At 35.3% G+C, this 144,179-nt stretch overlaps 2 protein-coding genes across 5 annotated transcripts; one reads left to right on the top strand and one right to left on the bottom strand.

Moving 5' to 3' along the window:
• The first annotated feature begins 64,982 nt into the window (after positions 1–64,982).
• On the top strand, positions 64,983–67,394 carry LOC147404643 (plasminogen activator inhibitor). 3 transcript variants are annotated; one of them, XM_086440677.1, is made up of 2 exons: positions 64,983–65,129; positions 65,963–67,394. In XM_086440677.1, the coding sequence occupies exon 2, from the start codon at positions 66,019–66,021 to the stop codon at positions 67,237–67,239; it is 1,221 nt and encodes a 406-aa protein (XP_086296803.1). In that variant the 5' UTR covers positions 64,983–65,129; positions 65,963–66,018; the 3' UTR covers positions 67,240–67,394. The 3 variants fall into 3 exon arrangements, with proteins under 3 accessions (XP_086296803.1, XP_086296802.1, XP_086296801.1); XM_086440676.1 differs by having other exon boundaries at positions 64,989–65,228; positions 65,894–67,394; XM_086440675.1 differs by having other exon boundaries at positions 64,991–65,228.
• A 3,607-nt stretch (positions 67,395–71,001) lies between these two features.
• Positions 71,002–119,891, bottom strand: LOC147404642 (esterase/lipase/thioesterase family protein). 2 transcript variants are annotated; one of them, XM_086440672.1, is made up of 13 exons: positions 119,640–119,887; positions 114,674–114,755; positions 114,530–114,600; positions 114,301–114,415; positions 114,063–114,142; positions 87,383–87,467; positions 87,203–87,283; positions 84,812–84,906; positions 84,629–84,679; positions 74,661–74,741; positions 71,565–71,637; positions 71,402–71,479; positions 71,002–71,271 (listed from the first exon to the last, which is right to left on the bottom strand). In XM_086440672.1, the coding sequence occupies exons 1-13, from the start codon at positions 119,759–119,761 to the stop codon at positions 71,242–71,244; spliced, it is 1,044 nt and encodes a 347-aa protein (XP_086296798.1). In that variant the 5' UTR covers positions 119,762–119,887; the 3' UTR covers positions 71,002–71,241. The 2 variants fall into 2 exon arrangements, with proteins under 2 accessions (XP_086296798.1, XP_086296800.1); XM_086440674.1 differs by lacking the exons at positions 71,002–71,271; positions 71,402–71,479; positions 71,565–71,637; positions 74,661–74,741 and adding an exon at positions 74,774–75,172 and having other exon boundaries at positions 119,640–119,891.
• Positions 119,892–144,179: the final 24,288 nt, after the last annotated feature.

Genomic DNA, 144,179 nt, shown 5'->3' with positions numbered 1-144,179 from the left:
CAAAAGCTAAAACATGCTCGCTAGATTGAAAACCTGAAAGGGAAACTAGGCAAAAATTAGAAAAAAAAAATGTTCGTTGAGTTGGAAACCTAAAAAAAAGTCTGAGTTGAATGACTAAGTTTCAATACCCAGCTTAAACCAAGCAAGGACTCAAAAGTCATGAGTATCGTCTACGATTGATTTGAAAATTTTCTACTTCCCTTAGTGAATCAAGAGAGAAAATGGTGGATTATACAATGAATCTCAAAAGGGAATACTTTGTTCTCTTGAGCCTGACTCAAAATCTTCAATATAAAATGTCAAAATTAAAAGTTGAATCTTTATTGCGCTTGTGGTAATCAAATATTTCAAATTTTCATAACAAAGGGCACTTCTCTTTTTTCTATAGCGTGTAATTTTTCTCCTTAGGGACATTTAAAAAAAATATATGTTCAACTATCTTTAGTGCAATGTTCCTATCAAACTAGAGGCATTTTATTCTCAAGCTTGATTAATGTTAATCTTAAAGGATAATGGGAATCTCAAATTTAAGGTTACCCTCTTTATAGCAATTTTTTGAAAACCCCTGAGGTTCAAAGAATGTTTTAAAATTAAAAAAAAAACTTGAGGTTCAAATAGAAGCATTTCTGATCTTATATTTGATTTTGCCCAGAGAATAACTCATTACCCTTTGACCTAGAATAGAAGATAGGGTATTCTTTCTTTCCCAGATTCATTCTTTCTTTCCCATATTCATTAATTCCTTTCTAAATTTATTTATTACTTTTCATATTTATTCATTATTTCTTAGATTTATTCATTCCTTCTCAGATTCACTCCGCTGATGGTTTTTTCAGATTTTGCTTTAATACTGCTAAGGGTTTATCAGATTTTGCTCAGATACCATCGATGGTTTTCTCGGATTTTACTCAGATGCCGTCGAGGGTTTTCTCGAATTTTTTAAGATACCACCGAGGGTTTCTCAGATTTTTCTCAGATGCCGTCAAGGGTTTTCTCGAATTCTTCTCAGATGCCACCGAGAGTTATCTCGAATTTTGCTTAGATGCCGCTGAGGATTTTCTTGGATTTTGCTCAGATGTCGCCGAGGGCTATTTCGAATTTTGCTTAGATGTCGCCGAGGATTTTCTCAAATTTTGCTCAGATGCCACCGATGACTATCTCAGATTTTGCTCAGATGCCACCGAGGACTATCTCGGATTTTGCTCAGATGCCACTGAGGGTTTCTTGGATTTTGCTCAAATGCCATCGAAGGTTATTTCAAATTTTGCTCAGATGTCGCCACAGGTTTCTTGGATTTTGCTCAGATGCCCCCGAGGGTTTTCTCGTATTTTGTTCAGTTTTGCTTAGATGCAGCCGAGGGTTATCTCGAATTTTGGTCAAATACCGCCGAGGGTTTCTCGGATTTTGCCCAGATGCCGTCGAGGGTTATCTCGAGTTTTGCTCAGATGCCGCCGAGGGCTATTTCAGATTTGGCTCAGTTTTACTCAGATGCCGTTGAGGGCTATCTCAGATTTTGCTCAGATACCGCCAAGGGTTTCTCAGATTTTGCTCAGATACCGCCAAGGGTTTCTCGAATTTTGCTTAGATGTCGCCAAGGGTTATCTCAGATTTTACTTAGATGCCATTGAGGGTTTTCTTGGATTTTGCTCAGATGCTCTCGAGGGTTATCTCGGATTTTGCTCAGATGCCGTCAAGGGTTTTCTCGAATTTTGCTAAAATATCATTGAGGGTTTATCAGATTTTGCTCAGATGCCACCGAGGATTTTCTCGAATTTTGCTCAGATGTCGCCGAGGGTTATCTCGGATTTTGCTTAGATTTTACTCAGTTATGCTCAATTTATGCTCAGATTTTACTTAGGTTTTGCTCAAACCCTCTGAGACTTATCTCAAATTTCAAGTACACACACTTGCACATTTTCAGTCAGGAGAATTTTCTAAAATTCAAGGATTTGACGCCGTCAATGAGAGCTCACGCTCAAGGACCTGACAATTTTTTTTAGTTCGGGGAGAGTTTTACCCTCAAGGATCCGAACGCCCTGACAAATTACTAAATCAGACTACAAAATGAATTGTCACTAGCATTGGCATTCGGATATCGCACTATCTACCAAAATAGATTTGTTATCTAGTTTGCTTCAACCCTCTGTCAAAGAGAGGCATCTATAGACACCCCCATTTTTACATTTACTTGATTAATCAACTCGTCAACCCGATCGTGACTATTCCCAATGATGGATGATTATTACAATGCTTTATTTGTATTAGATATGTTTCAGAAATTCAGATGAGGTATCTCAAACTAACAAAACTGTAGAAATCACGTTACGCTAGGAAAATATAATCCCAAAAATATAGAAATCATCATTTTGTAGACAAAAAGAAGTTTCACAATAAAAATCACTAAAAATGATCAAATTACCTAAATACTCCTAACATCATAACATTCTTAGAGCCCCCTTTATGCTTAGGAAAATCCTTTTGAACACATAAAATAACAAAGTGAAACCAAATAAATCATTTTGCCAATTTTCATCAAATTTGGCAAAATTATGAAAATGCCCCTCATAAGATTCACAATCGTTTAATGCAAAAAATTCATAAAGGACACAAACCCATAATCCCATTACCTTACAAAAACCGATTCCAAAATATCCCGAAACATCAAAAAATGACTTGAAACGCAAAAATTTTCTTTAGGGGTAAAACGATAAATTTTCAATTTTAAAAGATTTAAATTTTGAAATTACTAAATAAAACATTAATTGACGCAAAGTAAAACTTTAATAAAATTAATTTAAAAATCTGAACCAAGAAAATTAATCAATCAAGCCCTCAGGCAAAATTGTTGAAAGTTGCTGACTTATTTAAGTGGAGCCCCTTGATATTTATTAAAAGATCCCTCCATCTAGGGCCTAAAGAATTAAAATATAATTAAGGGGGATTTTCCAAAAATAAAATATATATTCTTTCATTGTACGTAAGAATTAAAACCCTAATCTAAAGAAACCTAATCAATCAAATAAGACTTAAGTCAAAACCCTAATATAAAGAAACATAGTCAATCAAATAAGACTTAAATCAATACCCAATTCACCTTATCTGAAGGAGACCTATTCAAACCCTAGTTCTTCCAAAAAAAATTTATAAACAGGAGTCTCCACAACCTAATCTCGCAAGTCAAAATAAACCCTAGAAAAAGTAGGTCAAAAAGTTTTCATAGCCTTCTCCAAACCCTAATTTTAATGTCTTAACTTCCTACTTATCATCCAAATCCCAGTTTTTACTCAAAAAACACTCAGAAACCTTTCAAAAACATCCAGGAACCTTTCAAAAACCCTTCAAAAAAATATAGAAAACACTCAAATCTAGATATCTCAACTTGGAGAGCAAAAGCAGATCTAGTGATGGAAACAAAGCAAGGAATCTTATACGAGGAGTCTCTCCGCCAACTCTGAGGGAACAAATCGTTGCGATTATTTAGGTATACTTTTTTTTTAGGTCTTTTAGCAATGTAATCTTTTTTGAAAAATAATAGAGACCGGCGTTTGCCGGACGGGATTGGTGCCTAACACCTTCAAACCCCGTAACTTGATCCCCGGACCATAGTTTCTTTTTATTCTTAGATTAGTTGTTTTTATGTATTTAGAGTCAATGCTCGGTTCCTAGACCGTAATAACTAGGTGGCGACTCCCAAATCTCAAATATCAAAAGCGGATCTACACACCTCGCGGATCGAGAGTACTTTCATTGTCCAACATGGAAAGATAGCCATTATTTTATCTAAACCTTACCAACCAACTTAGGGGTGGGTAGCTCAACTACGTTTAGATATAATCCCAAACCAAATTGGGGTGTACCGGCAACTTGAGAAGTTACTTCAAGATTGATCTAAAAAATAGAACAAAAAATTATTCTAAAAAAAATAGATCACTATACTTGCCAAAAAGAACACAAAGAAAATGAATAAAAAGAAGTATTTTTTAAAGAAAAATATTTCATCCAAAGTGTAAAAGAGAGAAAAACAAGAATGCTAAACTAAGGACATTTTGAAAAAAAAATAGGAAAATCAAAAAAATTGATGGCAAATAAACAATGTCAGACCATGCAGCATTTTTTGGGATCTTGAACCTTATATCTTTTTTTTATAAATCCCGTCTGAAACCCACCTAAAAAGTCCTCTTAGGTATTGTGAAAAATGATCAAGGAAAGTTAGAGCTATCACCAAGAAGAATCTCTTAGAAAAGAGAAGTAAAAGCGTGCTAGGTTGAAAATTCTGAAGGATAACCAAGACAAAAGTCAAGGCAAGTACAAAATAATGCAAAGCTCATTAGGCTAAAAACCTGAAAGGACGGTCTGAGTAAAAGGAATAGTAGTCTGCTAGATTGAAAATCTGAAAGGGCGATCTAGGCAAAACTCAAGACACTATCAAAGAAGAATCTAAAAAGGCAATCTAAGAAACTTCCTTCAATGTTCACATCAAGATAGAAAGATCAGAGGAAGGACAATATCGGAGTCCAACCTAGCAAGAACTCAAAAGACATCAGAATCATCTCTTACTTTCAAAAGAAAGTTTACTTGACTAAATGATGAGTGTCTCCAAACACTCAATTATACACACATTTTTCGGATATTTATCTTGATTTTTGTACCTATTTTTCCATATTAAGGTAATAATCATGATAAGCCTCAAAACACCATGTTGCATGTTAATTAGGCTAAAATATATATAAATAAATTTATTTACTAGATAAATCTAATTACGTGTGTTTCTTGTATAGAAAATCAATAATTTGGAATCAAAATCTCAAGGCAAAAGTATTTGGACCTACTTTGGAAAGCCCTAATCTTTAACTCATATTCTCCTCTTTTGTCTTTTTGAGCAAAGAAAAGCGGAAGCTACTTTTGGACTCTTCTACACACATTTTTCTCTATAAATAGAGCCCCAAACTCTAGAGAAAGGGTCACATCTTGGTTCTCTTATCTAAGAATCCTTTAATCTAAGGCTCTTAGCCTATTCTCTTATTTTTTGTATTTTCATTTTCTAGTTATTTTCTTTTGACTAAATAGTCTTGTAAGAAGTAGAAGAAGAAGAAGTTGTAAATTTCTCCATGAAATGAAGAAAAATTATTTCATCTCTTATCTTCCCTCTCTTAAAATGACATTAGGCTAAGTTTCCCTCCATTGTAGAGTGAAAAAGCCTAGAGCAAGTTTTTGTGTTATTTCTAATTTCATGCCTTTCTTTTATTTAAAATGCTTATGAGTTCTCTTTAAGTTTCTTGCACCTTTTATTCTTAATATAGATACTTTATGCTTAGATTACATCAATATAAAGTATGCTTAAACTAGATAATTGGTAGTAGGAAGTTTTCAAAGAATTCTACTTTGTTTATATTCCCTTATTTCATTTCATTTGCAAAACTTTCCGATCTAAGGAGCTAACAACAAGTCCTTACGATTGAGTTATAAAAAGGCTAGAAACTAGGAATTGCTCATCAACATGTTCTAGGTAGATCCACTTCCAATGGTATTTTAATTTCATAAGTTTACTTGCTTTTAATTTCATTTACTTAAGTTTATTTTCTAGTAATTTTACATCTTCTTATAAGTTCAAAAATACAAAGAAAAATAGTTTTAATTCCTTTTAATTAATTTGAATTTTATCTTCTTAGCTTAATTATATTCCTCATTTCTCTTGGGTTCGATCCCCTACTTGCCCCACAAGTAAGATAAAAGTAAGATTATTATTAACTCTGGTGAGAAAAACAACGATAGTTTCATCAGAATTTTTTTTTTTTTTTTCAATCAATTGGAAGTATTGCTTGGTATAGAGTTCCAACCCTTATTTCTCTACGACAAAACTTAGACTTAAATTGACCTTTGAGCGATAGTGGTTCTAACTCAGAAATTTAAGAGATTCGATTTCCTAGAATGAGTTTCAACCTTCTAACTACTCAAGAATAGCTGGAGTAACTTAGGGTTTAATTCTAAACTTAGCATCCTGTCTGGGGTAGTGAGAAGTGTGGATATTCACTTTAATACCTCTAAGGGGCTTTATCTGTGATATTCCAATATACTCACATTTTTACACTTGATGGCTTTCACCCTACTAAAACTTTACATAAATTTTTGGATCTTTGAATTTTTTGTTTCTATTACTTCTTCACTCTTTTTCTAAGAAAAGTAGGCAGCCCTTTTCAAGGTACCCAGTCTAATTCAATGGTTGCTGTATAAGGTGTATACAATCCAATTATGTTTTTCTTCTAATCAGCCAACCAATTGAACAAGGAAGTCAAAGTTCATCAAACCTAGTTTTTCCTTAAACTCTAGGTAGAAAGAAGGTAACAAGCTCTCTTAATACAATCTAGACTCTTGGTAACCTTATTAGAAGTGACTATAAACCAAAAGATAACTTTGCTCTAACTTTTGCCTAAAAGAAACACAAATGGGGACTCTAGATCATAGCTTCTAATGAAAAACTGATTAAATATTTTTGACCAGGTGCTTAAAGATACAAGCTACGATTTTGAGCAAAATACAACAAAGACACCAACTATTTTTTTTTTAAATGAAAGAAGAAAATAATTAGTGGAAATCCGACCCATACACCCCCAAACTTAAACATTATATTGTCCTCAATATTTCAACATATACATGCAAAGGTAAAATTGAAATTGACAAAATGAAATGAAGTGGGTTAGATAGCACCTGAGAAAGACCTTACAGTCCTGTTTATATTTAACACAATGTCCCCTGAAACGTGTGGATTGCCTCCCAGAAGCGCTAAGTTTAACGTCTTTAGCAAGACGAAAACAAAGTTAATTTTGATAGACGGAATCATCGAGGAGAAGAACTTCCTCATGCGGAACATACTCAAGAAAATGTTTGAAACGTTGCCCATTCACTTTGAAAATGGATCCATCCTTAGGATTAAGGACTTCAACAGCACCATGGGAGTAGACTGTTTAGATAATATATGGGCCAGTCCATCAAGACTTAAGTTTTCCTGGAAAAAGGTGGAGTCTGTTATCATACAACAAAACTCTTTGATTAGGATTGAAATTCCTCCTAAGAATGTGCCTATCGTAAAAGAATTTGGTACGATTTTTGTACCTTTTAGCACAATCATACGAGTCATTTCTAATCTCTTCTAACTCGTTTAGTTGTAACTTTCGCTTCTCACCGGCTTTATCAAAATCAAAGTTGAGGCGCTTGATCACCCAATATGCACGATCCTCGAGTTCTACAGGGAGACATCCCTATGGGTGTCTTGAATGCAGTCCTATAGGCCCAGAGTGAATCACTCAATCTCAAAGACCAATCTTTCCTTGAAGGATTAACTATTTTTTCTAAGATAGTCTTTATTTCCCTGTTAGAAATCTCCACTTGCCCACTTGTTTGTGGGTGGTAAGGTGTGGCAACCTTATGCGTTATGAGGTATTTCTTCATCAACGCAGAAAAGATCTTGCTGCAAAAATACGAGCCACCATTATTTATGATAACTCGCGGAGTATCGAATCTTGAAAAAATCGTCTCCTTAATGAATTTTATCACAACCTTGTGATCGTTAGTTCTACATGCCACAACTTTGACCCATTTTGACACATAATCAACGGCAACTACGATATATTGGTAACCCTGAGAGATAGGAAATGGTCCCATGAAGTCTATATCCCACACGTCAAAAATTTCGATGATCTGGATAGGATTTTGAGGCATTTCATTTCTCTTCGAGATTTTTTCTAATCTCTGACATCTATCACAAGATTTGCTAAATTCGTGGGCATTACAAAAAATATTAGACCAGAAAAAATCGCATTGTAAGATTTTCATAGCGGTCTTCTTACCACTGAAGTGCCCTCCGTAGGCATGATTATGGAAAAATTCTAAGATATTGACTTGCTCACAGGTTGGAATACAACGTCTAATGATTTGATCGGGATAATACTTAAATAAGTATGGCTCATCCTAGAAATACCATTTTATTTTTGATAGAAAACAGAGTTTCTCTTGACTAGTCATTTTGACTGGAAATTGACCTGTAACTAGGTAGTTGACAATGTCCGCATACCATGAAGCATTGGCTTGAGAGATTTTCATAAGTTGCTCATCGGGAAAGGATTCAGAGATGGGTAAGGACTCCTCGGATGACTTGTTAACTATCCTAGACAAGTGATCAGCTACGACATTTTCTGTCCCCTTTTTGTCTCGAATCTCGAGATCAAACTCTTGTAGCAGTAGAATCCAACGGATTAACCTTGCTTTAGCCTCTTTCTTTGATAGAAGGTACTTCAATGCTGCGTGGTCTGTGTAGATCACAACTTTAGATCCTATGAGGTAGGGACGGAATTTTTCAATGGCATAGACCACTGTTAGCATTTCCTTCTCTATTGTAGAGTAGTTAAGCTGAGCATCGTTAAGGGTTTTACTAGCATATTGAATAACATAAGGTTGTTTTTCGATTCGCTGACCCAAAACAGTGCCTATTGCATAATCTGAAGCGTCGCACATAACTTCGAATGGAATACTCCAATTTAGAGGTTGAATAATAGGTGTCGAGGTTAACTCAGATTTGAACTTGTTGAACGTAGAGAGACATGACTCTGAAAAGTCGAAAGGAACATCATTTCCCAATAGCTCACATAAAGACTTCGAGATTTTCCCGAAATCTTTAATGAATCTACGATAGAAACCCGCATGGCCTAGGAATAACCTAATTTCTTTAACCGTTTTAGGAGGTGGTAATTTTTCGATTAGACCTACCTTCTCCTTATCTACCTCAATCCCCTTAGCAGAAATAATGTGCCCTAGCACAATCCCCGATGTTACCATGAAATGGCATTTTTCCTAATTGATGACTAGATTGACCTATTTGCAACGTACAATGACCAAAGTCAAGTGATGGAGACATTCCTCAAAACTTGGTCCGAAAACTGAAAAATCTTCTATGAACACTTCGAGATATCTTTCTAACATGTCGGAGAATATACTCATCATACATCGTTGAAAAGTAGCGGGTGCATTGCACAATCCAAAAGGCATACGACAATAACAAAAGTTCCAAAGGGACAGGTGAAAGTTATTTTCTCTTGATCGATTGGAGCAACAGGTATCTGGTTATACCCGGAATAACCATCTAAGAAGTAATAGTAAGAATGTTCTGCTAGACGTTTTAACATTTGATTAATGAAGGGTAAGGGGAAATGATCCTTAGGAGTCATCGAGTTGAGTTTCTTATAATCAATACACACTCTCTATCCATTTTGGACTCGATTAGGGATTAATTCGTTGTCTTGGTTCACTACCACAGTGATACCAGATTTCTTAGGAATTACTTGTATAGGACTCACCCAACGACTGTCAGATATAGGATAGATAATACTCGCATCTAGCAATTTCATCACTTCCATCCGAACCACTTATTTCATGACAAGATTTAGTCGTCTCTAAGGTTCTAAGGAAGGCTTAGCGAAATCCTCTAAACGAATATGGTGCATTACCACAGATCGACTAATTCCCTTGATGTCAGCTATACTCCAACCAATAGCTTCTTGATGTTCTCTGAATACTCCTAACAACTATCCCTCTTGAACTTCATTGAGGTAAGAGGAAATGATCACGGGCAAGGTTTGATTCTTGTCATGAAATGAATATCTCAAGGTCTCTAGAAGCGACTTGAGTTCTAATTTAGGAGGCTCAACATGAGAAGGAACAAGATTAGATGTGCGCAGAAGAAGACTTTTAGCTTTTGCGTGCCACCTCACAGAATCTAAGAGTGGAATGGATTCAAGCAAAGCATTGACTTCGCTTATAGACTCTTCTACGTTCAAGTCAAGGTCAAAGTGAGCCAAACATTTCGTTAGGGGATCAGAGTACCCTAACTCTTGATTCGTTTGATTGACTAGCGTATCTATCATGTTCACTTCCTCTATACCATCATCTACATCAATTCCTTGGAAATTGTGGAAGACGTTCAGTTTCACTTTCATATCCCCAAATGCTAAAGTCATAATCCCATTTATACAATGAATGACTGCGTCAGACGTGGCTAAGAATGGACGTCCTAAGATGATAGGAATATGACTGTTCAAATTGATGACTGGCTCTGTGTCTAAGACAATAAGGTCAATAGGGAAATATAAATCTTTGACTTTAACTATCACGTCATCAACTATACCCTTTGAAATTTTTATGAACCTATCGGCTAGACTCAACGTGATATCGGTGGGTTTCAAAACCCCCAAACCTAATTGTTTATAAATCGAATATGGTAAAAGGTTCACACTGGCCCCTAAGTCTAAGAGACATTTTTCAACCACTTGATTTCTAATATGAATGAAAATTGTCGAACATCCAGGATCCTTAAATTTTGGTACAATCGTTTGTTGGATGAGCGACGAAGCTTGGACTGCCATGATGGCTTCCAGAGGAAATGGTGTTTTCCTTTTAGTTGTAGTCAAATCCTTTAGGAATTTCGCATAAGAAGGTATCTGCTTAATGACATCTAGGAATGGGATATTGATATGCACATTTTGGAAGACTTCTAAGACACCTTCAAATTGCTTACCTTTTTTAGAATCTTTAAGGTGATGGGAAAATAGAGCTTTTGGAATTGGTAAAATGATGGGAGGATTCTCCAAATCTTTCTCTTTCTCTTTTGGAAACTCTATGACTTCTTTTTGAACTTTGTTCTTCTCTAAGACTTTTTCTCCCTTGTCAATAGGTTGGACCTTGTTGTCCACCTTCTTTCTCGAACGCAAGGTGTGGATAGCCTGGATTGAGTGTTGTGGAGCTCCAGAATGGCTTCCTACTTCGTATTGACCTTTTAATCCATTTGGAATCAAAGGTTGACCTCTAAGGTTAGGGATAGTCTGACTAGGAAATTGACATTTCTCTCTCCCACTCAAGGAGAAAGCTAACTGCCCCAACAGAACTTCCATCTTAGCTATGGATTGCATAGTGACCTGGTTGATCTAAGTTTGATTTTGATGGGTTTGCTGTTTAGTTTGAATGAACTGTTGTTGCTGCTCATCAACTCGACAATCATAGATTCTAAGGACGACTGTTGTTGGGCAGGCTGTTGGTAATTGGTTATGGGATCTGGTATGATGGCTCTGCAATCTATAGATTGTTGGGACTGATAAGGGACTTGAGGAACAATGGCTTGGTTTGTGGAAGAACCAAATTGCCTAGGAAAACTCCTATTGTAACCTGACGGACCACTAGATTGAATAGGTTCGTTCTGTCTGTACGAGAAATTAGGATGGAACCTATTATCTGGATGATACGTTTGGCTAAAAGAGTTCGAAATTGGCTTCCTAAAAGTACTATAGCCATTAATCGCATTTGCTTGTTCAGCTTTGATTTGAGGCAAGGTGGGACAACACTCGACCAAATGGTCGTTGCCGTCGCATATGACGCACAAAGAACTCGGTTCAACAGTCACTTGCGAAATTGTACGAGGGTCTAGGTGAGGTTTGGATGCTGAGATGGTAAAGACATCTAACTTCTTCGTGAGATTATCATCCTACTCACTAGACTAGACATAATATTTTTTAGATCAGGGTCTGCCTTCATCTCATACATGCTTGTCTTTAACCGGATCATCTCTATCAAACTCTTCTTGGTTAGTGCTCCAATTTTGAGTACTCTCGACTAACTCTACGAGGAAATCGTACACTTGGTTGCGAGTCTGGTTCATGAACTGACCTTTATGCATTGACTTGACTAAGGTACGTTGATTCATTGTTAATCCTCTATAAAAATTTTGCACCAACTATGTTTTGTCAATGCCATGGTGTGGGCATTTGACCAATAAATCATTGAATCTTTCCCAAGTTTGAGAAAATTCATCATTAGGACGGGCTCTAAAATTTCTAATGGAGTCCTTCATTTTCTCAGTTTTGACCACGGGATAGAATTTGACCATAAATTTCTTGGATAGAACATCCCAAGTAGATATAGAATTGGGTGTTAGGGAGTTCAACCACACAGCTGCGTGGTCTTCCAAGGATAACGGGAACAGAATAAGCTTGATACTCACCTCATCTAGATTCTGATTTCTAAAAGTTTGACATATAGTTAAGAATCGATTAAAGTGGGTGTAAGGTTGTTCACGCTCTAAACCGTGGAACTTAGGGAGAATATTGATGGTGACAGCCCTAATTTCAAACTAAGGTGCATTGTTTAATGGTAACACAATGCATATAGGAGGAGATGCGGAAGTTGGAGCGAAGAGCTCATTGAGAGTTCGCTCTCGATCATCCATCATAACTACTGATGGTGTCTTGCGTATCCTACTAATGGTACGTTCGATCTCAGGATTAAATGGTTCTAACACGATGTTTTGTGAACGTCTACCAAGCATGCAAATCACACAGTCAATCAAACAATCACGAAAAGAAAAGACTGGACCTAGATAGGTTGCCTAAAGCTAGACAACTCCTAACTGGATAGAAATAGCATAACTAGCCTTCCAACTCGATTCTGTGAAGTCAAGTTTGAATCATTCGGATCTCCAGATCGGAGGTGGCACACAATACATAAGCAAGGGCACTCTTAAGTCACCTTCCTTTCTTGAATAGACTGGATCTATCCCCTCAAAAGACAAGATCTTTCTAGATACAAAAGATGACCAAGAAGCTCAATTGGCACAACTTGAAACGGAATTTCTCTTATTGAGCTCGTGGGCCTTATAGTCAAGTCTAATTGATTTTAATTAATTTGATTGGATGACTAGTGAGTTGATTATCCTAATTAGAGCAAAGAATTGGTAATGACTTCCAATCCTTATCTTATTATGCCATCCCTAGGAGAGGAGTGCTCTTTACTACTTAATTAACTATTCCAAGTGTGTGCAAATTGGAAAAATAATATACAAAGGCAAGGAGTAACCCACTAAATGACCCGAAAAAAAAAAATAGATTAATTTCAAACCTCGAAAAAAATTTAAATTTTCAATGTTTGTCAACATTTTAATTTTTCAAAAAATGTTCATCTATTCAACATTGTGCATATGATACTCTTCAGAGTATCAGAATTTCGAGGATGTTATTACTAGAGTCAAGTGTGTTTGTTTATCTCTACCGTCAATCAAAGTTTACTTTATTATAGGGGTATTTTTAAGAATTTTATTTTTCATCTCAATCGCAGAAGTCCTTGTTATGTCACTAATGTTCCAGGTGTTCAAGTTGTCTGACGAGAAATCTTGACCTAATAAAAATTGACCATCTCAATAAATCCAGATATTTTTAAACCAGGTTAATCAAAAGAAGAAAAACCCTGATCTTCTTTAAATCAAAGAAGAAAGATAATGATTCGAAGTCAATTAGGAATAGGATGCCAAAATTGGATGAAATACCCAATCTGTTTTGCACAGGAAGTTTCTAGTATTTTCGAACTTGCTTTTAACTAGAATCTCAACTAATATTTACTCGATTTTACGTTCGGGATAAAAATATTTTCAAACTTGTCAGTAACTCAAACTTTTGCCCAGAACATATAGAACAGGATTCCCAGTCTTGCAGAAAATGTTTTCTCTGTCTTCCAATTTTTTTCTATTATTTAACTCAAAATTTTCCCAGATTCTTTCCAAATATTTTCTCAATTTTGTATTTTTTTATATTTTATTTTCTTTTTCTTTTCATTTATAAAATTGCTTTTTTACATTTTTACCTGGATTCTTTCTCAGATTTTTGTTTTATCTTAAGATATGTATTTTTTTTTCTCACAGGTTTTTTCTTAATTTTCTCATATTTTTATCTATTATTTTACTAAGATTTTTCTCAATTTATTTTTTCTTTCTCAGATTTTATTCTCTTATTTTTCTCAAATTCATTCTTAGATTCATCCTCTCACTTTTTCCCAAATTCTTTTTCAGATTATTTTTCCCTTTATTCTTTTCTTTATCAGATTCTTCTTCTCATTTTTTTCTCAAATTCTTTTTTAGATTTTTTTCTTTATTTGTTCTCAGATTTTTTTTATCATATTATTTCTCAGATTTTTAGTTAGATTATGTCTAGACCTTACTCAAATTATGCTCAGACCCTACTCAAATTATGCTCAGACCCTTACTCAGACTCTTACTCATATTATGCTCAGACCCTTACTTAGATTATGCTTAGACCCTACTCAGTTTATGTTGAGACCTTAATCAAATTTTGCTCACTTTTACTTAGATTTTTCTTAGATTTTACTCAGTTTTATTCATATTTTCCTAGATTTTACTTAGACTAGTTACCTAACTATTTCACTCAAATTTTCATTTGGTTTAAGTTTTTCTATCATGAATGCCTAGAACAGAAGTACACCTTTTTAAAATCATGGTTTCATCATTACCCTATTGCACACACGTGCACTTTCATTACATTTGCATTAGTCGGGGATAATTTTCCAAAATTCAAGGATTTGACATCATCAATGAGAGCTCGAGTTGAAGGATCTCACACTTTTTAGTCTGAGGAGATCTGAACACTTTGACAAATTGTCGAATTAGATTACAAAATGAAATGTCATTGACTTTCCCGCTCAGATGTCGTACTATCTACCAAAGTAGATTTTCCGTCTAGTTTGCTTACACCCTCTGCTAGAGATGTGCATCTGTAGACACCTTATTTTTGCATCTGTCTGATTCAACAATTTGTCACCCAGTTGCTATTGATTCATAATAATAAAAACAAAATATGCGAAAAAATAGAAAGCTTACAAAATGCCCTCTCTCAATTTTTTCCAATTCCTTCTACTTCTTTTCTCGTGATTTATTCTCTCTTACTTAACACTCTCGACATAGAAATTACTCATACTTAGGATCGTTAAATTCTACACTCGATTTAGCAAGTACGCACGTTTAGGTTCACCACACATTTTGATAACTTAGAGAACTCGCAACAATAAGAGAATATGATATTGAGACTTAGAAACAATCACATTGGAATCAAACGAAATTACTTGTCAAAATTCAAAAAAATTGAAAAAATTATGAAAATACCCCTTATGGATCTCACATCTCTTAAATGACTCGAAAATACTTTTATTACTCTCAGAATGTGATTTCAAATCTAACGAGATTAAAATTGATGAAGATTGAGAATTTTATGAATAATTGCATAAATGACCAAAACACCGCTTGGTATTCAAATTTTACTTAGAAATCTCAATTCTCAAAAAACGTGATAAAAAATAAACTGTCGACAACATTTACACACACTAAGAAAATCTATAAATCCCACACTTAGGAAAACTGAAAATTTTCACATAAAAGGACAAGATTTTGTACGTAAAATGATAATTTTCGCTACATGAAATGACGAAATTTAAGTCACGATAAAAAATTTTAAATTTTAATTCAGAAACAAAATTAAAATTAAACTTGATCAGAACTTAAAATTTCAAAAAATACAAATACTTGAACAGCTGAATCCAAAAATTTTAACCCTCAAAATAATCAAGTCTTAATATATGTAAAATTGCTAATCAAACTGTTCAAACCTATTGAAATCAATCAATCTTAAAAATGATCAACCCATTAAAATTTGAAATCTACTAATTAAAATCTAAAATCACCTAATCAATCCTAAAAATGAAGATGACCCTTTAATTCACTTACCAATCATAAGTTTTAACTAATCAATTTAACCCATCACCAATCAACCAATTAAGACAATTACACAAAATGACCAATCAACACAAAATTTTAATTATTAGCCAATACCCTTTAATCAACCATAAATCTTAACCGATCAAATGAGTTAAAAATTTAAGAAATCAACCGATCAAGTTAATCATAAACTAAACAATAAATTTTTTCTTAAACCATAAACTCATCACCCATTAAAATTAAAGAGAAAAATATGTTCAATAACATGAGAAGCATGGGATCATTTCCTACACTTTCACGTCCTAAAATGTGATGGACCTTCCTCATAAATTTAAGCAACAAATAAAAAGTTTAAAAAAAAAGGATTGAAAAAGAAAGTAGATAAAAGAGGGGAAGAAAATCAATGCAAGGTGGAGGATTCATTCCCTGCTTACAAGTAGGAACAAAATTAATCAAAAAATAAGCAAAAAGAAAAAGAACTTGAAGGTGGATACGTTGGAAGATTTGCTAAAACAAGAATCCAGCAAAAATGTATAAGGGTGGAGTTTAGTCGAAAAAGGGAACGAACAAAATAAAGAAAAAAATTTGAAAACATTCCATGCATTGGACATTTTGGTAATAGAAATTAAAAGAAAACTCTAAAAGATGGATGTTCTTCCACGTTTAGAGGTTGCTGAGATCATCTTTCCTTATCTCATACAACTCTCTCTCAAATCCTTCTTGACCATTCTCTTGGACAGTACAACAACAACAACAAAATGAACAGAGAGAAAATTCAGTAAAAAAAAAAAAGAAAAAGAAATAAAACGTCTCTCTCACGTCTTCAATACCATCACCTTCATTTTCACTACTTGCCCTTGTCTTTTCCTATTTCTTATTCTCACCCTAACGTCTCTATTATTGTCTTCTTTATACCAACAACCTTCTGCTTATTCTCACCCCAATGCCCTCCATTGTTCCTCTTATTTTCCTTCAATTTATATCGATAGATCCCATACTAATAACCTCTTTCATTGTAGACACCACATTTTTGCATTTGTCCGATTTAATTCGTCACCCGATTTTTATGAATTTCTAATGATAAGCATAGAATATGCAGAAAAGTCAAAAATTTATGAGAGGCCCTCTACAAATTTCTTCTAATTTTTTTTTCTCATAATTTCATATCTCCTCATTGTCACATTCGACATAGAAATTATGCACACTTAGCCACCTTTTAAATTTTTACCTTGAGATTATTCCTTGTCAAAATTTTATCTCTCATGAGTCTTTGAACTTATATTTTGTCTAAAAGCCTTATCTCCTCTAGAATGAATTTCAACAAACCCTCTACTTTCCCAAAAACTTCCGCATTCGGAACTTTGATTTTTTTTTTTTTTTCTTTCAATGCTTTGAGGTTGCATTTGAAAATGAACCTTGGACTCCTGCTAAATTGGAATTCATTCCACCAATCATCAACCTTCTAATAAAAATTGTCATGAAGCAACCACATATTTTTAAATCAAAATGAGCATAGTCTTGAAGGAGATAAACCAATTTTAAGTATTAAAGAGGATTATTCCGTAAGGAGATAAAAACCTTAAAATGAGTTGGCAATTTATAGCCAACTCGTTTTAAGGTTTTTATGAGGGTGATTTTCAATTTTTTTAGAAGAGGTGAGTTTGAAAGATTGTAACTTTGTTTTTATGGAAATAGTGAAAGGATCTCATCATCACTTTTGGATGTAGTAATCTTGTTGAACCACGTAAAAATCTTTTTATTATCCAACGTATACAGAGGAAATTCTTTTTTCATTTGTTGATCACGTACAATTTGTTAGAACCTTGCTTAGCCGAACTACCCAACATGCTGTGAATTCCACTCAATAGAAACATATACTTAATAATCTAATACATTTCATAATTTTTATGATATTCTCTTCTTTCATTTCATTGGTTAATATTAAAATTAATTAGATTAATTGGCAATTTTTTAATTTGTGATGGTTTTAATTGGTCCAAAAAATGTGTACTCATTATCTCTTCGAATTCCCTTTTGAAATTTTTGCTAATTGACTGATAAATATTTTATTTAAATCTTAATCCTTTGACTAGTTCGATCTGGTTATTAGTTGATTTTTAATACTTTTATAATTGAGCTTCAATTTTTAACTATTTGTCTTGGCCTGATTAATGTTATTTGGAATTATTTAATTGGATCAGAAATCAATTGGGTAAAATTAGAGGATTGCACTTGATTGGTGATTTAACGTTTAATCGATGGTTGATGATTAATTTGTCTGATACAATTAATTGGTTAACTCATGATTAGTTCAATTTATGTGATTTTGTCGTAGTTGATCAAATGGATTAAAATTCAATTTTGGGCTTAAGATTTCGATATCTTAGATTGTGACTTAAATTTCATTATTTTGCATGATAATTTGTTATTTTATGTGATTAATGATTGTTATTCCACGTGAAAAAATTTGTAATTTTCTGAAAAAAATTTTGATCTACATTTCTAAATTTTATCAATTTGCGCGAATGTTGGTAAAAGACTTAGTTTTATTCCAGAATCCTATTTTTCCAGTGAATCGATGTTTCTAAATAAGAGTCAACTGTTAGGGATATTTTGGTCATTTTATCAATGAACAAAATGGTCATTTGATCCCAAGTGAACAATCAAAATCCAATTAAAATTTGAATAAAGAATTAACCAACCAATCAAATTGAATCAAATTAAAATAAAATCGATCAATCGAATTAAAATTAATACTCAATAGACCAATCAAATGAAAATTAAGCGATGACCATAAAAGTACAAGTAGTATGGGATCACCACTCTCATTCTTTTAAGAAGGAAGGAAACAAAAAAAATAAAGAAAAAACGTGTAAAACGTTAAAAGAAGAAGGAATACAAATAAAAACTTTATTTCTATAAGAGTAGCAACCCCTCTCTCTCTCACGATCAGGACTCAACAATAACCCCTTGGTCTTTCTGATCTCTGTTCTTTCTCATGTCCTCCCTTTTTCTCATAACCATCCTTCTCTGCCTTACTTTCTCTCTCATGTCCTCCATCTTTCTGCCATCTTCTCTCTCACGTCCTCCACCCTCTTCAACCCTCTTTGTCAGGCTTCTCTCTCTCATTTTCTTTGATGACATAGCAATAGTAAAGAATGAACAAGTATGAAAGATCTAAATAAAAGAGTAAAAGAAGTAGAAAAAAAAGTGTAGCAGCCATATTTTTCTTCATACTTTTCTCAAAGTCCCAGCAACCTTCTCTCTCTTCGTCCTTCTCGGTAATATTACAGTAGCTCATTCATTTTTTGTCCTTATCATTTCAATTACGGCGACCGTCTCTCTCTTGATATGTTATTATCGAGTTACGTCTGAAGGGTTCACATCATAACGATCATATTGTCTAAGAGGTAAGTCTAGCTTCATCGCATTATTTTTTTATTTTTTTATCATGTCTTTAATGTAGTTTATTCCTTCCTCCTATGCTTTTCAATTTTGATGTTTCTTAATTTTTTTTACTATCATGCTTCCTTCGTAAATTTTTGTTCTTGGATAGTAAGAAAAGTTTTCTTTTGCATTCTTATATTTTTTCCTTTTTTTCTTTTTCCCATTTTTTCTTTATTTTAATATTATCGATTTTAGGATTCTTACTCTCAAATCGGTTTTTTATATGCATATTGAGATCATTTGAATTTCTTTTTATGATTGGAATGGTTTGAACCACATTAGTAATCTTTGCGTTTAGGAGTGGTATAATGTTTGATTCAAAATTTTTGTATGCATGATTTTTCTGTTCACTAATTTCATAATTTTTCACACGTGATCATAATTCTATAATTTCAAAATTTTCACATATTTTCAAAATCTTCGAATTTAAAAATCTCACGTGTGCCCATATTTTATTGATTTGAAAAGTCTACATGCACTCATTGTGTTCATATATTGTTGATTTGGTAATAGCACAAATGTTAATTTTTTCAATTTAGAAATTCATGTGTATGCCAATTTTGCTGATTTGGTATTTTTATGAGACATTGATTTTCCCAATTTGGAAATTTCATAGAAATTCATCACTTTTTAATTTTGAAATTTCACGTTTTTTTTTTTTTTGTTGTAATTTTCCAATTTAGAAGTTTTGCATTTTTTTCATTTTTTTTATAGAAATTTCATGTTCATGGGAACTTTCTTTTTTGAAAAATTCATATATGCAAATAGCTAACTTTGAAAATTTCATATTCATACTTTCTATTTTGGAAATCCAATATTCATACTACCTATTTTGAAAAGTTCATGTCAAAAGTTTTTATTTTGGAAAATTTATATTTGGAGCTTTTTAATATGAGAATTTCATAATTTTCTATTTTGGAAAAATACAGTCATAAATTTCTAATTTAGTGACTTCACATTTAGTAATTTCTCAATTTAGAAGTTTTTGCATTTTTCTATTTAGAAATTTCATGTTCATGGAAATTCAAGATTTTCTAATTCGAAAATTTTATATTTTTGAAACTTTCTATTTTGGAGAATTCATTTTTATAAACTTCTAATTTAAGAATTCATCATATATTCTTAAAATTTTAATTTAGAAACTTTATAAATTGCCAATTTAGAAATTTCAAATTTCAAATTTTTTAATTTAAATTTTTTTCACAAACTCCCATTGTTATTAATTTGGAAAATATTTGCATGCGGATTTTTAATTGACTTTAGATCATGAGACCTAGAAGGCTTTTTCACAAGTTTTTCCTTTGTGTGCGAAATTCGAGGAATAATCTAAATAATTGGATAATCTTAGCCATAAGATTCGTTTAGCAAATTCGATATAGCTTGATGATGATTGGACCCTAGTTTGTCTTTAATATTTGTAACACCTTCTGAAACCCGTAATTAGACTCATTACCATTTTTCTTACAATGGATCGATCCATATCTATTTGGAGTTATTTTTTATTCTTAAACCTAAGCTAGGTTGCGACTCCCAATTCTCAAAAAATTCCCAATTTACCAATCGAACTCCTTTAAACTATTTAGTGAAAAAAGGTTGAGACGATTTCAATGGTGACTCCACTGAGGATTTTAGGGTCAAACTTGACTCGATTTAAGACTATCCTTAGGTTGACTTTTCACTCGAGTCAACCTAGTTGACTCAAATAGAGTCTTAGATTAGGATTTATTTTATCCTTTCTTTTATTGGTATGAGATTGGATGAGATTGATTGTTTATTTCTTGTGATTGGTTATGACGAATGTATGTTGTTTGTATGGTTAAATATTTGAGAAAACACCCCGAGTGCACTTTATCCCTTCACACACACTCACGAGTATACATACTCATATTTACATCATGACATGTCCTTATAAACCATGTAGTTAGATCCAAGTTAATTTAGTCCTTCGGGATATGGGGGATGCCGATGAACGCTACAACTTTAGTACAGTACCTTCGGGTATATCAAACTAGAGCATCACGTACTACTTGATAAGGTAAAATTGAAATAGTATATTGGTGTTTCGGGCTGAAGAGACCTAAGCTTTATTTTAACCTAACTTCAATCATATAGTAAGCTTAGAGACTTGAACATAAGTGCATACCATTAAGCCACGATTCGAATCGACCATGTATAATCCTAGGTTATTTTTTTTTTTAATCTAACCAAAAGATAAGTGAGTGGACCGGTCCACACTATTCAAATTGAACCTGCAACATTGGTCCAACTCAATAAATGTAATTGACAAGTTGTGTTGGCCAATCATTTTCAAACTCATTAGCCCGATTGGTAAGTAGATCTTTCAGATCAATACATGGGCCGATTAAGTTAATTGGTTTAATAAAATGTCAATGAGGTGATATATTATTTTTGAACCCACTGGATAGAACTGGTCCAAATGTGGCAATCGAATTTCTTTTTCAAACCAATTCTATTCAATGGATCAGACCTTTCTTTAAATTGTAATTGAACTACATTAAAGAGCATACCAAATAAATAAATAAAAACTTGACTTGTTTCTTTTTTAAGAAAATGTGTCAGTAATGAGAATTAGTTTTTTGGTTAGATGGCTCATGATGATGTACAATTGTTGATGGACTTCAAAGCATATTCTCCCTTAAGTTAGTGAATGTTAACTGGAATCTCTTATGTGTCACGACCAATTTTTAGGACCCGAACTACCACATATTCCATTTAGGTTCGGTCACGCTTTGTCCAACTCATGAGAATTTTTACAACATTATGGGGATAAACACATCGGATCCAATGATCTGCCTCCCATTAAAATCCAAATTCACGAAAGAACTTGCAAAAGGATTAGAAGTTAAGCCTTAAAAAGTAAGAATATTCACAGATTATAATTTACTAAACATGTGGAGACTCGTAGAAGTACACTGAGCTCCCAAACGTGAAAATCCTAGAGATTTCACTTAAGAACCTCATAGGAAGGCTAGAGATTTTACTTTATCTTTGGGGGTATTGTCAACATATTTCCTGGTTTAATTCAAGATGGGGTCATCAATTGCCGAGCTTCTACACAGACATTATCAAATAACTTAAAAATAAGGTTAACCCAATCCCCACAATACTCATCGAGACTTTTGAGGGACTATCTAATGAGAATGCACCAGAAAGGACAAGGTTATGAGGAAGTCCACATTTGTTTTATGTATGGTTATGTATCCGACTTCACATCGCAGACTTCTCGCAAATCAAGGAAAGTAAATGGGACAAATTCATAGGAAATGAAACATTGGTTGCATCTGTGGAAGATTAGAGGGACTGGCTCTCAAACTTGACTACACGGGAAATTAGTTGGGACAGATTGGGATCAAGAATATATGAAGACATCGTGCTTGCTTCAAAGGGATATGATTATGTAACACTTACGAGAGTTGAATACATAATTTTATTGCCCAAGGATGATATCAAGATAGATAGGACTCCCTTCATGGATCCTAGTACACCTAAGGAATTGACACCCTATTAAAGAGCTAACTGTGCACCTGATGGAACACATAGCTACAGCCTGGGATCATCGGATGATTACTGAATCAGAGGATAAACAACCATTCAAGAAATAGAAGAAGGGAGCAGTAGAATATGTCTGAAAAAGTAGGGTCCTAGATTAAGTCACTTTTGTTTTTGTAATAATAGGTGAGTTTCCTCATTTCTTGTGTTCAGGTTAATTACGCATGCTCAATTTGTTCTACACCAAGTTTTTTATATAAAGTACTCATAAATTGGTACGAACTTTAATGCAAAGTCTCTCTAAATAAAGTCCTAACTAATAATAAATCACTTCATCAAACATAGGCTTGACCAACACATCTCATCAATAAAAAATAAAAAAAATATTATTAAAAGAGATCATTTATCCACAACCAATTCTTAATTCACCTTTGATGGGGTTTCAAGATACTATTGCGCCCAAACTCAAGCATTTACCACCTAGTTGGAGTCGAGAGTCAAGTCATTTGGGGTGAACATCAAGACCAAGTGAACCATCAGAAATGGCCTCCGAATTCTAACTCACGAAGATTCGTAAAATCTTTGTGGTGTTTGCAATGGATATAAATATCATAAAGAGCAAGGTAGAAGTATTAGAATAGATATCTGAATCAACAAGAAACCCCCCTAGCAATCAAAGGGGCATGAGACCAGAAGGTAGCATGACCAGGAATCTGGAAGAGGTTTATGAACTTGATGGAAATGAAGAACACTTCAATGAAAATTCAATGCTAGCTAACAGAATGACTCAGTTGGAAACAACCTTAAAGAACATAAAAGGAATTGATGAAATCACAGCAGGCATCGAGGCTTTAAATCAAATTCCTAAGATTAGTCTACCTGAGAAGTTCATAATACCAAAAATAGAAATATTCAATGGAGCAGGTTGCCCAAGAACACACCTAAAGGTACATGTCACCAACATGTACACCATGGGCCTCAGTGATGAGTAGATGACGTTACTATTCCAACGTATTTTATCAGGATTGGCGCTACTGTAGTTAATGTCTTTAGATCCAACTGCGATAGGGACATGGGAAAAATTTTCAAAGTCATTCTAGCACCAGTACAAGTATAGCAACAAGATCGAGACTTTTCAAAGAGATTTAGAATCAACTAAGCAAAAGAATAGGGAATATTTACTGACTTCATTGGCCATTGGAGGGCTAAAGCTGCACAAATGTGGGACAGACCATCAGAAAAAAATAAGTGGCGATCATATTGAAAAATCTCTCGTAAGGGTATGCTCAGCATTTAGTCACCCAATACCTCTTCACATTCAAATTCGTGTTACAAGTCGTAAGCCAACTTGATGATGTTTTTGCCTCTAGGATCCTTTCCAACCCCTCAGACAACAAGTCCAAAAACCTCTTACTAACTCCAAACCCAACATCAACCATGCCTATATAGCCAACACATCCACCATCACAGCTTAACTTCTAGCTCGAACCAATAATTAGGCAAATTCGGGTTGAGCCCTTATCCCCCTGACAGTTCATAAACTTAGGGATGACCCTTGCCCTCTAGAACTACTGAAGAAAAGGCTTCTCACCCCTATCCAACCTCGACCTTTAACAAATCCCCTATCAACTTCACATAACCCTAACCTCTTTTGTGAATTCCATCAAAACCCTGATCATCATACTGATCGGTGTATCACCATCCGTCATGTTATTCAAAACCCCATCGACGCTAAAAAATTCACCATCTCTACTCCAACACCACCAATCTTTTACTAATATATCAACTTCTGCCAATTCTGAATATGGTTTCCAATACCCAACTACCATTCGACCTCGCATATCTCATCCATCCAATTTACGTCAAACCACATAATTAGCCCTTTACGGAATAGATTTCACCAATGAGGTCTACTCCATAAGCCTTGAACCATTTGATCTAGTCGTGGATGAGACATATTACCTATCCCCACCCCAATATGATAGTCCGTCATACACCAGCTACCTCTTGGCACAAATAATCCCAAAAAATCCATTCTCTTTAATAGATAAAGACCCTTATTGGTAAAAGAGGACGAACCATTTTTACTCTCTTGCGACGAAGTTAGACACATAACATGGGGAAAGAGAGTCTTTAAGCAGGTTCAACAATCCCGCAGCCTTAGCAAGAAAAGAGAAAGTGGACCCCATTAAGGAAACTATTGAAAAGGATGATGCTGAGATTAAGCAGTTAAAAAGAGCAGACGGCAACATTTCAGTTTGGGGTTTGCGCTTAGCCTCACAGGAAAGTTGTTCTCAAAGCACTAAACACAACCCAAGTCTCTCTCGATACTTCCTCGGATTAGCTGGCTAGTATAATAGGAACAACCTATGTGGAGAATAATTTGTCTTTCTTGAACTTAAACCTCCCAAAAAAAGGGTCAAGCCATACAAAGCCATTGCATATTACAGTTGACTACAATAGAATAAGAGTCTCTTTAGTCTTGGTAGACAATCGAAGCGCATTAAATGCCTATCTCCTGAAAATCGTAACTTGTCTCGGATTTAAGGTAGAAGATTTCAAACCAATTAGCCAAGGTGTTAGAGCTTACGATAACACCAAAAAAGATGTATTGGGGACTTTACACCTACAAATATCCATGGGTATAATAGATTTACCCATGGAATTTCAAGTCTTAGATATTCAGTCATCATTCAACCTATTATTAAGGAGACTGTGACTGAATCAGATCAAGGCCGTACCTTTTATTTTGCATCAGAAAATTAAATTCATCAAGGATGGTCTAGTGATCATGTTTCATGAGAATGCCAAAATTATGGGGGTTATAAACAATATAGAAACCAAGGATAAGCTACTGCCTGAAATTTAACCCGAACAATAAGAAATACAACTCAATGAGTTCGAATTTAAAAATATTTATGCAGTTCAGTGGGGTAATTCTGCATGAGAGCTATTTCCTATCAAAAATACATTCAGTTGTTGTGTGGCCAATATGTTCAAAAGCATGATATTCTTCCCAGTCATGGGCTTAGGTCATAGACAACAAGGGATCAAAGTTGTACCGGTTATTCAAGAAGCAATCAGAACATTCAGATTAGGGTATGAACATACCAAAGAAGATTGGTTTCGATATTAGAAGATGATGAGAGATAAGGCAAATGCAAGGAGACAAGGGCATATTACAGACCTAATCAATATGAAGCCATACCAGAAAACTCTCAATGGATACTTCGGGAAGTAGGGGAAGATTTCCCTTGTTGTAGTTTTCCATAACCCTTCATTGACCACCTCACAAGTACCCGTTAGTTAAGATTTGAGATTTTCTTTGGGATGAGTTGGCCTGACAAGGAAAAAGACAAGGCATCTGAAGAACTTGAAGAAGCTAATGATTGACAGACAATTGTGAATTCACTCAACATCGCTCAAATTTTTTGTGAAGAAGGCAATTTGTTAGTCCTATCAGTCAAAAGTGATGCTCAAAACCCACAATTTGTAATCAAACTTATAGTCGGGTCTCTTTCTAATTCCAATATAATGAATCATTTACTTTATGTCGAGTCCAGTCATGTTAGTCCCGTTGAGTCTGTCAAGTCTGTAGTAAATCTTGTCACCTCATTTATTTTTAATAAAATAGAAGAAATTTATGATTACCTTGAGTACAGTAACAATTTAACTAATAATCTAGCTTCGAAGGGGGAATCTTCTGGCGAAGAAACTCACATCGAATTAATTAAATTACTTGAACAAGAAAATGAATATCGGATTTAACCTGTAACATAAGAAACAAAACTAGTCAATCTTAAGACCAAAGAAAACCCTCAAGAGATTTAAATTGGTATCACATTATCCCCCCGAGGAAAACAATGGCATAATCGATTTGTTCAAAAAGTTCAAAGTCGTTTTCACCTGATCTTATGAGGATATGCCGGGAGTAAGCACAGGCATTGTTCAACATTAGATTCCATTGCATCCCAAAGCTTAGCCAGTTAAGTAGAAACTTCGACACATAAAACTAGCATGGACCTTGAAAATTAAGGAATAAGTCACAAAGTAGATCAATGTCAGATTCTTGGAAGTAGTAAGATACCCAAAATGGATCGTTAACGTAATCTTGGTTCCCAAGAAAGATGGGAAGGTAAGAATGTACGTGGACTTCAGAGATTTGAACAAAACAAGTCCAAAAGATAGCTTTCCATTGCCTCACATAGATGTATTGGTCGACAATACAGTAGGAATGCCATGCTTACATTTATCGATGGGTTCTCAAGATACAACCAAATAAAAATGGACCCTCGTGACATGCAAAAGACATCATTTATCACGCAATAAGGAATCTTTAGCTACAAAGTCATGCCTTTTGGTTTAAAGATCACAGGAACCACCTATCAAAGAGTAATTACGACTTTATTGCATGAAATGATACACAAGGAAGTCGAGATTTATGTGGATGACATGATAGTAAAATCCAAGGAATGACCTAGACATGCTGTTGCACTAGAAAAGTTTCTCATAAGGATTCAAAAGTACCAATTACGTCTCAACCCTCAGAAATACATATTCGGAATGACTTCTAAAAAATTGTTAAGATTAGTCGTTTGTCAAAAAAGGACTAAAGTGGATTCTGAAAAAATCAAAGTCATCCAAGAAATGGAACCTCCAAAGATGAAAAAATAGATTCAAAATTTTTTAGGCAGAATTCAGTACGTCAGTAGATTCATCACTCAGCTTACCAATGTATATGAGCCTATATTTAAGCTTCTCAAGAAAAATGAGCTAACAATATGGAATGAGCAATGCCAAAAGGCCTTCGATCAAGTTAAGAATTATCTCTCAAACCTGACTATCTTAGTTCCACCTACCTCGAGTGAATCTCTTCTCCTTTACTTGTCAATTACAAAAGAAGTTATGGGATGTATACTGACACAGTACGATGAAGAAAATCACAAAGAGAGGGCCATCTATTATATTAGCAAAAAGATGTTGGAGTATGAATGAAAATATTTAAATCTCGAAAAGACCTACCTAGCACTAATGTGAGCTACTCAGAGGCTTCGACACTATATGTTATTTCATTCAGTCATTCTGTTATCTTGAATGGACCCTCTCAAATATCTTTTCAAAAGGTCAGCATTGACAGGAAGGACTACATGTTGGTTGTTGTTGTTATTAGAATTGGATATTACACATATTACATAAAAATCTATTAAGGGAAGAGTAGTAGTAGAATACTTGTCTAATCATCTAGTGATAAAAGGAACAAGACCTGTCGATCAATCCCCAAATAAAAATATCATAAACCTTGAAGAAGAATCACAATACCAAGTATGGTAGTTATACTTCGATGGAGTTGTGAATGAAAATGGGTATAGAATAAAGGCAGTTTTATTCTCTCTTGAAAGATGCCACATTTCGATCACTATTAAGTTAGCTCCAATACCAATAATACAGTTGAATATGAAGTGTGCATCACCGGGCTCATGGCTACTTTGAATTTAGGTATTATAGAAATTGAAGTATTCGAGGATTCTACCTTGTTCATACATCAATCATTGGAATAATGGAAAATTAAGGACGTGAAACTGAAACCCTATCATGAGTATTTACTAAATTTGGTGAGAAAGTTCAAAACCATCTTGTTCCAACATCTGTCAAGGAAAGATAACAAATTCACTGAAGCCTTGGCCACTATCTCCTCAATGATCCATTTGTCCCCAAGCATGACACTAAGGCCTAATATCGTCAAAATCAAAGATAAACCTACATATTGCCATAAGATCGACATCGTTGCACAACTCCCTGACGGAAAGCCATGGTATACTTACATTAAGAAAGTATTAAAAACAAGAATTCCCAGTTGAAATGCCAAGAAAAGAATGACAAAGTAGAGATTCACATCCCAATTCATCCTATGCGTAGGAAACTTATATAAGAGATCTCATGACGAAATTTATTTGTCATGTGTTGACGAAAATCAAGTTGAATGGATAATGTAAAGTTGCATTCCGGGGATTGTGGATCTCATATGAATAGAAAGATGTTAGCTAAGCCAATCATAAGACAGGGGTATTACTTGCTAACCATGGAAATAGATTGTCATCATCTAGTCAAAACCTACCATAAATGTCAAATACACGATAATCTCATACATGTACCTTCATCTCAATTAGTTGGTTTGACTTTTTCATGGTCGTTTTCTGTTTGGTGAATTGATATAATTGGCAAAATCACACCTAAAGCATCGAATGTACATGAGTATATTCTAGTGGCCATTGATTACTTCACAAAATGAGTGGAAGCCGCTTCGTACGCCGTTTTCACTACATCCAAGGTTGCCAAGTTCATCTAAGCACATATTATCAACCGATATAAGATACATTCTAAGTTGATCTCTGATAATGGGTTGTACTTCAAAGTTGAGGTTAATACTTTGTGTTCAAAATTCAAGATCTGACATCACAAATCATCTCCCTACCATCCCTAAACTAACGGAGTAGTCAAAGTAGCCAATAAAAATCTCAAGACGATCATTAGGAATATGTGTCAATCGCATAGAAATTGGTCTGAAAAGTTACCATTTGCACTTTGGGCATACCGCACCTCGATACGATATTCCATCAGAGCCACCCCTTATTCTCTAGTGTATAGAATGGAAGTTGTCTTACCAGTAGAAATGAAAATCCCGTCTCTTATGATTCTAATGGAAAGTCAGCTATCAGCAGCAAACTGAGTTCATCACCGGTATAAAGAGTTGAACTTAATCGATGAAATATGACTTAGAACCCTGTACTACGTGCAAACTTATCAAAGAAGAGTCACTTGGGTGTTTGACAAAAGAGTTAACATTCGCAACTTGCAAGTTAAGGATTTAGTACTTAAAGAGAATCAAGCAACTATTTTCGATCCTTGGGGTAAGTTCAAGTCCAATTGGGGAGATCCCTTCATCATCAAAGAGGTACTGTCTGGGAAAGTTGTCAGACTCCAAGTTCACGATGGCGTCAAATTACTAGAACCAACAAACCTTGACTAGATAAAGCAGTACTACATTTAAGGAAATATCTTTGGCCGAGTCAATTTTCCTACTACTCAGTTCAATATATATATAATAAAATAAAATGAAACCTTCTTCTTTCTTAACCCAACCACTCAACCTAGGGGAGGGAATGTGTTCGAATTACGTTTTGGTCTAATCCCAAAATTATGGGGTACGTAGGCAACCTAATAAGTTACTTTAGACCCAATCATGTCATATCGAAAAAAATATTCCCTTACACAAAAAAAATAAAAAAAGATAAAGATATTGTCAAAATGGGAAAGAAAATTCAAAGAAAAAGAAAAAATTTAAAAGAAATGTCACACAAGGGGCATTCATGTTTTGAGCCTCAAAATACCTTTCTTTTTATCCCCAGTCCTAAGCTTACCTATGGAAGTCCTCATAAGTATCGTGCAAAAAAGTCAAGGAAGGTAACAAAGCATGATTAGGCAGTAAGTCCAGAAGTTTAAAAGGAAAAAATAAATAAAAAATAAAAGAGAGAAAAGCCTGCTAAGTCGAAAATCAAAAAGGACAATTTAGGCAAAAATTAAGGCAAGCTCGTAAGGTTGAAAATTCGAAATGACGACCTTGACAACAATTAGAACAAAAAAAATGGTAAGCTAACTAGATCAAAAACCTAAAAAGGCGATCTAGTCAAAAGTTAGAACATGCTCACTAGATCGAAAATCTAAAAAAGCGATTTAGGCAAAAGTCAGAGTAACCAAAAGGAAGTCTCAGTCAATTTGAAAATTCAAAAAGTGGTTCGAGTCAAAATATTGAAAGTTCGAATAGCCAAACTTTATCGACTTTGGGGCAAGTAATTAACCATCGTAAAATTAATACCTAGTTTGAACCAAATATAGACTCATTGGATACAAGACTCTCTTCTATGATTGATTTGAAGAGCTTTACTTCCCTAAATGAACTGATGGGGAAAAAGAACAGATTCTATGATGAATTTTAGAAGGAAATATTTTATTCCAATTTCTTTGGGCCTGATTCAAAACTTTCAATATAAAAAGCCAAAATTAAAAATTAAACCCTTTATTGCACTTATGGTAATCAAACATTTCTAATTTTCATATTGAGGGGCACTTTTCTCTTTTTCTGAAGTGTATTTCTTTCCCCCTTTATACTAGGGGCATGCTTTTTCAAACTGTGTTCAATTATCTGAGTGCAATGTTTCTTGTCAAACTAGGGGCATTTTTTTTCTAAAGCTTGATCAATTTGAACCCAAAGGATAAGGTTAACCCTGAATTAAAGATTACTCTCTTGATAGTAATTTTTAAAAAAACCTTGAGGTTTAAAGAAAGTTAAAATGTTGACTTGAACCTTCACAAAATCCAACTCTTTAAGCAAATAGTACGTAGAGTATGTAGAGTAGGTAGAGTAAGACTTCCAAAAAAAATAGGTCATTACTCTTTCACCCCAAGCAGGTAGAGTAGGACTCCTTTAAACTATTTAGTGAAAAAGGGTTAAGGCAATTTCAGTAATTTTTATGTTAAGTGTTCTGAGAAGAGTGAGGTCAAAAAATGATGGGAAATCTGAGGACTAGAAAAGGAAATGGAAGAGGACTTCTCACAAGCCTTCGACTCTTTCAATGTATTTTATATTCATAATTAGGAATTCACAATAATCGGGTACCGTGTTATAGAATCAAGTGAACGCAAATTGGAGTATCTACAGCTAGATTGAAGGAGAAGAAAAAAGTGGGGGTGTGTTGTGGATTGATCAAGAAAAATAAGGAACAAGGAGGAAGCTAGCTGTAGTTGGACCGAAAAAGAAAGGGAACAAAATGGTTGTGTTGGCTTGAGTAAGATAGGGAGCCAGAGAAGAGGTGATAGACAAGAGGAAGTGGTGATAGAGGTGATGATGGAAGGTGGAAAATAAGGTTGGTAGTATCGGCATGAGATTAAAAAAAGGAGGAAAGACTGTTGCCATGTGGAAAAGAGAGAAAAAGTAAGAGAATAGCCAAAAAAAATAAGAGAATGGAAGAATGAGATCTAGAGGGAGTGAGCGGAGGAGAGGGCTACTACTGGATGGGGAAGAGAAAAGAAAAGAAAAGAAGAAGATGGTCAAAAAAATAAGAAGAAGGTTGGACAAAGAGGGGGGTGGTGATGGACGGGGCTGATGCTATGTAAGGAAGATGGGTTGGATTGATCAAGATAAGGGTGATAAGGAGGTGAAACCGAGAATGAAAAAGATGTTGTGATGAAGGGAAGAGAGTGAGAAATGAGGGTAAGGTAGGTGTTATTGTGGGTATGAGATTGAGAAAGGAGGTGATAAAATTGGTGGCTGAAGAAAGGATGGGGTGGTTGTGAATGGGAACAGAGGTCAAAAGGGGTTAATAAGGGTGGTTGTGGTTGGCAATTGGTTAGAGAGAGCTTTTGTGTGGGGTGGAGGCTGAAAGGGTAAAGGGTGAGAGAGGTGGTTGATGTTTGGCTAACAGAGAAGCTATTATGGTAGGCTGTGTATAGTTGATGGAGGTATTGTTGTGGTGGGTTCTTTTCGGCTGAAGAGAGAAGGGAGAAGAAGAAAAAGTGGTGAGAGGTGATATGTTTTTGGTTCCCCCCTTTAGAATTGTTTTTTGAATCATGATAATCTAACTTACTCACATGGCATACTCAATCGACACCCTTAACATGATAGGTTTGGGAACTAAAGATATGTTCTCCTCAGGATACAAAACTACAATTTCCCATAAAAGGTCCAGTTTTGTATCCTAAGGAAAACAAATCTATGGTTCTCGAACCTGTCATGTCTAAGTATGACACATGGGTAAGTTACATTATCACGACTATTTTTTTTTATCTTTTTTCTTTTCTCCCCCTTATGGTATTGAGAACACTTTTATATCGTTTTTTTTTTCTTTTGGTGTTTTGGCTTTTTAAAATTTAATGGGCTCCACAAAAACATATTTTTTTAGCGGGAGGCGCCTATTCGTGTATTCGATCATAAACTTTGATTTATTATTTTGCATTTTTTAAGAGTTGGGACCCACTAATGCATGAGATGACATTATTTTAAATTAAATTTGTGGGGTCTATAGGTGTAAGATAGTTGGGATGTGGGGCCTAATAGGGTTTTTTTGTCATTTTTTGTAACATTCTCTATTTTCACTGATTTTAGTCTCGTTGGACTTGAAATCTCATTTTGAGAGCAATGATTGTGAAACCGCCCTCGATCCGCGGGGTGCGCGGATCCACTTTTGACCCTTGAGGTTTGGGAGTCGCCACCTAGTTGTTAAGGTCTAGGAACCAAACTGACTCTAAAAAAGGTAAATTAATCTACGAAAGAGAAAAAGAGTCCGGGGATCACATTACGGGATTGGAAGGTGTTAGGTACCAACCCCACCCGGTCAAAGCCGGTCTCTACTAACTTCCCAAATAAATCACATTGCTAAAAACCTAGATAAAAATAAAAATAAAAAAATTTCATACATTTCCGATAGCAAGGATTTTGTTCCCTCAGATCTTACAAAAAATAGCTCCTTGTACTGTACTCCCTTGCTTCGTTCTGTCTCCGGATTTGATTTTGGATCTCCGAGGCATGGTATCTCCTTATTTTTGGATCTGAACTCTTCAAGTTTGTTGCGGATTTTGGGATGTTTTTGGAAGGCTTTTAGACGTTTCTTATGCTAAAATCGAAGGAGGGATGTTAGGTAAGGAGTTGGGACTCCAAAACTAGGGTTTATGGGAGGCTAGGGGGCTTTTAGACCTACTTCTCTTAGGGTTTATGATTTGATATGAAAATAGGGTGTGAGCACCTCTATTTATAGATGTTTTTAGGGGTTGATTTGGATAGAGTTAGTGTTTAATTAGAGATCTTTTAATTAGAGTTGTGTTTTAGTTTGACTTGTTTTAGGTAGAATTGTTTTTAAGTTAGAACTCTATTAGATAGAGTTATTATTTAATTAGAGTTCTATTATGACTTTTGGTCTTATTTGATTGACTTTTAATGTTTTGACTTCAGTCTTAATTGATTAACTTTTAATATCTTGACTTCAGTCTTGCTTAATTGACTTTAATTTTGACTTCAGTCTCACTTGATTGACTTTAATACCTTGACTTCAGTCTTGCTTGATTTACTTTTAATTTTTGGAGAACCCCCCTCTAAAATATCTTTAATTCTTTGGACCCCCAAATGGAGGGGTCCTTAAAGAAATATCCCACGAACCCTCAACAATTTTACTTGAAAGTCCGATTGATCGATTTTTTAGTTTCAATTTTTAAATTAATTTCATTAATGTTTCACTTTAATTATTTAATGTTTTATTTATTAATTTCAAATTTTTTAATTATGAAAATTGTGAAATTACCGTTTTGCCCCCGGAGAGGACTTTTCACGTTTTAAGTCAGTTTTTAATGTTCTAGGATGTTTTAGAATCGATTTTTCATAAGGAATTCAATGAAAATATTAGTTTGTGTCATTTATGAATTTTTTTTTGTGAAATGGTCGGGAACTTTATGAGGGGCATTTTCGTAATTTTGTCGAATTCTGTTAAAATTGGTGAAATGGTTTATTTGGTTTCGATTTGTTATTTTATGTGTTTGAATGGGTTTTCCTAAGCGTAACGTAGGCTCTAGGGTTGTTTTGAGGTTAGGGGTATTTTGGTAATTTGGTTAATTTTTAGTGATTTTTATCGTGAAGCTTCTTTTTGGTCTACAAGATGATGATTTCTATGTTTCTGGGGTCGTATTTTCCTAGCGTAGTGTGGTTTCTAAGGTTTTGTCAATTCGAGATACCTCATCCGGATTTCTGAAACATATCGGATAACAAAATAAAGCAATGGAATACACATCCATCATTGGGAATCATTGCGATCGGGTTGACGAGTTGATTAATCAGGCGGATGCAAAAATGGGGTGTCTACAGATGCCCCTATTTGGCAGTGGGTTGAAGCAAACTAGATAGCAAATCTATTTCGGTAGATAGTGCGATATCCGAATGCCAAAGCTAGTGACAGTTCATTTTGCAGCCTGATTTAGCAATTCGTCAGGGTGTTCGGATCCTTGAGCGTAAAACTCTCCCCGAACTAAAAGGTTGTCAGGTCCTCGAGCTTGAACTCTCACTGACGATGTTAGATCCTCGAATTTTAGAAAATTCTCCCTGACTAATGCAAAAGTGCACGTGTGTGCAATGGTGTGATGCTTACTGAGTAAAAATGTGTCAAGTCCTAGATATCTTCTCTCACTGACAATAATGATTCAAAATTGAAATGCACTTATGCAACGAAAACAATCATGGCAAGATTTAACAATGTGGTAATCGGAGTCATAACATTGTAGGAACTTCGTTAAATCCTATTTGAAATTCTTTTTTAAAGTTCGAAAAAGTTTGTGTCTCGTTTATCGGACTCGAGCCTATTGTAGCCATACTTCTCGGGCTAAGGAACTTAAATAACCCTGTTAATTCAATATGATTCAAACAAAGCTGGAGTCTCGTTTCTCAGACTCTGGCTAAGGTTTACAGAAACTTAAACAATCCTATTAAACATGGAGTCTCGTTTCTCGGACTCGAGCTAAGGTTTGTAGGCACTTCAAAAAGCCTATTCATTCTATGATTCAAAAAGTTGGAGTCTACCTTCTCGGACTCGAACCTAAGTTTGTAGGGCACTTCAAAAAACCTACTCGTTCTATGATTCAAAAAGTTGGAGTCTCGTTTCTCGAACTCGAACTTAAGTTTGTAGGCACTTCAAAAAGCCTATTGATTCTATGATTCAAGAAGTTGGAGTCTCGTTTCTCAGACTCGAACTTAGGTTTATGGGCACTTCAAAAAACCTATTCATTATATGATTCAAAAAGTTGGAGTCTCGTTTCTCGGACTTGAACTTAGGTTTATAGGCACTTCAAAAAGCCTATTCATTCTATGATTCAAAAAGTTGGAGTCTCGTTTCGTGGACTCGAACTTAGGTTTGTAGGCACTTCAAAAAGCCCACTCATTCTATGATTCAAAAATTTGGAATCTCGTTTCTCGGACTCGAACTTAGGTTTGTAGGCACTTCAAAAAGCCCACTCGTTCTATGATTCAAAAAGTTTGAGTCTCATTTCTCGGACTCGAACTTTGGTTTATAGGCACTTCAAAAAGCCTATTCATTCTATGATTCAAAAAGTTGGAGTCTCGTTTCTTGGACTCGAACTTAGGTTTGTAGGCACTTCAAAAAGCCTATTCATTCTATGATTCAAAATCGAGTTCAAAGTTTGAAAGATCAGGCCTTTATTGGCTCATCATGCATCTGGATTCGTAATTATCATTAGGTTTCGCCGGACTTTTAAGCTTTTGTATGATTTTCTTTTTATCATGTGATTAAGAACAAAAACTTTGGAATTAAATGACCATCAAAAATGCCCCTAGTTTCAAGGTTGGCTTTAACTGGGACTTGACTACGAGACTGATGGAATGGATTACGCTTGAAAAATATGGACTCTGATGTATGACAGATAGAAGAACTGACATTCTCTTCAATTTAAGACTCTTAAGATTATCATATGTGCAATAAGGGATTGATCATTATTTTTGAGAAATGCTTGAGCTGGACTTAAAAAATCTTGATAAATATTAAAATAGAAGATCTTTCTCTTCAAAGCGGTTGATGATTCTACATCTTCCATTAACGAACACTTGAACAAGTAAATATACTTTTGAAAATCCTACAATGTTCAAGATGACTTCTGATTTTTTTGACTTTAATATTGTCTTCGTCGGATATGAGCTCTTGATTGAAAAACGAATATTGTGGGTTGAATGATTCTAGTTTCTGCACAAGCTTCCTTCTGAATTTTTCTTCTTGATGGGACCTTTCCTCCCATTTGATGATGTCCTAATTTTTGCCTAGATCGCCTATTCAGGTTTTCAATCTAGCGGACTTTGTTTTTCTTTTTTTGATGATGCCTTGATTTTTGTCTAGGTCGCCTTTTCAGGTTTTCAACCTAGTAGGCTTTCTTTTTTATGGTTATGCCCTAAATTTTGCCTAAGTCGCCTTTCCGGGTTTTCGACTTAGCGGGCTTCTCTTTTTTTCTTGATGATCTTGAATAACCAACTCGACAACTTCTTGGTTCCCTGCACCTTAATCGAGTCAATTAGCATTCAGGAGGACTTAATAGGTGGGCTTAGGATATGGTTTAGAAAGAAAATATATAAGGCTCAACTTCCCAAAATGCCCCTAGTTTGATATTCTCTCTTTTCTGTCAATTATTTTGATTTTTTCTAAATGCCCCTAGTTTGACATTTTTTTTTATCAATTCTTTTGATTTTTTTTTTAATGCCCCTAGTTTGGCATTCTTTTCTTTTGAACATTTCAATAAGGGATTTTTCTTTTGGATGACACTTTCCTTAAGAGAATACATTTTTCTTTTAATGACCGGGCCTGAAGTAACTTCTCAGGTTGCCTACGTACCCCAAATATATTTATTTTTTCTTTTGGGATCAGGTCAAAACGTAGTTCATACTAAGATTCCCTCCCAAGGTTGGTCGGTATGGTTTAGAAAGAAGAGGCTATTTTATTTTTCTTTTAAAAGGCTGCGAGGGACTAAAGAAGGTTTTTTTTTTTTTTGGTAAGATAGGATAATTGTTCGACCAAAGAAGGCCTCCTTTGGTGAATGCTGCTTGACTTGGTCAAAGTTTCAGGAATTCGATATTTGGATTGCTCTGTCGAGTAAGGTTTCCTTTTGAAGAATGAATATTCTTTAGTCTTCTTCTGTGAAATCGAGTATGATCGAGTTTTCCGATTATTCAACTCTTCTAGAACTTCAAGAAAATCTTTTATTCTTTTGTGAAAGAGAACTCTCTTCTTTTGAGTGAGAAACATGGTAGATCCACTTGTAAGTCTTAGCATCTTTGTTGATGCTTTCAGCTATATCATCTTTTAACCGATAATCTTTGACTTTGAAATCACTCTTGACTTGATCTATGTTTTTGTGTAATTCATCCATATATCTTTATGAGACCATGCAAGAACATTGTTTGAATTTCTCAGGTAAGTTTACTATTCTCTCATGTTCTCCTGAGGATAACGTATTACCAATTTGCACTTCTTGAGTATACTCTTTAATTCCAATATTTATCAAATTTGGTTAGTGAGCTTTAAGTCATTTCTCATGTTAGATTTTATATTCACATCATTATTGCACACATGATAATCAAAAGCTTCTTTATTTATTGGAATTGAAAAGAACATAGACTGACAAACCTTACTAAAACCCAAAAATAAAAAAGAAGAACTGAATTCAAAGACTGACGCAACTAAAGCTAAAAGAAACTAAAAAGACTTAAAAGACGACATCATTCTGAATGGAGGGACACAATTCTAGAGTCTATGCCACTTAGATCATCTTCGATGGATGACTTGAACTTGCCTGCTTTTACTATCTCTTCATATTCTGATTCAAATCTGTCAGATGGGGGACAACCCGTTGCTTTAATAATTTCTCTGTTCTTCAGTTTTGCCACTGCCTTAAAGTAGTTGAGCTCATTCTGGCATGGAGCGAATGCACTGTTAAGACCGATTGGGTGAATGAAGGAAACTGGGTCAACTGATTTGGATTTGGATATTGATATTAGGTTTAGAGTAGGAGGGGGTTGATTTTGAAAAGTAGGCAAAGGGTTAGTCTTAACATTGGGAGTAGTAGGAGTGGGTATGGTGACTTTTCCTTGCTCAATAAGGTCTTGGATAGCATGTCGGAGAGTAATACACCTGTCAAGAACATGACCAGGCATCTGATGGAATTCACAGAATTGCCCATTATCCATGTTTGGAAGAAGAGGATTAGGCAAATGCTTAGGTTGTAAAGGCGTCAACAATCCCATTTTCATCAATTTTTGATAAGCAACACTAAGGGACATTCCAAGATTGGCAAACTGTCTCCTAGGCTTAGTTTGTGAAGGCTGAGTAGCTTGAGGAGATAGTGTGAAGGAGGTGTTGGTCACTTGTAAGGAATTGACATTAGGTTTGAAATGTTTGGGTTTTGACTCAGACGAGTTACCAAAAAGTCCCGAAGAATATGCATCCTCAACTTGATTTCCAACCTCAATGAGGGATTGAAAAGTGGGAAGATATTGAGGCATCAAGTACTTGGCATAATTTGGAGTGAGATTCCTAAGGATAATCTTGACTTGTTCCTTCTCTTGAGGTCGGTCCCACAATTGAGCGGCTTTAGCTCTCATCGAGCAATGAACTCAGTGAAAGTTTCCCCGGGTTTCTGTTTAGTAGTTTTTAGATCTCTTCTTGTGAATTCAATATCCGTGTTAAATGAATATCGCCCAATAAACTCCTTCATCAATTCATGCCACATTCTTATCCGAGACGAGTCCAGTGACATTAACCAGCGTAAGGCAGGACCTGTAAGGGTTCTCTGAAAACGTTGAGCCATCTGTTCTTCACTCAGACCCTGAGACTGCATGATACCGACATATATTTTTAAGTGAGTCCTAGGGCATCCAGTCCCATCAAATTTATCCATATCTAGCATTGTGAACTTTTCTAGCAGACGGACTGTAGGAAATAATGTCATTGTCCCTAATCCAAGGGCGAGATCGTCAGGGTCTTTGATATTCTTCAAAGTAGTTTCAACCTGAGTTATTCGATGAGCTAGGACAGGGTCGACGTGTAACTGATCATCTTCTTGGTTTTCAACGAGGTCAAACACATCCTGAGGTTCTATAGCTTTATCTTTTCCCTTTTCAATTTTCAGGGATTCAATTTGTGTTTGGACAGAAGCAATAATATGTACTTGAAAAGATTCTAAAATCTGACGGAGTGCAGCTTCATCCATGGTACTCGTTTCTTCTCGTGGCAAAGACTGACTACTTGGCAATGGTACTCTGGAAAGACGACTATTTTCACGAACCCAAAGTGGTACAGATGGAGGTTTAGAACGTTTAGGACCAATTATCACCTGATTGGAAGTAAACCAAGCTTAACCATTGACTCTAAAGGTTTGACTCTTAACCACATGATTATGATATAGAATAGCCCAAGTCCAGTGGAAAATATCGAATCCAAATGCACTATAAGTCTATAATGACCAAAAAAGTGAGAAAGGTTAGACGCGGGTCTACTCCTGATTGGGATTGAACCTTTGATCAGACAAATTAACTTGATCCTAAGATCGAATCTTTCTATACAAAGTAGTCTGGATCTTTAAAAGTGAAACCAATTAGTCCAACTGATTTGGTATTGATCAGTTTGATCAATTTGTCAATTGGGCCAACTGGTTTAAGTAGTTCAAATTAATCGGTACATTTCACCGATTGGGTCGGACCGATATTGCGGGTTCTGTTTTATTATTCTGGATCGGTCCGCCCACTTACCTGTTGGTTGGATTGAATAAAGCAACCTGGGAACACCCATAGTCAGTCCGGGTCGTGACCTACAAGGAATATTTCTAGACTCTAAGCTTACTACGTGCAATGCATTTTATCTGGCCACCCTTGCCCAAATACACCTATATACCTCTCGATACGTGGTGACTTGGTTTGATATACCGTATAGGTGATAATCTAAAATCTCAACTCATTTCTCTGAAGTCAAAAACAGCCAGTTTGATCTCCAGTTGAGAGGTGGCGCACGATGCTGAGCAAAGGCCCACTTAAATACCTCTCGTCTAGAATAGACATAGTCTATCCCCCTCGTACAGTAGGGTACAGCGGGGCAAGATCTTGCTTAGGCACCATTTTTGACCAAGAAGTGCAATAGATATACTTAGATTATCTTTTACATACCTATGGGTACGAGTCAAGAGTTGTAGCTTTCATAAATGGTTTGGCATCCCACGAGGGGACCGACCACGTACTAGTACTACGTTGGCAATCGGGACATGTGACTGTGTGGCTCACAATAGGTAAAAGGCTCAGGTTGCTTCAGCCTAGGTACATCAATACATCTCTCAGAATCACCTGATCAGACGGTATTGATGCCCCAGTTTGATATACCCTAAGGTACGTGACTGAAGTTGTGATTTTCATGAATTACGTCGCATCTCCGAAGAGATCGGGCCACGCACTAGTGTCACGTTGGCTATATAGGATGTGTAAGTGTACAAAACAGTAAACGTGCATGTGGTGTGTGCAAAACAGGGTGGGGTGTGCCCGGGGCCTTTTTCAAACACATGGGCCCATGGGCTAGATTATGTCATCACATATGGATATCAAATGAATATTGATCAAGAAATAATACAAAACCCATCACATCGAAATTAAGATGAAAGCAAACACATCACAAATATATCTATCAAGATCATTGCAAATCAATTAATGAGCATGGCATATAATAATTGATCAAACAAACATTGCAATAGGCATAATTTTTATAATTTTTAAGGTCCAATCAATGATCACTTTTGGGTGATCCAAAATAAATCGAGATTCCAATAGATGTTATATTGATGATAGAATGACAATGGTTGAGATGAGCTCACTCTCAGGAACATTAATTGTGCCAATATTAGATAAATTCGGATTTTCTGTGAATTAGGAAAATACAATCTGAACTTGCATCGATGATATCTAAGGCTCCCGATAATGAAATCGAGTGAACTCAAGTTCTAAATTAATCTACTCGATGAGATCTACATTTTATTAATAGGTGCCCAGACTTAGTTCTCAATAGAATATTCTGTAAAAACGTTTTAACATTACTGTCCCAACCTTCATTCAGAAACAATTCCAGATTTACAGATTGAACTTACATCGATGATACCCAAGGCTTCCGATAACGAAATTGAGTGAACTCAGATTCTAAATTAATATACTCGATGAGATCCACATTTTATTAATAGGTGGCCAGACTTAGTTCTCATTAGAATATTCTGTAAAAACGTTTTAACATTGTTGTCCCAACCTTCATTCAGAAATAATTTCAGATTTACAGATTGAACTTGCATCGATGATATCTAAGGCTTCCGATAACGAAATGGAGTGAACTCAGATTCTAAAATAATCTAATCGATGAGATCTACATTTTATTAATAGATGCCCAGACTTAATTCTCACTAGAATGTTCTATAAAAACGTTTTAACATTGCTGTCCCAACCTTCATTCAGCAACAATTCCAGATTTACAGATTGAACTTGCATCGATGATATCTAAGGCTTCCGATAACGAAATTGAGTGAACTCAGGTTCTAAATTAATCTAATCGAGAAGATATAAGTTTTATTAAGAGGTTCTCAGACTTAATTCTTACTAAAATATTCTGTAAAAATGTTTTAATATTTCTGTCCAACCTTCATCATTCCATCATTTTCATAGGTCAATTTGAATCTTTCATTATTTAGGGGTCATCAAAAGTGATCCTTAATTGGGAAAAAAATGCAATACTCAAAATCATCCACAATCAAGTCACAAAAATAAATAAACAGAAAAAAAATCGAACTAAATAATTAAAAAAAATTAGATCATCTTGGCAATGCTCCCATACTTGGGGTTTTTCAAGTTTGATCCTCAATAGTCCCCGGCAGAGTCGCCACTGAAAGCGCCCTCGATCTGCGGGGTGCGCGGATCCACTTTTGACCCTTGAGGTTTGGGAGTCGCCACCTAGTTGTTAAGGTCTAGGAACCAAACTGACTCTAAAAAAGGTAAATTAATCTACGAAAGAGAAAAAGAGTTCGGGGATCACATTACGGGGTTGGAAGGTGTTAGGCACCAACCCCGCCCGGCCAAAGCCGGTCTCTACTAACTTCCCAAATAAATCACATTGCTAAAAACCTAGATAAAAATAAAAATAAAAAAATTTCATACCTTTCCGATAGCAAGGATTTTGTTCCCTCAGATCTTACAAAAAATAGCTCCTTGTATTGTACTCCCTTGCTTCGTTCTTTCTCCGGATTTGATTTTGGATCTCCGAGGCATGGTATCTCCTTATTTTTGGATCTGAACTCTTCAAGTTTGTTGCGGATTTTAGGATGTTTTTGGAAGGCTTTTAGGCGTTTCTTATGCTAAAATCGAAGGAGGGATGTTAGGTAAGGAGTTGGGACTCCAAAACTAGGGTTTATGAGAGGCTAGGGGGGCTTTTAGACCTACTTCTCTTAGGGTTTATGATTTGATATGAAAATAGGGTGTGAGCACCTCTATTTATAGATGTTTTTAGGGGTTGATTTGGATAGAGTTAGTGTTTAATTAGAGATCTTTTAATTAGAGTTGTGTTTTAGTTTGACTTGTTTTAGGTAGAATTGTTTTTAAGTTAGAACTCTATTAGATAGAGTTATTATTTAATTAGAGTTCTATTATGAATTTTGGTCTTATTTGATTGACTTTTAATGTTTTGACTTCAGTCTTAATTGATTGACTTTTAATATCTTGACTTCAGTCTTGCTTAATTGACTTTAATTTTGACTTCAGTCTCACTTAATTGACTTTAATACCTTGACTTCAGTCTTGCTTGATTTACTTTTAATTTTTGGAGAACCCCCCTCTAAAATATCTTTAATTCTTTGGACCCCCAAATGGAGGGGTCCTTGAAGAAATATCCCACGAACTCTCAACAATTTTACTTGAAAGTCCGATTGATCGATTTTTTAGTTCCAATTTCTAAATTAATTTCATTAATGTTTCACTTTAATTATTTAATGTTTTATTTATTAATTTTGAATTTTTTAATTATGAAAATTGTGAAATTACTGTTTTGCCCCTGGAGATGACTTTTCACGTTTTATGTCTGTTTTTAATGTTCTAGGATGTTTTAGAATCGATTTTTCATAAGGAATTCAATGAAAATATTAGTTTGTGTCATTTATGAAATTTTTTGTGTGAAATGGTCGGAACTTTATGAGGGGCATTTTCGTAATTTTGTCAAATTCTGTTAAAATTGGTGAAATTATTTATTTGGTTTCCATTTGTTATTTTATGTGTTTGAATGGGTTTTCCTAAGCGTAACGTAGGCTCTAGGGTTGTTTTGAGGTTAGGGGTATTTTGATAATTTGGTTAATTTTTAGTGATTTTTATCGTGAAGCTTCTTTTTGGTCTACAAAATGATGATTTCTATGTTTCTGGGGTCGTATTTTCCTAGTGTAGTGTGGTTTCTAAGGTTTTGTCAATTCGAGATACCTCATCCGGATTTCTGAAACATATCGGATAACAAAATAAAGCAATGGAATACACATCCATCATTGGGAATCATTGCAATCGGGTTGACGAGTTGATTAATCAAGCAGATGCAAAAATGGGGTGTCTACAGATTGTATTTTTGAAATATTTCAAAGATATGAGTCCCACAAGGGGTATTTTCATAATTTTATTAATTTTTCGTTACCTTATTCATTTTTACTGATTTTTGTTCTGTTGGACCTAAAATCTTATTTTGAGAACAATGATAGCACTTTCAAAGTATGTTAGAAATGTAGACCCCATGAGAGATATTTTGGTAATTTTTCAATTTGTGTGATTATTGACGAGTAGGTTCGTTTGATTTTAATATGATCATTTATAAGTCTCGATGTCCCATTTTCCTAGCATTGTGAAGTTTCTAGGTTTGTCGAAATGTGTAGCGATCCTAAGCATGCATGTAAATACGAGATTTTTTTTTTCGAAGATCACTCTACAAGGGTTTAAAGTCGCCACCATTCCTTTTTGTAAAAAGGTGTGAATGGTCACCCAGAACATATTTTTTGAAAAATGTGTCGTTTTGATATCTTAGTGACTCTTGTGCAGATAAACTACCAAACTACCTAAAATCTAAGTAAGTGGTTCAATTAGAAAGAAGGGAAGGTGTTAAGCACCCATATCTCCATTAAATGATGGTAACTTCAAAAGCTTGGTCATTTTAGAGATTAAAAGAAAATAAGAAAATTTGGTTAAATGACAATTTTGTGCCCTCAAACAAGGGGACTTTTAATGTTGACTTAAACTAAGAGGGTCATCTCATTGAAAGAAAAGATCCATCTATGTTTGCCTCAAACTCACATGATTTTGAAAAAGTATGGACTTTGTGATTGTGGGCCCATTCTCATGGAATGAGAAGGGCCCAATTATCGATAACCTCAAAATGATTTTTTGTGGTGTATACAAATTGTGGATGGGATTAAAAATGTTAAGATTTTATTTTGAAAAGGGGATTTCAATCCATACATTTTCAACTGAACCAAAGTCCGATCTATCAGAGATAAGGGAGGGTTCGCATAACATCTTTAAGAATTTCTAAAAATGAAATTAAAAAAGTGAGGGAAGGGGAGATAGAAGAAGGAAATGGAGAGGGAAGAAAGGGGAAATTTAATTAAATCGAAATCTTATTCTAGACCCACATTGAGGCTTGAACTTTCCTTATTTTTCATCTTCTCCTTCGTATTTTCTTCTTCTTAGATCTTTTATATAATTATGGGAGAAGATATTTTAGAGTAGATGAAATAATAAGAGAGGAGAAGAGTTGAGTAGAGAGTTGAAGAAATTTTTTTAGTCTTTTTCTTGAGGCTTGATAGTATCTCATTTTTTGAAAGATGTAGAAGGGTATTTATAGGTATTGGGGGTTACTTTTAGTGGTAGGATGGGGTGAAAAGGTAAAAAAGTGAGAAATGGCATGAGGTTTAAGGATAAGGGATGTGAAATTTAGGGTTGAAAGGACGGTATTTGTGGAGGGAAAGTAAGTAGGTAGTTTTTTATCCAAATGGATTGAGTATTAGGTGGGGTTGTGGTGTTTGATTAAAAGAATGAGTTGTGTAAGGGATTAGGTGATTAGGTTTTGGGAGGGTAAAGGAAATGGTGACAAGTGTCCCAAGGGTGTGGGTTGATGGTATAATGGGGGTAAATTATGACATGGGTGTATGTAGAAATGTGTTAGTTTACTTTTTGAGGGTGATGATGGGGTTGATTAGAAGAATTTAGGAGGTGAGTAGTGGTGATGACAAGTGTCTCCCTTGATGATCAAGGGTTGCATGAACCTTGATTGGTTGTGATCATGGGTATGGATATGGATAAAGTTATGAACTTTGGGTTTGGACTTAAGGATGTTGGGTTTTTATACTGATGGGAGTTTAGGTTTTAGGATTTACTTCGGTTTAAGGTTTGGGTTGCATGGGATTAGGGTTAGACTAGGTTAGAGCCTTGGCTAGGGTTGGGTTCGTTTTAGGGTGAGGTGGAAAATAGTTTTAGGGAATTGAGGGTTGGTGGGCGTTAAGCTGGCTTAGGGTAATTCTGAATTCGAGAATGGAGCGATGAGAGATAAAGAAGGTGGGGAGCATGCAAAACTCATTGTGGGTTCATGAGACATTTAGGAGTCTTAAAGAACCTTTGATTCGATCAAAATACCGAGTTTTGGCGATTTGGGCTTTTTAGGCCCATTAACAGATTTTATTAGAAAATTGATTTTTTGGGTCCTTTCGAGTGGGGGCACTTTCAAATTAGGGTATCTACAGTACGTACTTGTTAAATCAAGTATAGAAATGGCAATGATCCTAAACATGTGTAATTTCTATGTCAAGTATGTCAAGAAAGAAGATAATGAAGAGTGAACATTGGGAATTAGAGAACTAGAAGTAAATGAAAAGAATTATGAAAGGCTTCTCATAAGTTCTTGTCTTCATGAAATATTTTGTACTCATTATTAGAAATCCACAACAACCGTGATGATAGATTATCGAATCAGGAAAATGCAAAAATGAGGTGTTTACACCAGTACCAAAAATGTTTTATCTATTAAGAAAGATCAAGAATAAGATCCCAATCCAGTCTAACCATATTTTGTTCCTCTAATGTTAAAGATACCCAACTCGTGTGCCCAAACAATTCTCCAAGTGAAAAAAGAAGAAAAATTGAGCACAATCCTCTAAATGATGTGTCTAATTGGAGCTAGATCTCTGTGGTGGTCATGAGAGATGAGTCATGATAGAAAAGATTTGCCCAAGATCAAATGTGGTGGTATAAAAGGGGTGCAAGGAAAATCTAATTAAACTGATGTGTGTGATACAAAACCCATGGTGCTCAAACAAATTTGCACAATCCCAGATCCAAATTCAAGCCATATCAAAATAAGATATCGAAATATAAGCTTCATGGTGTGCGTAGTAAATAAGAGCAAGCCAAATTTGAAAAAGTTAATTAGAATGCCAAAACTCATGTCCAAAATGCAAGTTCAAGAAGAATAAAACTTAAAAGGTGCCTTATAACACATCTCATCATGCCATACGTATAGAAAAGGTAGAAAACCCTCATTCAGACGGTTCATTTCGTTCAGACAATGCATTTTGCGAAGTGGCATACCAAAGAAATTTTGCATCCTCAACCCAATATTTTCTTTATTGAGTTAAATATCGTCTTCTTTGCACTTGATTTCTTCATGCTCATGACCTTTAGTTTATCCTTCTCGTCACTTTGTAGGTTTGAGTCGTGAACAATAGATTTGTGACCAGGTATAGACACCTCATTTTTGCTTTTGCCTAATTCGACAATTCGTCAACCGATTGTTGTGGATTCCTAATGATGAATATAAAAGAACTCAAAGGCTTATGAGTACTGCTTGATTTCTTCTATTTCTAATTTCCTTTCATCCCCCAACTCGTCACGACTCGACATAGAAGTTTACGCACGGTTAGGATCGCTACATCTTACACCTGACTTAGCAAGCACGTACGCATAGGTTCGTTACACAATTTGATAACTTAAAGACCTCGCTACGCTAGAAAAATATAACTTTAGAACTTAGAAATACTCACACAGTGACTGAAAGAAACCTTATGATAAAATTCAAAAAAATCAGTAAAAATCATCAAAATGATGAAAATACCCTTCATAAATTTTGGATCTTCGTTAAGTCTCGAAAGTATCTCTATTGCACTTAGAATGTGATTTCAAATCTAACGGGACTCAAATCGATGAAAACAAAGAAATTTATAAAAATTTGTAAAAAATCATCAAAATGACGAAAATACCCCTCATATACTTCGGACCTCTGAAAAATCTCGAAAGTACCTCCATTGCACTCAGAATGTGATTTCGAGTCTAACGAGATCCAAATCGATGAAAACAAAGAAGTTTGAGAAAAATCTGTAAAAATCGTCAAAATACCAAAATACCCCTCAATATCCAACTCTACAATTTAGAGATCCCGATCCCTAGGACAATGTAAATCGAAATCCAATCTAAACTAAAAATAAAATTCAAATTAAAAATTAAACAATTCAAATTAAAAAATCCAAACAATTCAAATTAAAATCAAACAATTAAAATTAAATCAAACAACTAAAATTAAAATCGAACAATTAAATCCAATCAAAAAAAAATTTCAAATTAAAAATAATAATAAAAAAAAAATTCAATCAACCAAAATAAAATTTTCAAGTAATCAACCATCAAAATTAAACTCAAATTCTATCAATAAATTTAAAACTTAAAATCGAATCTAATCTAAAATCAAATTAAAACTCAAAACTTAACCAATCGAAATCCAATCAACCGACCTATTAAAAATTAAAATCAATTTCAATTTCAAATTAAAATGCAAATTAATCAACCCGTTCAAAATTTAAATTAAAAATAAAATTCAAATTAAACAATTAAAACTCAAATTAAAATCAAATCGAAAATCACCCAACCAATTAAAATCGAACGATCAACCAATCAAAAATTAAAATCAAATCAACCAACAACCAAATTTAATATCTAAATTCTAATCGAAATTCAAAATTTAAAATCAAATACAAATTCAAATGTAATTTAAAACATCAAATTAAATTTCAAATTAAAATGTCGACTAAAATAAAATAAAAAAATTTGAAATCAACCAATCAGAAGCAAAATCAATTCATGAACTAATCACAACTCAACAGTAGTAGGCTACCATTAAGACGAGTAGCACTGGATCACTACCCTCCATTCTTAAAAAAAAAAAAGTAAAAATAAAATTTAAAAATAAAAAAAATAATAATAAAAAGGGAAGAAACAAAAATGTGGGCGCACCCAATTCATCTTCTCCAACGAGAATGCCCTCATTCTCTCCATAACTTTCTCCATCACCCTCCACTCCAACGCATCCCTCTCCTATGTTCACATTGGACAACAACTACCCCCACGATGGATAGCAACCGTTGCATCTCTTTCCCTCCAAATCTATCCATCAATAGCAGCCATTAAAAGAAAAAAATAGGAGTAGAAAAAAGGGTACCTCTTTTTTGTTCTTCAACCCACAGCCTAACAACCTTCCTCTCTATCTCTCTCTCTCACGTTCTGCCCCCCCCCCCCCCCCCCCCCACAATCTTTTATTTTTGTAGCCCTCTCCATCATCTCCATTCAAACCAACGTCATTTAATCTCCAACTGGTCCTCACGTCTTCCATTCCTATTCCTTCTCTAAAAATCAGCAACAAAGAAAGAAAAACATCAACCTTAAACCTGGAACAACAGCCCAAATTTTTTTAAAAAGAAATGGGAGAGCTTCATCTCTCACAGAGGCTGAACGTCCACCTTTCTAGCCCCCTCTCTGCCCTCCTCTCTCTTCACTAAATCCTAAACTAGCAGTCACTCTCTGCCCCTCTACCCATATTCTACTCCATCACATTTATTTTTCTCTCCAAGAACAGCCACATAACACAGCCTCAATCCCCTCACCTTCTCCATTAACTTGCAGCAACACTTCATCATGTTCTTCCGCCATTGAACCTTCTTTTCCAATAGCCCCATTTAACGCATCATTTTTTTTTATTTTCACCATTAAACTCTTCTCCAGCAGACATCATTCATCAAGTTTTTTTTTACGCCATTAAATTCTTCTCCAATAACCACACCATCATCAGGTTGTCTGTCATTAAACCTTGTTGCGCCCATCTCCGTTATAGTACATACACACAGCCAACCTTCCAACATTCCCACATTATTTCCGTAACCATTTTCTCACATTCAATCTCTCATAAACCGTGGGGACAACAGCTACGTTTGTTTATCTTCTTTTTCCTTGTGTATAGCTCACCAATCACGACACTACTTACACGCTATTTCGAAGTTCTTTTGAAGGAGTCCAAGCTTCCAAAGTCATTAGGCGAAGGTAAATTTTTTTCTTTTTTTTACTTTCTTATTTGATTTTTATTGATTCTTGATTTCGTTTTTTTATGCATCCGGATTAATTCATCGATTTTTGGGGTACATGTGGCACTAATGACAATCTTTATGATTCTGAAATATTGGTGGATTGATTCGCTCATTTTTGTCTATAAATTGATTGATTAACTCGCTAATATTAAGTTGGTGGATCATTGGGTGTTGATATTTATCGGGTCGATTTATTACGTTATTGGGTTAACTCATTAATGATGATTTATTCAATAAAAATTAATGGTGAACCCGAAAGATAAAAATAAAAAAATAGATTTTCATAATAAAAATTGCAAGTCGACTCGCTGATTTTGGGGACATTGAAAATTTGAATCGATTTTTTTTATAAATTAGGCACATGGGTTAAATCACCGATTTAATACATGTGATGATTTTAAAAATAATCAAAGATTATTTTGATTAACAAATTGCGAGTCGACTCGCTGATTTTTGGTACATTGAAAATTTGGTTCGAGTTTTTTTAGAAATTGTGCATACGGGTTAATTCACCGATTTAATACATGTGACGATTTTGAAAATAATCAAAGATTATTTTGATTAACAAATTGTGAGTCGACTCACTAATTTTGGGGACATTGGAAATTTGATTCGATTTTCTATGAAATTGGGCATATGAGTTGACTCACTAATGTTAATACACGTGGCAATCCAAAAATCGTATTTCTTTGATTAATAATTTGTGAGTTAACTTGCTAATTTTAGGATGTACGTGGCAATCCAAAAATCGAATTTCTTTGGCTGAAAATGTGTGGGTTGACTCACTGATTTTAATACACGTGGCCATTCAAAAAATCGGATTTCTTTGATTAATAATGTATGAATTGACTCACTAATTTAGTGTACGTGACGATTCAGAAATCAAATTTCTTTGATAAATATCGTCAATGAGCAATTCATTAATTTTGTGTACAAGGTATTAATTGATTTCATTTTTCTCCAAATATGACCGAATCGATTTACTAAATTTTGGTGCCACATAAACCTCATCAATCGTGGGATTCTATTATGCGAAATTCGAGAATCCATGTAATTATTTTAACCATAGGATTTGTTTAGTAAATCCGATGCAATTTGATGATGATTGGACCCTAGTTTGATTTTTAGTCTTTGAATGTTGACCGTAAGATATTTTTGGATCGTAGTAGAGACTGATCATCTTAATCAGGCGGATTCGGTGCTTAACACCTTCCGAAATCCGTAACCTGACTCCTTACCCATCTCTTTGATCCGCGGACTAACCCATATCTATTTGGAGTTAATTTTGGTTCCTAGACCTAAACTAGGTGGCGACTCCCTTTTCTCTTTAAAAATCCTCAAGATACGTAGATCAGACCCCTAATCCGCTATTTAGCGGATGACCGTGGGGGTCGAGGCGATTTCACCAAGAAAGGTGGATTTTTTGTGTTTGTAATCAAGGTATAAATGTGTTAGTAGTGTGGTGTGAATAATAGAAAAGAAAAGAAAATGAGAAAAGAAATCGAGGGAACATAGGTAGAACTAGATAAAACCGAGAGTGTAAGGTTCATGAGTTGGGGCCATTAGGGTTCACCAGAGGGGTTGGGATGAAAAAATGACGCAAACTATGAGAAAAATGGGGGAGAAAAAATGCTAAGGGAGTGAATATTGAAAATGAACTGGTGTGGAGAAAACGAACCAGAGTGATCGATGTAAATGAGAAAGAGCGAGCGAAGGAAGAATGCAGATGGAAAGAAAGTGTTTAATGAAATAGCCACAGAGTGATCGTTCTTATTCTAATAGAGCAAATGCGATCGCTCTTTGTAAAATGAAGGCAATCACTTAGAGAGAGCATCCATTCATTTTATCAGAATGAATGTGATCACTCTAAAAAAATGATTGCAATCGATCTACTAGTGCAATTGGTCTAAAGAAATAGGTGATCGCTTTACCTGGAATTTGAAAATTATGCTAACTTCCATTGGAGCGAACAAATATTGTTTTCCATAGACTTCAAAGAAATACTTCACTTATCTGATGTTCATAACCTCTCTATAACCTAGTCCAAAAGCCAAACCAAAGGGTGTGTGCACCAAACCCATGTATAGAGACCACTAGTTCCCTTGTTGTCACCATATTCTAAATGAAATCAAGTTGCATAGGGTAAGGTTTGTGCAAGGAATTAAATATAACTCTAATTTGCCCTGCAGGAAAATGACGAGCACAAATACTAATGACCTAGAAAAGGCCTCATTGTCATATAATAGACCAACAAAATATATCATACCTATGCAAGAACCAACATCAAGAAGTTCAATACCACAATAGGCAGCAAACCAAGAATCACAACTTTGGGTGCCATGGACTAGAACTTGAATGTAGTTGTATCAGAAAGTGAGAGTTTGAAAGATGAGGAGAGTGCCCTAAAAGATGAGATTGCTCGAATTTACAAGCATTTGGATGATATCAATGATGTGAAGAAAAAATTAGATATAAAAGAAGATAAGGCGCTTGTCAAAATTGACGAGATAATTGTGAATATGGAAAAAGTAACAAGAAGACATCTGAAGGCTAAAGAGATGAGACATGCCAGTCTCAATAGAATTTCTGAAATGGATCTAAGTGTAAATTGGATGACTAATGCCCTAATGTAATTCGACAAACTTATTCAGGATCTGAATAGACATAGTATCTCAACTTTGTAAATCAAATGTGCTTGTCATTTGTCTTGTTTGTCACTGCCTGTTATGTAACCCTTATTCTTATATCAATGCCAAATCTTCAATTTTTTCATGCACTTCCCTTTTCTTTATATATACTGAAAGCGCCCTCGATCCGCGGGGTGCGCGGATCCACTTTTGACCTTTGAGGTTTGGGAGTCGCCACCTAGTTATTGCGGTTTAGGAACCGAACATCGACTCTAAACGGATAAAAACAACTAATCTACTTAAAAAATAACTGAGTTTGAGGATCACATTACGGGGTTGGAAGGTGTTAGGCACCAACCCCGGCCTGGCAAACGCCGGTCTCTACTAATTTTCAAATACAACTACATTGCTAAAAGGACCTAATCAATAAAAAATTTAAAAATTTTACCTTTACGAAGACAACAGTCTTATTCCCTCATATTTGGTAAAATAGTTCTTCGTACAGTACTCCTCGCTTCGTTCAGTCACCGAATTCGTTTCGGATCTCCAAAATAAAGTATCTCCTTCTGAATTTTTCTAATTTTTTATGGATTTCTAGGGTGTTTTGGAAAGGTTTCTAGGTATTTTTTGAACTAAAGATGGGTATAGATGTTAGGTAAGGAGTTAGGACTTCAAAATTAGGGTTTATGAGAGGCTAGGAAAACTTTTTGACCTACTTTTTCTAGGATTTATTTTTTGATAAGAAAATAGGTTGTAAGGTCCCTTATTTATAGATTTTTTTAAGTGTTTATTTAGATAGAGTTAGTGTTTAATTATAATTCTTTTAGAAAGAGTTATTGTTTAATTATAATTGTTTTAGGTAGAATTATATTTTAATTAGAATTGTTTTAAATAGAATTATTATTTAATTAGGATTGTTTTAAATATAGTTATTATTTAATTAGAATTCTATTAGGGTTTTGAATTTTAGTCTCACTTGATTGACTTTAAGATTTTGACTTTAATTTTACTTGATTGACTTTAAGATTTTGACTTTAGTCTTACTTGATTGAATTTAATATCTTGACTTTAGTCTTACTTGATTGAATTTAATCTTACTTGATTGACTTTAGTCTTACTTGATTGACTTTAATTTCTTGACTTTAGTCTTACTTGATTGACTTTAAGTTTTTGACTTTAGTCTTACTTGATTGACTTTAAGATTTTGACTTTAATTTTAATTAGGATTTCACTTTACATTAACTAATGTTTTAATTATTAATTTTAGAATTTTTAATTATTAAAATTGTAAAATTACCGTTTTACCCTCGGAAAGGACTTTTTGCGTTTTAAATCGATTTTCAACGTTCTAGGATGTTTTGAAATCGATTTTTTGTACGAAATTCAATGGGCATATTAGTTTGTGTCATTCATGAAAATTATCATGTGAAATGGTAGTGAACTTTACGAGGGGCATTTTCGTAATTTTGTCAAATTTTATGAAAATTGATTAAATGATTTATTTGGTTTCGATTTATTATTTTATGTGTTTGAAAGGATTTTTCTAAGCATAATGTAAGCTCTAGGGATGTTTTGAGGTTAAGGGTATTTTTGATAATTTGGTCATTTTTTAGTGATTTTTATCGTAAAGCTTCTTTTTATCTGCAAGATGATGATTTCTATGTTTTTGGAGTTATATTTTCCTAGCGTAGCGTGATTTCTATGGTTATGCCCTAACTTTTGCCTAAGTCGTCTTCTCGGATTTTCGACTTAGCGGGTTTCTCTTTTTTTTCGATGATCTTGAATATTCAACTCGACAACTTCTTGGTTCCTTGCACCTTAACCGAGTCAATTAACATTCAGGAGGACTTAATAGGTAGGCTTAGGATATGGTTTAGAAAGAAATGATATAAGGCTCAACTTCCCAAAATGCCCCTGATTTGATATTCTCTTTTTTCTGTCAATTATTTTGATTTTTTCTAAATGTCTCTAGTTTGGCATTCTTTTGTTTTTATCAATTCTTTTGATTTTTTTTCTAATGTCCCTAGTTTGGCATTCTTTACTTTTGAACATTTCACTAGGGGATTTTCCATTTAGATGACACTTTTCTTAAGAGAATACACTTATTCTTTGCGTGATCAGGCATAAAGTATCTTCTCAAGTTGCCTACGTACCCCAAATATTTTTTTTTCTTTTGGGATCAGGTCAAAACGTAGTTCATACTTAGACTTCTCTCCCGAGCTTAGTTGGTATGGTCTAGAAAGAAGAGGCTATTGATTTTTTTTTCAGAGGCTGCAAGGGGGCTTAAAGAAGGTTATCTTTTCCTTGGTAAGACAGGAAAATAGTTCGACCAAAGAAGGCCTCCTTTGGTGAAGTGCTAATTGATTTGGTTAAAGTTCTAGGAACTTGATGTCTTAATTGCTTTGTTGAGGAGGGTCTTCTTTTGAGAAAAAGTAATCTTTAGTCTTCTTTTGAGAAGGGGTAATCTTCAGTCTTTTCTAAGAAGGAGCAATCTTCAGTCTTCTTTTGAGAATGAGTAATCTTTAATCTTCTTTTACGAAGTTGAGTGTGATTGAGTTTTTTGTATTTGACATTGACTCGTTTAACCATTTCCAAACTTCGAAGAAAATCTCATGTTATTTTGTGAATGATGACTCTTTTCTCTAAGGATGTCATAGGCTTGGCTTGTGAGGGTTGAGTCACTTGAAAAGATAGTGCGAAAGAGGTGTTGGCAGCTTGTAAGGAATTGACATTAGGTTTGAAATGTTTGGGTTTTGACTTAGGCAGATTACCAAAAAGTCCTAAAGAGTAGGCATCCTCAACTTGATTTCCAACCTCAAGGAGGCATTGAAAAGTGGGAAGATACTGAGGCATCAAGTACTTGGCATAATTTGAAGTGAGATTCCTGAGGATGATCTTGACTTGTTCCTTCTCTTGAGGTCGATCCCACAATTGAGCGGCTTTAGCTCTCCATCGAGCAATGAACTCTGTGAAAGTTTTCCTGGGCTTCTGTTTAGTAGTTTCTAGGTCTCTTCTTATAAGTTCAATATCCATGTTGAATGAATACCGACCAATAAACTCGTTCATCAATTCATGCCATGTTCTTACCCGAGATGAATCCAATGACATGAGCCAGCGTAGGGCAGGACCTGTAAGGATTCTTTGAAAAAGTTGTGTCATTTATTCTCACTCAAACCCTGAGATTGCATGATGCCGACATATACTTTTAAGTGAGTCTTAGGGCATCCAATCTCATCAAACTCTCCATGTCTAGCATCATGAACTTCTCTAGAAGACGGACCATGGGAAATAACGTCATTGCCCCTAATCCAAGAGTAAGATCATCAGGGTTTTTAATGTTCTTCAAAATAGTTTCAACCTGAGTTATTTGATGAGCTAAGACAGGGTCGACGTGTAATTGATCATCTTCTTGGTTTTCGACGAGGTCAAACACATCATGAGGTTCTATAACTTTATCTTTTTCCTTTTCAGTCTTCAGGGCTTCAATTTGTGTCTGGACAAAAGTGATAACTTTTGCTTGAAAAGATTCCAAAATCTGACGGAGCGTTGCTTCATCCATTGTACTTGTTTCGTTTTGTAGCAAGGGTTGACTACTTGGACTTGACAATGATACTCTGGAAAGACGACTTTTTCACGGACCCAAAGTGGTACAAATGGTGGTTTAAAACGTTTAGAAGCAATTATTACTTGATTGGAAGTAAACCAAGGTTAACCATTAACTCTAAAAGTTTGACTCTTAACCACATGATTAAAGTTTTGATATAGAATAGTCCAAGTCCGGTAAGAAATATAGAATCCAAATGCACTATAAGTCTATGTTGACCAAGAAAGTGATAAAGGTTAGACGTAGGTCTACCCCTGATTGGGATTGAACCTTTGATCAGACGAAAAAAATTTGATCCTAGGATCGAATCTATTTGGTATAAAGTGGTCTGGATCTTTAAAAGTGAAACCAATTAGTCCAACTGATTTGGTATTGATCAGTTTGATCCATTTGTCAATTGGACCAACTGGTTTAATTGGTTCAAATTGATCGATACATTTCATCGATTGGATCAGGCCGATATAGTGGATTTAGTTTGAACGGTCTGGATCAGTCCACCCACTTACCTGTTGGTTGGATTAAATAGAGCAACCCGGGAACACCCATAGTCAGTTCAGGTTGTGACCTATAGGAAGGCTTCTAGACTCTAGGTTTACTATGTGCAATGCAATTTATCTAGCCACCCTTGCCCAAGTGCACCCATATACCTCTCGAGCGTACTCAATCAGACGGTACGTGATGGCTTGGTTTGATATACTGTATAGGTGATAATCTAAGACTCCAACCCACATCTCTGAAGTTAAAAGCAGCCAGTTTAATCTCCAATTGAGAGGTGGCGCATGATGCTGAGCAAGGGCCCTCTTAAATACCTCTCGTCGAGAATAGACATAGTCTATCCCCCTTGTACAGTAGGATACTGAAAGCGCCCTCGATCCGCGGGGTGCGCGGATCCGCTTTTGACTCTTGAGGTTTGGGAGTCGCCACCTAGTTGTTAAGGTCTAGGAACCAAACTGACTCTAAAAAAGGTAAATTAATCTACGAAAGAGAAAAAGAGTCCGGGGATCACGTTACGGGGTTGGAAGGTATTAGGCACCAACCCCGCCCGGCCAAAGCCGGTCTTTACTAACATCCCAAATAAATCACATTGCTAAAAACCTAGATAAAAATAAAAATAAAAAATTTAATACATTTCCGATAGCAAGGATTTTGTTCCCTCAGATCTGACAAAAATAGCTCCTTGTACCGTACTCCCTTGTTTCGTTCTGTCTCAGGATTTGATTTCGGATCTCCAAGGCAAGGTATCTCCTTATTTTTGGATCTGAACTCTTCAAGTTTGTTGCGGATTTTGGGATGTTTTTAGAAGGCTTTTAGGCATTTTTTAGGCTAAAATTGAAGGAGGGATGTTAGGTAAGGAGTTGGGGCTCCAAAACTAGGGTTTATGGGAGGCGAGGAGGACTTCTAGACCTACTTCTCTTAGGGTTTATGATTTGATACGAAAATAGGGTGGTGAGCACCTCTATTTATAGATGTTTTTAGGGGTTGATTTGGATAGAGTTAGTATTTAATTAGAGTTGTGTTTTAGTTAGACTTATTTTAGGTAGAATTGTGTTTTAATTAGAATTGTTTTAGGTAGAATTATTTTTAAGTTAAAACTCTATTAGATTGAATTATTATTTAATTAGAACTCTATTATGACTTTTGGTCTTATTTGATTGACTTTTAATGTTTTGACTTTAGTCTTAATTAATTGACTTTTAATATCTTGACTTCAGTCTTACTTAATTGACTTTAATTTTGACTTTAGTCTCACTTGATTGACTTTAATACCTTGACCTTAGTCTTGCTTGATTGACTTTTAATTTTTGGAGAACCCCCCTCTAAAATATCTTTAATTCTTTAGACCCCCAAATGGAGGGATCCTTAAAGAAATATCTCACGAACCCTCAATAATTTTACTTGAAAACCCGATTGATCGATTTCTTCGGTTCAAAATTTTAAATTAATTTAATTAATGTTTCACTTTAATTATTTAATGTTTTATTTATTAATTTTGAATTTTTTAATTATGAAAATTGTGAAATTACCGTTTTACCCCCAGAGAGGACTTTTCACGTTTTAAGTCAGTTTTTAATGTTCTAGGATGTTTTAGAATCGATTTTTCGTAAGAAATTCAATGAAAATATTAGTTTGTGTCATTTATGAAAATTTTTGTGTGAAATGGTCGGGAACTTTATGAGGGGCATTTTCGTAATTTTGTCGAATTCTGTTAAAATTGGCGAAATGATTTATTTGGTTCCGATTTGTTATTTTATGTGTTCGAGAGAATTTTCCTAAGCGTAACGTAGGCTCCAGGGTTATTTTGAGGTTAGGGGTATTTTGGTAATTTGGTCAATTTTTTGTGATTTTTATCGTGAAACTTCTTTTTGATCTGCAAAATGATGATTTCTATATTTCTGGGGTCTTATTTTCCTAACGTAGCGTGGTTTCTAAGGTTTTGTCAATTCGAGATACCTTATCCGGATTTCTGAAACATATCGGATAACAAAATAAAGTAATGGAATACATATCCATCATTGGGAATCATTGCGATCGGGTTGACGAGTTGATTAATCAGGCGGATGCAAAAATGGGGTGTCTACAGGTACAGCGGGGCAGGATCTCGCTTAGGCACTGATTTTGACCAAGAAGTGCAATTGGTGAACTTAGATTATCTTGATATACCATATAGGTACGAGTCTAGGGTTGTGGCTTTCATAAATGGTTTAGCATCCCACAAGGGGACTGACCACGTACTAGTACTACGTTGGCAATCGGGACATGTGACTGTGTGGCTTACAATAGGTCAAAGGCTCAGGTCGCTCCAGCCTGGGTGCATTGATATACATTTTAAAGTCACCTGATCAGACGATACTGATGTCCCAATTTTATATACCCTAAGGTACGTTACTGGAGTTGTGGTTTTCATGAATGACGTCGCATCTCCGAAAAGATCGGGCCACGCACTAGTGCCACGTTGGCTATATAGGACGTACAAGCATGCAAAGCAGTAAACATGCTAGTGGTGTATGCAAAATAGGGTGGATTGTGCCCGGGGCCTTTTCCAAACAAATGGGCCCATGTGTACAAGTAAATGTATTAAACCATACAAGTAAAATATATACATTAATCGAGAAAGATTAAAAACATATCTATATAGTTCAATGCACATTTCATGTATATATCAATGACAAATCAATTAATGAAAATGGCATGAAATAATTGATCAGATCCAAACATTGCAATAGGCATAATTTCTATAATTTTATGGTCCAATCAATGATCACTTTTGGGTGATCCAAAATAAATCGAGATTATCTATTACATTGATGATAGAATGATAATTGTTGAGATAAGGAGCGATGAACCTTTTTTTTTTTTGAAATTAAAAAAAAAAAACTAGAAACACATTCCAAAATAAAATTAAAGAGGAAGATCTTAGTGTCAAATGAGCTCGCTCTCAAAAAATAAATCAGGAACATTAACTGTGCTAACACTAGATAAATTCTGATTTTCTATGAATTAGAAAAATACAATCCGAACTTGCATCGATGATATCCAAGGCTTCCGATAACGAAATTGAGTGAACTCAGATTCTAAATTAATTTACTCGATAAGATCTACATTTTATTAATAGATGCCCAGACTTAATTCTCAATGGAATGTTCTGTAAAAACGTTTTAACATTGATGTCCCAACCTTCATTCAACAACAATTCTAGATTTACAAAATACAATCCGAACTTCCATCGATGATATCCAAGGCCCTCGATAACGAAATTGAGTGAACTTAGGTTTTAATTAATCTACTCGATGAGATCTACATTTTATTAACAGGAGCCCAGACTTGATTCTCACTAAAATGGGCTGTAAAAATGTTTTAACATTGCTATCCCAACCTTCATTCAGCAACAATTCCAGATTTACAAAATACAATTTGAACTTGCATCCATGATATCCAAGGCTCCCGATAACGAAATTGAGTGAACTCAAGTTCTAAATTAATCTACTCGATGAGATCAACATTTTATTAACAGATGCCCAAACTTAATTCTCACTAGAATGTTCTGTAAAAATATTTTAACATTGTTGTCCCAACCTTCATTCAGCAACAATTCCAAATTTACAAAATACAATTCGAACTTGCAATGATGATATCCAAGGCTCCCGATAATGAAATTGAGTGAACTTAGGTTCTAAATTAATCTACTCGATGAGATCTACGTTTTATTAATAGGTGCCCAGAATTAATTCTCACTAAAATATTCTATAAAAATATTTTAACATTGTTGTCCCAACATTCATTCAACAACAATTCCAGATTTACAAAATACAATCCGAACTTACATCGATGATATCCAAGGCTCCCGATAATGAAATTAAGTGAACTTAGATTCTAAATTAATCTACTCGATGAGATATAAGTTTTATTAATAGGTGCCCAGACTTAATTCTTACTAGAATGTTCTGTAAAAATGATTTAACATTGCTATCCCAACCATCATCATTCAATCATTTTCATATGTCAATTTAAATCTTTCATTATTTAGGGGTCATCAAAAAGTGACCCTTAATTGGACAAAAATACAATATCCAAAATCATCCACAATCAAGTCACAAAAATAAATAAATAAAATAAATCGAACTAAATAATAAACAAAAACTAAGTCATCTTGGCAATGTTCCCATACTTGGGGTTTTTCAAGTCTGATCCTCAATAGTCCCCAGTGGAGTCGCCACTGAAAGTGCCCTAGATCCGTTGAGTGCACGAATCCGCTTTTAACTTTTGAGGTTTGGGAGTCGCCACCTAGTTATTGCGGTCTAGGAACCGAACATCGATTCTAAACAGATAAAAACAACTAATCTACTTAAAAAATAACTGAGTTCATGGATCACATTACGGGGTTGGAAGGTTTTAGGCACCAACCCCGCCTGGCAAACGCCGGTCTCTAATAATTCCCAAATAGAACTACATTGCTAAAAAGACCCAATCAATAAAAAAATTTAAATCTTTACCTTTACGAAGACAACGGTCTTGTTCCCTCAGATCTGGTAAAATAGTTCTTCGTACAGCACTCCTCGCTTCGTTCTATCACCGAATTCGTTTCGGATCTCCAAAATAAAGTATCCTTTATGAATTTTTCTAATTTTTTTTATGGATTTCTAGGGTATTTTGAAAGGGTTTCTAGGTGTTTTTTGAGATAAAGTTGGGGTATGGATGTTAGGTAAGGAGTTAGGACTTCAAAATTAGGGTTTATGAGAGGCTAGAGAAAATTTTTGACCTACTTTTTCTAGGGTTTATTTTTTTATACGAAAATAGGTTGTAAGGTCCCTTATTTATAGATTTTTTTTAAGTGCTTGTTTAGATAGAGTTAGTGTTTAATTATAATTCATTTAGAAAAAGTTATTATTTAATTATAATTATTTTAGATAGAGTTATATTTTAATTATAATTATTTTAAATGGAATTATTATTTAATTAAGATTGTTTTAAATAGAGTTATTATTTAATTAGAATTCTATTAGGATTTTGACTTTTAGTCTCACTTGATTGACTTTAAGATTTTGACTTTAGTCTTACTTGATTGACTTCAAGATTTTTACTTTAGTCTTACTTGATTGATTTTAATATCTTGACTTTAGTCTTACTTGATTGACTTTAGTCTTACTTGATTGACTTTAGTCTTACTTGATTGACTTTAATTTCTTGACTTTAGTCTTACTTGATTAACGTTAACTTCTTGACTTTAGTCTTACTTGATTGACTTTAAGATTTTGACTTTAGTCTTACTTGATTGACTTTAATTTTAATTACGATTTCACTTTAAATTAACTAATATTTTAATTATTAATTTCGGAATTTTTAATTATTAAAATTGTAAAATTACCGTTTTGCCCTCGGAAAGGACTTTTTGCTTTTTAAGTCGATTTTCAACGTTACAGGATGTTTTGGAATTGGTTTTTCGTAAGGAATTCAATGAGAATATTAGTTTGTATCATTCATGAAATTTTTCGTGCGAAATGGTTGTGAACTTTATGAGGTGTATTTTCGTAATTTTGTTAAATTTTGTGAAAATTGGTGAAATGGTTTATTTGATTTCGATTTATTATTTTATGTGTTTGAAAGGATTTTCCTAAGCGTAATGTAAACTCTAGGGATGTTTTGAGGTTAGGGGTATTTTTGGTAATTTGATCATTTTTTAGTGATTTTTATCGTAAAACTTCTTTTTGTCTGCAAGATGATGATTTCTATGTTTTTGAAGTTATATTTTTCAAGCGTAGTGTGGTTTCTACAGTTTTGTTAGTTTGAGATACCTCATCCGAATTTCTGAAACATATCTAGTAATAAATAAAGTATTGGAATAAACATCCATCATTGGGAACCGTTGCAATCGGGTTGACGAGTTGATTAATCAGGCGAATGCAAAAATGGGGTGTCTACACATACAACTCATCATTAAATGTCATGAAACATAACACATTCTAATCTTTTGTAGAAGACTCAATTTGGGTAAATCATAAATGGAAACATGACTAAAATGAGATATTAACCAGAATAAGGAAATTAGATAACGTGATCATGCAATAAACAATTGAATAACAATAAAAATGTTTCAACCATTTGCCATTTATCGATTCACGTACTTCATTACCATGACAATCATTCAATCGGTAGTAGCTAATGTCAAATGCCTTCGCTATGATATAAGGATTTGGTTCAAAATTTGGGGTAAACTTGGTCCTTGTAGAATCTGTTCGAATTTAGTTTGCAACTTTGAGAATGTAATCACCTTTTTTGAACAACACCTCCTTGACTTGTTTCGCATATTTCTTTGTCGTCCTGAGATTATAGTATCCATTGCATGTTGTGTTTTTATCTTATTTTCTTCTATCAAATCCATGTATGTCGTTCTTAAGTCTGTATATTCACTAGTTCCTGGTTGTATTGTGCAAGTCCATTCCCTACAGGATTGTACGTAATAGACTGCACATGAAAGATTCCCAGTCATTTTAGTAAATCTCTTGTCTCACCTTGAAACTAAAAACCATGATTGGTGACTATAGTTTGTGGGAGACCGAACTAAGAGATAATATGTTCCATGATGAACGTAGCAACTGCTTTAGATGGCGTTTTGTGCAAAGGGATGGCTTCGACCCACTTCATGAAATATTTTGTGATAGTTAAGATTCACATTTGTTTTTCTCTTAGCGGTGGGCAAATCTTGCTAATTAAATCCAACCAAGTTCTTCTAGACCTGCAACAATAGAACTAAACATTGTCTAAGACTAATGCACAACAATTACTCGTGAACGATAGATGAACTATTTTCAATATTATTCAACAATTTTTCATTAAAAATCAACCTCCGTATCTACAACAACAACTGACAAAGCACACGATATTTATGACTCCAACAAAAATTGATTATATAATATTTTTCCTTCAACAAAAATAAAATGGATAATTTAATAATATCCCCTACGGAATTGGTGATATTAGGTTTATCCCTTATAAAAGTCAATGGAGCTTTTTGTTGAATATTTAAAGATGAAATTTGTTTTTTTTTTTTTTTTCAAAATACCTTTCCGAATCTTAAATTACTAAGTCAAAATTTGAAGAACAAAGGACAATTCATTGTTAAATCATAGAAACAAAAATATTTGACTTTTCCTGAAGAGGTAAACCTAATCTTGCCTTTTGGAGGGGATAAACCTAATATCATCAAAAGTCATGACAATATGACACCCCTTTCTAACATACTCCCCTCGCCCTCATCATAGAACCATAGATCATTTACCTCAAAATACACAAGAAAAGGATTTATGATCATGCATATCCCGAGGAATGATACTACGGTTCTGTGATGGGGGAGTATGTCAGAGGTGACGTTAGAAAATCATTACACTATCATCAATTTTGGGAGCAAATCCTTTGTGGTATTTTGTTCCTGAAGTTCCTTGTAGTGCTTCTCTAATAGTGGGGAAGCCATGTTGAAAAACAAAAACTAACACATTAGCCATGTAATGACCATCATTTAGATCGGGCTAGGAAAAAAATAAAAAAAAAATCTTCTTTTTAACCATGATATGTGGTTTTGAAAATGAACAGTCACTAATCTCCTAGGTTTCAATGAAGGGATTTTGTTGCATTTGCCAAGTGGCGCTCCTTCAACCGTGTAATTGTACTACAACAAATTACAAGAATAAAGTACTATATAGGATCGTCTCCTATTTTCCACACTACATGCAATCCGATGTAGAGTGGCTCTACTTGCATACACCTAAATGACTCACCGTACCCACTTACTCGCGATACCCACCTCAAAGATAAAATTTCTCATTGCACACGCCTAATTATTATTTTTGTTTAGTTCTCATTGCATCCACCTAAGTGGTTACCAAACGCCTCTCATTTTTACAATGTTTGGCAGGCACTTACCAATCATTTACATAGAGATTCAATGTTAATATATCGAACACAAAGATTTACTAGATAAATTTTTGTTTGAATGTGTTTGGTAATGTTCGATAAGTACCTACTGAATTTACTAAAATAAATTATGTATGAATCTACTGAATAAAATTTATCAAAAATCTTAGAGTTATTCAATCCAAAATTATCATTTTAGAGGTTTTAATAATGATTTTTCTATTTTAATAATTAAATGCGAAAAAGAAAAATTTTAAAGAAATAAGAAAACTAGAATGAAAAAAAAAAATTTACTAAAACCTAATCTCCATGAATTCAACTTCTCACAAAACTCGAAAGAAGATGAATATGAAGAGAGTAAGAGAGAGAGAAGAAGAAGAAAAAATAGTGAATCTTTTGATTCATAGTTTATGGTAGGTGGAGTGAGTCCAGAGAAAAGGGTAAAGATGTAAATTATCTTTTTTACATTTGCACTTAAAATGGGTACAAATACAATCGGCTACTTTAGACACCATATTTTACCATAGGAACGGGACACCGTTCTAGATGGTGACTTTCTTCGGAAAAGAAAATTGCAGGGTGGGGCATTACGGTCATTTGTAGTATTATTTTCAATTTTGTCAGAAAATGGTCAAAAAATGCAAGAATCGGAAACGCAGCCTCGACGTGGCCAGCTAGATTCGGACCTCGAAGCTGTGTTCTGATTTCCGAACCTGTAGGCTCGGAAAACACAGCTGGAGACAGCCTGTAAACAACCAAAGCACCCTCTCTCCACCACCTTTTTTCTCTTCCTCTCAGTTGTTCCCACAGACTCTCTCGTCGTTTTCTTCTTCGAGTTTCTCGTCACGTATTAGGGTTTCGATTTTCTTTCGCAACTCTGAGAGTTTCCGTTGGATCTCTGCAGATCGAGGTTAATCTTATTGAAAGCTCTTGTTTGATGTGAATTTTGTTCGTTTTTGGCTTTTTTAACACAATCGGATGCTCGAATTTAGGGGTTTTTTTCTGTAAGGTGAGTAGATCTGTGTTTCAAACTGGAATGCTGGCTATTGTTAAGTTCATGTAGAAAATAATGCTTTGATGATCAAAATTTTGATATTGTTTCAAAAAATTTTGCTGTTATTTTCAACATTTCTTAGTTTAAACGGATGAATTAATGGATGTTTTCTGTCTAATTGCGTATATGTGAAGTATGAACTCATGTACTGGCGTTTAGATTAAGAGTATTTGAAGTTAGAGCTTGAAGTTATGCTTGTTAGAATAATTTGATATGACAGAATTAGAAGATTTATTAAATTTCCAACAGTTTTGTGTAAGAATTGTTAGAAGAAAATTTAGGGAAAATTCTGTTTGTGGTGATACCACAGGCCTCAGATCGAAACCATTGACTCCACACTTAAACTTTACCTTTAAAAAAAGAAAAAAAAAGAGAAATTTTGATTAGCTGTGTTTGAAGCCTGAATTTCCTCTCATTTCATGTAGAGATGTTTGTTTAAGTTTCATCCTTAAAACTGTTTGAAGGAAACCGATACCTCAACCTTCTTTGCTCTGATACATGTTAGAAAAGAACAAAAGTTTTACAAGAAACTTGCATGTTTTTGTTTTTGTTGTTATTGAAAGAAAAATGTAATCTTTTTGTGATTGGAAATTGATCATCAAAGTTGTGACATTTTTTAGGTTTTGTAGATTGAAGGTCACTTCAGTTTTCTTGTTCATTCTGATAAGAAAGCTCTGACATTGCTGTAGGGTTTGTTCCGTATTCATGCTGGGAGAGAGCATGCGTGGAATCTGTGCTTCGGGTAATGCCCCTGACCAGACTCGTCGCCGATGCACTCGGTGTGGTGACAATTTGTCTAGCTTCTCTCTTGGCACTTCTTGGCTTGCTTTGCATCCTCTATTCGATTTATTTCCGTCGTCGAATCCAAAGACAGGGTTTTAATCAACTCGGTTACTTTAACAAACCTTGGGTCATACGAATCACATTCATTTTGTTTGCTATTTGGTGGGGTTTCGGTGAGATTGTCCGATTAAGTCTGTTGAGACGTGGGGAAAGAGTGTTACATGCCCTTGGTGTGAAATGGCAGGAGGCCATCTGCAAGTTTTACATCCTTTCAAATCTGGGATTTGCAGAACCATGTTTATTACTCACAATTGTGTTTCTCCTTCGTGCATCCTTGCAGAAGAGAGAATTGGGAGCTTTAGATCAGAAGTGGAATGGGAAGACAGCAGGTTACATCCTTCTCTATTGCGTCCCAATGTTTGTACTTCAGCTCATCGTAATTTTGACCGGACCTGTAATCAACAACAAAAAAAATTATTCATGGAAGATGCCACATTACTTCACTAGCGTGGTTTCGTCTCCCAAGACTCAAGTACATGAAGACATTGCCCTTTGCACTTACCCATTACTGAGTACAATTCTCCTTGGGTTGTTTGTCACTCTTTTTACTGCCTATTTGTTATGGCTTGGAAGGCGGATGACATATTCTGTTATTAACAAGGGATTACGAAGACGGGTTTTCTTTCTGATCTTCACCGTCTCTGGTTTCTTTCCACTAAGGGTTCTTTTGCTTGGTTTATCTGTTCTATCTTGGCCAGAGCATGTTTTATTCGAAGCTCTTGTGTTCTCAGCTTTCCTTGTGTTGTTATCTTGTGCTGGGTTTGGTATTTGCATGCTTGTTTACTATCCGATTGCGGATTCTTTAGCTCTGAGGGGTTTGCGGGATTTGGAAACCGGAATAAGGCCCTTGGATGATGATCACAATGACACTTGTTCACTTATTGCTAACCAGAGCTTACTTGAGGCAAGTTCGACTACAAGCATCGAAGCAAACTCTGATACTTCAACAAAGCGTGGTTCGATCTCTTTTAGAACTATGTTGAAGGATGAAGCAGCTTCACCGGAGATGTTTGAGGAACTCAGCCTCTTTTCTCCTGATACTCATTGTCTTGTGTCTCCACCTGACTCTCCACCACTTCCAGGCCGACCCATGCTCCCTCTTAAGCAAACTTTTAAATCCTAAGAAATGAGGGACTGTTTATTAAATCAGTTTTGTGGTAAAGTTGTTTGTATTGTAAAGAGCTAGTTTAACGAATTAATAAGGATCCTTTGTTCATAGGAAGCTAGTATTTGTGTTTTTTTTTGTACTCCCATGAGAAATGTTTGATCTTCCTACAATCTGCATTTATGGTGCATGTGATGGAATCTGTCAACTCTTTCATTCTACTGTTACTCTTGGTAGCTTATGCAACATCCAATGGGTTCAAGAGCCTCTTTTATTATTATTATTATATTATAAAAAAAGAGATTAGGATAATATTTCTTATTATTCTCTTATATTAAATCTACAAGATTGTGTTTGTTGGGATCTTTGATTGGGGATTGTCAAGTAGGAAACTTTTTAGTTAACAGTTGTAAGAGAGTCTCCTCACATCGCCTGGGAACAAGGCCAGGCCGCCTTGGACCTTGGACTATATATATATATATATATACACCCGGGGAAATCTCACCTTATAAGAATAGGTATAAGAATAGGTAACCACAGGGACGGACGTAGGAGACACGTTAAACGTGAGAATGTAAGAGATGGTCCCACATCGCATGGGTGTCAAGGTCTTGGACTATATATATATATATATATACCTGTGGGGGCAATCCTCACCTCGATGAATTAGGCCCATGGGCTTCTACAGAAACTTCTATCTTCTCTTTTTTTTTTGCCCTTTTAAAGTGAGTAATGCTGGAGTAACATTAAAATTGACATTGTTTCACTCATTCCTGATGTGGAGGTGTAGATGCTTTTCACTTGTATCTTGATGTTTGGGGCCAGGTTTGCCTTCATGGTCACTCACAATGGTATGTTGGGGAGTCCTAGTGCTACATGGGTCCTGCTTTGAAGTCACTTGACTAGCTCTTAAGAGCCTTGCCAAGACCTTGCGAATGGTTGTTTGTCTTGCTGCTTAGCCATAGCAAGTCGGCAACTATATTTTGAACTTTCCTGTCTTTGCTGATGAACAAGTGCGGAGCCACAACTATAAATGTTTCTATTTTGTAGTAAGTCAAATTATTTCTCATTGGAAAAGCACTGCAATGACCCAATATCAGATTAGAGAGAGGAGAGTGCCAACTGCCAACAACAGAGGGTGTTGATTTTTATTTATTATTTATTATTTATTATAATAAATGAATTAATGACAAGTGGATAATATACTCATAATTTTAAAGATTTAATTGTAATTTTAAGATGTATTCTCTTTAATTAATATACATATATATATATATATATCATCCGACGTTGAGATGATTTGACTTACCCATTACCCATATCATGATTCATGACTATGGCCTAAGATTGGTCACTTGTTATTCTTTCTGATCCATATGACGGTATTATCCATCTAAGAAAGAAAAAAAAAAAAGAGTGTTGAACAAGACTTATTATTCTTTCTGATCCATATGACCTTATTATCCACCTAAGAAAAAAGAAAAAGAAAGAGTGTTGTTGAACAATACTAAAATCCGAGGGAGATTTAAAATAGTAGATGTTTGTTTGGTCAAAGTAAAGACACATTAACCTTTTCTATAAAAGTGGGTCCTACAACATCCTCCTCTCCTCTCACTCTTTCTATTCATCTTCACTATGTTATTGGTTGGTCAATTTGACTGTCTGATTGACTGATTGGTTCACACAAGTCAGTATGGTTGCAGTTTTGTATCTTTATTTGATGTGAAGTTTTGTAATGTGTCTTGTCTAAATTTATAATAATTATGATATATTTAACTTGCCAAAATTAGTATTTTTACTATAAACTTTTGCCTAAATTGACATCTTTTTTATTCCCTACGAAAAAAACACCACCGACATGTATAGCTTAACAATGACACCATCATGGTAGGTAGGGTAGGGATCAGATTTCAGTTCATATGAACCTAGTTTGATTTTTCTTTTTTTTTTCTTCCTGGTTTTTTTAAAGTTTCTATTGCCACACCAACTTTTACTTACACCACCCTAAGATGTGTAATAATTCTTTAAGGGATTTACTTATGAATTGGGATGGTGTTAGCAAAAATTGGTGTGGCAATAGAATCTCTCTTTCTTTTTTTTGAAAAAAAAAAAAAAACATTTTAGCAAGCATGTAGGTACTACGGGTGTCAATGGATCGGTTTTGGTTTCGAATCATTAAAAGATCTTATCAATTTCAATACCCCCATCCTTAAAATAATTCAAACCCAAGAACCCGAACTGTAAAAAATACTCCTTGAATGATTTCCATATTTGATTCCTATCAAAAAAAATTTATGGGTTTTAATTCTCAGTCGTCTTGATTCCAAGAAACTTGACTCTAATCCATTCTTATAAAATAGGTTTCAGAACCAGGAATTTATTTTTATTATTATTATTATTTTAATGCTGATTGTGGTTAAATGGATCTCCATTGACGCACCCCTAGACCAGGATGCGTACAATAATCAGTCCAATGACACCTACCTCACAAAAGGAGAGGGTTTTGAAATGAAGGGGTGGGGTCGAAGTTGAAAGTTGGTGCTACTTTTTCCTTTTTATGAGTTAAAAAGTGTTAATCAGGTGTTGAAGGTTTGCCGTAGATTTGTCATTCTCAAAATTTGTTTAGAAAGTCCTTTTGGCTGTCTATATCCTTACCTGAAATGTTAGACAAAACTTATTAATTGGCTTTATAAGCTGTTTTGAGTTATCATATTTCGTTAAGATAAAATTAGCAGGAATAGGTGGCATGTGCAAACACACATGTATTTTGTACCGTTGCTATAAAAAAAAAAAAATTTCTATCCTGTTTTTATCAATAAAAGTTTTTTTTTTTTTAATTTAAAATATTAACTAGAGATCTTAAAGATAAAATAATAGAAAGGATTTTTTATTTTATTTTTATAATATTAGAAAATTATGACTAATATCCTTATAGCGACATCGTGGCATTTAAATTCTTTTCATTCTGAGAACTTAACAATGGTTATGTTAAATGTAAAAGTGAGGGCATTTTTGTTTTAAAAAACAAAAATGTATTGAACTTTTTACATATTTATATTAGTAAATATGCTTTGAACTTTTTTCCATTGCAAAGGAAATGGTCCAAACAAGCTCTCTAAACCTCTGTCTGCCTCAGATCTGTTATAGCTCCTTTAGGTCATAAATTCAGCTAGGTGAATGCATTGATAGCCAGAGAACACAACAGGCTACTTACAAGCAGATTGGAGAGGCTCACAGAATCATGGTTTCAAAACTCGTTTTGACCTCTCATCTCGGACAAGTTTTCCGATACATTTGAGTCGTCTCATTCAACAATGAGAAAATTGAACTATGGTTTTAAATTTCATCTGATGCGTTTGACTTGTCTATCCATCTCGTTGGTGGACGATACCGAGAAGTATCGGATGAGTCAATAGGAGCACCCTGATGGCATCATACAGTTTAAAAGGAGTGAAGTTTACTACATGAGTCCTTGTGGCACAGGTAGAGGACCAAGCACTGCCAATCCTAGTAAGAAAGGTAGATCGAACCTTGAGGTGGGGGTTGGAATCTGTAACCCATCGAACTCTTCTATCTTTTGATGAGCTCTGGATTTGTGGTCTTGATGCTTAGATAAGCCAGCCCAGTATCACTAGACTCTTAAGCTCAAGCAGGGCTCAAGCTTCGACCCCAAGGTCATACATACATACCCCCATTGACACCCTTTTGATATCACACATTTGAGTATGCTTGCTAAACTAGGTGCACTCACCTATGCAAATACTACATTTAAACTCTATATATTCAAGAACAAGTCAGCAGGCAAATACTTAATTATAGTTTAAAAGGATATTATACTGGAAAAAAAAAAAAACTGACATGTCAAGTGGCAACAAGCATGTTTTACTCTTCTTTCTAGTTAGTGTCTGCAAGTTCAACAAGAGAGCTACCAATGTCTAGAAGTGAAAGTGATGAAGGAATCTCTGCTTTGGCATTTCACTTCATCTTCCAAAATATCTAACCAGGGTAGCAGCAGAGCTGCTACTTCTGCAGCCGACGGAGGCCTGGTATCTGCAAGAGTATCAAAGTGAATGGTAGTAATATATGATTTGAGGCTTGTGGTAAATTAATTCCACTAACACATTTGCTTATATAAAAAAAATAAGATAATAAAGTTATAACAGCCAAGAAATTTATAAACCTCTACGCCATGGGGACCAATTCGATTGCGAGAAATAAAATTGAGTACAAGAGAAGCAAATTCATCTGGTACATCCTCCTGCAATATTTAAGGAATTCAAGTAAACTGGACAGGTTCAAGACGTCAAGAAAGTATTATATCTTAGAAATTAATAGATAGAAACCTGTATAGGGTGACCAGTGTGTCGAACCACCACCATTTGATACTTGCCTTGCATTTGACCTATTGTGAGAGATCTGTCAAGAATGAAATGTGGAGAATGTCTATAAGTAAATTTAATTGATTATTTAAGTGACCCTTATGGGCAAGTTGACCTTATTAGAAATTCTATTCTTAGTCAAATCCCAAATATATCTTTCCAATCCCCATCATTTGCAATGAGTAGCATTAAATATGGAAGCAATTCAGAAAAGTCTGTGACAATACTTAAGGTAATGTGACATTATTTTAATTTTCATGTAAAATACAGTTGTTTTTCCGCATCAGGTTCTCAAATTCTACGTGTAGTAGAACATGGTTAATATTCATTTCCACATTCCATATAATTGTTTATTTTATTTTATATTGATGAGTTATGAGTGTATTTTAATGTCCATCTTATTATTTCCTACAGTGTCAAGGAAAACTTCCCCAATATTTCAACCATCTCCACAATATTTTCATTATTTCCATGAAAATTGAATAGTTTCCACACAAATCAAAATATTTCCATTTCTGGGATGATCAAAATATACACAATAAAATTTGAATACCCTTTTCTCTTTCCCTCCAACACCTCTAACATCAACCACATAAGTTTCTAATAAATCCCAAACTTACAGAAGAAAGATCCCCATACTCTTCTTGCCAAATAAAATGAAGACGATAATTGGCGGGCCTAAGCACATGCAAGCATAAATCATTTTCAAGACAAGACTATATGATGAGGACATATGAGATCATAGGCCTTTACATTGAGCCATTAGTTAGATTTTATGTTTAGGAGGATCTATTTAATGATTAGGATTAGTATTTAGACTTATTTTTATGTTATATTAGTCATGCTCATAGTATGGACGTTTGGGGGCAATTTTGTAACTTTATCATGTCTTTTCAGTGAGTTTTCATAGGCTGAAAATTCAAGAGAAATAAAGTTACGGGATCGGGATATAGATGATATTTTTGGTTTCATTATATTTAAACTATGTTATGTTAGTTGGATGGTTGAGATTAGATTTAGGGTTTAGATAACTTTAAAAATAGGTGTTTAGTGTGGTAATTTTTTCCTAATGAATAAAGGAAATTACAGATTCTAAAGTTATTGTGTATGGAGTCCATGGTGTGAATCAATGAATGCCTTAGTGTGAAGCCAAGAACTCAATCAACGACCTTCGGTGTGATTCCAAGGTAAGAGATCATGGATCTCATCTCCCTCCTCTTTTCTTTATTTTTTTTGTTTGTCTTACGATCATACCCTATTGCCATTAAAAATACAGCACCCATTTGTGATGTCCGAACCATCAATTCCCACCCAAAAAACTCATCAAACCTTTTCTAAATCTCCATACCTGCCATTAAAATCTTGCTTCGACCCGGTGTTTCAGTTTTTGAAAAAACTGAAACACTACAAAACATTAATTAACCTTTTAAATAAAGTCTTTCATAGAAGATGTGGTCAAGGGGCAAATCATCAGTTTGAAAACACAGGGTTTCTTAAATATTTAAGAAAATATGGGGTTTTTAACCTAAATAACCACAAGCTTGCATAGAAGACTAAAGTCTAGGGTATGTCATCATGAAAACAGCTCATAGCCATCGTCTTCTTTTCAGAAAAGATTAAAAAAAAATATTTGAAGAAGAAAAGAAGAGGAAGAAGAAGAAGAGGAAATGAGGAAGTTACTCGAACAGTTCAAATACAACAATGTTACTCCAGTGAACTCTTGAACTGAGGAATGATCTTGACAAGAAAAATAGGGTGCAACACGAGGATTTTATTTATTTACTTGCATATGTAACCATTGGCCTATTTAAAAATGCATGCTCATGAGGCTTAAGCTAGTGAATACTTCACCTCACTCCTTAGTGTTTAACATAGTGGGTGCATCTTGCTCATGGAGATGTATCGTGGCAATTATATGGAACCAAGCATAAAAATTGTATTCCAAATTGGTGAGCTATGAATTTCCAAAGAAATCCTAATCATCATTAATGTTTGGGATCGGCTAACCAAATCCTATTCCTCCAATCGAATATGTCTAGAGGCACATCTTCTGGACATTCCTCTTCATGGGTGTTAGTACTAAATTTACATTCTACATATTCAGTCTTGGTTGTACTTATTCTAAATCACTTGAGCTCCAACATCTCTCTCCATAATTTTAGTTTTGTGTTGACTCCCTCCCTAGCCCCATCAACTAATATTAAATCATTTGGAAATAACATAAACCAAGGTATGTGCTATTAGATATGAGCAATTACTTCATCCATAACTAGAGCAAACAGACTCAAAGTTGATCGCTGATGTAAACCAATTATAACTGGGAACTTATTCGTCTCCTCTTCGTTGGCTTCAGCACTAGTCACAACCCTCTCATACATATCTTACTTATGTCAATGTATCCATTCAAGATTCATTTCTCTCAATACCCACCAAATTAGCTCTATAGGTACTTTATTATATGCTTTCTCTAAGTCAATAAAACCAAATGGAGATTCTTCTTTTCTTTATACTTCTCTATCATTTGTCTGAATTAGAAATATGGACCATATAATTTATCTACTGAAATAAAAAAAATTTGATTCTTTGATACAGTTTTTTTTATTTTCTTTTAACCTTTGTTCAATCACTATTCTCCATAGTTTCATCGTGTGGTTAGTTCAGCCATCATATTATTAACTAATCACTCCTATTCACTCAGACTTCAGTTGTTAATTCATGTAATTGTGTTAGTCCTTCACATAGCTTTAGTCAGCAAAGGAGGATAGTGCTATAGATTTTCTGCCAACAACATTCCTCTTCAAAACAAGTGCTTTTTAACAATTACCACTCTAAAAGAACTAATTCGGTAGAAGTTGAAAGAAATATGTCCAAAACTAGGTAGGAAGATTTATCTCAAGAAAATATTTATGTACCACCACAACAAATGATACCATGACAATGAAAGAGCCAGAAGGATTATAAGATATTTTGGGGAAATAATCCTACGGGTTCTTTCATGCCCAATGGATGTAATTAAGCAAAACTATGTAGATCTATTTAGGCATATCTGTATGAGAGAACCTGTCCAGCCTGTCTGTTCCTGCTAATAGTAAGAGCTTTGGCACAGGACATGACAAAAACGTTTCCGAAAGGCCTTCATACCTAAATATAGTCATAAGATATATCAAATGGAAGTGCTTTGCCAAACAAAATGTATCACAAAAATACTTAGAAGCATTTCTTTCAGAAATACAGTGAAACTCAAGTCACACAAGTCAATCCCTCTGAATTTAGATATACATCCCAAATATCATAATAACAAGGAAATCAAGATAATATAGTATTGATGGCAGACAATCATGTTTGGCCCATGACCTTGTATACCCACATCCCAAATCAGCCTGACCAGTGCTTACTATTCATCATGGAACTGGTCCCAATGCTTTTAATCTGCGAGACTTATGAAACCCATGATAATAAAAAGCTCAAATCCAACAGCTATGAAGTAGAGATGTGCCTGGATCTTGGAGAGTGGGTTACCAAGGAATTGGGCCAAATATCCATTTAGAGGCAAGATTGAGCTCCACGTTGCCCTAATCCATGTCAAGCATATAAAAATTGGGTGTTTCCTAGGTTGATTGCAAAAAGGAGAAATAATTATAGCTACATTATTGTACATAAGGAGGAACATGTTTTGCACAACTGAGATTCTAAATGGTTTGCTAATCTCACACTTATTCCTTATTGAATTTGACGAAAAGCCTACCAAACAAGCTAAATTTACAATATATGCAATGAACAAAGGGAGGCATTTTACTGAGTAAGCATGAATGCCATTTACGATCTTCAAATAAATTATTTTTTTCCATTTTTTTTATTATTTATTTACTATTATTTTTGTATAAATATCATTTCTTTTGAATGTGCCTCCTCTTAGAGTAAAATCTATCTTTCTAGGACCCTAGTGGTCATGGTTTCAAATCTCGTCCAAGAAATCTATCTTTCTAGGACCCTAGTGGTCATGGTTTCAAATCTCGTCCGAGTCATCTTGGTATCATCCATAAACGAGACGGATAGACACGGCATCTGTGTAGAATCTCGCAAAATAAACGAGATGACTCAAACAAGATTTTGAAAATCTCATCTGAGCCAATAAAACTAGACCGAGTCAACCGAGATTTTGTATACTTTAATTAAAATAATTAACTATTTTAGAATTTAAACACATTATTTAATTAAAATATGATTTTATAATTAAACACCTTCTAAGCTACCTTATTTTATAAAAAAAAATATAATTATTTTCATCAAAATATATATGGATAAATAACTGTAAAACAAGTTAAATGGTTTATCTCATACAAGACGAGTTGACTCGTCCAAGACAACTCGGTCTTGTCCATGAACAAGACAAGACGTCAAACTGAGATTTGAATCCATGCTAGTGGTGGAGTATAACTGTTACTTCCCCATAACAACATTTTCATATACTGCTTCAACATGGAATTAGAACCTTGTTAGATGTTATAAACAATATGAGGGGGGGTATATTTGTATTTTCACAGTTTATTAACAATATATGCATATACATGCCACGACCTCTAGGGTTGGAGTCAAGTTCGACTCCTCTATCTCTCTTTCTCAACCCTAAATCTAATCTTTTTATATGGTCCAGAGCTATTTTGTTGATCGGATTTTAGATCTTTCCCTTCTTTTTCTGCATCTTTCTCGTATTTTCCGTTTAATTTTCTTGATCTAATTTTTCCCATACTCATCAATGTGTCTCAATCCTCAGTTTGGAGGATCTCCATTGTCATGGTTAGTAAATATCCCTAATGTGATCACAAATTTGAGGGATTTTTGTTAGTTGTTCATGTTTATCTATGGTTAAAAGTGGTGCTGTGTAGAGAAGAAGTCTCAGATCAATTTTTCGACCTCTCTAGTAATTTGCTAGAAGTTTTTTTGGGGCTGCTGACTTCACTAGAGGGCCTTGTGGTGGCTGCAATTTCAGTTGTGGGGGATTTGGGACTTGCGGTCAGTTTGGGGACCATTTTTGGCATGATTTGAGTGTTTCACTTTCACTATAAAGGATTTCTGGGCTCTGTGATTTCATCAATTAACTCTGAGGTGTTGTGACTTGATCAGAAAATATTTCTAATAATACCTTCCATCATCGGGCTTTATTCTGTTGATCTTTGGGTAATTAACAGTTTCGTTATGAAGCAGACAATCATCCTAGGGATATTTATAGATCTGTTAGGGAACCAGATGGCATCCATTCGCTTTAATGAAAGCAATTATATTAAGTGAACAAAGGTTATAGAAAGACATCTTGTTAAGGACAACCAGATTCACCTGATAAAAATCTCTTGAGGTGTTGGAGCAGGACAATGTTCAAATTCACTTGGATGTGAAACAATATGGAACCTCAAATTAGCGCCAACTTTATGTTTTCGATACTACTAAAGAAATGTGGGAAGGTGTGAAACATATGTATTCGAAATCTAATAATATTATCCAGATCTATGAAATCACTAGTAGTACTTCACTCTGCAACAAGATGACAAGACTTTGGATTGGGTATTTGCATCATTGAAGCATATACATGAGGAGCTGAATCCATATCAACTTATTAACAGTGATATTCATCAAATGCAGAAAGAATGAGAAGACATTGATGGGAATCGTGGTGGAGGTCGGGGTGTGCAGAAGTCGTGGAATCCACAAATGTACTCATTGTAGCATTGACTTTATTATTTGCTCTTGTTCAGCATGCTATCAATGTGTACTAGTTATTTATTCAAAACCCTGCATATTTATAAATGTTTAGATGATTAACCGAGCATGACATGGCTATATATTGACAACCGTGTTTTTACTGGATAACTTCCCTGTTTCTCATCCCTTCCATCCACAGTTGCAAGTAATCCTGTCATTCAAAGATCTAACCGAGATAGTAAGCAATGAGTATTCATTGAGATAGAGCATCAAGATACCTCTCTAGTCACAACTACCATAGGTCGAAACTTACTATCCCACCTTACATTTCTATTACTATATTTCAACAAGACAATCCTTCTCCAAAAATAGATATGCCCCCCCCCCCCACACACAAATAAAAAAATAAAAAAAATCCAATTAGCATTTACCAATAAGAGCAATATTCATGTTCTTAAGGCCCTTCATCCCCAATCCGCGTGACTTCTTTGGATAATAAGTTGTATTCCAATTGACCAAATCATAAATGTTATATCACTACTAATATTAGAAGGTCCACAATTTTTTTTTATTTTTTAGGTAAAAATAATTTCATTAAACAAAACGGAGGTCAAGGGGGCGAACCAAAAAGAAGGAAATACAAACCTATCATAAAAGGCAAGCAAAGCGCCGGAAAAAAACCACAAAAGATTATCCCATATCTAATTTTTAAAACCCTCTCCTTTCCTTTACTATCAAACACTCCTTCCAAATGATCCAACACACTGCAGAAGGAAGGAAACCCCAAAGAGTCTGTTTTGCCTTAATGAAGTACCTACCCCAATCAACCCAACCTTCCACCAAAGCCTTCAACGAATTTGGAATGCACCCCACCAACCCAAATAATTGAAAAAGAGTGATTCCAAACCCTGCAAGCGAAGCGATAATGCAAAAGCATATGATTTATTGTCTCCGCATCTGACTTGCATAAGCAACAAAAATTTGTAAGGTAGAATCCTTTCTTTCTCAAGAGGTCGATGGTCGGCAATTTTTGATTGGTACCTAGAAATACGCTTTTCTGGTACCTAATAATCGTGAAAGTAACATGTTTTCCGATTACTAACCTGAGAATTACTGAAATGTACATACAAACATCATCAAGTTTATATTTCCCGAAAATATTGTTAAAATGTTAATTTTAAGAAGAATTAAATGGTGTTTATTATTTTCCACAGAAGTATAATAAGAACAGAAGAGGTCGGTACGAAAAGTGGAGAAAAGCTTTGGTTTTTACGGGAGAAAGTCTATGGTCAAGATATGAAGACCAACGTCAAAAGACTTGTACAAAAGCATTAGGCTCTTTTATTGTAAAAAGCCTTTGGGCTATGGCATTTATGTTGTAAAAGATCTTTGGGTCCTTGTAAGTCATGTAACCTCAAATCCAAGACCAATGCTAAAGCCCAAAACCAAACCCAATTGACTTTTGATCAAGTTTTACTAAATCCCCCCACCAAAAATCCACTAAAACTTACCACCTCATCCCATTAACTTGTCACCTCACCCTGTTCACACCCCATTACCTAGCCACCTCACCCCACCATCTAATCTTCCAAAAACCTATAAAAAACCCCTCAAGCCAAACTTGAGAGGGTTGACCCATCTTAGCCTTTAGACCCATTTTTAGCTACCTTAGTCCCATTTGAGTTTCCTTAACCTATTTCCCCCTTCTCTCTAAACCCCCTCTTCTTTTATTTTTCATTTTTAGTTAGTTTTATTTATGTTGTAAGAAGGAAGAGAATGCTATCATCAACGTTGAAGATAAATCAAACCACTATTTTCTCATCTCTATCTCTCTATTCTCTTTTATATTGTTTATTTTAAGTAAATTGCAATGATCAACTAAAACTCTTCTCGTTTAGGGAATTGATGAAGCCGTGAGCGATTGTAAATTAACGTAGTAATTTAACTTATGTCCTAACTAGATTTAAAAAGAACAATAGGGTTTACTTCATCAACACCTTGTTGTTTAAATTCTAAATTGTAATTTTCTCTATTTCTTATCACATGTCGAGATCAATCATTCTCAGGTTAAGTCCCTTTATAATCGATACCCAAAGTGATCTTAAATCATTGAGAATTATAACATAAGAAGGGAAGGAACTCTTGGACCTCGGACTCGAACTTTTGGACTTTAACTCTAAACCTTTCGGATTAAGTATCGCTAACGTGATCTTAATCTAAGTAATTCAAATGACAAAACTTAAATTCTAATGCTAACTTGCACATGTCTCAAGGCGGATTCAATCCCCTAGACACTTTCTTTTATTTACTTGCTTTCATTTACTGCTTATTTACTTTCTGCTTTAATTGCTTTCATTTATGTTTAGTCTTTAATTTCTGCATTTAAATTTCTAGTTATAATTTTCAAAAGAACAAGGGTTGTGTACTTAACTGCCATTTCAAGTTGTGTTTTCGTTTGAATTAGACCCCACCTTCCTGCGGAACGATCCCTACTTACAAATTTAAGTAAGATTCAGAATTTATTTGTTCTCAAACATCGGCAAGCACAAAAGTAACATCATTTTCTGTGACAAGCAATTTTCCAAGCATTGCAAGCCCATAAACATCGACACCTTCGAGGGAATGCTTGTCATCCAAATCATTGCACAAGGGAAACTTGAGTCACTTACTTGAGCCCATTTGAATACAAAGACCGCATTGTAAAATTAACATCATTCGAACCATCCCAAACCCGTCTATCCTCCATGTTAAGATCATTTGGCAACACCTTTACACACTCAGTAAATCTCGCCAAGCTCTCCAACTCTCAATCGTTGAAAGAATGTCTGAATCCGAAGTCCCAACTAACTCTCTCACCATCTCTGCGAATAAAGGAAGAGATCACTTCACCCTTATACAAATGAAATCTCCTCAAAACAAGTACTCATTTCATTAACTATAGAGTTTCAATTATTGAATGATCCAAACCTATCCGAGTCAACTTCGAGGTCTTGGGGAACTAAAGAGAAAAAAAAAATGTTATCTTGGATTCTCTCCAAAATGGCCTCACACCACACCCATTGTTGGGAAGATCAAAGCGCAAACTCTATTTTTATTCATCATTTTTCGTTTTAAAAAAAAAACCCTAATACAATTTATATATAAAGAAAATAAATCAAAGAATCTTAATCAAACTAAAATACCACATAAATAACCTAATTTCGTAACTTTTTCTCTCCTAACTTTTCAACTCTCGTAAACTTAAATAAAAGATAAACTAAAGTTACTAAACTGCCCTAAATATTATACTAAGACCATGGACCAATAAAATATCAAAATAAGTCCTAAAAAATAAAATTAAAACCCTAAAACAACTCAAAACTAAAAAAATAACTAATCTAAAATAATCTCGAATGATAAAATGATAGATGTAATTAAGTAAAAACCTAAATAATTACAAATTTTTCGTCGGAACTCTTGATCGTTGACTTGATTTGCGTTCCGCATTATTGTTACTTCACTTGATTTAACTCAATTTAGACTCGGTCTTCAATTCTATTTTGTGTAGCATTTACCTGGGTCTAGACCATCAAAGTCAACTCAGTCTCGCCCTCGGGTGATCTAGACCGAGTCAGAGACTTACAAGCATTGATCATCAATCACCAAACAACTTTGCATGGGTATTCAAAATAAAGACAATATGTTGGTGATTGCTTGTTTCTTCAAATCATTTAGACTACCTTTGATCTACATCTTTTCCAACCAATCTCTTGTGTTTCTAGAAATTCCAATACGTGTTAGATTACTCCTTTTTATAGTGTCATCCTCCTGTTGCCATTACAAAGTGGCAAATTATCTCAATCAACACTTTTCACGTACTAGGTCTACTCATTCCTCACATACAATTTTTCAAAATTCAAGTACAAAGATTTCCCATACAATTTTAGCCAGCTATAAAGCTCCTAACCTGGACATGTGTTCATTGGCTTTCTTCAAAAACTATTAGAAGGTGATTGGGTTTATGAAAGCGAAGGAAGTTTCAAGATGAGGCCATTCAAATTCTTGCTCAAATAATGTTTTACTATTTTGATTTAAAAACCCTAGTTTTTTTATTCCCCCAAAACCATGATCCTCAACCACAACCACAAATCCCCTCAGCTACTCTCTCTCTTTCTCTCTACAACTAAAACATGCCTCCGATCTCTGAGTTTTTTTAACCTCTCAATCAAATCTCTATGGTTATAACCCTAACATGATCTCCATTAAAGAAACTCATACATTCTATCTATGTGTTTTGATTGAATATGAGCAGAAGGGAAAGGGTAAGGTCATCGAGCGAGCAACCATTTCTCCGACTCAAACCATTCGTCTCAGTCGAGTCCAGCTCCAACATCTCAACTGTTGAGCAATCTACTACAACGATCGAGAGACCAATCTACCTGTTAGATTCTAGGTTCCTCATATCCACCCACTGAATCTCTCTCTCTGATCTTTTTCTCAATCACACTTTGTTTCAACCCTAAATTTTTTTTCTCCCCAAAACCCATCTTCCTCGGATCGATTTTTAATTGAGTAAAATCCTAATCAGATTAGATTTGGTTCACAAATTCAATGATCTGATCGGATTAGATCTAGATCTGGATCATAGGGTACAAATTTCGGATCGGTAGCATTTTGGTATTGATCTGGTACCGAACCGATACATTGCCAGCCTAGTTAAGACCTTTGCCTCTAAAATTCGTAAATTCTTATCTTTAGTTATTTCAGAAAAATAAGGGACTTTGATAATAGATAGAAAAAAATCTAGTTGTCTTGAATGTCAATGGATGCATTGATCCAAATTTTGATTTGGTGATTCTAGTATTGTTTATTAAATATACTAGGAGAAGTCATGCAAAGCAACCAAGTTAAATGGGATTTGAATCATATGCTAGGGAGAATGGGCTTCAGATCAAAGTAGAGGAATTGGATTTCCAATTGTGTTTCTACTATTTTTCTCCATCCTAATAAACAACTCCTCAACAAGTTATTTTAGGAGTTCATCGGCGTTAAAGCAAGGAGACCATCTATTCCAATTATTGTGGTAGAAGCATTTGGTACATTGGTGTCTCAATCTTCGAGAAAGGGGTTTTGACATGGAGAAATGATAATCCCCATTTAGAGTTTTCCAATGATACTCCAATTTTTGTGGAGCTTTGCAATTCAAGATAAGCTGTTTGAGGGGCTTGTTGCATAGTTCAAAGTTTGTTTTGTTTAGGAGTATTTCAGAGAAACATTCTATTTTTCTTACACACCAAAACAATCTATTAAAATATTATTCAAAGTTTCAAATGCTTTAGAAGTTTCAACGAAACATACCAAAACATAACGAATTTATTCTTTCACAACTAAGCTATTGATTATCTTACAAAAAATGAAAAAGAAAAGTGCAAATTTATTCTTCTCTTGTTAAAAAATCACTTTTTCCGGGAAAATAAAAAAAAATAGTCCATTTTAGCTTTCTCTGAGATCAAACAAAAGAAATCATACATTCAAGGATGAGAAGAAATTTTGAAAGATAAAAAAGTACCTTATCGACTTAAGCAACACAACTTTAATTCAAACTGGAATATGCAAAATTATTGCTTCAATTCAAACTTGAGATAGGAGAAGAAACAAACAGTCTACGTGGGGAATCAATTTCACATTTGATAAAAAAGGAAGAGTAAAAGGAAGGAGGGGAATGGTTGTCAAGGTAACCTGAAAGTGAGGCCTTGGTGGAGCTTAAGGGACAAAAAATAAAATAATAATAATAATGTTTCAATTTCTTAATGTTGTAGTAAAGGATTAAAGAGGGGGAGAAGACTCAAACTTAGTCGTATTATGCACAACATCAAACATACAACTGAGATGGGAGGAAATGGCTCTCAAGGGGGAGAGATGGATGATAGACCAATTCCTCTTCTTCTCCTCCTCAACTAGGAGAAGTTAGGGCTTCATGCCCTTACCTAACGTTTTGGTGAATATTTGACATAACTCATCTCAAATATTGTTAACATACCTATCCACTTTTTGGTCAATATTTGACATACTTAGTGTTTTAAAATCGATGTTCCATCCCCCAAACCATGATCTTTAATGAGATACTAACCAAAAAGATAGAAATACCATCTTTTTAAATTTTGATTAAAGTGGATGGTGCCAAGGTGCTTGGATGGCTTAAGCATTGGAGTGTCACCTAAACGCAACCTCTAACAATAGAGGCAAATGTCATCATTTCATTGGATGGTTGAAAACTAAGTATCCGATGCCATTAGATACCAAAATTGCCCACTCTAAAAACTCAATTAAAACATTACCACTTTCCATGTTGTTTGTGCTTTGTGGGGAGAACAACCAAACAATGCCAACACATGTTGCAACATCTTAGGTGAAATCAACAATGGCAAAGATGCCGATGACAACGGAAGATTCGGCATCAGGAGAGTTCTCTCCCTCCCTCTTCTCTTTATGATGAATCTCCTGGAGATCTCAATCGTCTCCCTCTTTTTACTATGAATATCCTAGAGATGTTACTCTTTTCTTCTTCTTTTCTATCAATCTCATTCCTTGAATTAGACTTTTGTGTAGCTTAAATTGAGGGAAAAAAATATTTTCTTTCTTATCATGCAAAGTTTTTTTTGCCTTCACCCGTGAATATTGTTTCTTCTATCACATTTCAGAGAACGCTGAAAAAAGCTATTTTCTCATTTTACCTTTGTCAGAAAGTGATATTTTAATGGTAGAAGAATAAATTCATGCCTTTTTTTAGCCAAAAGACTTCAACTGTGGAAGAATAAATTCCATATGTTTCCGTATGTGTCGTGAAACATATAGCATTCAAATCTTTAAAAAAAAATTAGAGTATCGTTCCGGTATGTTAAAAAACCGGAATGTTTTGCTGAAACATCAACATCTGCCATTTTGACTCATTTCTTATGCTGAAAGTGAAAATGTAAAGACTGGGTGTCTTCTTTTTTAATGTAACATAATGTGTGATTTTAACCATCCTATTCTTCCTTTAATCTCAACCATCTCTTCTTCAAGCTATGTAAAGTATCCTCTATTCAGGCAAAATGACTTCAAGAGGAAGGTTTCTCTGACATTCCTGTTTTAAGCAGAAATTTGCCATTCACAACATAATGTCAACAATCATAAATGCACATAATGCAGCATTCAAACAATTCAGTGGTAGAACTCATATGCAAAGGTTTGATTCTCATATGTAATTAACTATGAAAATGATGATCTGTATAGTTTTTCAAAAAAATATTGATATTCTAATTGTTCCTATTTTGTGGGTATGCAAATCAGTAAGACAAATTTACACGTACCATCCTTTCCAATATCTTTCTGTTTCTTCTAACCTTGTTCGGTAAGTATAACTGCAACAAACCTTCAAAATCAGAAACATATTTTGCTTAAGGTAGGATTATGGAAGTTGATTAACTATAGAACTAATAAAGCGAACACCTCAAGAAATCAGGGAACTGAGTAAAATAAATTAAAGTTCCTACCATTTCCTTGAATCATCATATTTTAATGTTGATGGAACAGATAGACGAGCAGACTCAACATTCCTTAGAGAACCACCTTTTATGCTCCATTCAACCTATGCCGAAATTGATGTTATAAGCACAACTTCATGACATAGGTATCCTATATATATCAACAAGATGGAAATAATACAACTTAAGAAAATAAATATAATTAAAAAACTATCCCCAAACACAATATTTAAAATAAAATAAAAAATGTTTACTGATACAGCAAAAATATGATATGAAATTTTCGGTCAGTTGGCTTTTCAGGAGTTTCACAAGCATTAAGAGCTATTACACATGCAAGGATGGAAGAGAAACATGAAGAGAATTGATAAGATTGTTAATGCTTTATCAAGTATCAACAACAATTTATTGAAAGGAAAGACAAAGAAGTCACAAAGCCATAATTCATAGCAAGAAAAGACAAATTGTTGAACTGCAAATGCGAATCTAGAGTAAATGTAACAAGGATCACTTATATCACCTCTTTCAGTCATTACCAACATAAACACACAGTAGAGGGAAAAGACACTTAATCCTTGCATTGAAGAACACAAATAAATTGTTAATGCTTGTCAAAAACAATTCACTAAGGAAAAGGGAAAGGAATAAGACACAAAGCACCGGCTTATAGCAAGGAAGAACATGCAAAATTATGTGAAAGTCAGTATAACCTCCCTCCCTAAGCGTGTGTGAGAATGCACGTTTCATCGTTGTACCAGAGTTCTTCAATTGGATCTCTTCTCACTTCATCATCTTAAACTAATTAAGAACCAAGGATATCCATGAAGCCAAATACAATGAGAATCGAGCACAACCTCAGCATCTGCAGTTACTCATTACCTGTGGTTCGTACTGAGGAGCATGTCACAAATATCAGTAGTAATGTAGTTAATATCATGAATTTGTAATGAAGTTTTTGTTGTTTGATTAATGATGGTGCTATCTCAGGTCATCATTATCCTCAAAACCTTATCCCAAAGATTTGTGGTCAGTTAAACGAGTGTTGTTTCTCCATTCCACTATGTCCAAAGCCACGTCTTCTACTAATGAAAGAATGCTCATATACACTTTAACTATCGCCATCCATGTTCTTTTGGTTCCTCTTCTTGCTCTTTTATAACCTTCAACTTGAACATATCTTCTAACCAGGGCTGCCACCACCCTTCGTTGAACATGCCCAAACCATCTTTTAAAAAAAGGAAAAAAAAAAAAACTTTCATTAATGAGGAGAAGATTTCCGCGAAGAAAACAACAGAACTAGTCCCTCTCTACATTGATCTCACTTAATCTCTTCCAACTTTGATACCCTAAGAAATTCCGCTTTTACGTTCTCACATCTCAATCTTTCTTTGTTTCTAGACGGGTCAATTCTTCTCTCCCATCCAACCCCTTTATCACCTTGAAAATTACCATCTTCATTTTTCTATCCACTCACCCAAATTCCTCCTAATTACAAATTTCCAATCTCTACATAGCTTTTAATTTTTTCCGATAGCAAATTCCAAACCCCCTCTAAAGGAAGAAACTCATCACTCCGCTATCAAATCCTTAAAATTAGGATGCTTCAACTACAAGATTTATTTATTTTTTTATCTGTAAGCCTGTTTTTTAATGAGATCAGTAACATCACCCATAGACTTTAACAACTAAGCTATCTGGCACTATCACTTCACACACACGCTGTTGAACAAAATGGAATAGGCCTGAAATTAACCTCATCTACCCAATTTTTGTACTCACCCTTAACAAAGTATTTCGTTATATATGAGAAGAGTGATCAAACAGTATACCCTCCACCCGACCACCCACGAATGAGGAAGACTAATGAATGATGAACTTTCTTTCTGATTTCCAACAAGCATGTAACAAAAATAATAATACTTGAAGAGCCAAAAGAATGTATCCTTTGGGGGTCCTTCTCTTTGCGATATGTTGGTCCATTTAGAATGAGAGGAACAGTTGCATTTTTTAAGGAAAGGAACTGTCGTTTAATGATTTAATCATTTCTGTTTTGGCGGTGATGGCCTAAGCTTTTAAGGTGTTTAAAGGTATCTTCTTTAAGGACTTTCTTGTAAGGTGGGACAGAGTCTGTAATCTTAGTGAGGATTAGCTTTTAGTCTCAGGTGGTGGTGGTGTTGTCGTGTGTCTCTCTTGTAAGGTTGGTCATCTCGACCCCTGTTACTTTTTACTTAATAAATTTATCTATCAAGAAAAAAAAAAACAATTGCTCAAGTAGAATACAACTCTCATTGCTGACTTCAACATTGGCAAAATCCCTTGATGTGCATGTGATATACTTGAAATTGCAATATTCTAACCAAAAACATAATCTAGGTAAGCAATAGAAGGTATGATAGGTACCGCTTTTTCAATGGTGGGAAAATGCTGCATTCTGCTTGATAGGATTTTCTGCATATGAATTAATGAAGCCATAGCTGTTCCCTGAAGTTTAATTGATGATCATAATAGCTGTAATTTTCCATACATAACAAAATAGTCTCATGCAATCACGACATGTTTTTGAAGGTAAAAAAAACAAACCTCTACAACATCAACAACAATCAGCCCAGTCAAATTTGGTATAGCATTCTTTGCGGCTACATGAACAGCAACTGAACCTCCCATGCTGTACATAAAATCCAAGTTCAAACACACAGATTATATGGTGGAAGAAGCATCATAATAAGGTGAATGACACTCCTCCATTAATACCTTCTATTAAATGTAGGCTATGACTTCAATAAAAAGAACAGGGAAATAGGGAGTCAATTCTTTGTAATGACTCATTATTAGTCTTACACACAGAATCTTTTGAGATTATTTTATACAATTCATATCAACATTTACACACCTCAAAAGGCATAAAACATAAATTGTCACATACATAGGGAGTTGAAGTCACCCTTTAGGTGTAGCTTGTGGAGGGGCATTATGGGTGTCAATTCGAAGTTTAAGGAGTCGGTGGCTTTAAAGTGTGGGAATGGGGAGAGGATTCGTTTCTAGGAGGATAGATGGTGTGTAGCTCACCATTATCCTTTCAATTCCCAAGTCTTTACGTGCTATCCTTGAAAAAGGAAAATCCGATTGATGACTTCTTGAACCATTCTGGACACTGAATTAGATTAAGTTTTTTAATGTATCCAAACAATCTTGTCGTTGGAGTCAAGGAGTCAAAGAATAATACATTGGGTTGAAGAATCCTTCAAGTAAATTAGCCTTATTCTTTGTGATGAAATTTCCAACGCTTGTGGACAGTTTTAGTTACATAAGGTAAATAAATGCTCAGTCTTCTATGCTAACTTTAGTTAATGTTTGGGTCTTCTAGACTAACCGAAGTGAAGTCTTTATTTTCAATACATATTCATAATTACAATAGTCGTTACAAGATCTATATAAAGGGTGCAAGGGTTAATGAATGAACAATTAACAGCAAAATAGTTTACAAATTTTCTGAAATAAATCTAGTTCTTTCTTCAAACTTATGTCGCTCGGTTTAGTGACTTTTTCATTGATTTCCCTGCACATTCAATAATCCAAAGTCTCAACAAGCAAGATGTTCGAGATTAAGGTGGAACGTAAGGTGTTCGAGATTAAGGAGGTGTGGATTCAGAATGGAAGAGGTGTTGCGGTAAAGGAGAAAGGGTATAGATTCGAATCGATTACTCAGCTCAAGGAAGAAGAAGCACTATGGGTAGCTACCCAACTAGACTCAGCAAGAGCTTCTTTGAGGAACTTGAGGGCTAACTATTCGAAGGATGGTAGGATTTTTTATATTCAGGGCGAGCAGAATCTGTATAGAAGGTTTTTGAAACTTCAACAATTTACTGATAAAGCTCGATCAAGGGCACTCGTGTTCCAGGAAGGTTTGGGAGGCAATGGCTAGGGTGAAGTAGGCCTCTCCTTAAAAATGTTGTTAATTCCAGAGGAGAGAATGAAGGCATCGGTGGAGTGCAAAGGGTTAGGAAAATCGTGGGCTGAGATTGTCCGCAATCCTCAGGCAGCCAAACTTAAGGCTTCAGAAGCATCAAAGGTGGAGGCAGGGTCGATTTCTAGGGGCAAGCATAAACCTAAGATTGGCAGAGCCTTTAGAAATTGGAGATGGGCTTTCATCTATAAGACTAATTCTCTAACGGTAGATTGGGAAGGTTTTCTTTCAGACATCAAGCGAGGACTAAAGCAGCCAACAGCGATAAAGTTATTAACTTGGGAATCGTTTACATCTATTTTGATGTTGGGGAGCAGATAAGAGTTTTTTAGGGTAAATCCAAGAAGAATGGTTGTCGTGGGTGATTCTTCCTTTCACCTACGACCATGGTATTCAGATTGCAATATTCTAAAACCGGATTGGAAGATTGGGGGGTCTTGGGTTCGAATCAGGGGATTACCATTTCAATTATGGAGTAATCTGACTTACAGAAAGATCGGAGCTCATTTGGGAGGCCTCTTGGATGTGGAGTCGACCACTCTCTGACATGCGAGGCTAGATAGTGTGAGATTGAAGGTTGGTTATTCTCCATGGAGAATGCCACGTGGTCTTTATCTCTGGTTCAAAGGCTTCAAGTATTCGCTAGGGGTTGAGGTGGAAGGTGAAGAAGATGAGAGGACAAAGGCAGGAGCGATAGCACCCTCGGAGGTTTTAGAGAAAGGTTTAGCCAACAGAGTCAATTTATCCGACGAGAGAGGAAACCAAGCGGAGGAGATCTAGAACCAAGCGGAGGATGAGGTGGGACAGAAGAAAGGGCCTGGAGATATCCATTCGGGCCAAAACTTATCGACTCTAGGGGAGGGTTGCGTGAGGAAGAAGTTTCCCCAGGTCTTGATAGATAAGTTGCATTCCTGCGGTGGAACACGTGGCAAGGGTGTTGATTGCCAGAAGCCACATCGATGGGGTCAGTTACGTACGGTCCAGCTGTTGGCTAAAGCTGCAGAGAATTTGAAATATAAGAAATGGCTTCATAAGATTGGGGCGGTGGAGCGCAGTGAGCCCAATTCTTCGAACTTGGGGACTACGGACTTAGGGGTCCAGTTCGATGACGGGCCTTTGACTAATGTAGGCCTTTGGAAGGCTGCTGGTGGGCTAGGCAACGAGGCCCAAGGTGTCGATGTTCTTTCCACTGTTAAGTGGGCTGTGCCGTGTAGCGTGTTCCACAGTGACGAAGAAGGGTTGGAAGGGAGGGGTGTCGTTGGGCTAGACATTGAGGCCCATTGCGATGGGATAGGGCTGGATAGCGACGAATCGTTGGATAAAAGCCCAGAATACAATCTAGTATATCAAAATAAGGGTGGAAATCGCCAGCCTAAGGGGGAATTCAATGCTGGTTGGATTGCGATTTAAGAAGGCCCGATTCATTCTTAATCGAAGTAGAGCTCACAAGATGCAGTATTGCAACAGGCGAAAGAGGGTAGCAGTCCTGTCGCCTTTTTCGTCTGACTCAAGATTGACGGAAAATGAGAAAGATGATAACGACAACATTCTGGACAGCATAACGGAGCTTAAGAGTGGGAGGGGCTATGCAGTTGAAGAGAATCCACGACTTGCGGGTAAGTTTCAAGGACATTCTGGGAAAGTGATATGAGAGGTTGGGCGGGACCTTCTCGACGAAGGAGATTTGAGCATGAAAGATCAGAGCCGTTACTGTTTGGTCTCACCGGTAGGAGACGGGCTCTTAGATGGTTGTAACCTTAGTCTCCGACAGGGAAAGGTTTGGGATACGTGTGTTTCGTCGTATCCTTTATCCTTGGAAGGTTCAACTAGTTTTGGAGAAGGAAAAACAGATGGGCAATTCAAGGTTAGCTTGACAGCTGGGAGGTGGGGGGTGGGTATCGATGTAGAGGGGAAATATCTTATAGCCTTGCTAGAAAATATAGGAAATTCATAGATTCCATGGCTTAGTTTTCCCTTGTCTTTGTTGGGAGATTTCAGCGGGGCAAGGAGTATGCATAGTAAGATTTTGTCGTGTAGAAGGGGTAAATCCACAACAACACAGAAAGAACTGCGGTGCAACCTTCATTTGGGAAGGGATAATGGGCTTTTGTCTGTACCTGACAAGGAGAGGACATTTTGGGCTCCTACAACGACAAACGGATATTCGCAAAAAGGCAACGACGTCAAAGTTGGGGATTGGCAGTAAAGAGTATCAGACGAGATTAGGAATTTTAACAAAACAGATTTTGGCTAATTTGTTGGAAGTCGATTGAAAGTAGGTATGTCCATCAGAAATGAAGTGTGTCTCAATTGCTTGCTAATGTAGCGTTGAAAACTAGCAAGTGAGTGGAGTTCTGTATGCAGAAGGTGGTGAGACAATGGCCTCTTTCAGGGGATGTCCCCTTGTTCCGTGGGGGAGTGGAGATGTCACCAAAGAACCGCTTTCAGTATGAATTTTCGAAGTTAAAGATTACGAGACACTTATCATGTTGCGACAATATGGCAAAGGAGAGGAATAAGAGACTGAAGAAGGAAATTATCCAACTGAAAAGATCAGTGGAGGACTTTCCACTTACAAGAAGAAAAGGGAAGAGAGCCAGGAGGCATTTAGTCGGTTTAAATGTCGATTAGAATATTGTCATGGAACGTCAAGGGCTGAACGCAACCTCGAAAAGAGCAGCAATCAAAGCCTTCCTTCACCATCATAAGCCGAATCTACTGGTCCTGCAAGAATCAAAGTTAAATAAAGTGAATGATTAGGTGATCAAGGAGATTTTGGGGATTAGATAAGTTGGGTGGTGCGCTCTCCCTTCCTAGGGGGCTTTGGGTGGCATCATTTTATCGTGGAATACAGAGGCGGTGGTGGTGGAAGATAATCTCATCAAGGCGTTTTCGGTGTCAGTTTTATGCAAGTTGATTGGAGAGGATTTCACCTGGGTTTTCTCAGGGGTGTATGGTCCAACTTTAGAGGAAGAGAGGAATCACTTCTAGGAAGAATTAGATGACATCAGGGGGTGTTGGGACAAACCGTGGGTTTTGGAGGGAAATTTCAATGTTATTCGATTTTCGTTCGAAAAAGAGTAAGGGGTTGAGAATCACTTCGAAGATGCGCAAACTCTCGGAGTTTGTTGATCGGAATGTGTTGATTGATCTACCGCTCTGTGGGGGTAGGTTCACTTGGTCGAATAACCAGGAGATTCCAAACCTTAGCAGGTTAGACTGATTCCTCATTACGTTGGAATGGGAAGAGCATTTCGGAAGACTTATTCAGGATAAATGGCCAAATCCTGTGTCAGATCATTGTCCAATATCTCTGATGGTAGAATCGCCAAGGAACCGGCCTACGCCTTTTAGATTCGAGAACATGTGGTTGGAACATCAAGGTTTTGGGGAGATGATCAACATCTGGTAGAATGAGCTTTCGTTTGACGGTAGGCCAAGGAAAGTGTTGAGGTTGAAGTTGAAGGCTATCAAAGAGAAGCTGAAAATCTGGAATAAGGAAACATTTAGGTCTGTGAATGATAGGAAGAGTGTTGTGTTGTTAGAACTGCAAGAGCTTGAGGGCAAAGAGGAGAGAGGAGGTTTGAGTGTTGAGGAGAGGCTTAAATGAGTAGATCTTAAAGTGGAATTCCAACAATTAGCTGTTATGGAGGAAATATGTTGGAAACAAAAGTCAAGAGTTCGGTGGCTTAAGAAGGGGGACAGAAATACATCTTTCTTTCACCGTATGACGAATTTTAACAGTCAGGTCAATTTCATTTCAAAGCTTAAAGTGAATGATTTGTGGAAGGTAGGTGAGAAGGAGGTGTCAGAGGGGGTGGTGCAGTTCTATAAGAATCTGTATTTGGAAGAGTTCGTGGATAGGCCGACTTTGGACTCTTTACACTTTGATAGTATCTCCCTAAATCAACAGAGATGGCGTGAAAGACCGTTTGATGTAGACGAGGTGTGGGGAGTGGTGTGTGGATTGGCTAGCTATAAGGCACCGGGGCTGGATGGTTTTTCTCTAGGTTTCTTCAAAACTTGCTGGGAGACAGTGAGAGATGATGTGATGGCGACCCTTGAGGATTTCTATAAGGAAGGTTATTTAGATATGGGGTCTAATTGTACTTTTAATGCTCTAATCCTCAAGGTGTTGGGTACGGAAGATAGCACGAACCTTAGACCGATCAATCTGGTGAGTTCAATTTATAAAATCATATCGAAAGTTTTGGCTGCCAGGCTTAAGACTGTGCTAAGTAATATCATTGGTCCGGCTCAAGAAGCTTTTGTATTAGGGAGGCAAATTCTAGATGGGGTCCTTATAGCGAATGAATGCGTTGACTCGCGTAGAAAAGCAAAAATTCTGGGGTTACTCTGTAAAGTTGACCTAGAGAAAGCCTATGACCATGTTAACTGGAATCTGGTGAAGTATCTGTTGAGGAGGATGGGATTTGGCAAAAGGTGGGTTAGGTAGGTCATGAAGTGTATTTCTACTTCTACGTTTTCGATATTGGTGAATAGATCTTCAAATGGGTTCTTTAGAAGTTCGAGGGGTCTTCGTCAAGGAGATCTGTTGTCGCCTTTTCTATTAGTGATAGTCATGGAGGCCTTGGGTAGGATGTTATCCAAGGCAGTAGTTGAGGGGGAGCTTACTGGTTATTCTACTAGAGTGGGAGGATATGTGGTGTCCCACCTACAGTTTGCAGACGATACTTTATTCCTTTTGGATTATTCACCGAGACATTTGAGTTTTTTAAGCAATATTCTTGGGTGTTTCGAGGCAATCTCGGGTATTCCGGTTAATCTTCGCAAGAACAAAGTGTATGTGGTAGGGGAGGTAGAAGGTTTGGAGGTAGCGGCGGCTTCGATCGGCTTCTAGATTGGGGTTCTTCCATCTACATACTTGGGGCTCCCGTTGGGGATGGGTTATACCAGTAAAGACATCTGGGACTCGGTGATCGAACGGATGAGAAAGAGACTCAACACTTGGAAAGCTAAGTTGTTATCAAAAGGAGGGAAGATTACTCTTATCAAAAGTGCTCTGGCTAGCATTCCCATCTACACTCTCTCCTTGTTCTCCTTGCCAAGGTATCTGGAAGCGCAACTAGAAAGAATCTATCGAGAGTTCTTGTGGCATGGCAAAGACGGCTCGAGGAAATATCACTGGGTAAGCTAGTGCAAGCTATGCTTGCCTAAGAAGAATGGGGGTTTGGGTATTTGCAAATTTGGTTCTATGAATTTGGCTCTGTTGGGGAAGTGGCTTTGGAGGTTTGGGGAGGAGGGGGAAAGTATTTGGAGGAAAGTGATCGTGGATAAATATGGGGTAAGTGGGAATAGATGGGAGAGTGGCCTGACATGAAGTGCATCGGGATGCGGTGTGTGGAAGGGCATCCTCAAATGACTTCAATTAATCAAAAGTAGAATGAAATGTAAGGTTGGGATAGGGACCAAGGTGAGATTCTAGGAGGATTGGTGGTGCGGAAACGGACCCCTTAAGGACGCATTTCCTGATCTATACGAAGTATCCTTGAAAAAGAATCAAGTTATTTCTGCATTCAAGAGTTCGGTTAATGATGTGCTAAATTGGGACTTTGGATTTAGAAAAACTTTCAATGATTAGGAGGTGGATACGCTAGGGAGGCTAATTTTAACGGTGGAAAATAGCTGTGTAGAACCCTTCGGAAGATGAGAGGGTGTGGGGAGGCACTCGGGATGAGAAGTTTACAGTTAAATCTCTGTATGTTGGCATTTCCCCAAGGAGTACTTCGGTATTCCCCCACTCACTCGTCTGGGGTGGTAAAATTCCTTCAAAGATATCGATTTTCCTTTGGTTGGTGACTTTAGGGAGACTAGCAACTCTGGACCAGCTAATCAGAAGAGGCTTCATCTTTCCAAACCAGTTTTGTATGTGTAGATCAGAGGAAGAAACTGAGGATCATTTATTCATTCATTGTCGGGTGGCTCACGACATATGATTACATTTCTTGTCTCTGTTCGGGATAGTGGGTTGTTTTCCTCGCTCAATCCAATCGGCTTTGGAATCTTGGCTGGTGTGGGGAGGTTATTTGCTCTCTTCTAAACGGATTCTTTGATTTTTGACTCTATTTGCAATTTGATAGGGTATCTGGAAAGAACGCAATCGCTGCATCTTTGAAGGGAAAGTTTCTACGATGGAAGGATTAGTTATTTCTGTTTTGGAGCTCATGTACTCTTGGAGCAAACTGTATAAAGAGTTCAAGGGGATTTTCTTAGAAGATTTCGTTGTGCTGTGGGATAGGATTTGTTTGTTGCCGAGAGAGTAACTTGATGCTCACGCTCTGTTGTTTTCTTTCCTTCTTTTGTTGTACTGTTTTCTTTTTGTTGGTCTCCTTTGTTCTAGGTTGGTCATCTCGACCCCCTCTTTTTTAATAAAATTATCTTTACTTATCAAAAAACAAATCTCGGTTCCAATGGAGATTGAAGTATCTTTTGTTGTAAGTTATTGCTTCTCTGTCTAGTTTGCTTTATCCACCCATTATCAATACATTTCCCCAACTTTTATCCCCTTTTTCATCTGGAATTTCTCTCGAACTTTACATTAATTCAAGTTTTGGTTGACAATCCCTTTTTTCAATGGAACCACCATTTCCCCCATCTTTTCTTCATTTTCTCCATTTGTATATTTTCCTCTCTTTTATTTTGCATTTTCTGGTTAATTACATAGGTGAATTTTCTGTCCTGCAACAAGTTAGGAAACAAAGCAGCCCAAAATTGAGTACAAAAATCAAAGCATTCAACCACAATAAAAAGTTCAAAACTACTAAGACTTCAAGCCATTACCTTCCAATCCTCTCCAAACTATTAACCTATAAATATTCTTCAAACTCTTGAAGAAATATGCAACCAGCATCTTTAAAGATTCTTTAATATCCATGTTCAACCTCTCTTTAACCATTTTCACTTATGACAACAAATTGCAATGGGGAGAATTTAATAGGAGGAAAAAAATAGCAACTTAGCACCAAGATTAGTAAAGAAATTAGAAGACAAGTGGAAAATGTAGGAGCTAGAATTCGAAGCTAAGGGACTGAGATTAAACCTACGATCAAAGCTTGGGATTTTACACAACTATAGAATTTTTACAAACTATTTGTATATCAATTACAAGATAATTTCGTAATTTACATTCAAAAGCATGCATATTGGCTAGTTGTTATAACTTATTTGGTTATTATTGAATTTTAATTATGTTAGTTTGATCGTAGAAGCTTTGTTTCCGAAATGTTTGACCTTCCACCATCAATTAACAAAATTTGCACTTAAACAAAACTATAATTTCAAAATGCTTTCCAAAACTTAGATCAAATGAATTTATACTTTGTTAAAATGTTGTTTACAAATGAATTTTGGAAAATTTATTTGGAATTATCCGGAAAAATATTAACTTTGGGAAAAAATGATAAGTAGTTTTTTTGATAGATGGATGATGAGAACTTGGAGTGACTCTAGTCATAGGAAGTGCATTAGCTACGCCATGTAAGTCTTGATAAATTGATTAATGGGTATTAGATACTGGAGGATCATTGACACACATGTTTTGTATTTGAACTATTTGAAACCTAGTATATTGTATATACTTGTGTATGTGAATCTATAAAGGGTTTGTGAATACCTATAAGGGAACTTGTTGCTACATTCTGGAGATGATCAATTGCCTAAGATAACAATTGAGCTTCTTATTTTTCATAACGGTATCAGGCGTTGTGGGAAATAGGATCACTAGTGCTATCGAGGGGACTTCTCTCTAGTTTTATTGATGAACTTTATTTGTAAAGGTAGTTGATATGTTGTATAGAGTAGAGATGTATGAGGTTCACATGCTAACTAGATGGTATTCGACATAGGTAATGCTTTGGGATTATTAATGAACATTAAAAGCTTATAGTTGTCAAACGGATGATCTTACCGTTAGTCGAACTTAGTATTGGGTTCTTGGTCAACGGCTTACCTAAGCCAAATAAATAGTCACCCAACCAGGGTATGCAAGACCGATAATAAAATAAGAAAAGAATGATGGGATTCCATGTCACTTAAGTATCGGGACATTTGATTGCCTCGACTGGGCAAATAATTAGTTGTATTCCTCATCACTCTTATCGACTACACTATCATTATTTGTATTATGTATTATGTGATTGATAGATAGTTTTAAAGTGTTGAACTATATGAAGTATATGTGACGGATCGATAATTGTGGTAATTCTTATTATATAACTAATTAACATGGTTCATGATTTACTTTCTTCTGATTCGATAAAACATGTATTACTTTGAGATTATTTGGAATGATTAAGCTTGAATACTTGACTATATGTTAGATATTTGATTCCTATTGGGTAACTTTTACTACTTACCCTACCACACCAAACACTTGCAAACGAACCCGTGATAGTGGAGAATGTTGAGGATTATGTAGATGTTGCCAACAGGCAAGGGTGTCATGTATAACTATCCGAATGTCTGAGAGTATGAGTCAGGAGTCCATGTTCAGTTTTAAGAAAGATGTTTATCTTAACTTGCATATTTTTTCACAGTTTCTGACACTACTTTTAGTATATATACATGTCTAGTTTCACTGTTAGTTTATGTAGATTCTGGTTCTAGCCTATGTGAACTTCCATTGTTTAGTTATTTAGTTGAAGTTTAGATTTTGTTGTTTTATGTCATATTATAATCAACTCAATTTATTTCCAGGTTATTTATATAATATCAGACTTTATAAATTGGATGGGTGTCTCGTGCCTCAAAAACTAACACAAAGTCATGAGGTTTTATGTTACAAGTTCAGGATGTGACGTGATCTTCATCAATCTTCTGACATCTACGCACACTTGATGCATCTATTTTACTTCCCCACGTCTAAGCAACATTTTTTGGGCAATCATGTGCATAGTCACTCCTAATTTTTTTTCCAACCTTGAGATATTGTAATTGGATATTACACAAAAATTTCACCATACTTGGGAAGTCACTTTTTATTTTTATTTTTAGCTTTTTGCTAGGTACTTTGGAAGTCACTTGATGGATATGTTGTGTACATTCAGAAATAAAAACCAAAAAGTGAAGAATTATTAGTCTTTAGGTACACATAAGTTACAATTGTAGCATGAGATGACAATCAAGGTTTAAAATATTGTGTAGAGGCAATGTTTCAGTAGGAGAAAAATCAAGAACCTATAAATCCAAACATTAGACAATCCAAAATATTGACCCCACCAAAACATTCAATATTTTAGGGTCAATATTGCATTCCGAACGAACTAAAACTGGAATTGATGTAGGATGAAGTAAACTATCCTATTGATGATATGAAATCAAAAATTAATTATAAAAACATAAGACGGTCCTAGACCCTTGAAATCAAAACATTAGACAATCCAAAATATTGACCCCACCAAAAAATTCAATACTTTGGGATCAATATTTCATTCTGGACGAACCGAAACTGGAATTGATGCAAGATGAAGTAGACTATCCTAATGATGACATGAGATCAAAAATTAATTGCTAAAATAATAAGAATATTATGATATGAAATTTTCACAAATTTGGAAACACCTAACAAATGGTCAGTGATAGTTCTACGTCGGGGTAATCCTACAGTGCTACTCCTCAATATTAAATCAAATGATCCTAAAGGAAGTTTGTCACACCCCAAACTTCTAACACGAGTAGTTGTGAATGTGTAAGTTTTTTTTTTTTATCGATAGTGAATGTGTTAGTTTTTGAGGCATGAGCCACACATCCCAATATATATAAAGTTTGATATTGTATAAATAACCTGACAACTGATTTGATTATAACATGATATAAAGCACCAATAAAGTGAATAGAGAGAGATGGATCGGAAGAACACAATCCTGGTGGAACGAAAAACTTTTGAGTTTAAGGAAGTGTGGATTCGAAACAACAGAGGAATAGAGGTGAAGGAAAAGGGCACTAGGCTTCAGTCGGTCCTACAATGGAGGAGGAAGCAATTGGGGTACTGAATAGTGTTGACAGTGCTAGAGTGTCTTTGAACAACTTCAGGGCGAAGTTTGCGAACGACGGCAGAATATTCGTTATCCAGGGCGAGCAGAATAGTTACGGTAGATTCTTGAAGCTCCAACAGTTTACGGAAAGTTTTGGTTTGTGCGGTATTAGATTTCCGAAAGGTTCAGGAGGAAAGGGATGCGGAGAAACATGCTTGGCTCTGAAGAGGACGTTAAAACTAGATGAGAAAGTGGAGGAGAATATGATAAAGGAGGCGATGTTGAAGAAACCTGTGGAGAAGGGTGGGTTGGGGAAGTCCTGGGTTGAGGCTACCCGTAAACCGCGAGGTTTAACCACTGGAGGTTCGGGGCTAGAGGGGAGCTCTAGTCCTATGGATGTTCATGATTTTAATAAAGGATTAGGCTTCGGTAAATGGAGATGAGCGTTCATTTGCAAGGCGGACTCGACGGAGGCTGAGTGGGAAGGCTTCTTAGTAGAGGTTAGACAGTATTTGGGTCGACCGTTAGCAATTAAATTATTAGCCTGGGAGGCTACCACTCATATTTTAATGTTAGGAAGTAGATCGGACTTCCTTAAGATTAACTCCAAGAGACTGATCTCGGTGGGAAATTCGCTCTTCAGTTTAAGGCCATGGCTCACGGATTGCAACAGTTTGAAACCAAGATCACAGGAAGGAGGTTCTTGGGTTCGAATCAACGGCCTACCTTTCCATTTGTGGGGGAACTTTGCATTTAGGAGAGTTGGAGCTCAGTTGGGAGGTCTCATTGAGGTGGATGAGAGTACTGCTCGTCGTTCACGGTTGGACTGCATGAGAATGAAAGTGAGAAGCTCTCCATGGAGAATGCCGCGGGGTCTTTATCTTTGGGTTGACGGATTCAAATACAGGTTGGGGATAGAAGTGGCAAGTGGTCATGACAAGGGCCAAGATCCCTCTGTTAGTTTAGAGAATCAAGGTAATACATCAGCTGAGAGAGGTAATCAGGTGGATAAGGGGTGGCGGCAGGAGGAGGAGGTGGAGGAGAAGGAAGCTCAGTCGGAGTTACCTGGTGTTAGTGCACTGGGCGAGGAGTTATCAAACCCTGCAGGCGGTTGCGTATGTAAGAAGCTGGTGAGTTTGAATTTCAAATGTAGAGTTGGCAGTGGTACACGTGATAAGAGTACCACTAGATCATTGTCACGTCGATGGGATAAGAAGCAAGTTCGAATAGTCAAGTTGTTGAGTAAGGCAGCAAAGAATCTAGATTATATGAGGTGGCTAAGGATGAGCGGGGTGGTGGAGCGTAGTAAGCCCAAAAAGAATGGGCCTGAGCTTTCGGTTTCAGAGAGTAGTGGTAACGGTGTTGGGTGTAGCATCGGGGCTCATTACTTGAGTGATTTTGGGCTCGGTATAGAGGTGGATCTGAGGACTGGAGTTGGGCAGAGCTTTGAGGCCCATCTTTTGAGGGATCCTGGGCTGGGTCATCAGGCGGATTTGGATAGGGCCGAGCTAAGTGGTCCAGGTACAGGTTTCCTTAAGGCAAGTAAGTCCAGGATGGAATCTGGTTTTGTTGGTCATGGGTTAGAGGAACCCAATAAGGCGGCTAGGCTGAAAATTAAAAAGGCGGTGGGCCTTTTGGAACGTTATAAAAAGATTAGATGGAGGCTCAGGTCCAGTTGCAAGGTCGACGAAAACCAGCCATCCACTCTTTCGTCTTCAGTAGAAATAGAGAATGGGTTTGCAGAGGTTTCCGAAGGTGCAGCTCACAGTGACATGGAAACAGAACTTTGCAAGGGAGCTGCAGTAGAAGGGAGGCTAGGTCAATAAGAAGTGGATTAAAGAGGAGTTAGAAAGGAGAAAAAAAAGTTTGAGTCTATTCTATCAGACGGAAGGAGGTTGGAGAGGAAAGATTCGTCTGGTTCAAGCTTGACAATCGTCTCTTCCATAGTCCTGGAGAGAGTTCGAAAGACGAAGAACCAATTAGTCTTTCTCCCCCCTCTATCCTCGCACAAGTGTGGTTACGGGTGAGTGGAATGTGGACGGGGAATTTCGGGTTTGGTCGCAAGTTGGTGGATGGGATTAGAGTGTAAGAACAGAAGGGTTGGTCTGTTTCTCAGTGGTTCTGTGCACTGGAGGGTCATGGGGTTCGGGAAACCCACTCTCAGTGTTAGGTATGAGTGGTAACAGGGGGACAAAGAGTTTCTGCAGTTGGGTGTTGGGGGAAAGGAAGCAAGACAGGGCTGATCAGATAACCTTGAGGCGAAAGAACCAGCCAGGATAGGAAGATGTGGTCTGTTATGAATCCGAGAGGAAGAAGGATGCGTCGAAGGCTTCGCAGAGTCTAGGGACGTTATCTGTGGAACCCTTAGAACCTGGATCGTCAGGAAAAAAGGGGGAGGAGGGTATGGAATACAAGAATAATTTGGTGAATTTAACAGAGCAGTTTTTGGCTAATATGCTGGAATCGGGTTGAAAGTGGGCATGTCAGTCAGAAAAGAAGGTAATGTGGCGAAATTATTGATCAATGTGGCTTTGAAGACCAGTAAAGGAGTAACTTTTTGTATGCAGAAAGTGGTGGGTCAATGGCCTCTATTAGGGGGGTGTTCCTTAGATAAAGGGGTTGGGGAGATGTCGCCAAAAGATCGCTTTCAATTTGAATTCTCAAGGTTAAAGGTTACGAGACTTTTATTGCCATGTGACAATATGGTAAAGGTGAGAAATAAAAGACTAAAGAAGGAAATTGTTCAACTCAAGAGATCTGTGGAGGAATTCCCACTCACAACCACAAAAGGGAAGAGAGCCGGGAGGCGCTTAGTAGGTCTTAATGTCATTTAAAATTTTCTCCGAGAATGTGAGAAGGTTGAATGCAGTCACAAAAAGAGTAACTATTAACGCTTTCTTACGTCAACAGAAGCCCCATATGGTGGTTTTGCAAGAAACGAAGTTAAAGAAGGTGGATGAAAAGGTGATTAAGGAAATTTGGGGTATCCAGTCAGTTGGGTGGTGTGAGCTTCCTTCTTGGGGGGCGTCGGGTGGTATTATTCTTATGTGGAACAAGAAGTTGATGGTAGTGAAAGATAACCTCATAGGGGCATTCTCAATCTCGGTATTATGTACGAGGATTGAAGAAGATTTTACTTGGGTTTTTTCAGGAGTGTATGGTCAGACAAGAGAAAGGGAACGAAGCCAATTTTGGGAAGAGTTAGATGATATCAGAGGCCGATGGATAAACCTTGGGTTTTGGGGGGTGACTTTAATGTTACTCGTTTCTCTTTCGAAAGGAACGGGGGTTCGAGAGTTACCTTAAAAATGTGTAGATTCTCGGAGTTCGTTGATCGTAACGACTTGATTGATCTACCGCTGGGTGGGGGTAGGTTTACGTGGTCAAATAATCAAGAGAACCCAATTCTTATTAGATTGGACCGTTTTCTTGTTTCTTTGGGTTGGGAGGAGTTATTTGGGAGGATCACCCAGGACAAATGGCCGAACGTTGTGTTAGATCACAGTCCTATCTCGCTGGTGGTAGGGGTGCCAAGGAGTCGTCTTATGCCCTTTCGATTTGAGAACATGTGGTTAGATCACGAAGGTTTTGGGGAGTTGGTCCACACTTGGTGGAATGAGCTATCGTTTGAAGGAAAACCAGGGAAAGTGTTGACGTTGAAATTGAAGGCTATAAAAGAAAGGTTGAAAATTTGCAACAAGGAGATTTTTAGTTTTGTGGCTGATCTGAAGAATACTGTGTTGTTAGAGCTTCAAGAGTTAGAGGAAAAGGAGGAGTGTGGTTGCCTGGGAGAGGGGGAGAGATTGCGTCGAGTGAATCTTAAAGTTGAGTTTCAAATGATACCTGCTAGGGAGGAAATATGTTGGAAACAGAAGTCAAGAGTCCGTTAGTTGAAGGAGGGGGATAGAAATACGTCCTTTCACCGTATTGCGAATTGTAACAGTCGGGTCAACTTCATCTCGAAGCTTAAAGTTAATGGTTCGTGGAAGGTGGGGGAGGAAGAGGTATGCGAAGGGGCGGTTCAGTTCTACAAGAGCCTTTATTCGAAGGAGTACGTGATGAGGCATACGCTAGATTCCCTTCATTTTGATAGCATCTCTCTGGATCATCAAAGGTGACTTGAGAGACCGTTTGAGGTAGAGGAAGTGTGGGAAGTGACCAGTAGTCTGACTAGTGATAAGGCCCCGAGGCGGATGGTTTCTCTCTAGGTTTTTTTAAAGCTTGTTGGGGAACAGTTAGCGACGATGTGATGACGACCATTGAGGATTTTCATAGGGAAGGATTTTTAGATTTGGGTTCTAACTGCACTTTTATTGCTTTGATTCCTAAAGTTTTGGGTACGAAAGACATATCGGATCTTAGACCAATCAGTTTGGTAAGTTCAGTTTATAAAATTATTTCAAAGGTTTTGGCTTCTAGACTTAAGTTAGTGCTTAGCAACGTGATCGGTCCGGCTCAGGGAGCATTTGTAGCAGGAAGACAAATTCTGGATGGGGTTCTTATAGCGAATGAATGTATAGACTCGCGCAAAAAAGCTAAAATTCCAAGTTTATTTTGCAAGGTGGATTTAGAGAAAGTCTATGATCATGTGAACTGGAATCTAGTAAAGTATTTGCTGAGGAGAATGGGGTTTGGTGAAAAGTGGGTTGGATGGGTTATAAAGTGTATTTCTACTCCCACTTTCTCGATTTTGGTTAATGGATCTCCAACGGGTTATTTCAAAAGCTCTAGGGATCTTAGACAAGGAGATCCGCTGTCCCCCTTTTTGTTTGTGATAGTTATGGAATCGTTGGGAAAGATGTTGTCCAAGGCGGTGGCCAAGGGGGAGCTTTCTGGTTTTTCCACCAAGGAGGGAGGGCATGTGATTTCCCATCTCCAGTTTGCGGATGATACCTTGATTTTCTTGGAGCATTCTCCAAGACAATCGAGTTTTTTGAGTGGTTTGCTAAAGTGCTTCGAGGCAATTTTTGGAATTCCAGTCAATCTTCGCAAGAGTAAGTTTTTCAGAGTTGGAGAGAAGGAAGGGGTGGAGGTGGCTGCAGCCTTGCTAGGTTTTCAAATGAGAGTACTGTCATCCACGTATTTGGGGCTTCCTTTGGGTATGCCTTACACTAGCAAAGAAATTTGAGAGCCAGTTATTGAAAGATTGAGAAGGAAACTAAGCTCGTGGAAAGCCAAGCTCTTATCCAAAGGAGGGAAGATTACTCTTATCAAAAGTGTCTTGGCTAGTATTCCCATTTATACATTTTCATTGTTTTCCTTGCCAAGAAATGTGGAAGTGCAATTAGATAGAATTTGCCGGGATTTTTTATGGCATGGGAAAGAAGGAGTAAGAAATCATCATTAGGTGAGTTGGAGAAAGTTGTATTTGCCTAAGAAGAATGGGAGCCTGGGCTTTCGAAACTTTAAGTACATGAATTCGACTTTGTTAGGGAAGTGGCTTTGGAGGTTTGGGGTGGAGGATAACAGGTGGGAGAGTGGTCCAGCTAAACAGGCGTCAGGGTGTGGGGTGTGGAAAGGTATCCTTAAAAGAATTCCGTTTCTTAGGAAAAAAGTGAAATACAAGGTGGGGAGGGGGAGTAAGGTGAAATTTTGGGAGGATTGGTGGTGTGGAAATAGTACCCTTAAGGACATTTTCCCGAACCTTTTTACTTTATCGCTGAAAAGGAATCAAGTCATCTCGAGTCTCAAAAGTTTTGCAAATGGGGTGGTAAATTGGGATTTTGGGTTTAGAAGATCTTTCAATGATTAGGAAATGGATAATCTTGAGAGGCTAATATCTTTGCTGGAAAGCAGTAAGATGGAGAGTTCCTCGGAAGATCAGAGAGTGTGGGGAGGGACTACGGATGGGAAGTTTACGGTGAAGTCTTTGTACGATTGTATTGCTCCTATTACAGTAATGTCCTTTCCGTACTCGTTTGTCTGGGGTGGTAAGATTCCCCTGAAGATTTCGACTTTTCTTTGGATGGCGGCTTTGGGGAGACTAGCTACTATGGATCAGTTGATTAAAAGGGACTTTATTTCGCCCAATCAGCGTTGTATGTGCAGGTCCCAGGTGGAAACGGTGGACCACTTACTTATTCATTGTCAGGTAGCTCATCACATTTGGTTGTATTTTATATCTTTGTTTGGTATTGTGGGTTGTTTTCCCAGTTCAGTCAAGGCGGTTTTGGAGTCATGGCTATCGTGAGGTGGTGTTTTCTCATCTTCTAAACGGATTCTATTGTACTTGGCTCCCTTTGCAATTTGTTAGGGAATTTGGAAGTATCGTAATCAAAGGATCTTTGAGGGAAAAGAGGCTACATTGGAAGGATTAATTCTTGCTATTTTGGAACTCTTGTTTTCTTGGAGTAAACTGTTTAAGGAATTTAAGGGGATTTTCTTCGAAGATTTTGTTGTGAGATGGGATAGGGTTTGTTTGTTGTCGTGAGAGTCCTTGGTTTGTTTTGTTGTTTGTTTTCTTTTCTTGTTTCTTTCTCTTTGTTTTGGGTGGGTCCACTCGACCCCCTTTTTTTTTCCTTCTATTAATAAAATTATCTTTACCGATCAAAAAAAGATATAAAGCACCAATACTATAAACTTTAACTAAACAACTAACTAACAACGGAAGCTCACATAGACTAGAACCACAATCTATATAAACTACCGGTGAAATTAAACATGTATATACACCAAAAAGAAGTGTCACATACTGTGACAAAATATACAAGGTTGACTAAACAAAACTTTTTTTTATATGCACGATGATTTCATTAAAATGAACAGAGGTCAAGGAAACTAATCGAAAAGTACAAGGAAAACAAAACCAAACAAAAGGCGGAGAAAACCGCAAAAACACCAAGAAGGATTACCCCAAATCTAAATTACAAACCCTCTCCCAGCTCACGAGGAAATCCTCAAAAAAAAAAAAAAAATACCCCTAAATTCTTGAAATCTTTTACACCAAAAAAAAAAACCCAAAATCTTTTACACCAAAACCAAAACTATTCATTTTCTTTATCATCAAACACACATCAATTCCTCTCCTTCCAAATGCTCAAACTCCCTGCACAAGGTAATAATCCCTAAAGAGTGTTTTGCCTTTAAGAAATATCTCCCCCAGTCCAACCAACTTTCCAACAAGTCTTTCCACGAGTACGGAAGACACCCCACCAAACCAAATAGAAGTAGAAAATGGCTCCAATTCTTATTTACAAAACTACAACGTAGAAGCAAATGATTTACTGACACCCCGTATTTCTTGCATACACAACAAAAATTAGTGAGATAGAAGCCTTTCTTTCTTAAAAGATCAATGGTCGGTAACCTCTCAAGTGTAGCGAGCCATATAAACATCGAAACCTTGGAAGGGACAAACACAATCCCAATCATGGTGTGAGGAAAACTGTATTTACTACTCTGAACTCCAGCTGAATACAAAGACCGCACAGTAAAGTTACCATCTTTTGTGCCCACCAAACCCGACATCCTCCACATCACAGTCCATATGCTCAGAATCCACACAATCTGTAAATCTCGCTATACTTTCTATCTCCCAATCATTAAAAAGGTGTCTAAACCCGATTAACCCTCTTGCCATCTATATGAATAAAGGAAGATACTACTTTTCCCTTTTTCAAGGAAACTTCAAACAACTCTAGGAATCAGAACATCAAGAATTTGATCCCCACACCGTCAATCCTCCCAAAATCTAACCCGCTAGCCCCTTCCCACTCTCCTACCCATTTTTTTCAATCCCGGACTCTTCCACAAACAGCCATCCTCATTTCCAAATCTCCAAAGCCACTTTCCTAAAAAAGACATTCATTACTTCAAATTTTTTAATACTAAAACCTCCACTACTCTTAGGTGATCACACCTTCTTCCAACTCACAAGGTGCAGCTTCATATTCCCATTTTTATCATGCCAGAAGAAATCCCAACACATTCTATCGAGCTTCAACTCCACACTCTTCAGCAAAGAGAAGAGGGAATGGAAATAATTTGGAATTGTTGAAAAGGTGCTTCTAATTAGAGTCAACTAACCATCTTTTGAAAGATATCTTGTTTTCCAATGACTCAACTTCTTCCTCACCATTTCCAACACTAGATCCCATAACTTTTTGTTGGTATACCCCACAACCCAAGGAGAGACCCAAGTAGGAAAAGGACTAACTACCAACCTGAAACCCAATCGAAGCTACCAACATGTCTAACCCTGTAGTTTGACCTACTGCATAGCTTACTCTTCCTGTAATTCACTGGACTGCCCAAAATAACCTCAAAGCAACCAAGGATCCCAGTAAAGAAATGAAACTATCTAGATGAGAAATCCAAAAATATAAGTATATCATCCGCAAATTGAAGATGTGAAATAGATATACCCCTTGTGCCTGCATGGCAACCAGTAATACTTCCAGACTCCCCGATTTGGCTAAAATCTGCCCCAAAGCTTCCCCAACTATGATAAAGAGAAAAGATGATAGCGGATCACCTTGACAAAGTTCCCTTGAACTCCGAAAGAAGCCTGAAGGAGACCCATTGATACACTGGGATAAACATCTTTCAAAACTGTACATAGACTCCTGACTCATACTCTCAGACATCGGGATAGTCATACATGATGTCCCCCTACTCATCAACAACATCTACATACTCTTCAGCACACTCCAACGACGTGTGTTCTCCTACAAGTGTTTTGTGAGGTATGATGTGTAACGGGAGTTACCCAGCAAGAATCAAGTGTCCAACATATATTCAAGTATGCAATTTTAATCATTCTAAACAATTTTAAGGTCATGCATGATCTATTGAGAAATAAACAAATAATTCTGAAAGCATTATAAGTAACTATAATAATAATTACCACATTTTTAGATCAATCACATATATTTCTTATAGTTAACAATTTTAAAACCATTTAACAATCATATGGTAATGTAGTCAATAAGAGTGATGCGGAACACGACTGATTATCCACCCAATCGAGGCAATCAAATATCCCAATACTTAACCAGTGTGGAACCCCATCGTTCTTTCATAATTTTGTGGCCAACCTTGCATTACCACAAATGGATGGCCATTTATCCAGCTATTGAGTTCAAGTAAAGGTAAGGTCAATCGTTTGACAACTACAGACTTTTAATGATCACTAATAATCTCAAGAGCATTGTCACATGTGTCTAATACCACATCTGATAAACATATGAACCTCATACATCTCTACTCTATACAGCATCGCAGCTACCTTTACAAACAAAGTTCATCACTAAAAGTAGAGAGGAATCGCCTGGATTTCACTAGTGATCCTATTTTTCGCAACGTCCCATATCACCAAGGAGAATGAAAATCTCGAGTGCTATCATAAGCAACTGATTACCTCTAGAATACACTAACAAATTGCATTTATTGGCATTCACAAACTTTTTATTGATCCAACACGTAAAGTATATACAATATACTAGGTTTCAAATAGTTCAAAATACAAAACATGTGTGTGCAAATGATCCTCCGGTATCTAATACCATCAATCAATCTATCAAGACTTACATGACATAGACAATGTGGTTCCTAAAATTGGAGTCACTCAAACATACACTCAATCAACTAAGAACGAGAAGTTCTCATCATCCATCTATCGATTTTTCCAAAAATTTATATTGTTGAGACAATTCCAAATCAATTTTCAAACTTAATTTGAAAATAACATTTTAGTAAAATACAAACTCATTTGATCCACGTATATAAAAAAAACATTCTGAAAACTGTTTTGGACAGCATTATTTGAGTGCAGATTTTTTTTTTTTTTTTTTTGTTGATGGTGAAAGACTAAACATTTTTTTTAAAACAATGCTTCTACTATTAAACTAACATAATTATCAATCAATGATAGCCAAATAAACTAAAACAACTAATCATTATGCATATTTTAAATGAAAGTTATGAAATTATCTAACTATTGTATTCTAAACAGTTTGTATAAGTTCTATCGCTATGTGAAGGTTTCAAGACTCCTACCTGATTTTCCTTGAGTAGTTTCCCTCCTAAATTCAAAGCTTTAATCATATGTTTAATGCCAAACCACTAGCTTCGAGTTCAAACTCCTAAACTTTCCATTTATCCTCCAATCTCTTGTTAATCTTGATGATAAGTTGCTGTTTTTTTCCTCTTGAGCTCTCCTTGTAGTAAGTTGTTGTTAGAGGATCAAAATGGTTAAAGAGATGTTGAAAATGAAGAATAACGGATGTTTAGAGGTATTGGTTGCAGATTTCTTCAAAAGTTTGAAGTATATCTATAATTTAATGATTTGGAGAATGATGTAGGACATCTACAATTCTATGTAGTTTCCTAAGTTTATTAGTATTTGTTTTTATTTTCTAGTTCTATTAGGATTTTTATTTTTTAGTTACTTTAGCAGTACTATTACCTATTAGTTTCTATTTTTGTTTAAATTCGATTTTATTTAGACTATAATTAAAAGTGTCCAATTTGAGTTCTAATAGAATTAGAAGGTTAGTATTATGTTATAGATAGGTTAGGAATGTTAATTTTTGGTATTTTAGTAGGATTCTAAGTTGTTATGATGGAGTTATCAATATAAAGAGCTTCAAATCCGAAAATTAACAAGAAACAATCATCAATTCAATTATCTTTTCTCTCTTAATTACTGTTTTTTTTAGCTTTATACTTTATTTTCTTTTAAGCTATTGCTCATTTATCAATTGAATCTATTGATTCAAATTGATTTCGAATGTTCCATTAAACACAACATATTGAATCTATTGATTCACACGCTTCCACTACGGCAGAGAAGATTGAATTGTAATCTTTTTTTTTTATGAATAAAAATATTTTTATTGAAGGGGATGGTCGAGGAGACCTAAAACCCCAAAGGATAACAAAGCGAACAAAAGAGAAAGGAACTAAAAAAACACCACCTCCACATGGTTAAGAACTACCGATACGATTACAAACCCAATCCTACTTCCTCGAGAAGTCTTCAAAATGAATCCCTCTCGCTTCAATGTACACCGAGCTCCAATGAAACATGAGGCCAAGAATTTCAACAGTCACCTTATGAACTTCAAGCTCCTTATTCTCGAAAACCTTGTTATTCCTTTCGTGCCACAAACTCCAACAAATGACAAAGAGAAGAATGGACCATAGCTTCCTCTTAAAAACTTGATAGCCTACTCCCCATTGAAACCAACAATCAAACACACTCCAAAGGGACTTAGGCATGCACCCCGTCAAACCGAACAAATTAAAGAAATGAGACCAAACCCTATGAGCATACTCACAATGAAGGAGGATATGATTCACTGATTCCCTGTCCGACTTGCATAAGCTACAAAAGTTAGCCGAAATGATTCCCCTTTTCAAAAGATTATTTAAGGTTAACAACTTGCCTTGAACTCCCACCCAGATGAAGAAAGCAATCTTTGATGTAATATTAACTCCCCAAACCCCTTTAAAAGGAAAGGTCTCCATCGGATTTAGTAATTTAGAGTACAAAGATTTGACCAAGAAAACACTTTTTTTTTCTAATCTCCAAACACTAGCATCCTCGCCTTCAAAATTACCCGCCAAAACTCCAAGATCTCTCAAAAGCCCAAGTACATCCTCAATCTCCCAGTCGTTAAGCGATCTTTTGAAACCCATTCCTTGTAATAAACCTCCTGAAAATTGGCTTTCAGATTTACTCTAGTAGTTGTCTCCTCTACTGATAAACCCAACCCTTCCTCTTTCAAATCAAGTGCATCCAATCATCCAAGAATGATCTTTTTATTCAACTCAATCCTACCCAAAATTTCCAAGTTCCACACCCTCAACTTATCTTTCAAAGCCTTAAGCTTTAGCCTGAACACAACACTCGGCCTACCAAGAAAAGAAAAACCACTCCACCATCCTTGGACAAAATCCGCAAACCCTTCTTCTCCAAGCCACGTGTTTTTAAAACGGAAAGGACTAGGGTGTTTTATCAAGATACCCAAGGTTAAGGTATCTAGACAATGATTTAAGCAAGGTTTTGGAAAAGTTTCCTAAACCATCATCCCGAAGAAATCCTCCCAATCACTAGAGACAATAAACCTATCCAATCTACTCAGAATTGGGCTATCCTGATGATATGACTGAGTATAAGCCTTCCCACACAAAGGGATAGCAACCAACAAATTCATGTTCATAAACTCCCCAAACCGTCTCATCTTAGAACACACTCAAGCACCACCCTTTCTCTCGAACAAAAATCTTATGACATTAAAATCTCTTCCCAAACACCAAGGTTTCCCCCAGTACGAGCCCACAACATCCAACTCCTCCCAGAACTAAACCCGGTATGCGTCAAAAGACGGCCATACACCCCTGAAAACACCCATTCATCTCTACCATCCACAAAACTGCATAACACCGAGGTTGCAAAGGTGCCCAACAAGAAGTCTATAACCACAACAAATCTCACATCCCACATCACAATAATACCACCAGCAGTCCCAACAGCCGACACACAACACCACTTGATGAATCTAGAACCCCAAATCTCTGCAATTATACTATCATTCACCATTTCCAACTTAGACTCTTGCAAAGAGACTAAATGCGGCTTAACAGAAACAATAACCGACTTCACAGTCGCTCTCTTGGAACAGTCATTCAAACCTCTAACATTCCAAATCAGAAATTTATGCTGCATTGATAACATCAGATAAACGCCGACTTTTTTTGTTGTAAACCGGTTTCAAACCAGATGAGCAAGCCTCCTTCTCCAGCTCTACAGCCTCCTTAGCTAATCTGGAATTCTTGCTCGTTTTCAACTCCATAAAGTCCAGAAAAAGAACCTTCTCAAAAACTACAAGGCACATCAACGAAGGGCTATCCTCCGCTACCACAAAGACAGACTTTGTTGATGCATCCACTTTATTTTCCTGGAGACAAAAGAGACAATTGGCGATTAAAGCTTGTCTGCCCAAAGCCACCTCTAGGAGGACTCTAGCCACTTTTCCCCTCCTGGAGATCCTTAATCCTACAGATAAACCCAGGTCCAGAATTCCACCCAGCATCCACTCAACGATTTCACTAATCAAATCTCTATTCAAAGCAAGAGCCCTTAATCTACCAGGAAGTTCTGAGATAGGCTCCTTGTACACAATCAACTGATTGTCACAGTGATAGTCTTTGCCTACTGATTGCTAGAGCTTAAGCACCAAACTAAAGTCCCTCCAAGGATCTAACTAAAGTCCCTCCAAGGATCTAACTGAGCAAGATGCAATGACCACACAGACCTCCCTCCATGCATGCAACTCCACACATCTCTCTTCACTCAACCAACACAGCAAATCAGCGTATGAAACACAAGCTAGTTTCACACATTGATCTCGCCTCTCATTTGCAAAGCAAGACCATGTAATCTTACCACTTTTGAAGGTTGGAAATAGAGAAAGAATGGAAGAAATTGATGTTTCAGCAGCTAGTTCAATGGAGCTTGGCTGCTAAGTTCTTGAAACTTGAGAGAAAATAGCTTGGAGAGAAAATTATGGATTTTTTAAGTTTGAGTTGTGAATAAAAGGATTGCTAACATAACATCAAAGTTGATATTTGTACCACTCAACCAAATGCATTTACTATTATTGACATTTGGCATCTACTTTTGATGTGTCACTCATGTAAACAATACTACATGCAGCTGATTTCAGCCACTAATGACTGGGTCAACGCAGTTTGAACTGGTTGACTCGATTTTTCGATTTACTTTGACTTGTTCAATCGGGTTCATTTGGACTCTATTTTTAACGATCTAATAGTTGATTCTTCACAATTTTTTGAGAGCTATCTAACGGTGAACTCATATTTATGAAATATTGTGTCTATTAAATCACAATTTCTTTTGATTTTATCACATTTTCCGACTTCTACCAATTTCCCGTTCGGTTTGAATTAATACATGCATACAATCTATCCTATGTTTTCTAATGCTTCTCAATCTACTGGTGACGATGGATTTTTCTAGAAAACATTACTTTAAAAAAAAAAATAACACAATGGTTCTTTGAGATTCCTATTTATCTTTCAAGTCATTACAAAGTTAGAACTCCAACTAGCATAAGGTATTAATTTAGTATCAAGGGGAAGCTTCTTAAACACAATCAAGGGTTTAAAGGATGGTCGAGGTCCAAAGATTATATATATATATCAACTTGCCAAAATATATACCAATTTTGGTTATCTTAGACAGCAAGGTATGTTTTGTTGCCTCTAAGGAGAAATTCCAACAACATTTGCCATTAAAGTTAAAGAAGTAAGGTGTAGGACTCATGTACTAGAGACTTATACTTACAGGATGACATTAGGGTAGGTTTTGAAAGGTTTAGGAGTGCTAAAGAAGGGTTTTGGTGATGATTCATACTGCTAAAATTAATTTCAACAGTATAAAAATCAAAATAAACTAAAGATAAGAACTGATCTACGGTTAGAATTTTGGTTTCACAAAGCCCGGTTGGTTTCTTGGGACAAAAGAGGGTTTGGCCAAGGGTATGGGGTCAGCAACTCCAAATATTAGAGTTTTATACAAAAATCCTATGATTGAATATAGGGTTTTAGGGGGAAAATTGATGCAATTGAAGGGTTGCAACTAGGACAGGTTCAACTAGTGTTTGTGGGTAGATTTGGTGGGTATAAATAAATAAAAAAATAATAATAAGAAGATAAAAGAAAAAACCTTACCTATGTGGAAAGAAGTAGACAGAGAAAGTAGATGGTACCTTGGTCTCACACCAAGAATGGTTCACACCATGACCCAAATCTGGAGAAAACTGGAAAAAAAAATCTCTTTTTTTATTCGTAACATACATTATTAGAGAAAATTTACAGCAAAGGCTTTTAATGACTCAAGTCCTAATCTTATAATAACTCAAATCCTAAACTTGTAATAACTCAAATCATAATTTAACCAAAATACCATAAAAGCACCAAAATACCCCTATTGGGTCCAAAACATGTTTTGATAATAAAATAAAGTGGCCCATTTAAGTAAAGTGATGGTCCACCTACTAATAAAACAAAAAACATAAATATGGCCAACTAAGGATTAAAAAAAATACTAATAAAACTTACAAAAAACCAAATTAAATAGACCAGACATTACATGCAACCACAAATCATCCATCCAAAGTCCTAATGGTCTCCTCCTTTGATAAACTCGGTATGGCTTCACGATGTCCTCATCAGGAGTGTCATGCCAAAACATTTTAGAATGGAACAAAACATTGAACCATAAACAATTATACAACATAAAGACTTTAAAGCAGACTACTTGTCAGGGGGCACAAACCTATGGCCAACAAGCACAATTGCAGGTGAAGAATCTCCATACATTGCCTTCAGAACAGCCAAAACATCATTGCCTAGGGTCTGCAAATGATCAGTTTCAATTTCATTGTCAATGTTATGATATTTTGAAAATACCTTCAAAAGTTCCCCAAATGACAACCATAAAGATAAGAAGTATGCATTATTATTTTTCACCAATCCACCTTCAATAACTTGTAGCAATTTACATAGCTATCTACCTCTATTGATAGGTCCAGATCATTTTCTGTGAATGACTTCCCATGTCCTCTCAGGTCCATGGCTACTATCCGAGCCTTATCCTTAATTTTGCTTGCGGACAATGCAAATGAAAGCCTAGCCAAATGAATAAAACAATAAGCAACAAATAAAAAACAAGCAATCCAGTCAGCTATCAAGAATACAAGCAACAAATGCAAGATATCATAGCTACACAAGCATAAGGTATACCCTGAATACCCCCCTCCATGTAGACAAAAAACAATTGGTCCTTCAGATCCTGCCATGTATATGTGAAACACCTAAACAACAACAAAAAATGTGAAAAAGGGTTTCCTTGCACTTACTCAAATAGTCAAATAAATGGTAACTCACATCATTTGATCCAATGCTAACATCATCCTCTTTGTCGAAATAGCCCAACCATTCTAAAGGTGAGTATTTTTGTAGAGAACTCCTACATGCACAATTGAAAAATATAAGATAGTCTAATTCCAATCAGGTCATGGCTAATCCAATGACTCCTTAGTACAACAAAACCATTGACTTGATGTGACAAGAGAGCATTTTAAGGCATTGGAAATAGCTTGAAATTGACAAAACTATTTCTAAACTGACAAAACCATTAAATTTTAGTTTAGGTGCCATTTTAAATAGAACAATTTTCTAAATGTCACCGTCTCGTTTAGTTGTTCTTTCGTATTAAGCGAAGGACTTCCTCACTAATTTTTTTGCTCTATTTTGTAGACATGGGCTCTCCAGCCTTCTTTTATATACACTACGCACAGTCACACGCATGCCCATACATACATGCATACAAATATATAATAATAATAATAAATAAAAACTTACTAATAATCTATTAGTAGTATTAAGTTGAGGTTTTTCTGCAAATTAGTTGGTGATACACCTTATAAGGGCTCCATAAAACATGGTAATCCAACTGCAGCCAACCACTTTCAATATAGCTAAATTTCTATGCCATTCTTTTTAGTTTTAACTAGAACAGAGAGCTCAAATGGAAAATAAATCTTAGCAGGAGTGGAGACCACATGCAAAATGGAGTGCATTATAAGAAGTAAAAAAAGGGAGACCTCACAATAGTAAAAACAATAATCATAAAAAATAATAAAAATAGGACAAAGTGGGAGAGAAACTCATCATCCCACAAGAAGAGAAAACAAAATCCAAAAGATAGAGAAAGGATAATTATTAACAATATGCCCCCATTCAGCTACAAAATAGCAAAATCCACTCCCCTTATCGTTGGAAGAGGTGCTGTCCAATAAATGATTTGATAAACAATACCACTTCCTCAACAAACCTTGCTTTATCTTAAAATATTATTTGCTCCACTCTTTCCAAAATAACCAAAAAGTAGCAAGACAAGAATGCACCAAGAAACACCTGAGGAGAGAAGTTTTGAATGCCATTCAAGGAGAAACTCCAGCATTTGCCAATAAAAAAAAGACCAATATATTGCTACAAAGGATTTAGCATTTACCAAGAAGGTACAAAATTCCATTCCATACACTCTCGCGATAGCATAAAGGAGAAGAAGTTGATCCACTTTTTCATAACTAGCATCGCGCATGTGACACATATTAGTGATCTTCATCTTTCTATGAAACAGGTAGTTCATAGTAAGGGTTCGAAAAAGAAGGGAGGATTGTAGCTCCTGGTTATGAAAGAGCTTGATAGAAGTTTCCCAAAAGTTGGATGCCAGAGCACTCACAAGAAGATATGGGGACAACACAAAATCTTTGTTAGTAGAATGAAGAATAAATGCCACCCAAAGCGAACGCACTAGATATTCAGACCTTGGCCTAATGGTTATCTATTTGGCTAGTAAGAATGGAGGAAAGTTGATGTAGGACGATGAGAGGTTATGCAACAAAATACATTTGGGAGACAATATATGAGTGCTAGGATAGGTTTTGGAAAGGTAAAAGTTCGAAATAAGAATTTTGGATGGATTACAGGGTAATAATGAAGGTTCGAAAAGGGATATAGGGGATAAAATTGGATTCGATTATGCTAGACCTTCTGAAATTTTTTGGACAGCCAGGTTATAAGGATTTGGGAGGGGTGGAATGGAGTTTAGGTGGTTGTAAGCCTATAAGTTGATGTACAGCAGATCTAAAGGTTGTAGAAAATGGGGTAGCAGGTTTTCACTTGCTGGGATGGTGCGGCAGCAATATGGAAGGATTAGGGTAGCGGTAACAGATTTACAGCATGGGTTTTAATGGGTTTTAAGGTTTGGGGGGCAGGGATCTTGGGTTGCCAAAATACAAAAATAAAATAACAATAAAAAAGAAAATAGTAAATAAGATAGATGTATCTTGGCATCACCAGTATCTTCAAATAGCATATGCAATGATGTGCGATCAGCATATGTTGTGTGCATATGCATTTGCACAATAGCATATGCTATCGCATATCACGCAACATATTTTTTTTATGTTTTTTACTGAAAATAGAAGAAAAAACAGAAATTGGAAAAAAAATTTGCAATTACCTATTCGTATTTTCAATTTCATGTTAATCAATTATATTTATAGGTTTAACAGGTAAGAATTCATAAACTCAAAAAAATTGGAAATTTTTTTTTTTTGAAATCTTACTTCTAGAATGTTGAACTTTTGAACCTTGAATATTGCAAAAATCCTTCAATCTTTGCTTATTGAATTTTGATTCTTGCTATTTGAACTTAATAGAAATGATTTGAGAAGTAAAAGATGTAGAAAATTAGAAGTTAATAGGGAGCCAAAATGAGAGTAGAAGTGAATTAAAAGGAGAATAGAAATAGGTTTGAGTGTAACAGGATGGGAAGGGGGGTGATAATGTGGTATTTAAAAAAAATAAGTTTTTTAATGGTCAATTTTTTACCATTGAGAAAATATGCGATCTTGCATATTGCAGTATACAATCGCATATGCCATGACATACTTATGTATGCGATGACATGACATAATCGCATATGCCATGATGGCGTTTATATATAAAAAAGATTAAAAAAGTTTTTATCCAATGGTCAATTTTTTACCATTGAGAAAATATGCGATCTTGCATAGCGATCACATGTGCCATGGCATACTTATGTATGTGATGGCATGACATAATCACATACGCCATAATGGCATATGCAATTTTGTTATCCCAATCACCATATGCACATATGTGATCGCAACACTAGGCATCACACCAAGGGATTAATGACCTCACACCTTAGAGGACTCTCATGGAGAAAATCTGTATCTTTTCTTCTTATTCAATGATGGCAACTTAAAACAATTACGTAACATGTATTTATAAAGGTTCCTACCCCTTATGACTCAAAAAGAAGCAAACTACCCTTTTAAAATTAAAACACCACTTAAGTGGTTGATCCACTTAATAATATAAAGAAAACATAACATAATTCTTGGGTCCACAGCTTATTAATTATAACATAAAATAGCCCATTCAAAAAAAGCCCAATAACATAAAAATATATATATATATCCTAGAACATAAAAGAAACAATCTAAAATACTAAAGTGTATACTATAATGTCCCCATCAAAAGCGGATGTAACCAAACTAGTGCTTTATTCTTCCGAACAATTTTCCCTAAACTAGATAAACTTGCTTGCATGGGTATTTTCTTGAACTAATCTTCTCAAATACTCTAGGGAAGCAGATCAAGAACTCTCTACATCCCCATTGGATAGGATAGACAGGGGCAGAGATATACATGGAAAGACTGTGGCCTCTTGAGGAACATTGGGGGACTATTTTGAACTGCAAATAGAAACTAAATCACCAAGATCGATAACATAAACACCCAATGAAGTGAGAAAGCCCCCCCCCCCCCCTCAAAGGATGGGAGTGTGAATGGAATCACTGAAGTGGTTGTTGAGACTTGTAGGATGTGTTCCCTAATAAACAACGTATTCGATTGTTTAGGGGGGAGAGGGGTAGACTTTATATGTAACCTCAATGTCCCAGAGACATCCTGGATCTCTATGGATTTGGCTTAGGAACCACAATAGAATTAACTCCATTTGAGAGGAACATAGTGATTCTTTCACGATATTGTAGATGTGGTTCAACTAAATTACCGACTTGTCCTATAGTGCACAATGGAATGTTGTGCCATTTAATAGATGATGGCTAGCTCCCAAAGCATCCTTGGAGAATTTGTTGAAGCAAATCAAATGAGTTACACTAAAATACCTCCCCTTCCACTTGTGGACTTATAGTATGCTATCAACAATGGTGAAGACATGTTGTGTGCTTGAAGAAATTTTGACAAAAAAAATGGAAACATGAAGACTTAAAGGTTGTTTGTCATGAAAATGCTATGACCCAAAGAGAAGTGCTTACATTTTTGCACCAATAACACATACATGCTTTTGGTGTATTGATTTTTATGGGTAAGCTGGACTTGAACCAATGACCTCAAAGTTGTTTTTCAATGTGTCAAACCAAATGAGTATCACCCCTGCTAGTCGGGCCACTGGGTCTGGAACCCCCATCATAAATAAAATAAAATAAGGCTCATACTAAATGGTATCAAAGCATCAGAAAGGGTAACACGTGGCGCCGAAAAGTGTACTAGAAAGCCCCTACAAAGTGGGGCACTACAAAGTCTTCTATAGAGCATGGTGATGTGTTACAACCACAAAGAGATATAGGCTTAAATTTTTTTTCACCACTAACACCTAGGTATTTGGATGTATCAGTTGGGTGCCTATCATTTGGTATCAGAGCTGGCACCATGTCTCAAGTTCAAACCTCAAAAGGAGTAACTTGAGAACGGGCTACGTGAAGAAAGGCCTACCAGGGTGCCAGAGTGAAAGGAACAAAAGTCTGCTGAAAAGCATAGTGGTATGCTACAAACCCGAAGAGATATGGGCTTTACTTTTTGCACCACTAATACCAATATAATTTTGGTGTATTGGTTCATTTCCTATCGTAGGCGCTTAACTTTCTGCACCGTTAACCCTACATGCTTTTACACATTGATTAGATTCTTATCAGAAAATTAGAGATGGAAAATCTTATCAATCATCCCCATCATTGATTAGGGAGTAGTTTTTGTACATGTTAATTAAATTAGATCACCCACAAAAAAAAAAAACTTGTCACTAATGGAGATGGCCAAGCATAAAAAATCATGTTTTCTTTATGTTATCAACTCAATCAAATTCAAACCAAAGTAGCCTAAAGTTTCTGAAATTGTCTACATTTCATAATCATGATCAATCACTTGTGATATTTATAAAATCTAGAAGCACAATCATCATTAAAACACAGTAACCTATTAAAAAAAAACTGGTAGTGGAGGGGCTCCTTACTGCGTTGGCGGGCGATTAGGTTTCGCAGAAAAAGAAGAATGAAGGATTTGTGCATGTTCTTCTTTGGTCTCCTCCTCCTCCTCATCCTCAAGGAGAGAGGTCAAGTTTGAAGAATCAGTCATGGTTCGATTGATTGATCAATCTATAGATTGGATTTTGGTTTTCGCGGAGATTCGAAGTTGGCAAATGCTCTCTTGAGATTTCGTAAGAAGAAATGCCAAGATGGCGGTGTTAAGCGTGGAGCAATACAAATACAAAACGGGCAAAATTAAATTACTTAAGGAATTGTCTGTCTTAAGCTACACATGGCTCTCATAAAATGCCACGTGGCATTAATGGTTAATAAATAGTTTCTAATAAGAGGTTTGTTCTCATGTTCGGTTAAGCCGTATCTCTGGCTCTCAATTCTCTTCTTGATTTGCTTCAAAACTTCTAATGCTTCTATTAGTAGTATCCAATGGGCTAGTTTGGGTCGAGCTCCATTGACCCTTAATTAGAGAAGTTGTACCTCTCATACCAATCTTACATCCCTATTAGGTCTAAGTCGGCTAAAACCAAATCCAGCCATAAAATGGGTTTGAGCAAAGTTTGGATTAATTTTCTTGTAGATCATTCATTGCCCTGAAGTTGGTCAATGTGGCTTAGAAGAAAATGGTCATTTGATCTTTTTTTTTAGAGGCTACAAAAGGATGAGGAAATGTTGATTTTGATCAGGATTGTCCTAAGGATTGATTTTGTAAAAATGACCTCCTTGAATGAAGTACCACTTGATTTAGTCAAAGTTGATTGACTCTATTGTCTTGAATTCATGAGAGTCTTAGGTGCCGTTTGTTTACCGCTTAATTCACACTTAACGCTGAACGCAATTCAGTTTCAGCGATTAGCGCGTTTGTTTTTAACAAAATTTCAGTGATAATTACTGAAAAATGTGCAAAAATTTTCAGCGATATTTTATCACTTATTGCTGATTCATAATTTGCACTCAGCACCGTTAAAACTATGGGTGGACAAGTATGCCCTTTCAAATTACAAATATTACATCCAATATCCTTTTTACCTAAACCCCCAAATACAGATCTTCGAATTTCTGCGAGAGTTCTTCGCTGAAATACAGATCTCCAAAGAAGAGCAGCCTGAACGAGCTTCATCTTCGAACGAACTTCATCGTCAAACGAGCTTCATCATTGAAAGAACTTCATCGTAGAACGAGCTTCATCAAAAATCTAGGTTTAACTTATCTCTACTGTGTTTATCAACGAGCATTTCGATCGTTTTGCTTATTTTTGACTTACAAATTGATCCATCGATGATATTTCAAGCTATGTGACTGAATTTACAGGTTCTAATCTTAGATATTTGTGATATTTGATTGTTTGGATGTTAGATTTAAAGTTGATTGGTTGAAATCGAAATTATTTGTAAACATGCAGATCTTTGAGTGTGAAAATTTGATTGCTATGAATAATTTGTTGATGAAGTTTTGATGATGTAGTTTCTTGTTTACAACGGTTTATTTGTACTTGATTTGTTATAGAATTTTGAGGTTTAGACTATTGGCTTGAAATTTGATGAAAGACACAAACATGGTTGAGGTGGTAAGTGAAAGGAAGTTGCAAGCTGAAGGTTCTAGAAGACAGTAAACGAGTTTGGTTTCGACAATTATTTTGGAGGGGTCAACTCTGTTTAATTCGGAAAATTCTGGGAAAGTTTTTGAAAAAAATTGGGGGATGATAGAAATGATACTTTTGGGTTTCTTCCCAAAAACCCATTAATTTCAACCTCCCTAATAACCCTATTTTTTATATTGAGATTTGAAGGTTGAAGAAGATAGAATATGAGGTTTGGGGGTGGGGGTGGGGGTGGGGGTGTTAATTTGTCGATCCGCTGATTTAATTGACTGGTCCCTTATTCAGAGGAATTTAAAAACAAAAAAACTTTGTGGCAGTGTTCTATAAGAACAAAAAGGAAGACTCAAAAGAATGTGTATTTGAAGTATTCAAAGCAGATGTGAATACATTTTCAATAACATAATAATGACTCAAACATTGAAATGATGTGATAAGCTATCTGTAGCTTTAACGCTAAATAAGAAAGGAACAAAGGATTTAGTTGCCTAGGCATATACGATGGCGTAATGAAGGGTTTGGACTTGATTTTTTTTCCTTTGGATTTTCAACACATATTTTATTCTTAAATAATCATTACTGAGTTCAAGATCAGATGTCATGTATGCTTCAGCTAATGTAGTTTCTTGCTCATGTTATTGGCAAGCTATTTGATGATAGTCGAGTTGATTCATCTAGATGACAATGATATTTCTAATTATCAAATCAAACAAGAAATTGGGGTTGACTGAGTTTATTACAAGTGAAAATGGTACCTAATTGCACATAATTTCGTGAAGATAATATCATGTTGGATGCCATTGTTCACGACATTGATGGAGATTGAAATCAAATCATCTTGTAGAAAGCACCGGAAGACAAAGGAAAAAAAACTTTTTATCCACTTCCCTTAGAATATCAAGATTTGGAAGTAGAGTGATAGATTTTGCATTTGTGGAATTGGAGAGTGATGGAAGCGTACTCTCTCTCTCTCTCAAAATGGGATTAAGTTGTTCATTCTCCAAAGCCCAACCCAACTTACCTAAGCCATTAATTAAAATTGTAGCCCATAGTCATATCCTAGTAGGTAGGGGCTAGTGTTTACTAACTTGTTTACAAGTTGACATTCAAAGTTCGACCTATAGTCCTAAAAGATAGAATAGTACCTAATTGTGATTTGGTTTTAAGACTCATAGATTGATCAAACATCAGAGTGAAATTACTTTGTAATATTTGAGGATCTTACAAAGTTGTTTTTTTTTTTTTTGGGTTTGATTCATGCAGGGTGAATAGTCTAGTTTGCATATCAGTGATGTGTGCAAATCCTAGTTCTTCGTGAATCAATGATGCTATTGATTTCAACCATTGTCTAATTTGACAATATATCAATCTTTCCACTAAAGTGGCAATAAATGAATTTTGAATAGACATCCAAGTAGGACCCATTAATGATGAGGAACAGTCAAAGGAGAAGAAACTGTTACATTGAGGGATGGTGGAGAAGCTTTAGTTTTAAACAACATTTAGTTTTAAACAAAATTTGAGTTTCATCCATTGGTACGAATGCTAGTATGCTACAATTATGAATGTTAGTTACGTATAAAGAGGTATTTTAGTAAAGAGCTGTTTTTGGCACCCCAACTTTTACTTAGAATATGTAAAAGTCAGGGTGTCAATAGAAACTCTATCATTATTTTGCTACATTTCTAATTTTTTGGATTTAGTATTTTATATGAGCCTAATCATAATTGCAACAACTACTAAAATTGTTAGAATGGGTAGCATGTAAACTACCATATTGGGCTTCTTGTAAGATTACATGCTTGTAAACTACCATATTTTTACAATTTAACAAACAGCCCTTGAGTTCACTAATTCAATTTGGTGCACTTGTGCAAATTAAATATAATTCATCTATAAAGTATAATTGTTTGTCATAGTATTTTGGATTGAATTGTTAGCCACATGCACAATTTGTAGTGAGATTTTTGAGTCCAAACAACAATTGATGCTGTTACATGCTTTATATGTAATTATGTTTGATCTACACTTCACACTCTGGCTAGAACAATATGACACACTTGCATGCCCTCTATCCAATATTTGGGCAAAATCAATCTTTCCGATCTTTGAAAAAAATCAATCATGGAAAATGTAGGATTCATAATCCAATATTATGCTTGAGATTTTGAGAAATTGTATCATTTTCTATATGTGAACATATTTTCTTTCATAGTATTGATTTCATATCTCAATTACTTCCCTCTCTGATAATGAGGGCTACTTTTTATCAATTGAAGCTTTTCTCAAACTAAATTTGTTAGAAAAAACATCATTACTAAAGTAAATTGAGATCGTCTTTACATTTGTTTCTACATATTGTTTCAAATTGTTAGAATCACAGTTTTAAAACTCATATATTGGATATATAATGTTCTTTATCAGGATATATTTGTTTCATATCTTTTATGCTTTTTATATTTGTTTCTAGTATGTAGTGTTAATAAATAATGATTAGATATGTAGTGTTCTATAATTTTTTGTGCCTTAGTTACTAGGGTGATAATTTTAATTTTAATCAAACATTTGAAATGTTTGTTATTGATTAGATATGCCTCCTAAAGAAAAAAAGAGCAAATTGGACAACAGAGCTTAAGAATTTGTTTATCAACCTATGTATTGAAGAAGTCAATCAAGGTGGAAGGTCAAGAGGAAGTTTGAAATCTTATTGCTGGATAAGGATAATTACTGAGATAAAGAATATTACTAAAGAAGAATTGACTCAACGATAACTAAAGAATGAATGGGATTATCTAAAAATATTGTACAATGTTTGGGTGAAACTTACGACCACCACCGGTCATGGATACAATGCTGAGACAGATACCTTCGATTGGACGGATGACAAATAGGACGACTTCATTAAGGCAAATTTTAAAACTATTTTTTTCTATTATTCTTTCAAAATGTTGATGAAACATTCTAATTAGGCTAAATACATTTCATATTACAGAAATACCCTATTGCGAAACAATTCCGTACAAATTCATTGAAGGATGACTATTTTGTTTGAGTCCACCTTGGCAAAAGGAAACAGCGGATGGGGTTCACATCGAACAGGATTACCTGTAGATTCTGTTGCATCCACAAATTTAGATGAGGATAGTACACCAAATTTGGATGCATTTAACAAGGAAGAAGAAATGACCATACCCACCGCTCCAAATACCCAAGATGCAAGTCAAGATCGTTAAGAAGTTGTTCATGATTCTTCAACTAGTAAGTGTCGAAAAAATAATGATTTTTCTGAACTTCAAAGTACTGTACAGTCCCTTATCACTATACTTGGAAAAGAACCTGACAATGGCCTGTATGTTCCTGATTGTATTAAGATATTTAAACAAATGACTAATTTAGAGAAGGAGAGTCATCTTTATAATCTTGCGCTCAACACGTTTGTCAAATCGAAAGAGTATCGTGAAACATGGATGGTATTAGATGATGAAGATGAGTGATTGTCTTGGTTAAAGAGTTTTGTTTAAGTGAACTATGTTACTATTATGAATGAACTCTGTATGAATATTATTATATATACAATATTTTTTATGAGTATGAGTTATGTACTAAACTTTGTGCTGGATACTTTTACTTATATAATATTTTATTGGTGGATAGATATATTTTTATCATAAAATTTTGTTGGTGGGTTACGTTCTTATTATAGTTTGTATTCTTATTTGGAAACAGCTATGCATCCAATGCTTATGACACCACAAGGAAGGAAAGTATTATTAGTAATAATGATGTTATTATTGAAAAGTCTGAAACGATTATCTATCACACGTGAACCTGTGAATGTATCATCACTATCCGGTGCATAATTTATGAAGCAACTTCTAGATGGACCTTCTTCAAATTGTTATGAATTATTGAGGATGGAGAAGAGTGCATTAATTAGTCTTTGTCATTATTTGAAAATCGAGGATGGCTTCAAGATAGTCAATATGTTAGAGTATCAGAGATGATTGCAATGTTTCTTATTGTAATAGGTCATAATTATAAGTATTGATTGGTTAAAAATCGATTCCAGCATTCATTGTAAATCATCCATAAATATTTTCATAAAGTGTTAATTGCAATGTTACACTTTTCAAAAGAAATGATTATTGTTCCATCTCTTGACGGATCCATGGAGGAAATTAGAAGTCACAGACGTCTTAGACAAATATTCAAGGTACATTTTACATAAGGGATTACATAATAATTATATATACCATTAAATAACTAACATTGGTGTTATTAAATTGTGAAGGGGGCAATTGGTGTGTTAGATGGAACACTCATCCACGCGTGTATTCCAGCAGATAAACAAATACCTTATAGAGGAAGAGAAAAATCCGAATGTTATCAAAATGTTATGGCTAGTTGTAATTTTGATATGATTTTCATGTACGTCCAAGTTGGCTAGGAAGGAATGGCACATGATTCACGGATCTTAATGGAGACTATTTTCGACCCTGCAAATAGATTTCCAATGCCTCCACCTGGTAAAAATAATCTTTATTTTTTTATATATTAAGAATTAGTCATTACATTTTATAAGCTTAATGTGATATTATTTTTGTTTTGATGTAGATAAATATTATCTTGTTGATGTTGTCTATACGCACACACGTGGGTTCATGGCACCATATCGTAACGTTCGATATTGGTTGCCTAATTTTCATCGTGGGAGAGCTAGGGGTAAAAAAGAGATATTCAATCATTCACATGCCAAGTTGAGGAATGTAATAGAGAGATCTTTCGGAGTTCTAAAAGTGCATTTTCCAATTTTAAAAAGGATGACGCCATTTACTTTTCCAACACAAAGGAATATAATGATTGCATCCATGGTAATTCACAATTTCTTTCGTAGAATTTCAATGACAGATGAATTATTCAGACAATTTGAAAATGATGACGTTCCTTTAAATATGGCTAACGATGGAGATGAGCTTCACGAGATCAATCATTTATATAGGCAAAATGAACAGGCGTTCATGATTGGTTTACGTGACCAAATTACAAATCAACTTATGTGATGTTATGTGAATTTGTATTTTAAGTGAATTATGTTACTTGAATTTATGTTTAGATATTTTATATGATGTGAATGTATCTTTATTTTCTCATTTGTTTGTTATTAGAATACAAGTCTTTGCAAACATTTGAATTTATGTCAATGTATGTTTATTTTCATGTTTGTTTTTATGTTTATTACTTATTTTATTTATAATATTGTATTGTCTATTTAAATGGATGTAAAAATCCCATGTGCATGTGGTGAAGGCCATTGCCAAGTTTGTATATCATGAACTTTAAGAAATCCAGATCGTTTGTATATAAAATGTCCAAATGCGATAATTTTATAATTTTTTTAAATGACATTTCATTTGAAATCACATGTCATTATCTAAAATATAATATTTATTTGTTTGTCTATTTTAGATTAGAAATAACAAGAGATGTAGATTTTGGATTTGGTTGGATGAGTTGAGATGGTGCAAATGTAGACGTGGACCATGCAAGCTATTAACAACTACATTCAACAAAAATGGTAACAAAGAACGAAGATTTTATTGTTGTCCTAAATCAACAGTAAGATATTAATTAATGTGGTATAACACAAAAATGATATAATTCAATATCATATAATGAATTAATACATTTAATTTTTATGTTATTTTTACTATAGGTAGTGCACAATGGTTGTGATTTATTCACGTGGTACGAGGAATCGAATATTGTTTCATCAACAAACTGTAGACACCCCATTTTTGCACTCTCCTGATTAATCAACTCGTCAACCAGATCGCAAAGGTTCCCAATGATGGATGTTTATTCCAATGCTTCATTTTGTTACCAGATATGTTTCAGAAATCCGGATGAGGTATCTCGAACTGACAAAACTTAGAAACCACGCTACGCTAGGTAAATACGACCCCAGAAACATAGAAATCATCATCTTGCAAACCAAAAAGAAGCTTCACGATAAAAATCACTAAAAATGACCAAATTACCAAAATACCCCTAACATCAAAACAATCCTAGAGCCTACATTACACTTAGGAAAACCCATTCAAACACATAAAATAATAAATCAAAACCAAATAAATCATTTCACCAATTTTCACAAAATTTGACAAAATTACGAAAATACCCCTCATAAAATCCACCATCATTTCACACAAAAATTTTCATAAATGATAAAAATCAACTTTTTCATTGAATTCCTTACGAGAAACTGATTCCAAAACATCCTGGAACATTGAAAAACGACTTAAAACGTAAAAAATCCTCTCCGAGGGTAAAACGGTAATTTCACAATTTTAATAATTAAAATTTTCGAAATTAATAAATAAATCATAAAATAATGTAAAGTGAACATTAATAAAATTAATTATAAAATTTAAACCAAAAAATTGATCAATTAGGCTTTCAAGAAAAATTGTTGATCGTTCGCAAGATATTTCTTTAAGGACCCCTCCATTTGGGGGTCCAAAGAATCAAAGATATAATAGAGGGGGGTTCTCCAAAAATTTAAAGTCAATCAAGCAAGACTAAAGTCAAGATATTAAAGTCAATCAAATAAGGCTAAAGTCAAAATTAAAGTCAATTAAGTAAGACTAGAGTCAAGTATTAAAGTCAATCTCATAAGACTAAGGTCAAAACCCTAAATCAAAACCCTAATCTAAACTAATCAAGTCAATCTCATAAGACTAAGGTCAAAACCCTAAATCAAAACCCTAATCTAAACTAATCAAGTCAATCTCATAAGACTAAAGTTAAAACCCTAAAACCTTAAAGACTAAGTCAAAATCCTAATTGAAACCCTAAAAGAAACCCTAATCAAACCCTAATGCTTCTAAAAACTTTATAAATAGGAGTCTCCACACCCTATTTTCGTATCAAAGAAAAAATCCTAGGAAAAGTAGGTGAAGAAGCCCCCACAACCTCTCCAAAACCTTAATTTTGGAGCCTCAACTCCTTACCTAACACCCCTGCTCTGATTTTAGCCTAAAAAACACTCAAAAACCTCTAAAAAACATTTCAAAAATCCACAACAAATTCGAAGCACTCAGATCCAAGAAGGAGATACCTTACCTCGGAGATCAGAAATCAGATCCGGAGATAGAACGAAATAAGGAATACGGTACAAGGAGCTGTTTTCACCAGATCTGAGGGAATAGCACCTTTGCAGATCGAAGGTAAGTTTTTTTTATATTTTTTAATCTAGGTTTGTCATTAGCGATGTAGATTTATTTGGGATAAGTAGAGACCGGCAATGACCGGGCGGGGTTGGTGCCTAACACCTTCCAACCCCGTAACATGATCCCCGGATTCAGATTTTCTGTAGTAGATTAGTGTTTATCCATTTTAGAGTCAGTTTGATTCCTAGACCACAATAACTAGGTGGCGACTCCCAAACCTCAAGGGTCAAAAGCGGATCCGCGCACCCCGCGGATCGATGGCGCTTTCACAAACGTGAAGGAAGATGAAACAAAAATTGAATGCAAAAATAAAGAGATTGAGGAAATTTGGATAAACATTGTACAACTATGCAAGAATTTGAAAGAAAAATTAGATATAAAAAAGATGAATATAATTGTATGTAATTTAAAATTTAGGTACAATGAATTATTTTTGTAATTTAAAATAACTGACTAGATTATCTTTTACATGTATGTTTTTTATTATGTGTGATATAAAGTAGCAGTTAAAATAGTCAAACAGACAGTATTATGTAATTACAACGGTTGAAAGGGCAATATAGTCAATTTATCAGTTTTCAGCATTAAGTAACAAACAGTTTTATGTGATCACAGTGCTTAATTTGAATCAGTTCAGTACAATTCAGATCGGTAAATAAACAACAATTTCAGCACTTAAATTCAGCGCTTATACAATTTCAGCAATTATAATCATTCAGCACTTATTTGTTCAGTTTTAACAAACGACACCTTAGAGTCTGACTTAATGCACTACTAAGACCTCTTGTACAGACAAGTGAGGACCCAATCTTTGATTTTCAATTTTTTCATATTTGCCCGTTGAGTAACTTCTCTTTGAATGTGATGTAACTCTTAGTGTTGTCTTTTCTTAATGAGATTGGACGCTTTGAAAATGTCAACTTGATTCTTCTAGTAATTGACTTCTCATTAATATCTACAAGTGTTGGATTATCATTTCTTATCGATCCTGATTGAATTGCGATAAATCTGAACTATACATATTTGTGAATGCGACGTCCAATCTTGAGATTTAAATTGAGATAGTGATTTTTCTTCGCGATCTTCTATCAAACTTCTTCAATGATCGACCACTTTTTGAGTTGATACACCTTTGTAAGTATCATTCTCTAAGATTTCTTCCGAATTTTTTTTTTTTTTTGGCTTTCTTTTGATTAATTGATTAAAAATGTTAGTTCTTACACCAAACATTTCCCTATAGGACCATGCGAAAATATTTTTAAACTTTCTAAACAAGTTTACCATTTCCTCACATTCCTTTAGGATCAAGTTTGTTCAATTTCGTATTTCTCAATTTAATTCAAGCTTGAATTGTTCATTTAATGTTAATCAAATTAATTTTAATATTAATCAATTTCATTTGAGCTTGAATTATTCATTTACTTATTGCATAGAGGGTAATAAAATAATTTGTTTAATAATTGTTCCATAAGAAAATTTCAAAGACAATAAGTAAGAAAGAACAACTGAATGGATTGTTTGGACATAACATAATTGAAAATAAAGACTAACAAAAGGAAATATAGACTAATAAAGAGCTAGACTAGAAAAAGAAATGGGTAAACACGAGAATGCCTCTTTATTGACTCTGAAAACAAAAATGATTGACTCAACTACGACCATCTTCTGTATTTCACTCTTTATCCTGAGCTCGAAAATTTTACCAACTGAAACTTCATCTTATCTTGGCAATCCTCGCATCTTTAATGCACAACTTCATCAAAAGTTGATCTTACCATCCATAAAGTATTGGTGTCTTGCCCTTTATGAGCAATCAGAGCAATGAAAGATTCACTCAAGCCACTTACCTAATCCACAAAATTGGCAAATTTGACACTCTCCGATTATTGCCGAGGGAGACACAATATTAGAGCCCACAAATTATGGATTAGATTCATAAGAATGTCCAATCGAGCCACTAGTTGGTGTGTAGTAAGGTGATGACGGCTTGTCTTCGAAATCGGAACTAAGAGATACAGTGCTAATCACCTCATTCACATACGTTGTGGTATCAAATTCCTCAAAAAATTTCATAATATTTTCATTAAATTTTTTTGAATATGAAAGGACGGGATGTATAAGGTTGATTGGGTCAAGATTAGAATCATTGAAAGATATCATATTCAAGTTCGGTGGTGGTTGGTTTTGATAGGTGAGTAATGGATTGGTGGTAACATTGGGAGATACGAGGTTTGTAATGACAATCTTATTTTGATCAATAAGGTATTGTATGGCTTGACGAAAGGAATAACAATTATCAATGAGATGGTCAGTCCCTAGGTGAAAATCACAAAACTCATTGATGTGCTAGACATTAGGGATTGGGTTAGGTACCAACATAGGTCAAAGGGCAGTAAGGAACCCTTTTTCAATAACTTTTAAATTAATGATAAGTGTCATTCCGAAATCTGAGAATTGTCTTTTTTGTCTGGCTTAAGAAGGAGTTTAGAAAACTAAAACCATAGTTGCGGTTGAAACACTGTGTAGACACCCCATTTTTGCATCCGCCTGATTTGGCGATCCGTCACCCGGTTGCTGCAGATTCCTAATGATGAGCGCAAAGAACTCGAAAGCTTGAGAGAAGCATCTTTCCAATTCCATCTGTCTTCTAATTATACTCACTTCTTTCTCCTTCACACGTGACATAGAATTACGCACGTTTAGGTCGCTACACTTTCCACCCGACTTAGCAAGCACGTACGCTTAGGTTCGCTACATAATTCAATAACTTAGAAACCTCGCTACACTAGGAAAATATGACCTCGAGACTTAGAAATATTCACGTTGTGACTGAAAGAAATTTCACGCCAAAATTCACCAAAATGGACAAAATTCGAAAAAATAACAAAAATACCCCTAATGAATTTTGGACTTTCGAAAAATCTCAAAAGTACCTCCATTGCATTCAAAACATGATTTTGAGTCTAACGGGACCCAAATCGATGAAATCGAAGAAATTCATGAAAAATCACAAAATGACCGAAACGCCCCTCGATGTTCAATTCTTAGAAACCTTGACGCTTAGGAAAACACAATTAAAGAATTAAAAAGACTTCAAGAGAAAAACCTCAAATAATCAAAATTAAATTAAAATTTAAAACTAAAATCAATTAAAATTTGCAATCAAATAAAAAATTTCAAATTGAAAATAACCATTAAATTAAAAATAAAATTTGATCAGCAATTTAAAATTTAAGATAAACTTAAAATTCAAATTCAAATTCAAAATTAAATCAAAAATAAATTTTAAAATCAAGTTAAAGGCTAATTAAAAGCAAAACTCAACTAAAGTCAATCAACGAATTAAAAAAAAAAATCAATCAAATTAAACAATACAATTCAAATTAAAAATTACATAATTAAAATTAAAATTAAACAATTAAAATTAAAATCAAATGGTCAATTAACAATTAAAACTCACACCAAAAATTAAAATCAAATTAAATTTTTTAACCAAACTCAAAATAAAAACTAATAAAACTCAAAATTAAAAACTAATCAACCGATGAAACAAATATAAAATTGGCCAACCATGACTTGACAACAAGGAACTACCAATAAGGTGAGTAGCGTGAGATCGCAATTCCCATTCTCCCATAAGAAAGAAAGAAAAAAAAAAACAAACATGTGAATTGAGGAAAGAAACAAATTTTTTTAGAAACTTTGTTTCTATAAGAGGGTCCCTTTTGGGAACGAAAGACTGTGGGGTTTTTTTTTGGGACATCTTCTTCTCCTCCTCCTCCTTCTCTTCGAAGTTAGCTACCTTATTTTCTTGACCTCCCATTTTTCTCGCCCTCTTCCAGAACGTGAAAGTGCTAGACTCATCCATATTGCTGCCTCCACGGACCTCTTTCTACCGTACTTTACTAAAAAAGATAAGAGAAAAGAAGAAGAGGAACAAGAAAAAATGAAAATAGAGTTATTTGGACTGCTGCCACCATTGCCGCGCCCCCTTTCTTCACCACATTCAACACTACCCATCGCCCACGCCTTGGTCTTATCTCTGCTCTCCTCTCTCCCACGTTTCATAGCCCATTGCCAACACATCAGCCTCCCCTCTACTCTCCTCTCTCCCAAATGTCCACTGCACATCACCCTCTTCACATCTTTTTAACCTTCTCCAACAGTCCCAACCACCGTTCAGAACAGCACCATTATAACCTTCTCCAACAGCCCCAACCACTGTTCAAAATAGCCCCCATTATTACGTCCATTAGCAGCCCCAACCATTGTTCAAAACAACCCCCATTATCACCTTCATTAGCAGCCCCAACCTTGGTCCAAACAGCACCATTACGACTCTCTAGTATCCACCTCAAACGCTCTATTTACTCTCAAATTTTCAGCCAATAAACAGCCCCCACGAATCACATTCCTCAACTCTCTTCATCATGTTTTTTACAATTTTTCTTCCTCATATGGCAGTCCCGTCTCGCCCCTTCGTCAATCACGTTTCTTACATCGACATCCTCTTTTAATTTCTCCCGACAACTCTCTTTCGGACAGCAACTACTTCATCTCTCTCACACATTTGAGCAGTGAGTAATTGGATAACTTTGAAAGGATCCCACGCAACTAAGTTCTCGTTAGTGGTAAGTTTGTTTTTCTTATTTTTTTATTTTTTTATTATTCTCCTTTAGTCGTTATTTCATATTTGGAGTTTCTCTGTGAATGTTAATTTGGGAATCTGCATGTCAACTCATTGATTTTTGGCGCATATTGGAAGTTCAAAGTTATTTTTTTTTCTAAATAGGTTTGAGTCAATTCACTGTTTTGGGGGATGTATCGAGTAGGACATCGAGATTTCATGTGATAAAGGAGTCGACTCGCTGTTTTATTTTGTGTGCATAGGAGTTTTGAATCATTTGTTAATAAAATTGACACGTAAATTGATTTGCCTTTTGTGCACGTACAAAATTCAAAATTGGAATTTTTAATGAAATGAACATCGAATTAACTTACTGATTTTTGGTGTACATTAGGAATCTCAAAATCGATTTTTTAATGAACTGGACATGCGAGTTGACTCACTGATTTTGTGAACATAGGAGGTTAAAAATGATTTATTTTACTTTTCAAAATGTTGTCAACGAGTCGACTCGCTGATTTGTGTGCACGTGGCATTAAAATCAATTTCTTTTCTTCCAAGGTGCGATCGAATCAATTTAGTTTTTTTTTATGCCATTATCAAACGTGAAATTCTACTATGTGAAATACAAAGAATTCACGTGGCAAAAATGGATTCTTGAAAATTCACAACTTATTAATTTTGGGGATTTATGAGTTTTTCATTGATTTGGTGATTTTCCTAAAATCATAACTTTCTATTTTTAAAAAATTAATGGTTGTAAATTTCTAATTTGGAAACCCAATAATGATAATTCTCTAATTTGGAAAATCATTTTACAAATTTTTAATTTGGGACTCTCATATTTGAAAATTCCTATTTCGAAAAGATTATGTTTCCAAGTTTTCAATTTGAAAGCTTCTCATATATTTTATCAACTCTCAATTTAGGAAATTTCTAATTTTTAGTTTAGAAATTTCATGAATTCCCAAATTAGAAGTTTCATGTTCCCAATTTTCCATTTTAGAAAGTTTTCACAAATTCCTATTTCAGTTGATTTGGAAAATCTTCATATATTTGAATTTGTAATTGAAATGTTGCCATGTGGACTTTGGAGCATAGGTTGGAATTAAGGTTTTTTCAAATATTTTCATTTTTATGCAGAATTCGATTAATTATACGATATTTGGAGAATATTGGCCTTGAGATTCATTTAACACATTGGATATAATTTGATGATGATAATAATAATGATTGGACCATAATCTTGATTTTAGTCTCTACCCGTTGACCGTAGGATAGTTTGGATTGTAATAGAGACCGATCATCTCGATCGGGCAGGTTCGGTGCCTAACACCTTCTGAAACCCGTAATCTGACCCCTTACCCATTTCTTTGATCCATGGACCGACCCGATCCGTTTCGGAGTCATTTATGGTTCATAGACCTAAACTAGGTGGCGACTCCTTATTCTCTAAAAATCCCCCATTTAATAAATCGAACCCCTTCTAACTATTTAGTGAAAATGGATCGAGGTGATTTCACACGGGTTATTTGAAGATTGTTGGTACTAGGTATAAAACCGTTGATTGAATTTTTGGGTCTCGCATAAGAAGGATTATGAAGAAGCCCAAAGAAGAAATCATTCTCTAGTTAACTTTCGACTTCTAATAAGGATTCAAATGTGGAGAGGTATTGAGAGATGAGATGTTGGGCATAACTGGAGTAAAATTCTTGAGTATTATCTTGATTTGTTCCTTTTTTTAAGGGTGCTCCCATAATTAAGCAGTCTTAACTCTCCAACGGATGATGAATTCAATAAACGATTCTCCTGGTTATTTCTTATTAGTCTTTAGGTCTCTTTGAGATGACTCCATATCAGTATTGTATGTATATTGATCGATGAACTCATAAACCATGTCGTCCTATGATTTGATACGTGATGAATCTAAAGCCATTAACCAAGGCAAAGCTAGCCTGGTGAGAGTCCTTTGAAATAACTGGGTCATTCAAGCACCATCAAGGCACAAAAAGTTCATATTACTAACATAGACTTCCAAGTACGTCCATGGACAACCTACTCCATTAAACATGTCCATGTCTGGCATAAAAAATCTAGTAGGGAGTCGTGCTTGTGGGACAAATTTATCTTCTCTAGCTGACTCCTTTGACATTTTTTAATACAACTTCCACTTGAGCAATCCTTTGTGCTAGGTCAATTTGAGATTGTTGGGACTAAGGTTCATCTTTATTTCCTTCACCTAGATTACTAGACCTTGACGATAAGCTTGATTATTCTGTCTTTGAGGAGGTGGTTAATTATCCCCAACCTGATGATGCACCTAATTGTTTTGGTTAACTGGATGATGAACCTGATTATTCTAATCTTGAAGTGGAGCATGATTGTCTTAAATAAGCAAAGGATTATTTGCCTTTATCTTAGCTAACCCTATCATCACAGTTACCACGAATTGACGAAACTCGGATACTTCTTACTTATTCATCTTAGATCGTGATCGATGGTTCACACTTGGTAATGATACTCTTACAATACGACCCTTTGGACAAATCCACGATGGTTTGAATTTTTACTTTTTAGGAGCAATGATTATATGAAATTAAGGGATACCACTTAGCTTTTATTTAAAGTGTCTTGAGATCAAAAAATGATCATGGTCTCCAGTAGATTAAATAATATCCTAGTCCATTACCAACTTTTGATTACTTGCTTGAAATTCGATGACATTAAATAGTGAAATAATAAGTAAAATCAAGTTGTAAACCATATCAAATTAATTGGCTCAATTCATTTGATTAGATTGGTTGAGATCAGATTATTGGAACCATTCGAGTAAATGATTCAATATACACCAGTCTAGCTAAGTGGATTGAATCAATTTTCCACTAAGTTCAATTTGTTCAAGTTGGATTAGTCTAACCCACTTGGAAATATTCAGATTAAAAAATCAATTGGTTCATCTAATTTAATGCAAATAGATCGGGTCTCATTCGATCAAATGGCTACTTGATTTTGTCAAACTGGTCGGGTCTATTAGATTGAATTAAATTGATTCGAATAGTTTGTTTAAACCAATTGCTCCAACCGATATTGTGTGGATTTGTTAGATCCATTTAACTAATTGGTTCAATTGGTTTTAACCTAAATTATACAAAGTGGATTTGATCTAATAAATTAGACTAGTTAGCAATCAAACGGTTTGAACTATCAAGCCAATCGGTCCGTCATGTGGATTGATTAGACTCATTTATCCAATCGAGTCGATTGGTTTGATACGATTTAATCCAAACAAGTTGAACTAATTGAACGGCTCTAACAAGTGGTTGGATCAAATTGATTTGAAAGATTCGACCACTTAGTCGATTTTATGAGGCTGGACTGGTGTTGCAAGTTTGGATTGAACGATGTGGACCAGTTTGCCCACTTACCTTTTGGTTGGATTGAATAAAGTAATTTGGAAACACCCATAGTTGATTCGGGTCGTGACTTAATGAGACCACACCTAGATTTGGGTTTTTAGGCTCATTGCATGATTGAGATTAGGTTAGGAAAAATCTTAGGTCACTTCAGCTTGAAATACCGATATACCTTTCAATTTCACTTGGTCAGACAGTACGCGGTGCTCCAGTTTGATATACCTAAAGATACTAAACCGAAGTTGAAACGTTTAAATGCATCCCCCATGTCCCAAAGAACTAGGTTATGTTATAGGATTTATGGGGTTTTAATATGATGCAAACATGAATATGCATGCTTGTAAGTGTGTGCAAAGGGACAAGATGCGTCCGGGGTATTTTTAAGAATAGTTACCCAAGTAAACAATATATATAAAGAATCATGATCACAAATATTTACAAGAAAAAAATACAAAAGCAAATCCATAAAAAAATGACAAAAACTAACATATTCTAAGTCTTCTTGAGTCAACTGGATTGACTCAAGTGAAAGTCAACCTAAGGAAAGTCTTAGACTAGGTCAAACTCCTAAATTTCTTAATGGAATCACCACAAAAAACATTTCAATACATTTTACGAAATAAAGAAAAAAGTATTGAATAATTGGGGGATTTTAAGAAATGGGAATCGCCACTTAATTTAGGTCCATAAACCAAAAAATTGACTCCAAATGGATTTGGATTGGTCCACAAGTAAGAAAAATGGGTATGGGATCGAGTTACGGATTTCAGAAAGTGTTAGACACCAAACTCGCCTGATAAACGTGATCGGTCTCTACTACAATCCAAAACTAATCTAAGGTCGAGGGAATAAAACTAAGGTTAAACTATGATCAAGGGCCTTTTCATCATCATCATTTTATGTTATGTTAGCCAATCAAGTCCTTGTAGCTACAATTCTCAAAATATTAAAATTTTTACCACATGAATTCCACAAATTTAAGAATTAACAAAATGAAAAAGTTGTAAATTTTCTATTGATATAACTTGGCTTACATGACACCAAAATAAATCAATATGCATCTCCTGTACAAAAAATTGCTTAGCACACCCCATAATTAATAAATTGATTCAATTAATCTATCTTTACAAATATAGTTTTTAAATTAATTAAGTTGATAATAAAAAAACAAATGAATTAACCCATCATTTAAAAAAAAGATCAACACCATTAACCATGTGATACCCCGCTGAATGCTAACACAAAGTCCCATGTCAGATCTTGAGAGCACTAGGTGGCGTCTTGAAATTTCGGCATGGTTTCTTCTGTTTATGTTAGCATTCCAAGGCATTCAACCTATTTCACTTGATAAATAAAATCGACAATATCTTATATATGCATGCAAGAACAGAATAACAATGGAAGATCTATATACATCTATCCATGTAAGATAGGTCAGAGTGTGAAATTATAAACAATATACAGGATTACTCTGAAAATTCTCACTCTAACAAAATCCTAATGCTCGATATAAAATCTAGAATACTCCTGGTCTAACCGACACCACTAGGGGGTATAACCCCAGTACTCACCAGGTGATGGAGTCTGGTCGTCTATCTGACCCACCAGATAATCCCCACTTGCTGGTTCTACGCCCGCCTCACCCACTGCAGGCTCTGAAGTTAAAAAAATAGAAAGGAAATGGTGAGTAAAAATGGTTACCTAGTAAGAAAACAAATAATTTCTGCCAATAACCCCTCATAATATAAACGAATAAACATACTGAATCATTTTAATAATACAAAGTTTTACAGAAGAAACTATGAAAAATTGGTACATCTAACCAGGGATGAGCAACTAAATATTTTAAAACTGACATTGCATCAATCAACAGTATTCATTATATCATTTTCTTTTCATACAAATCTAATTGACCAAATGAAAACATTAAAACATGCATTTCATTTTATATATAAAAAATAAGACAACAGATACATAATACACAATGGTGGAGTAGTGGAATCAAAGAGTTGAGATTGATGACTGGATTGCTCCCAGTCGGGACATGATATTTCATATTTTTTACTGGCTTTTGGTTCCTGATTTTGTGGTCGGTCGTTGCACTTACCACACTTGGTCAACTATTTATCCGGCTCAAGCTGGCCGTTTGATGTGACCGTAAGCAATGGGTCTCTTTTCAATGTGTCAGAATGTTCGACTATTATAGATTGTTAGTGATTAGTAACTAATCATCTTCGTCTATGCCTATTAGGCGTGCACGTGATTCCCAGATATACAAACTATTCGTATACGACCACCTTTACATTATAAGTTCATTGATAAAGATAGAGAGGAATAAACCCGGATTCCAGTTGTGACTCCATTCTCATACGCGTCCTACACCATGTATGATCTTGGTGGTCCCTACTGTACATCCCAGGATAGTACACCACTCCGGATGATATGACGCAATCCCTTTAGGCATGCATTCACAGACTTCTTAACAACTCATAAAATAGCTACATATATATATATATATATAATATATATATATATATATATATATATTATTTTCATTTGAAAATAAAAGAGAAATTAACAATACAAGGTTGAGAATGGATATCCAGTTTCCTACCATGCAACTATGGCTACCCGGTCTAAAATAAATAAACGAACGGAAAAGTAAACAGCGCCTTGCGCTAACAGAAAGTATAAACATGCAACTAGTAACATTATTTCTGGATATTCGTTCACCAACCTACACACAACATAACAATGTAAAATGCAGACATTACCCTTCGGGTGTGACTAACATTTTACTGTTTCATACCTTTTTTTTTTTTTCGATTTTTACAATTTTCAATCTCTCGAACAAAATATTCACTTTCTGATATTCATCAACTCAATATGAGTTCATTGAATATTAAATCATTTTTCCAATTATGAAATTTATTTTTATCAATAACATTGAAAAAGTATAAAATTTAAATCAAAACGAGGTCCGAGAGGTGCACAAGACCCAATTGACGGAAATAACTGTAGACACCCCATTTTTGCACTCGCCTGATTAATCAACTCGTCAATCCGATTGCAACGGTTCCCAATGATGGATGTCTATTTCAATGCTTTATTTTGTTGCCAGATATGTTTCAGAAATCCGGATGAGGTATCTCGAACTGACAAAACTTTAGAAACCACGCTACGCTAGGAAAATACGACCCCAGAAACATAGAAATCATCATCTCGCAAACCAAAAAGAAGCTTCACGATAAAAACCACTAAAATGATCAAATTACCAAAATACCCCAACATCAAAATAACCCTAGAACCTACGTTACGCTTAGGAAAACCCATTCAAAACACATAAAACAACAAATCGAAAACAAATAAACCACTTCGCCAATTTTCACAAAATTTGACAAAATTACGAAAATACCCCTCATAAAATTCAGGACCATTTGACACAAATTTTTTTATAAATAACAAAAACCAACATTCCCATTGAATTCCTTACGAAAAACTGATTCCAAAACATCCTGAAACATTGAAAAATGACTTAAAACGTAAAAAATCCTCTCCGAGGGCAAAACGGTAATTTTACAACTTTAATAATTAAAAATTTTAAAATTAATAAATAAATCATTAAATAATGTAAAGTGAAACATTAAAGTCAATCAAGTAAGACTAAAGTCAATCTTAAAGTCAATCAAGTAAGATTAAAGTCAATATATTAAAAGTCAACCAAGAAAGACTAAAGTCAAAGTATTAAAGTCAATCTCATAAGACTAAAGTCAAAATCCTAAATCAAAACCCTAACCTAAACTACTCATAAGACTAAATTCAAAACCCTAAATCAAAACCCTAATCTAAACTAATCAAGTCAATCTCATAAGACTAAAGTCAAAACCCTAAATTAAAACCCTAAAGACTAAGTCCATCTCATAAGACCAAAGTCAAAACCCTAATTAAAACTCTAAAAGAAATCCTAATCAAACCCTAATGCTTCTAAAAAACTATATAAATAGGAGCCTCCACACCCTATTTTCGTATCAAAGAAAAAACCCTAGAAAATGTAGGTGAAGAAGCCTCCACAACCTCCCAAAAACCCTAATTTTGAAGTCCCAACTCCTTACCTAACACCCATGCTTTGATTTTAGCCTAAAAAACACCTAAAAACCTTTCAAAAACACCTCAAAATCCATAATAAATTCGAATAATCCACATCCAAGAAGGAGATACCTTGCCTCGGAGATCAGAAATCAGATCCGGAGACAACGAAGCAAGGAGTACGGTACAAAGAGCAGTTTCACCAGATCTGAGGGAATAGAACCTTTGCGTATTAAAGGTAACATTTCTGTTATATTTTTATTTAGATTTTGTCATTAGCAATGTAGTCTTATTTGGGATAAGTAGAGACCGGTATTGGCCGGGTGGGGTTGGTGCCTAACACCTTCCAACCTCGTAATGTGATCCCCGGATTCAGTTTTTCTGTAGTAGATTAGTTTTTTATCCATTTTAGAGTTATTTTGGTTCCTAGACCGTAATAACTAGGTGGCGACTCCCAAACCTCAAGGGTCAAAAGCGGATCCGTGCACCCCACGGATCGAGGCCGATTTCAATAACCCGGTGAAATATCATACTCACGTATGATTTGTTATAAAATACAATTAAACATATCAAATATGTAAGTTCTGGCGTGAATTTGAAATAATCAATTAAATTCTAAATTTTTGGAAACACACTACAAACTTTTAATAATATCATAAATGCAATTTTCACAATCTATGATTACTAATAGAAATTGAGAGTTCCTTACCATCTTTGTGCGAGAGAATTAAAGTGTGTGCTTGAAAATCGATATGATCGACACGAAAATCGAGGTGGATCAAACTTTGAGACGGTTGATTTTTGAATTTGACCAGGTAGTTTCGAATATCTCGATGCCATCGTCCTTTCTCCCTTTTACGATGAAAAACGATTTGACCTCGAAACATGCGAAATCTGAGGTTGAAGTTACGAAACCCTCGTATATATATACGACTGATTTTTGATGATACGAGATGAAAAAAAAGATGAAATGAAGAGATCTTGGGTGGGTTTTATAGGTGTCGAGACTGCTGATTTTTTTTCCTTCTACATCGGTCGTCGTAGGAGAACCGTTTGCGACGAATCTGAGTTTGAAGTTTTAAAAAAAATAAATTTGTTGGAATTATGTTGGCTGATTTTTTATGGGTAAAAATGAAGATGGATAGTAAAAATTTAAAAAAAATTATTTATATAAAATTTTGGGACAATTTTGATATTTTGCCTATTGTTTCGTTCGACATAACTTGACCATCCGGACTTCAAAAGTACCGAGTGAATACTCTATTTTATATAATTTTTCATTCTGGATCTAATGGTATAGTCAATTTCTATAAATTTTATCTCTAACAAAAATTTACATTTTTAACCTGATGTGACCCTAAAATTGACATCATTTTTGTTTTTGATGATAATTCGACTTTTAAGGCTAAAAAAGACTAGTAAATAGTCCATGCTTAGTAATTTTTTCCTTACAAACCCAATTGATGATCAAATCTTACAAATACTTGCTCTAACAAAAAATCATTATTTTAGTCTGGTCCAATTCGGTAATCGAGAATTTTATAACTTTTTTGTTCGGACTCGCATTTGAGCGTACTTAGAGAGGCTAAAATATGTTTTTTTAATCATTTTGAATCCAATGGTGAGGTCAGATTTTATTAAAAATAATCAGATATATCCTAAAGTTTTATCCTAGTTCTCACTTTCAGAATTATCTCAAATTTTTACAATTTATTTTTTCTTGAGATACAAATCGAAACTTGGGGTTTTACAAACTAAGTAAAATTGTGAGTTAGTTAACTTAAATCGTGAAATCAATTTGAATCTAATTAAATGCCAAAAATCAGTAAGTCGACTCACTCACCTTATACAGAATCAATTTGATTGAACCATTTTTAAAAATATTAGTGAGTCAATTTACTCATCTTAGGAAAAATCAACCTTTTTATTAAAAAAATTAGTGAGTTGACTTGTATTGCATTAGAAAAAAAATTGATTTTGATCGACCCTTTACCCAGAAAACCAGTGAGTCAACTTAGACATATTTTAGAAATCATTTCATCTTTGATTTCATGTTCCAAGAAAAATAGTGAGTTAACTTTGTAAAAAAAATTAAGACGTTCCACTTTTTATTTGATGTGCCAAAAAAGAGAGTTAATTCAGCCATATGTACTTTTTATTTATATGAACCACTTGATTTAAAAAAATAAAATAGTTAGTGGTATCGATTTTCACTATAATTGATTTCAAGGAATGACTCCATGAAATCAAGATGGTTTCCATCCTTAGAAGAAAATTAAACTAACATGATATTACATTCACCTTCATATATAATCGATCAATATCTCCTTTGAATCAACATGATTTTTTCTACGCGATCTCTGTTGTTTATACAACAAACACACAATGCATCATATAAAGTTATTATTTCAAACTACATTAGAAAAAAGATTAATCAATCTTTTGATTAATATCCATATGAAATCATGATTGCAAGAACTTAAAAACCTACACATAGAGTAAACTCAATACTAATAATGAAAAAAAAAAAATCGACGACTTTTATCCTCACCTTGTTTGTAGTGGATGTGATCAAATGAATTATTGCGATTAGAGTATAGAAAGGAGTTAGAAGAAGAATATTTTTATGGTCATGATTGTCATGTATTCCTTTAGAGTTCCTTTTGAAATTAACCCCAACTTGATACCTCTTAAGAGTTGAAGGTGAATTAAGAATGTTGAGTGTAATAGAGAAGCGTGGATGAAGAGATTTGTGCTGGGCAAATAAGAAAGAGACAGAGAGAGAGAGAAAGAGAGAAAGAAAGAAAAATAGATGTGTTTCTCCCCTCGCAACATGTGTGGTGAGATTTCTTTTATAGACTTATTTTCTTTATGTTTTTTTTAGAAAATGTTAATGTGGGAAGGTGTGAAATTTTGTTTTTATCAAAGTTAGAATGTATTCAACGTGCATGAAGGTGGAAGATTACTTTTCTTTTGTCATTTTTTGATTTTAAAAAATATTGTGGGACCCATTAGAAGATGGGAAATGATTGATTTTTAATTAGTTTTACTTTTTTTTTTTAATATTGTTGTATCTTTTAGCAACCAATTATTTTGGAAAGTTTTGTAATAGAATTTGTGCTAGATTTGAGATAACATTTTTTAACATTTCTTTTCTACCTTCATAATTCTTGTTATTGGCATGACTAAATCATAAAACTTAAAAAAAAAGGTTACTTGCAATTATATAGAAAGAAGAAATATATAGAAAATTATTGTTTTATAGAGATAAATATCAATTTTATTTTTCGTCATCTCCAAATTGGAATCCCTATATTTTTCTTATTCAATTGTTGTTGATACCATCAGCCATCACATTAATTTCCAATCTCTTTTCAATTTTTTTCACTTCAAATTTTCAAACATATAAATTAGTCATCATACTCATCTAATTTCAATTTTTAATCAAGTCAAGAAAATATTAAAATAAAAATTTAATAAAAGCTTAGAATGATAAGAGAAGAAATCAAAAAAAAAAAAAAAAATTGTTATACCAACTAATTTCCCTCAAGTTTGGATTA

This window comes from Akebia trifoliata, chromosome 4, assembly GCF_017979445.1.
Source record: "Akebia trifoliata isolate Shusen 1 chromosome 4, ASM1797944v1, whole genome shotgun sequence".
In the NCBI taxonomy this organism is placed as follows: domain Eukaryota; kingdom Viridiplantae; phylum Streptophyta; class Magnoliopsida; order Ranunculales; family Lardizabalaceae; genus Akebia; species Akebia trifoliata.
The sequence above is the reverse complement of the archived record's forward strand: the minus strand, read 5'-3'. Positions and strand labels throughout refer to the sequence as shown.

Excerpts from the sequence above, each read along its gene's own strand:
- LOC147404643 (XM_086440677.1), top strand. The coding sequence starts at position 66,019 with ATGCCCCTGACCAGACTCGTCGCCGATGCACTCGGTGTGGTGACAATT.
- LOC147404642 (XM_086440672.1), bottom strand. The coding sequence starts at position 119,761 with ATGACTGATTCTTCAAACTTGACCTCTCTCCTTGAGGATGAGGAGGAG. Across the intron at positions 87,468-114,062 it reads ATTGTGCTTGTTGGCCATAG|CATGGGAGGTTCAGTTGCTG; the intron begins GTTTGTGCCCCC and ends TTTTATGTACAG. Across the intron at positions 87,284-87,382 it reads TTGTTGTTGATGTTGTAGAG|GGAACAGCTATGGCTTCATT; the intron begins GTTTGTTTTTTT and ends ATTAAACTTCAG.